General features: G+C 42.5%; 1 protein-coding gene across 3 annotated transcripts; it reads left to right on the top strand.

Annotated features, from left to right (window-relative positions):
• Positions 1-78,238: 78,238 nt before the first annotated feature.
• On the top strand, positions 78,239-140,691 carry LOC126478878 (uncharacterized). Of its 3 annotated transcripts, none has more exons than XM_050103738.1 (4): positions 78,239-78,277; positions 80,843-81,193; positions 82,993-83,075; positions 139,931-140,691. In XM_050103738.1, the coding sequence occupies exons 1-4, from the start codon at positions 78,272-78,274 to the stop codon at positions 140,118-140,120; spliced, it is 630 nt and encodes a 209-aa protein (XP_049959695.1). In that variant the 5' UTR covers positions 78,239-78,271; the 3' UTR covers positions 140,121-140,691. The 3 variants fall into 3 exon arrangements, with proteins under 3 accessions (XP_049959695.1, XP_049959694.1, XP_049959693.1); XM_050103737.1 differs by having other exon boundaries at positions 82,993-83,205; positions 140,058-140,691; XM_050103736.1 differs by lacking the exons at positions 78,239-78,277; positions 80,843-81,193; positions 82,993-83,075 and adding exons at positions 135,222-135,250; positions 138,085-138,438 and having other exon boundaries at positions 139,833-140,689.
• Positions 140,692-144,179: the final 3,488 nt, after the last annotated feature.

Below are 144,179 nucleotides of genomic sequence, written 5' to 3'. Positions count from 1 at the left end.
GACCGGAATAAAAAACATTTGACAGTATTCGATCACTGTTCATATACGCGACTATGCCGCAGCTGGTGAAACAGATGTATTACGTTACCAAACAAAACAGAAAAATTTGGTGGACATTTCTTTAAGACTTGTACAATTGCACCAAAATGTTGTTTTATTTGTGACAGGAAGGAAACATGGACGACAATAAAAAAATGATTATTTGCTGATAAATACAAAATAAATAAAGGTGAAAGGAGAAAGATTGATGAACCAGCACGTCGTCCAAGATATAACGAAAATAGTGCCTGTTCTTACCACTTGGTCACTGATGATGATATAATACAGGCTAGTATCCCACTCCATCAGGAAGGCGACGTGGAGATAAGGTGACCTGTTGAATGCACAGTTGTAGTACTTGAGTGCAACCTGTCCCATCAGTTGTGATATAGTTCCCAGACGTATTTCTAGGATAGTTTGCCGTTAGCAGAACAATATGGTGTATGGTTCTTCGACCAAAACGTCTGTTAAACGGTAACTTTTCCATGGTAATCCGAAATTTCAAAGAAAATATAGGAAAAGGAAGACGACTTCGAAATCAGTGAGCAAAATGAGGGTACGTTATAAATACCAACAGGTCGTTAAGGAATAGATAAAAGAAAAATATAGTAATAGTCGTCTATCTGGAAGGTAGATATACCATGAATTCATATGTGGCAGAGGTCTGCTGTTTGTTAAAGTTTTCTGAGAAACATGTTTTGGTGCGAATATCTACAACTGGGTGTTACACGAAATGTAGCTGTAATCAATCCGAATACCTGCAGAAAAGGTTTGTATTCGATGTCAAGAAATTTCTCTTTTTCAGAAACGGTTTGTTGCTATTGTCAACCCATATTTTATATCATCTCTGCTTCAGCTATAGCCATCGACCTTGCCGCAGTGATAACAGCGGTTACCGTCAGTTCACCGAAGTTAAGCGCTGTCGGTATTAGCTAGCATTTGTCTGGGTGACAATCCGAGTCTGCCGAGCGCTGCCGGCAAGCGGGATTCATTCAGCCCTTCTGAGGCCAGTTGAGGTATTTGATTGCAAAGTAGATAACGGGAAAGCGTGAGCTGACCGCACGGCCCTCCATACCTACATCCAGTCATGCGTATCGTCCGACGATGACACGACGGGTGGTCTGTACCATTGGGCCTTTCGAGTCCTGTTCGGACGGAATCTACCTTAGCTATCACTAGAGATTTTGCTTTCCAAATAGCAAAGCACACCTTCCATGTTTAGTGTCTCATGTCCTAATCTAACAGCATAATTTCAGAAATTCGACTACACTCTATATAGAACGTTACAACTTTAATCCGACAACGATGTTAGCTCCCTAATTGACTCAGAAAACTGAACTCAGGATATTTATCTCTTTTCAGACATTACTAGCAAATGTCACTGAAACTATTTATGTAAGCTTTCATACAGAGTGACTATTATTGAACTACATGAGAAAAAAAAAACGTAAATTAGTTACAAACTATGGCGTGCACACACTTTCTTCAGTATGTAAACATCACTACAGACCGGCGTGCACACACTTTCTTCAATATGTAAACATCACTACAGACCTTAGGATTTCAGTTATGACATGTTCGATACGCCTGCCATCATTGGCGATGATGTGGCGCAGACGAATAGCGAAATTCTGCATGACCCGCTGCAATGTCGAAACGTCTATGTTGTCGATGACCTCCTAAATGGCTGTTTCCAGCTCACCATTGGCTGTGGGATTATTACTGTACTCTCGTCTTTAATATAGATCCACTGAAAGGAGTCGCATGTTTTCAGATTCGGAGAATATGGCGGCCCATCTGGGCCCATGCCAGTGGCCTCTGGGTACCCCAGAGCCAGAATACGGTCCCCAAAGTGCTCAGCTAGGACATCAGTCTCCTGCCTCAATGCGGTCGAGTTCTGTCCTGCATGAATCACGTCGAAATCAGGGTCTCTTTGGATAATGGGGATGAAAACGTTTTCCAAAACCTTTACGTACCTTTCGGTACTCACCGTGCCATCAAGGAATTTCACACCAATCACCCGCTGGAGGTGAAGAGACTTTTCGATTGCGAAATTAGGGTTCTTTGTCCCCAAAATGAACCAATTTTGCTTATTGACGAACCCATCCAAATGAAAGTGGGTTTCGTCGCTAAACCAAACCACGCATGTGTGTTCTACTTCTCATCATGTCCTGCAGCCAGCAGTGCAATTTGAACGTTCTAACGCAAATCGTTCTGAAGTTATGACTATTTTATATCATATACATAAATGTCATCTTGTATCTCTAATTGTTCCTTCAGCTGGAAACTCGTTCATTAATTGTTTCGAAGTGTGGCTCTCTGATAAGCAATGAGAGGTCAGTCTTACCACTGAGGTTTTGGTATTACAAACTATCAATCCATTAGACTTCAAATTTGATCAACAATTGTCATCTTGCAACTCTAATTGTTACTGCACATCTACTGCTTCGGTACATCATCTGCAAATGTTTCATTATCTGAATAAATGCATAATACACGCTAAGACAAAAAGAAACTACAGACCACGAGGGAATTTTCAGAATGGGATGGGAATATGTACATGTCACGTATATCTACAGACAAAAAATGAGTATAGTTTCAGAAAAACTGGATCATTTATTCAAGAGAAAGAGCTTCACAAACAGAGTAAATGAATAACGTGTTGATCCATCTCTGGTCCTTATGCTTGCAGGTACTCGGCTTGCACTGACTGATACAGCTGCTCAACGCCCTAAGGAATATCGTGCCAAATTCTGTGCAACTATCACGTTAGATCGTTAAAATCTCGAACTAGTTGGAGGGCCCAGCACAAGGTAGGGTTTGGAAAATTGGAAAACAAAGAATAAAAACTGTCACCATGTGCGGACGACCATTACCTTGCAGAATTGTAAGTCCTCGATGGCTTACAATGAAGGGCAACTAACCATGGCGTAAAATATCATCGACGTATCTCTCTGCTGTGTGTGGGCCACGGATAACAACCGAAGGAATGCTCTTATGAAAAGAGACCTCCAGAACTTCATTCCCAGCTGTCGGAAAGCAAGGCAGGTTGGATTCGCACCGCTATCTGGGGCGTCCCAAGACACGTCTTCGCTTGTCATCAGGTTTGAGTTCGAAGCGAGACTAATCACTGAAGGCAATTATACTCCAGTCAATGACATTCCAGATCAAAGACGTGTCGAGAGACGCCCCAGACAGTGGTGGAATGCCAACCTGACTTACGTTTGCCATACTACTCGACAACCAGTAGTGTAGGTGTAGAGTGCCATTTCTTTTCATAATAGAAACCAATTGCTTATCATCCGCGCCACCCTTACATCACAGAGAGACGTCGATGATACTCTCCGTCACATTTTGTTGCCCTTCATGGCAAGCGATCGTCGACAAATCTCACCAAGATAATGCCCCCCCTCGCACAGCGAGGCTGTCTACTGCTTGTCTTCATGCTTGCCAAAACCAGCCTTGGCCAAAAAGATTGCCGGATCTCTCTCCAGTTGAAAAAGTTTGAAGCATAAGGAGCACGGCAAGCCGACTATCCTGGGATTCTGATTTTGTAATGCGAAAATTGGACAAAATTCACCACCATATCCCTCAGGACGATATCCATCAACTATATCAGTCAGTGCCAAGCCGAATAACTGCTTGAGCTAGGACCATAGTGTTACTGAGTGGATGAATTTGTGAAGCTCTTTCTCTTGAACAAATCATCCGATTTGTGGAATCCAGCCCACTCGTGTAACATAGGGTGCCTAGGAAGCTGCGTTCTCTTACAGCTAGACAACATACAAGCAAATCATATTATTGCAGTAACTGAATTGACAGTACTAAAAGGGAGTTTTACTAACTTTTGGTTCGAAAAACCGATTTTTTATTGCATTTTTGGATCCATAAAAGTGTTTAGAATCCACCACTGAAACGGTTTTTCCAAATACGGAACAGAGATGTTTCTAATTCAAGGTTGAACAAAGAAATGCACCTGCAGCAATCGGCCATTTTACGCACCAGTTTTTTTCGGGAATTTCGACTTTGTAGCCGCGAAAAATTATTCTATGTGCTTATCCAAGGATCAAGTGATCAAGGAGCTTACGACGTACTACGGCTTGGAAATCCGACGGCATTCCAGTTCAGTGGAACAGATGAAGAAGGCAATTTGGGCAACGTATTTTCACAAGTGTTCGACGGATGACGACCCACAACACCAAAATTGTCCGGCTGGAGAAACTAGTTGGTGCAAGTGGCGCATTTCAGAGGTTACCGGGCATCTGGACGAATATCAACACGACCAGCCGCTCCCCAAAGAAGTTAAAAAATTGATTCATCCGATCTACGAGGCCCTTTCGGAGGACGAGTTATTGTACCGGGTCTTGGGAGGAAACACACAAAATTCAAATGAAAGTTTGAAAGCATGTGTTTGGAAGTTAGCCCGCCAAGCATTTGCATTCTGGTGCGAAGACTGTGGAGATTGCGACATGCCTGGCAGTGAGCAGCTTCAACGAAGGGTATTCAGCAATTCTGAAGACCATGACAACGATGGACCTCATCCTGGGACTCTATTCGACGCAGTTCGCCAAGCATTCCGACGACCACCGGATTCAACCGGCTGAAAACCGCTTGTCACCGGCCGTACGAGCCGCTCTGCAGCAGCGCAGGATAGCCCAGATCGAGGAGAACGCCCTCTATGTCGAAGTGAAAGGACTAGTTTATGGACCCGGAATAAGAGATTGAACGCAAGTTGCATAAAATTGCACTTATATGTGGTCAAAACTTCAAACGTGTTTTTCTCGAAATGACTTTTTTTTTTATCGCGTGGTATGGTAACTTTTAATCAGCTGAAACGATTGCCGTGATTCTTTGTTCCCGACGAAGCTAAGTAAATTGTCTAGGAGTTGTACCACATTTATTCCGATCCATCAACAATAAATATTTTTACTTGACCGACGAGGTACAAAAATCGTTAAAGAAACTTATTTGGCTTCAAATGGCCGCCATCTTATTTCCTATGGTCCAGATAACTTAAGCGATGTACAACTCCCGAAGAATCTTATATACTTCACTAACGTGAACTCAACTTTGATTTCAGACGAGCCGGCTGACCTGTGACATACCGCGCATGGAGGTCTACATCGAAATTTTTTTTCGTTCCGACGGTATTTCCGCCTTTTCTCTTCGACATTTCCAGTCGAAAAAATTCAGGTTTGTAGAGGAAATATCAATAAACATTTGCACATAATTTAACTTTGATATCTATAACACATCCCGAGAAAAAAAATCTCAAAAAACTTGCTTTTTTCTGGCCAAAGATAGCAAACCTCCCCTTAACTCTGATTTACAATGACGTGTCGCAAGCAACTGGCGACATGCAAAGAAGAAATGTCCTTCAATGTATACAACTTCCATGTAAGCATTTACTAACATCCCGTAATTTCATAAGTCACTGCTCGTCTTCTAGTTCATTTCCTCTAGTGCGACCGCTGCTAGGCGGAGCGTCGCTTTCATTTTTATCGTGTGCATGCCGCTCCTATTCTGGTGGCGTCTTAGTCAGCGCGTCTCACAACCCTCTCTATCGTTCTTGATCGTAGTGCCGGACGTCAAGCTTTCGGTGGTACCCCGCCATCCGGCCTTCGTTCTGGTGGAAACGTCGCCCGGAAAACGACCAAAAGGGTACGCGTCCACTTCCTGATGCCATGAACCAGTTGAAGAAGGCGGCGTCTGCTGCGGTGTTGGCGGGTCCAGCTCCATCGGTAGGACGAGAGGAGGCGGTGCAGTCGAAGTTCCCGTATCCATAGGGTCGTTCCGCGGTGTCATGAGGACACCCCCTGGCGGATGCTGCGGCATCGCTGTCCTCGGGATCCGTGAATCTGGGGGAAAGGGCACTGAAAGATCATCGTGCACATGACAGAAGCGATGTTGATTTCCATGTCGCCGCTGCAAGCCATCTGAACCTGAAATAAGGTACATGCAAGTGCCAAGTCGACGGACGATCTCGCCTCGTGCCCACCGTCGGATGCCGCTAAATACCCTGTATAAGACAATATCATGCGGCGCGAAGCGATACTTGCGGCCTTCCTTCGGTGCCGGATGCTGAAGAGGGTGGAGAAGGTGGAGCAGTGTCCGATGACGGCGGCCGTGAAGCAATTCCGCCGGCGATGGTCCATCTCGTGGGTACGAACGATAGGAGGCGAGTAACAGTGGCCATGCTTGATCCCTGATGTGTGTGGATCGAAGTTTGGCCATCTGCTGTTTGAAGCTTCTGACAAAACGTTTCGCTTCGCCGCTTGATTGTGGATGGAACGGTGCACTAGTTAAATGCTGTAAGCCATTGCGTTCACAGAATGTTTCAAATTCATTTGACGTGAACTGAGGTCCGTTGTCTGACAGGTAAACCTTGGAGGCAAAAAATAGACAACACCTGAATTGAGCTACGTGACGTTGTCGAGTTCATTGGCACAGCCAAAGGAAACGTGCTATACGAGTCAACCACAATCAATCAGCTGGTGTTCCAAAAAGCTTCCTCACAGTCTATGTGCACACATTCCCTTGGTGATTTCGGCTTAGGCCAAGCAGAAAAGTTTTGTGGCGGAGAGGACTGATTTTCCGCATATGTTTGACACTGTGACGTCATCTGTTCTATTTGGGTGACCATACCCTGCCAATTACAGTGTCGACGCGCTAACTGTTTCGTACGAACAACCCCCAATGTCCATTGTGAACTAACTGCAGCACTTCTTGTTGCAAAGCTTTAGGGATCAACACACGTGAGTGTCAACAGTCATTTTGAACAAGATTCATACATTTCAGTACAGTTAGGCTATGTCGAAGCACCAACTATCAGCGCACTACAGTGTTCTTTATACTCTTCGTATCAGCAGCCTCATCCATGTTTCATTAACATGTACAGGACCTTTAGAATGCTTAGAAGCATAATCGCCTGTAATTCAGGGCGTAATCTAGGGATTTGCCTTGGTACATAATCGGACGATTTTGTGTTACATCAAATTTTATTGTCAGTCTTAGTACCCAGAATGTTATGGGAAACACTGCTAAAGAGCACCCCTCTTTCCATTGGCTTGTGTAACCTGCAATAACCGTTCGTAAGAGTACAGTGATGTAAGGTATATAAAACCTTCAGAAAAAGAGGTACGCTCTGTAGGGGAAATGGTTAGTATAAATGAAAGCAACAGAAAACGAGAGGAATTGAGGACCTAGAGAAGCGCATCAGAAAGGCCTAAGAAATGGAACAATCTTTCAAAGTTGCCAATTATAAGATTCGATGATGACATTGTTATGTCTTGTGAGGGTGAAGAAGATTTCCGGGATCCGAGGAATGCGTTGAGTGACTGATGTTAGCTAGTCTCTGTCGATCCATCATGGACAGAAGACATCAGCTGGTTAAGTCATTATCGGTGAACAGTGACATATATTCCTGGACGTCGTGAATTCAAAACCGTATCGCAAGTGCTTCATTCGAAGACCTGATTGCAATCAAGTCTACGAATGAAGCAATTGGGATATGGGTTACATGGGGTCCGAAGTTAGCATCAAGGAATGCTGAAACTGGTAGTCAAAATAAAATGAAACAACATCTCAGTTTCATTGATAATTATTGATAGTAAGATGTTAGTTAATGTTACGTGCACTAAATTTACGGACAGCAGGAAATGTAGGCACAGAGAGTCATGGATTGACGAAAGCCTTGAGGAGAAGCAGAAATTACACTGATAAATGTACCTCTACTTTTGTAGTGAAGACATTCCCCTACGTTGGAGACAGAGAAACGCACGATAGACGAGGTACGGAGTGCATCAGACGCGAACTAGCGTAAGTGAAACGAAATCCGCTAATGTCATAGTCATTACTTTCTGAGAATGTTTGTCTGTAACATAGTGCTGAACGGAAGAGAGGAATGGACTTTGAGACGTCAGGATAACAGGAGAAATATTTAGTGACACTCAGAACGTATGTCGAAAAGACAGACTGAATGACACAGGAGAGGCATTGCTGTCGAAGAAATTATTGTGTCTATGGCATTCGAATTTGAGTCTGACTGTGAAGTTATCTGGACACGAGTAGCCTGGTGCAGATGTACTCAGTTTCATTGCGGTATATCTCTACAGGGCACCTGATTCCGCCGTAAGAGTTGTACAACCATTAAAAAGAAGTCCACGCTCAGTAGCGCGGAAACACCCAGATCATGCAGTAAGTAGAGACAGGGATTAGTGATCATCATGCCATTATAACGACGATGGTTGTTAAAGTTAATGAATCCTCCAAGAAGGGTAGGACAGTGTTTATGCTGGATAAGGCGGATACGCAGATGGTAGCATAGTTAGCATTCTACTTAGACAATGAAGGGACTTCGTTTAACTTCAGTATGACGGACCCAGAGGAATTATGGGGAAAGTTTAAACTGATCGAAAATCGTGCTTCTGAGACGTATAAGCCAAGTAAGTGAGTTTAGGATAGAATTCAATAATCAGATTAAGAAATTGCTGAGGAAACAGAGATTGTTGCATTTGTGGTTCAGAAAAAGACCGCCCAAACGTTGGAATTCAACCGATAGAAGAAGTTTTCACGTCCATAAGAAGGTCAATGCGCGAAGCATGCAACAACTTCCACCGTCATACCTTAGAGTCTTGCCCAGAGCCCGAGAAAGTTGTCGTGATACATAAAATCACTAAGCGGGTAGAAGGACTCTATCTAGACACTCGTCGACCAGTCTGAAGTGGCCCAGAAGACAGCAGAAGGAAAGCTGAAGTTTTAAATTTCACTTGTAAGAGATCATTCAGGTAGGAAGATAGTACAGACTGCCTCACTGAACGCACAGAAATAAGAATTCGCGGCGTAGAGAAGCAACTGGAAGGCATGAAAAAAATAACTCGGCAGGTCTAGATGGAATCAAAGTTCGGTTTTAGAAGAGAGGACTCTGCGATGAATCACTTGCCCAGCGGAAAGTGCCAATCGTTTGGAAGAAAGCACTGTGTGTGATAATGGCAATAGGACGAATCAGTATTATTGTCATCGCTTTGATACATAATTCTTCAATAAATTCTTGACATCGAATATAGCAAATTTTCTTTAGAAAGAAAAGATTCTGCCCACAAAACAGCACGGATTTAGGAATCATTGCTGGTTTGAACTCAGCTTGCCCTTTTCCCAAATGATACCCTGCAGCCATGGATGAAGGGCAACACTGGAAACTATTACGAAAGTCTTAGCATACAGTTTAGGTTGCCAGGGGCTCGAAGCTTTTTTAAGTAATAGAATCCGTTACGTAGCCTTTAATGAGAGGTATTCGTCAGAGACAAGGGCATTGCCAGGCGACACCAAGGAAAGTGTTACAGTACCGCTGTTGTTCTCTGTATACACACGTGACGGACAGGGTGAGCAGTATTACGATGCGATGTACGGGTATATGTAGTCGTTCAGTGACTGTAGGAGTATACAAGGTTACTTAAAATTTGTAGTTTGTGTGACGGATGGCAGCTTGCTATAAATATAGAAAAAAGTAAGTTAATCTGGATGAATAGTAAAAACAATTCTCTAACGTTCCAATACAGCGTTAATGGGGTGCTACTTGACACAGTCAGATCTATTAAATACCTAGAAGTAAGGATGCAAAGGGGCATGATACGGAATAAGCACGTCAGGTTGGTAGTAGAGAAGGTGAATGCTCGACTTAACTTTATTACAAGAATCAAGGTCAGATCAAAGAAAGACATCGAATCAATTCAGAGGCGTACTGTTAGACTCGTTACTGGTACATTCGATCAGTACACAAGTATTACTGAGGTGCTTTGTGAACTCAGATGAGCATCTCTGGAAGGAAAGCTATGTTCTTTATCGAGGCACCACTGCGGAAATTTGGAAAACCGGCATTTGAGGACTACTGTTGAACGATTCTACTGCCTCCAACGAACATTTTGAGCAACGAAGATAAGTCTCGAGGAATTAGGGTTCGTGTGGGCTCTTTTAGATAGTCAATTTTCCTCCTTGTATTTGTGAGTGGAACAGAAAAGGAAACGACTAATAGCGGTGGATGGTATCCTCTGCCATGCAGCGTACGATGGCTTCCATAATATGTATATAGATGTAAAATAGAAGCTTATAGGAGGTATTTTTACGGACAGGTAGTGAATATTAAGTGCAATGGTAATACCAAAAATTAGTTTATCAACATAATCGGTGAGAAAAGCTATGGAAAGCAAAAGTAGAAGATGGGACATGGTAATAGGAGGAGGTTGTGTATAAATGTTACTCTGAGGTGAGGAAACTGGCACAGGAGAAAACGTCGTGGTGGTGACTTGCATGTACAGCGGCAAAGAATGTATAACGGCCAGGCCTGACAGCAGCTTGCACTGGAACCAGAAAAGAGTCATGCTTCCACCATTTGGTCAGAAAACTCATTCTGCCAGCTACTTAACCAACTAGTGGCTACCCATACACCTCGTCAGATCGGTAATGTTTTGGTGCTCCACAACATGCTGTCTTACGGTCAAAGCGGGCTTTCCTCGTTGCTTCCGGATGGCGCTGGCCCCGCGCCGCACCGGATAGCAGAGCCCACCAGTACAGGGCAAGAGAATTGCCACAAATTTGGCAGCACCAGCCGAAAGAGGCAGAAACTGGTAACCATCCCAAATTTTTGGGCCACAGCCATGTAACAATTTTTGAAGGATACTTCATCCATTTGACTGTACAAATTTCTTTATCTTATTTTACTACCATGATTTCGCCCTTAAGCCAATATCAAGTACAACACAGAAAATTTTTTTGAACAGAAGCATAGAAAGTGAGAAGGACCAAAATTTGAGATTATTATGCACAATACCTATTGAATTTGGAGTTCCAGCATATAGACAACAACAAAATCAGAGAAATGTGTAGCTGACAGGTAGCAAATATATTTTCCAAAAAAAGAACAGCTGAGCCACAGAATGGACGGCAGTGGCAGTCGTTACATATCAGTGAACATAGTCTGGAAGTATACTGCGGAAGTTGTGGGTTGACTGGTGATCGAAGATTTACATCGTAGGTTGTAAGTCTATGTTGCATATTTCCGGCCCCTCTCTCCCTGACCGCCATTCCACTACCACCCGCTGCCCACCATATTTATAAATATCCGAACATTATATGAATGTGCATTTAATACCTTACATTTTATGCATTATATTTCTTCTACTGAGTAATGGTTAGATCAGAATGATTAACTTTCATAATTTTCTCTACCGTGTTTAGGTATGACACACAGACCTACTTCGTAATAAGTTTCGGCAGATGGTTGCATTCTGTCAGTGTAACTGTTTTGCATTTCACTGATGAATGAGTGCTTCTCATTTAAACTAGTATATGACGTACAGTTCTCTTCCCGGAATGATGACATATTTTTGCACTATCAGCATATAGTTTTCTCCTTGGATTAACAGATGACACTGATACTTGACAGATGTATTTACATATGTATTCTCATAGGACACTGTTCTTCCGAAAATATATGAAAGTGTTCCAATTTTATGTACCTACAACCTTTGGGTAATCACGGAATATGTAACGTGGGTTTAGAACCTACGCTGTTCATGTTTGACTACCAAGCAAACCAATACTTTCCACAGTACATTTTCGCATCATTTACCCAGCATATGTAACGACTCTATTAACATTCGTTCTGAGGCTCAGTTGTATTGTTGGAAATCATATCTGATTACAGTCTGCCATACAATTCTGTTCAAATGGTTTTGAGCACCATGGGACTTAACATCTGTGGTCATCAGTCCCCTAGAACTTAGAACTACTTAAACCTAACTAACCTCCACATCCATGCCCAAGGCAGGATTCGAACCTGCGACCGTAGCGGTCACGCGGTTCCAAACTGAAGCGCCTAGAACCGCAAGGCCACACCGGCCGGCTACAATTCTGTGATTTTGTATTTGTCTATTCGCTGGGATACCCAGTTCTCTAGATCTTAGCGATGACTTCACTCATCAAAGTGTAATTATACACAACATGTTAGTAGCATTTCTTTGATAACTTTTAATATGACAGTGGAATGACACAAACGATGCTAAAGTTTCGTCCTCACGTTCTAACTATTTGCAAGATCGAAATCACGATAGTAGCATAAAATAATTTTGTATGCTCAAATGGCGGAAATATTATTCTAATGTGGCAGAATTGTTTTGATGTATTTTCGAGTCATTTTAAATCCTAGCATAAAATCATTTTGAACATTAATCACAAAAGAAAGACAAATGACTTATTACAGTTTTAACAGTGATTGTTTCCTAAGAAAACACCTAGAGCTAGGAAGGCTAAATGAATCATGTATCCAGGGTCTTTCGTTACTGGTTGGGGCCGGCGGTCCGAGCACGTGACCTACCGTCGAAGAAAAATAGCTTGCATCTTTAATTATGGCTAAGGGTTTATCTTTTTCCATCACTCATGCACATTAATTCTGATGAGAGCAATTTGAACGTCACGTACATCATAAGTCGAATGTTTGGTTATGGCTTCAAATGGTTCAAATGGCTCCAAGCACTATGGGACTTAACATCTGAGGTCATTAGTCCCCTAGACTTAGAACTACTTAAACCTAGGAGATCACACACATCCATGCCCGAGGCAGGATTCGAACCTGCGACCGTAGCAGCCGTGTGGTTCCGAATTGAAGCGCCTAGAACCGCTCGGCCATATCGGCCGGCGGTAGTTATTCAGGCTTCCGGTAGAGGATTACATTACTGTGACTTGACCTTGGATATGTATGTGTATCTCCATGTCCGTGAGCGAGACGGGTTTTAAAATTAATTCAGTCCGGCTGAACATTATGTCAGAACTCCTGTGCGAGTTAGGATGCGCTGCCAGCAGGGGGAGAATGAATAGGGACGCTACCTGCGTACAGCAGGATGGGAATTTAGGTCGGAGGGGAAGCGTGCCAGGACAGCGCCGACGCGGAAAAGGGGACCGCTCACTTTAACCGAGAAATCCGGGTTCATATCCCGGTCCGCCGCAAATTTCCACCTATCCTCTTTGGATTTATTTGAAAGCGCGAATGCGGCTGATGTCATTAGTATCTCTTAATTCAGATATCATAATGGATTCGACATGAGACTTCGAATCACTGGCGCACCAGCAAGCTGTGGTATAAACGGAATGGTGCTATACTAGACGCGGTTCTATTAAAGGTGGTATTCCTTTTCTGTCCAGCGTCCTTTTAACTGATTGGTAGGGGGGCTGTCAAGGGGACCTGCAGTTTAAACAGATTCCAAACCATTATGTGAGTCGGCATTTTTCATAATAACATACATTGCCAGAGGTGCAAGTAGTGGAAAGTGACACCATGGATCGATCCCAAGACCTTTGGATCTGTAACCTGTTATATAATCAATGTTTTTATTTCATAAATTATTTAGTCCTTTATGCTTTATAATTTTGAAATAAAAACGAATTATTTCTCTAAAATAAAATGGAAAAGATAGGAAATTATTCGTCAGAGAGAAAGACCGTTGGTTCAAATAGCTCTGGACGTTATGGTACTTAACTTCTGAGATCATCAGTCCCCTAGAACTTAGAACTACTTAAACCTAACTAACCTAAGGACATCACTCACATCCACGCCCGGGGGAATATTCGAACCTGCGACCGTAGCGGTCGCAAGGTTCCAGACTGTAGCGTCTAGAACCGCTCGGACACCGGCCGGCAGAGAAAGACAACCAAAGCAACTCTTTTAGAAGAAAACAATTAACACCCTTTGAAAAAATCACCAAGCAAATAAACTTCGCGAGTGTGAGAAAATCTTTCTTCATAAGAAAGGGAAACAGGAATTCTTCTGGAACAATACTGAATGTGTCAGGGAATCTCAGTTTACTTGCTGAGATTTCAAGAAAACTGCAGAAAAATTTTCGAACTTTTAGCAGCTGGTGTAGCTTAATTAAATAGCCTTTAATGCCCGTTGTTTCTGGCGTCGAAGTAAGGGCGTAATAAAGAAAGTGAACCGCGTGCCAAACATAGCTGTTCAGCTTTGTCCGTTACGGAAATGTCAATCTGGTTGTAACATACCTTCCAAAGACGTTGATGAAAGTGCGGTGCGGGTGACAGGGACCAGCATTTTACGAAAACTTAACCGAGATTTGTCTTGATCGATACATATGAAACCATCTTCTAGGCTATCCTGTAGAACGCACGTTACGCAAAATGGCCCCTATGCCCCTCCGATTTGAAGTAGTTTATCTTGCGCCATAACTTTTTCAGTGATAACATCATACCATTGTGCCGTGATGGGCAGAGACGTTTGATGTTTCTTAAGCCACACACGTGCCCATTCGTTATAGGATGGACGATTTTTCTTCGCTCTATAGGAGGAAATTAGAAAAATCTAGCCGGCTGGTGTGGCCGTGCGTTTCTAGGCGTTTCAGTCTGGATCCGCGGGACCGCTACGGTCGCCGGTTCGAATCCTGCCTCGGGCATGGATGTGTGTGATGTCCTTGGGTTAGTGAGGTTTAAGTAGTCCTAAGTTCTAGGGGACTGATGACCACAGATGTTGGGTCCCATAGTGCTCAGACCCATTTGAACCATCTTTTAGAAAAATCTCCTGTGTGAGGTGTCCGTAGGTTGGTGTAAACTGCCCTCATCAATACGTATAGCATTTGTACAGTATTTTCTGGCGTAAGGAAAGGTGGTCTCCGAGCTTAAAATACGTATTCTCGGGGTGATATGTCTGTACGTTTCTGGTGGATCCTCAAAGCTCGTGAGCGATTTGTTATCGCTTTAAGGATGCAATAAGTAGCCTGTACGAATACGATTAAAAAACATTCATCCATCAACTTCTGTGAAAGGCTACGTTTTAAATAAGGGGGAATATTTTGCTGTGAAGCGCATCATATGAAAAGAGGTTTTATTATTTTTTTATTCCTGTTACGAAAATGTCATAAACTTGTGGAACTGCTTATATCACAAAACGTATGTGCAGTATCGAAGATGGAAAAACAGCTAACAATTGTACTCGTAGACAGTATGTATAAGGCATAATAAGTAATCTCCTTATTACATTAATTTTTTTGAGGAACAAACAAAGCATTACAAAGCTGAGACTTCCTCTTCTGTCTACTCACTAATGTTTCAGCCCGCGTGTGTTGTTAGCTTTGCGTCTATTTGATTTACCGAAGATAAGATTTTATCCATAATTGCTGGTTTCTCCAACCATTTTAGAAAACTTAGTGATTACCACGCTAATTTTATTAAATAGTCTGAAATGCTTGAGTTAGATGTATTAGGAAATTGTTCGCACACTGTTGAAGGCAGAACTACCGATGGCTTATCGCATTGCATCGTTAAAACACTGTATTCTCGACAAGTCCACCCTGTAGATCTATTCTTACGAAGTCCGAATTAATATGCATTACCACTTTGTACGTGGCTGTCATTTAGTATTTTCACTGTGAACGAGCCTTCGAAAAATAATGACGTTTAATAGCCACCAGAGCTTCAAACATCCAACGATCATGCTGGACGATGGCACAGGTATTTGATTGACGATGATTCAGTACAATAGAAATTTAGAAATTTGACTGTATCCAGATGTGTGTCATTTTATAGTGTACCACATCGTGCCACCGAATTTTTGGTGTGACTTTTCCGATGCAAACTTTTATTCATGCATTACACATTTTTATCAAAACTCAAGCTGTGACCCAAAAACCGGTTAACACTTGAAAATTCAATACTTTGCGGACTAATGTAGGCAGAGAGATACAAAATGAGGCACACACGGGAATGACATGGGGTTTTACTGAAAAAAGGAAAGTTCACAAAATGACCAACAGATGGCGCTTCACGTGATACAAAAGCAATAAACAGCATAATAATTGTTTCTTAGCAAAGACCGTGTTCTATATAACAAACGCTCAGCATTTCGGCCGTTATTCATCAACAATACATGTACTTGTGAACAGCACTGTATAGAATATCAGTAGGTATGGTGAGAAATTGCCATTGTATGTTATATTTTAGCATCACTAATCAGGTCGGACGATCGCGATAGATCTGCAATCAATAAGGACACGGATTGATGCCTGGGGACCTGATAGGCCAAGTACGACGAAAGTGGCGGCTAAGCAGGCGATCCTTACCAAACTACGTGTGCAAGAAATGTTTCACGCGTGTAGCAATATGGGTTGGAGCGCCATCCTTAAAGTCGTACCTTCCAGCAGGCGTTTATCAGCCAGGCCAGAGGTGATAAGATTCTGTGACACATCGGGGTATCTCGCACTCGCGCGCTGATAGTTTGTAAAGCAGTTCTACGATTTTTGGTAGTCTATATTCTGCAGTTGTGGGTGTTCTAATGTTGCCGTTCAGCGTTATCTGCTGGCTCGTTTTGGTTTCAATAAAACCTCACCTCATTTCAGGCATGTGTGTCAAGCTTTGCGACTCTGCCTATATCATTCCGTGAATTAAGAGATTTTCAAATGTTAACTAAGTTCAGGGTCACCCTATATACGCTTCACTTTTACCTGCAAGAAAGCAATTCGTCGAACATTTTTCAGCCTTTTGCCTCTATATAACCCTGAAACAGAGGTTTTATAACTTCTTTTGTTCCATTTTTAAACGATGGTATTCAATATTTGTGTGCTGCAGTATGTTTCAAAAGTGTTTATCAAAAGGTGGAAAAATATTCCGTGGTAGTACCTGGTCATGTGCCCAGGAACAAACATTTTATGGAAACTTCTAAGTGCTTCAATCGACAGTTCCTTGTCGGTGACTCCCTCTTGAGTTATTACACACTGTACATTAATAATCAGTAAGTAGAATCAAATTAAATAGAACTTCAATACATTTTGGAAAATAATTACTGAAAACTAACAGAAATGTTCAGTTAAATACAGGTAATACGATTACGACACTAATGTCACTCCGTTAATTTTCAAATCCCGTATCTTCAATGGTGGATTGACCTTCTTTCGTGCTCAATTGACGAACCATGGCTTCAAGATCCTCATTTTTATAGAGGGTGATCAGAAAAAGTGTGAATGACTTCTAAGGGTGTTGAAATGTAGGTTGTGAATAGGAATAAGGGCAAGAAAAAAAACGATACGTTGTGTCGATTCCGAGATAATTAGCATTGAATCTAGTCAATCATGACGTTGTGGATGCAAATTCAAGCGGCCTGTCAGAGACGGTACCACCAAACGTTTTTTCGTTTGGTTTCCTAAAACGTAACCAGGCAGTGTTACAAAAACTGAACGTGGGACGGTATTAAGGATCGAACCTGAGCCAGAGACTGAGAAGTCTCGTGCCCTGTCATCTATGCTACGAGAACAACTAACTGTAGTCATATCTGGCGTGTCGCTTGAATCTGCGGGCACAACGGCATGATTTCCTACCTTCAGCGCTAATTAACTTGGAAACGGCGCAACGTACAGATTCTTTTCCTTAATGGTTATTTCTCAGCATAACCTACCCTGGAACATCCTTACAAGCTTTTAAGACTGTTTCTGCCCATTCTGCGAAACCAGTTTTAAAAATATATATAGAGTTTTTCTCATAGTATTCTTCTGAAACTGAAGTATTAACAATAACTGCCAAGTACCTTAAATATAATGTACAGCCGTTAAACGTATAGATCTTAAAATATTTGCGAATGTACCACAAAACACAGCCTCATGTCTCACAAGTACAAAAACAGTAGAAAACGCCGGAAACAGTTTATGGCGGTCTCTATTCCACATACTTCGTGTGATTTTAAGATTGCAACAGATACCAGGGAGCATCACGGGTTCCTTAAGGCACTATCCTCAAGGAACAGCACTCTTACCTAAAACTGCCTAATTGCCTAATACAAACATTACCATCCAGAAGCAACAAGGAACACATCGAGCAGAAATTAGGAAACACTTGTTGGTCCTTCTGCACGACATGTAGTTTAGAGCAGGCTGGAATACGACTCAAAAACGATCATGCAGTGGCTGGAATCGTCGCAGGGCAAGGGCTCGCCGCGTGACGTAACGCGAGGCTGCAGACACCTTGACCTGCCGTTGTCTCGCAACTCGCGTGGCACCTGCTGGGCGTGCGATGGGGAGATCGCCCGTGGCGTAACGCCGCCTGTGCCGGAGCTCCGATCGGTATAAAAGGCGCCCGATATGGCCATACGGCATCACACTCGTCAAGCTTTCCGTGGAGCATCAAGTACAACTACAGATATGAAGGTGAGTGCTGAGCTGGTCTTTTGTTAATCTGAACTGCGAGAGAAGCCTTCGTCGCACTTGGTTGGCAAACAACTAGTGTCGTTACATTGCAGTTTAGTCCTTTTCGTGTAGTTCTCGTCAAGGACTAGATCTCTCGCTCCTATCTTGAAGTTCTAGACTTACGAGAAGCATTTTTCAGTGTTTCTTCTTGCCCAACATTCGAGTTTAAAGGATCAATAACACTCACAAAAATTATATGATAAAAAGAAACAAAGTTGACAGGAATCCATGACTAGTGATGAAAATCCTTGCTGTGCAGCATTAACTATTGCCTTTGACGTAGTACTGTAAGGAGTGTATCGTTGAAAAATTTCTGGTGTAAGTGGAGGTTAGCCTGAAAGGAAACCTGGGAACGTCAGTCATCGATTGATAAACGCATGTACCGATAAGACGAGCTACAGTGAATCTTCAAAAAACCCCATGTACTGGTAGGAAGGGCTACACTGAAACTTCAAAGGGGTGAATGTAGTTGTCAAACAAATAGATTATCTTCTTGACATAGTAAATTTCTCTCAATGCTCTGGACTGATGTTAATTGTTCCTAAAGAATATTAATTTCTGTGATACCTGAAGAAGGCTGAATTTATTTAGGTTCACATATAAAATTAACCAATCCTCTAAACAATTACTTTAATAACGAATATGAAACATTTTGCAGATGAGAAGTGACTTTAAAAACAGTTCCGTGAGTTTCGTGAGAGTCTGTAAGATTAAATGTTAAGTGCTTTAATGCGAAACACAGTGTCATTAGTTCCATTAGAGTATTCTGATCACCTCTTTTCTATCTGAGTAATTATACGTAATTATTCATGACGACAAAGTGATGAATTAATCTAGAAAACTGAGACCTTATTGACAAAACCTCTTACTTGGTTCGAATCATAAATAAATTATTGAGGATCAGCTAATGGAGAGTCTCAGAGTGGAAAAGAAAGCTACGAAATTAAATTATGTATGGAAAAGTTGACTTTACCGATTGTTTGTATTTCAAATACAAAATGCAAAACATTTCAAGGAGCCATGTTGACTTCAGTTAAGTCAGACGTACACTCTGATCCAGTACGACCCACTATCGAATTCGAGAGAGCACCTACACATTTACACTACGGTGTAATATGACTTAAAAATACTTTCGGAGCTGCTATATTGTGAAGGAGTTAAAGGACAGATAAAAAAGATTACTAAATCTTATGGACACACTTTACATAATTCCTTAGCTAAATAAAACAAGCAGTGGAAGGATTACACCGTCAGTTTGATGCCTTTATAGGAAAAAAGGAACGGTGAGATGAAATGTCACACCATGAATTTGAAATAGTTTTTCCTTCTGGGGTACGTCCTCTTTATTCTGAATTGTTTCGAGATGTATAATTAGCTTCTCACATCATCATCGGTCTTTCTACAAGGCAACAGCTGCACGTAGCTCTCTTCATCCTTTCATGCATAAAAATTATTTTTCTTATATTAGAAAAGTAAAAGATCAAAAGCTGTCTTCCTTTGTGATAAATAACACGCTTGCACTACGAAAAATTTGTGAACTGTCCAACTTCGAAAGTCAGTGATGTGGGACACACATGACCCAGGAACCTAATTGTATCCATGTTTTCGTATGAACCTGGGATTTCCAGAGCTAAATTGCTAATCTTAGAATGATTTCATCAGGATGGGCATTTTCAGAAAAAAGTATAACGTATAAGTACCAATACACATTTATTCTCCTGACAAAGAAAAACATGAAGTATCAGAGAACAATTTTCAATGTAACGTTTTGAAGATAGCATTGACATACTACACACCAGTGTTTTCTAAATTCTATGAAGTTTTATGGGGCATATTCGTCCCACTACACTTAAATTACGTACAAACCAGCAAAATTACTGTGGTATGTAATAATGTGTCAAGGCAGTGTCTATGATGTACAAGAAACCATAATTAGTTACTTCAGACATCGTTGGAATGGTGAAGTTGGTGATTATATGTGGTTTTCGTGGAATAGAGTCGCTGTGCCACCTACGAACACGCGCCGTCGCATTTGATCCCCACAGTCTTCTACATATCAACACCATAGCCCGTAGTATGTTTTCTTCCAAGTCTTGAAAGCATCTCGCTGCATGCTGACTTATTACATTAGTGGGACATATATACCCCGTCAACCACGAAACTGACTGTTGAGCGTCACAAAATAGTAGTAGCCAGATCTAAAACCCTCGAATTATCGGTCATCTGTATATTGACCTAGATTTGGATTTTAATCTATTCTACAGAACCTGCCTTCACGTTTATTTTACTTGTTGTACAGCCCTTTGCGGATGATGTACAGAAGAGACCACTTTTGACAACACTCGGCATGCTCCCAAATTTTTCAGACTTTCTCTTCATGACTGTTTTGTAATATATGTAGAGGAGCAATTAATATGAATTTTTTCCCTATACTTTAAGAGAATTAGTCTGTGATGCACAACACTTCTCTTGTAGCGAAAATAAGACATCGAAGCAATTCAGAGACGCAGTGATAGTTTTGTTACTGGTAGGTTCCACCAAGACTGGCTCCACCAAAACTCAAGTATTATGGAGACGCTTGTGAATCCAAATGAGAATCCGTGGAGACCGACGTTCTTTCCACGAAATAATGTTGGGAAAGTTTGTAGGACAGGCATTTGGAAGAGACTGCATAACGTTCTTACTTCCACCAATATAAATCGCACGTAAGGTTTGTTAAGAGAAAATAAGAGACATGAGGCCCTGTAGAGAAGCATATATATTGTCTTTTTCCAGTCAATCTGTTTCCTAGTGGAACAAGAGACACAATGAAGAGCAGTGATAACGGTTCCCTCCGCCATGCATCTGTGACGGCTTGTGGAATATGAATGTAACACGTAGATGTGAGGAGGAAGTGGTCTAAATTTGAGCTATCATTTTGTTTTCAATACATAGCACACGTTTTGTTGGAAATACATAAAGAATATTGAGATGAACAACAATTTGAAGTGTCATCCTTTAAACCATTACGGTGACATGTAACATACGCCCACTATTTTCTTGTCACTTTGGGACTCAAAGAAATATTGGCAACGTTGATAAAACTTAGAGGTGTGGCCTCAATTACGGGTAGTCCTAAAAATATGGAGATATCATTGAAAAAAGCTCAATGAAATAAATGAGGAACATATTATTTATAGAATAAAATTTTATAAAAATTTGGTATTGTGGTCGCAAAGCAAATCATGTTTTTGAACAGGAAATGTGGCCACATAATGTAAAACGTTCTATTTAATTGATAAAAGTCACAAATATAAATGTTTCTATGAGCTCCTGCATATTTGTTGTGTGCCCACATTTTACACGTGATGCACGCAACACATTTCATCATAAAAGTTTCATTCACAAAAAATGCATTTTGCGTCATCGGTGTTTGTCTTCTTTCGTCAATGAGGGAATGACGTAGTTGGTCATCCGTCTGTGACTCATTTGAATTATTTTCTTTCTTTTTCCGCCCATATCCATTTGTAATTTTTCTTTTATTTTTCTCAACCTTTAGTTTTTTGGACGAGGTTTCGCACTCTTTTTCAAACCTCAGTTTATTTTTCACAGAGTTTAATTTGGCGGGATTTATTGATCAGCATCCTTTTACAACTTTGTGTTCTAAGGCATTCCAGTGATCAGAACAGATCCTACTGCTTGACGTCTGTTGTTGCATTGTTCTTTGCCGTACCAGCAGGAGCAATGTCGTACCTCGTAAGGAATATCAGTCGATGGAAATCAGTTCGGGTGAGGTCAATAATTAAAGGGGCTCACATGTCAAATGTTCCCAGCACAGGACTATCCTAAGTGGATGGGTACCCTTAAGAAAGTAATCACCGTAGTTTTATTTCTGACCACACGAATTTGTTTCGCTCTATTGTTCTTTTCCTGCTGGGATGTATATTGACTTTGTCGTCGGTATTTTAAAAGAAAACAGTGTAGCTGTACTGAAAAATTGGTCAAAAATTTACATATGGTGCGAATTTAGGTCACATACAGGAGCCCGAATATACAGCTTTACCACTTTGTAAATTGTAGTTTAATTACATACAACGAAATATATTATCTATTAAAAGTAAAGACACTTTAAAAGCTAAGATTTCCCTTTACACGAGATATTAGAGAGAAAACAATTTGTAAGCACAGAAAATATGAAAAAATAATCAGTTCATGCCTGAGAAAGTTTTAAAATGTTCGAAATGGAGTACAAATTGACTACAATCGCATACTACAATGAAATCTCGCAGTGGTTCTACAGAACAGTTGACGTAGCCTGAAGCACTCTATTACGCAGTTTGCACTAGGGTGCGCATCTCCCAGTACCAAAGCCACTAGAACCTAGCTGAAATTTGGACAACTCCCTCTACATTAATACTACCTGGTAAGGCCACTAAGTCGAGAAATATCAACCTCCGTTTAACGGGAATGAGTCATACAAGCAATTGCTACAGTACTGCAGACTATTTCGTTATGTGATCAGTGGAGAGATATATGTACGAGACATACGTGGAAGACGTCTGTAATAGTGAAATACACACAGACTATACGAGCTGACATAAGAATTTATATACAAAGACTAAGCAGAGGTAGAGCTTTAGGATGGAACGCAGTGGTAAATATCAAACCTGTCAACAACTGAAAATAAAGTCATGCTAAAAGCAGGAGAAAACCGCTAAACCTGTTTTTGTTTTCAGCTCCACACGTTTCGGCAACTTACTGTCATCGTAACGCTCATTTACAGTTACTTTTAATTGTAATTAATTAGATGTTAGATTAGCTTCCCTTGCGTTGTGTGCCAGCGAGGTAATGTTCCAGATAAATAAGTTATAGTGTGTGCATTATGTGATAAGATTGATCAGTCACTTTGTTAGGGCATTTAATTTCATTTTTGGTTGTAATTTTGTTGTCTGGCACACAGGGCACAGTAACAGGTACAGCACAACTTAATACTTTCACAGTCATTTGCTTCCATTAATGCAAAGAGACCTAAAAGCTGAGATAAGCTAGTTTCTGTGACTAAGATAGTAGTAGACAGTGAAGATGAAGCATTTATATCTAGTTGTATTTATATAATGGCAAATATCAGATGATTATTTGATAAAGACAATTTTTTCGGTGAAATAGACGTTCAATTCTGGAGAAGTTTTTAAAGATGTTAATATTATTACTTAATCACTTACTAATATGTCACCACATATTGTGTCATGTATGAATATTCCAGATTCTTCATACAATTCCATTTGGTGACCCTTGGCTGGCTGCTGGCCACTAAAATTGCTACACCAAGAAGAAATACATTGGACAAATATATTATACTAGAACCGACATGTGATTACATTTTCACGCAATTTGGGTGCATAGATCCTGAAAAATTAGTACCCAGAACGACCACCTCTGGCTGTAATAACGGCCTTGATTCGCCTGGGCATTGAGTCGAACAGAGCTTGGATGGCGTGTACAGGTACAGCTGCCCATGCAGTTTCAACACGATACCACAGTTCATCAAGAGTAGTGCCTGGCGTATTGTGACGAGCCAGTTGCTCGCCCACCATTGACCAGACGTTTTCATCTGGTGAGAGATCTGGAGAATGTGCTGGCCAGGGCAGCAGTCGAACATTTTCTGTATCCAGAAAGGCCCGTACAGGACCTACAACATGCGTTCGTGCATTATCCTGCTGAAATGTAGGGTTTCGCAGGGATCGAATGAAGGGTAGAGCCACGGGTCGTAACACATCTGAAATGTAACGTACACTGTTCAAAGTGCCGTCAATGCAAACAAGGGGTGACCGAGACGTGTAACCAATGGCATCCCATACCATCACGCTGGGTGATACGCCAGTAAGGGGATGACGAATACACGCTTCCAATGTGCGTTCACCGCGATATCGCCAAACACGGATACAAATATCATGATGCTGCAGACAGAACCAGGATTCATCTGAAAAAAATGACGTTTTGCCATTCCTTCACCCAGGTTCATCGTTGAGTACACCATCGCAGGCAGTCCCGTCAGTGATGCAGCGTCAAGAGGAACCGCAGCCATGGTCTCCGAGCTGATAGTCCATGCTGCTGCAAACGTCGTTGAACTGTTCGTGCAGATGGTTGCTGTTTTTCAAACGTCGCTATCTGTTGGCTCAGGGGTCGAGGCGTGGCTGCCCGATCCGTTACAGCCATGCGGATAAGATGCCTGTCACCTCGACTGCTGGTGATACGAGGCCGTTGGGATCCAGCACGGCGTTCCGTACTACCCTCCTGAACCTACCGATTCCATAACAGTCATTGGATCTCGACCAACGCGAGCAGCAGTGTCGCGATACGATAAACCGCAATCGCGATAGGCTACAAGACGACCTTTATCAAAGTCGGAAACGTGATGGTACGCATTTCTCCTCCTTACACGAGGCATCACAACAATTTTTCACCAGGCAACGCCGGCCATCTGTGTATGAGAAATCCGTTGGAAACTTTCCTCATGTCAGCATGTTGTAGGTGTCGACGCCGGCGCCAACCTTGTGTGAATACTCTGAAAAGCTAATCATTTGCATATCACAGCATCTTCTTCCTGTCGGATATATTTCGCGTCTGTAGCACGTCATATTCGTAGGGTATCAATTTTAATGGCCAGTAGTGTATATGAAGCTCCATGACAATACTCTGGAATGGGTAGCATGTTCTTCTTGTATGGGTGTCTGCTGGTGTTAAAGAGCATAAACACCTGCTGCAGGTCCTCGCGTTTGTGGTGGCGGTGTCGCTGGCGGCGATGGCAGCAGCGGAGGCGCCCTCTTCCAGCTATGGGGCGCCCTTCCGCCAGGCGCAGCGCCAGCAGGCGCCTCCAAAGCCCAGGGATCAGCCCAGGCAACAGCCGCAGCCTCAGACGCAGCAGCAGCCGCAAGCGTTCGCCCAGACGCAGTCCCTCCCGGCCTTCGCAGCACCTGCGTCCTTCTCGCCGTTCTCGAGCGCTAGCCCGCGCCTGTTCGGCAGGCAATTCTTCATCCCGGCACCAGAACCGTCACGCCTGTCGGACTTGTACCGCCTGCCCAACGAGTACGGCCCGCCACCGGCCACTTTCACCACTACCACTGAGGCTGCCACCACCACGACCGAGGTTCCAACCACTGTCGCTCCTGCTGATGTAAGTACCGTGTGAAGTGTTTGGCCGTGTGAAGTGTTTGGGAGATGCAAGAAGACAATTTGCTGTCGATGATGCTCATTAGATATGGAACATGAATCCGAACTGGGGAAAGACAATGATGGAAACTGTCTATGCTTCCGAAGGGACCTTCGACATGGTTGCAGTAACTTAAATTTGGGTGGCTGAAACAGATTTAAAACATCACCTTCCAAAATGTGAAACCAATGTCATATCATTTCTTTGCTTCGTTGAGCTTTCACGTTGGGCGTTCAGAAAGTAATGCAACGATTTTTTTTCCCCTGAAAGTCGGCTGGTCTTATTCAGGATCCCAATAACATCACGTTATTCCCTACTCGTTTGGCTATGAAACCTGTTTTTTAACATAATCTCCATTGCCACCTTACTGGGAGAGGCGGTATGCCTGCACAGTACCACTCTACTGGTCGGCGTCGGAGCCAACGTCTTGTTGCCTCAATAACCTCCCAATCAACCACTTATTGCTTCTCGCACCGTCCATTCTTCATTAAGCCAGACAGATGGAAATCAGAAGGTGCGAGATCCTGGCGGTAGGGTGGATGAGAAAGAACAGTTCAATGAAGTTTCGTGAGCTGGTCTTGGGTGTGCAGACTTCTACGAAGTTTTGCGTTGTCACGGAGAAGAAGAAGTTTGTTTGCATGTTTGTCGCGACGAACACGCTGAAGCCGTTTACTGAGGGTAGCACAATACAATTCCCAATTGATCGTAGCACCCTGAGGGAGAACATCAAAGAGAGTAACATCTTTAAAATCCCATAAGACATTAACATTACTTTACCGGCTAAGAGCGCAGCTTTGAATATTTTCTTCGGAGGAGAGGTACCGCGCCAGCACTTCGTGCATTGCCGTTTTGTTTCCGGTTGGAAGGGATGAAACCATGTTTCATCGCCTATGACGATCTTCCACAAAAGAAACTGCCACTGTCTGCCTCACAGATTGTACTTCGTTGCTCTTTATGCTCCCCTTTTAGGTGAAGCCAGCTGACACACACCTTTTAGTACTCCAATTGGTGGACTAATGTGTTAGCCCTACCAACAAGATGTCCAGTTGTGCAGTGGGGAGCCGGCTACGGTGGCCGAGCTATTCTAGGCGCTTCAGTCCGGAACAGCGCGACTGCTACGGTCGCAGGTTCGAATCCTGCCTCAGGCATGGATGTGTGTGATGTCCTCAAATTAGTTAGGTTTAAGTAGTTCTAATCCCTATGGGACTGATGACCTCACATGCTAAGTCCCATAGTGCTCAGAGCCATTTGAACCATTTTGTGCAGCGAGGTGTTTGATTGTGATCCGTCGATCACAGTGAATGAGAGTGCACTTTCCAACATTGTAACCGCGTACGGCCGCTGACACGCGTGAGATCGCACAGCTTTACGCTAACTGACTGCAAAGTCTCGTGCAACGACTCACCGTGCTTTTGTTCACTGCCAGGTAAACACCTCTCTGCGTACGAGATACCTCCGTTACAGACGCCAATCTGAAAGCTACGTGTAGCGCCACCGCCCATGGGAACTTCACGAAGCTGTAGAGTAATACGCGGGAATATTTCTCGATATCCCACAACAAATTCCGCATTTTTGCAACCGAAATCGGCAGAGAAAGAACTGTATTGCATTATTTATCGAACCCCCCTCATATACTCTAGTTACCACGCAAATCACCTACAGACCTGTGGGATTCTTGCTCTTAGCCACTTCCTAAAATTAAACGGACTATGAGAAAATAAGTGTTCAAATGGCCCTTTTTAGAATTCTCTTCCATTAAATGTAATGATGGAGAGGAAGACCTAATGACAGAGAGGAAGTAATTTCGACAGGAATGGGAAGCAAGTGTTAAGGATATGTCAGTAGGTGAAAGGGTCATCTCTGTGAAGAGGAATTTATGTGTGTGTGTGTGTGTGTGTGTGTGTGTGTGTGTGTGTGTGTGTGTGTATGTGTTTGTGCTTACGGGCGCTAAACGTCAAGATTATCAGCTGCCTCACACACTTTAAAAGAAACGAATGTGGACAAAATGAGTAAAACTGGGTCACACACACACAAAGACAGCGGGAAAAGATTAAAGATGCTATACAGGAGACTAAAATATAAGAAAAACGAGAGAGGAGATGAAAGGACACTACAGGAAATTCTCACTGGCTGGTCACTTACGTAAAATATGGGTGAGCCAGTCAGCCTGTGAGCGAATTAAAACCCTCTCCCAAAAATATCAGTAAAAAATACTGGACAATTCACAAAACTGTAAAACTCTAACGACATTCGTTTGCTTATTACCTAAAAGAGATTGAAGATGCACCGGCAAAACGAAGTCCACTAAAACATGGCGCACAGTGATCTGTACGCCACAAGCACCACACGTTGGAGGGTCCTCTCGCCGGAGCAAGAGACTATGTGTCATGGGGCTGTGGTCTATATGAAGACGAGTGAGGAAAACCTCGTCCCGTCTACGTGGCTAGAAGTTGTAGACTTTGCTAAACGGAGCTTATTGGAAATCACTTCGAGCCACTCATTCTCCCACCGACGGAAGACTCTTGAGCTCAATAGCAAGATGATAGGATGAAGGGGGGATGGTACACTGAAATAGCTGCGGATCGAAACACGCCTCCTTGGCTGCTAGGTATGCCCTTTAGTTCCCAGCAATGCCGATGTGGTCTGGTACCCAGCAGAAAGCCACCTCCTTCCACAGTCGTTGTAGTTAGAGAAGGGTATCCTGGATGGTCCGTACTACTTTATCTGTTGGATACAAATTGTTCAACGAGTGAAGGGCACTTACAGAATCGGAACAGACAAGAAATTTAGCACTGCAGTGACGTCTCATCTGCTTCAATTACCGCAATATCGCAGACAATTCTGCACCAAAGACAATAAACGCTTGGCTGGCCGGAGTGGCCGTGCGGTTCTAGGCGCTACAGTCTGGAGCCGCGTGATCGCTACGGTCGCAGGTGCGAATCCTGCCTCGGGCATGGATGTATGTGATGTCCTTAGGTTAGTTAGGTTTAAGTAGTTCTAAGTTATAAGGGACTGATGACCACAGCAGTTAAGTCCCATAGTGATAGAGCCATTTGACCCATTTGAACAATAAACGCTTGAGGCAGTCGAACCTTAAGGACAGGATCCAGGAAAGCCACAGAGCAACCAACAGAATCCCCCTGTTTCGACACATCCGTAAAAATAGCTACATAGTCGTGATAGTTGTGGTGCTCAGAAAAAATAGGTGAACATGTCGCATTACAAATGGCATCAGAAGTGCAATCTCTCTTGTAACACACAAAAACTAAAATCAATCTGGGCCTCTCCAATTACTGGGGCGGAAGGCGGGTAAAACCCTGAATTTTAGCCGTACTGGCTCCACAACGAGGGACTCCACCATACGTGCCACGGTGATCCCAAAAGTCATCGTGGCTCAAGGACGATTGGAAAAAAGACGTTGAGAGGCGGATGAGCATAGAGGAAATTATGTGCTAGATTTCATGCCATAAGGAAACGCCACGACGATATAATGGAAGGCGGTTGGAAGACGTTAGAAAACATGCAGATTGTGTACTACTGGGGACTACCGGAAGGCATGGAAAAGTATAGTAGAGTTCTTCATATTGAAATGGATTTCAAGTCCCTAAGGATGATTATTTGATAATAATCGAAATGTCTTTAAACGGGAAAAATCTAGTACGTAATTTATTCACTCATAATTGGTTGGAAAATATGTCTACATTAAAAACTCTATCTTCAATTAATATATATGTGTTAAAGTAGGATCTGCACGTTACTTGTTACCACATTTCTAAACTCCAATCAGTGACACGGCAACAGGTACATCTGTAGTTCTTTGACATATAAAAATATTTATGGAGCTACTACGCCACTTGCACTCTTTAGTTTTGCTAACTAAGAATTGAGATATATTTTCGTCTTGAATAGTATTGCTTCTACCGCCAGTCATTCCTCTATTAAATTAGCAAGTAGCGTTTATTTATTATCTGAAAGTGTCCTGTATGAAGTCTACCACAGTCTATTTGTTTAGTTCCCTATAGCCAATGCCAAGTAATGTATGTGTACATATAAACTGTAAATATACACGTAAAATTCAAATTATATCAGTAACCCTACAGAAGTGTGAGAAAGAACGTTGTTACGAAATGTCAGAAGAATGGAAGTCCGACAGGTTTCTTGCTGGAAAAATTTTCAGTATCCCCTTTATGTTTCGGCAGATGTAAGTCTCCTCCCATATTTGCTTAAGTAATGAATGGGGAAAGACATCACTGCTAATTTTACTGTGCAGACATCTGGTGTGCAGTCTCCATATCTGAACTATCAGTGTTTCTGCCTTCATATGAGGTTAACTAAGGCGCTACTTCAATGAGTTGTAGTGACGCCAAGTTCTGGAAAGCTATCAATAGCAGCAGAGAGATTTGATGATCTCAATTCCTCCCCTCCTCTTATAACATCCGAATTATGTCAAATGACAGCTGACGACACGGTAGCCGCTCAGAACCACGTGTCTTTCCGGAAAATGAACGAATTGTCCAAAAGTTATTCTCCAGTCTTTACATATACAGTGTGTTAGGGGTATAAGTGCAGATACTTTTATTGATCACTGAGGACAGTGAACTAAACAACGTTACATCAGTATTTACCTCATTCATACGCTAATAATTATAGCTATTTGGAGTGGTTGATTTTTAGGTTGGTTAGTTCCTCCAAGAAGATGTGGCATGAGCAAGTTATTAATGCTTGTTTTCCCTAGAAAGCAGATTAGGTTTTGAAGTGTGGATGCACGGGCGCGAAAAGGGTGAGTCTATATTGACAGGTGTAGTCCACTCAGTGATGGAGTTATGACTGTCCAGTAAAGATCAGGTAGTAAATTGTGTTACATGTTTGTGGGAGGGGGGGGGGGAGGAGGGAGGGGGAGGAGAAGCTGTTAGATGAAGAGAAGAAACAGCTAATGCACTGAAGAGGGTGCCTATTAAGGTACCAACAATCACAATATCTGTACTTAAACCCTGTATGTCGGTAAGGAAAGTATTGGAGTGACAATCTTGATTGTATCACCAAGGCTATGGCCGAAAACGTTTTGATAGTGACCTACTGACAGAAAATCCTGACGAGAGAAAGTAAGTGATTGAGCTCCATGTCAAACTATTCTATTTTTTGAAAGAAGATATCAACGAAAATGGTCATGATTCTGGGTGAAATTGTTTCTTTCAATACTGACTCCTACTCATTTTAGAGGTTACCTGATTTTTTTATACACAGATACTTCAGAATAGTCATTCACATGGTGATTATAGCTAAGCTAAATTATGTACTCGTTCAACACTAAAATAAATGTAAGTAGTTAACAATCGTCTTCATACACCTGGGATAAATGGAAAAAATGACGTTCCATTTATGGAAATGGTGACTGACTTATTGTGAGCTATTAGTTTTTATTTTTGGCACAGTCACTTCTTTGTGATACAATCAGAACCGGTTTCGACCACCAAAGACCATCTTCAGATGATGGTGGCGGCTATTGATGAACAAGTGACAAAGCATGAACACTTGTTTATCAAATGCCGCTCGTTGCATCTGATGATCTTTGATTGCCAGCACCGGTAATGTTTGTATGATAGCTGAAATTTGCACGAAAATGCTGTGAGCCGAAAATAGCTATTCTTGTGTTGACCACACCCGTATTTCTCCAACAACACCTTAGGCGTTTCAACTGTCCTTCATGTTCAAAAGCAACTTTATGTTAGTCGTACAGAACTGTTCACTAGATACATTGTATCACGTCAAGATTCTCAGTCGCAAGGACAAACTGCACTTGATACTATTGTATCTAATGAACAATTTTATGACTGACTTAGCACTACCTTCGAAAATGATGGAAAGTCGAAATACGTAAGGTGTTGTTGGGAAAATACAAGTGTGGTCAAGAGATAAGAAAAGTTATTAAAAGACTGTATTATAATAAGTGATTGTGTGAAGAATAAAAAAATATACCTTACCGGGTACTACAGTTAGAAATAAATCTGAGCAGCGTGTTATTTCTGAATCCCAGCACACAACAAACACTAACTTGCCCTCAGTTTGGGTTCGCCGGTGGCCGCAACGGGGCACTGCGTGAGGCGGAGGAGAGCGGCGTGTACTACGTACTGCAGCCAGACGGCCGCCTGCAGCGCATCGCCTACGCCCACGGACCCGCCCCCACAGCTGCCGCCCCACAGCAGCAGCGCGCCGCCTCCAGTGAACTGTCTGCCGTGCAGCAGCCAGCGCTCACCCCTGGATACCTGGCGCGCTTTCATTACCAGGACCTGTATCCTGCCGGTGCACCGATCTACACGTATGCTAAACCCGAACTCGTGCGTGTCAATTAGGTTGACTGTACCTACCTCTCTATTTCTACTGCCAAAAATAATGTGGAAAACTGCAAGTCATTAATCCTTCAACGATCTGAATGCAACCCAATCTTACACAATTACTCAAAGTGCATAACATGTGTGAAATTAGCAAATTTTTTGGTGCTACCATGCACAGTAGTAAACCATCAAACGTAATTTCATATGGCCAGACAAAGTATCTTCACAATGTTGAATAACTTCTTTTTGATATCACGTTGCATCTAGGAATCTACAATTACCTCATAATTAAAATATATCTGCAGAACCCCATATTCAATCTCAGTAGCTCATGAAGGCACAGAAAAATGCCAATATAACAACACAGTCCAATTCCTCTGATCTCACAAATGACTTGACGGACGAAATTACACCTCAAATATTTGTAACTGTTAGCCAATGAATGGCAAATAAGTCACCTTTTGCAATACAGACTATCTTAGTTTTAGAGTTACTGACTTCCAGTTATTCTTAAGCTCATATTATTTACAACGTTTTTAACTGAAAAAATTATTGTTAATAGAATGCAGTGATGTATGGAAACGTCTGAGAGATTAATGTTTCATTTTGTTGTTAACTACTGATGTAAGACTGGACACACATCAATAAAATTTTTATAGAAACAATCAAATGCAATTTAATTTACTGACCTGCCATGTTATTCTGTAGCACTTTCTCATTTTGACTACACTTGTACTATTCCTTTCAGCGCCATTACCATTGGGCTGAAATTAAACTGTTGATTACAATAGAAACCACGTGAATTAATTTTATATACAAAAACTTTTGTGGCAGAACATTAGCACAGTTGTTCTCTCTGACATACAGGGTGAGTCAGAAGGATAGGTGTATGCTTTGAGGAGTGATAGTGTTGGTAATTCTCAACAGACTATTCATATGGACGTGTGTCCCATTCCAAATGGTTCCGAAGACAGAAAGTAAGTTTTGTACGATTTCTTGGTAACTCGAAAACCGTGGTCTCTAGCGAAAACCTCTCACAGCACAAAATTAAATTACATTAAATTTCCTGCAGTAAAAGTCCCATTCATTTTTTCTGTTGGGCTGGCAGTTTGTGCGAGGAGACGGGGAGAATATTGAAAATCTCGCGGAATGTGCATGCGCTGTAGCTTAGGTAATTCTTGTAGGCCAATTCGAGGTAATTTCCTGACTTGCTAGACCACAAGTGTCCCATATGAAACAGTTCGTCTTGAGTACACAGCTGCAGTACATTGTTAACAATGGCACTGTACTGAATAATTCAGACTACTGACAATGTACATTAAATGTGTTTTATCTTGGGAACCATTCGGAAAGAGGCGCATGTTCATAGTTAGTTTTTCGTTCAAAATCGCCAATAGTACCATCGCTTAGACAATGAACCTTTATTCCTGACTCACTCTCTGTACAGGAAGAGTTCCAATTTCTTATACAAGCCGGTATGAACAGCATTGGTTATATTTGACGTGCTACAACAATGTGGCGTCTCGAGGTTGGTTCCTCGTATGATTATCTTGTCATGGGAAGAAAAATATTTGATTCAACGATTAATGTGAAGTAGTATTTTGGGACTTAATAGGGGTTATTTGAATTTTGAGAGTTGGTTGAATATTGACTTTCAAACTAGCTGCTTTATTACATACATACATTCATACACACATAGATACTACACATACATATCCATCGACCACTGGTTCTGCAGACCACGCGCTAATTCTAAAAACTGCCTGTATTCCTTTCTGTTTTGTGCTCGGCTATTCCAAGTGTCTTCAGTCCTAAAGGTTGCCAGGTCCTTCCCCAGGTCGTGCATCCAGAGTTGTCGTGGTCGTCCTTTGGGACGTCAGATATTTGATTTCTTCTCAAGTGCTTTCTTCACCTTTCTTCTGGCATACAGGCTACATCGCCCACCCACTGCGTTGTTTTGCTCTTGAGCCTCTGTAAGGTTGTTGGTTGTTGCATCAAGAGGTGGATATCCTGTTTCTTCCTCCTCGTCCGTTCTCCTTTATCTAAGATCGGTCTGCATATTTTCCTCATTACTCTTCTTTCTAATATTAATAGTTTATCCTTTTTTCTTTTAGTCACGCTACAGGGTTCTGGGTCACTCATACTGCTGGGCGTATCACTGTATTATATATTCACTTCTTAGTATTCAATGATATTCATTTTAGACTGAACATCTCCCTGAGAGGACACATGCATGTCATTCCCGGTGCTATTCCTTTTTTGAGGTCGATTTCTATGCTGTTGTTGCTGGTTAAGCAACATCCCAAGTATATGAAGTGGTGAAACCTCTTGGACCTCATGCTGCTTGACTAAAATGTTCTTGCTGCTCGTGTCTTCTTCGTAACTACATGAACTCCGTTTTGTCTTGACTCATCTTTAGTCCAACTTCCTGTGTAGGATTGTCTATCTCCTTTCAATGCATGATTTGATTCACGTAGCAGTATTATATCATCAGAGAGATAATCGAAATTACCATCCGTCTGTATTCCAGCCCACTCCTGTTGCTCTCCCATATTATTTTCTTTTAAATGGTGTGAAACAGCACAGATGAGAGAGCATTGCCTTCATTGAGACCCGTCTCAAAGTTGAACGTTTCTGATGTGACACCGCGGAACGCATTGAGGCCGTTGATCCATCGGTACAAGTTGTTACCATTCTCAGTAGCTCCTCTATGAAGTCATGCAGTGTGTTGTTTAGGGTATCCCTCTGGATGCTGTTGTATGCACGTTGGAAATCAATGAACAGATTATAGACATCTTTATCAGATTCCCAGAATTTTTGAAACAATCGCCTTAGGATGGAAATACGATTTATTGTCGATTGGTTTGGTCGAAGCCAGCTCGGTATTTCTATATGTTGGTTCTCAATGAATGTTGCCCTTGATCAGTCCGCCTGTTATTCTGTCGTCCATAGGGCCTTGTTATTTCTGAGTGATTGCAATCTGCAGTCACTTCTATTCTTCTTCATCTTTCCTTGTATATGTGGTATATGCAAGTAGCATTTTACCTGCTTCTGGACGACTCGAGAGTTCAGAGACGAATTCTGACCATTTTTGACAATCTTTCCTTGTCATTTATTAAGTTGCCATACGTATCTCTAATGAGAAACGTTGGACTCTAAAATCCACTGAGACGACCTGCTAAACCTGCAGGACAGGACAGGTACTTCAAATTGTGGAAAGGGGCCAAAATAAGCGGCTGTCATTTACACCAGTACATACGACTTTATTTATTTGACCAAATATTACAAGCGCCAAGAAAATATATATAAAAAAACACAGCATTAATTTTTGAAACTTAATTACCGACTGAATGCGCCATACAATCTTATGCCTTAAGGGCAAGACCACTATAATTTAAAATCGGCTGAAAGCCAATAACTTAAGACTCAAACCAAAATCAGAAATTTAAAAGACAGAAGGCCTTATCTTGAATCATTTCCTTCAAATAGGCCGAGGGCTCAAACAATCTTACACCTTAAGGACAAAACAACCTTAATTTCAAAAATCGGCTAGAAGCCATACAAATACAAACAACACGAACAAGTAAGAAATCTGGTCTCTTTAATCCCCCAAACCAACCAACCAACAAATAAGAAAAGGCAGTACACCGAACGGCGCTCATAAGTTTCCGAGGGTCGGCCTGGAATTACAACACTAACGCTCGCTTACGCGAGACAGGCAGTCGGCCCCACCATTCTTGATTCGACGAAAACCCAACCGACAGACAGTCAACGGACTCAGCGACGAGATAACTTCCGCTCCTCCCGATCAGCACACAACGTGGAGTTCAATGGAACAACGTAGAAGGTATTGGCGCTCGCAACCAATTATACATTGAGCTGTAAAACTACACATCATGCTGGACAGAGACAACGTGATGAGGAAAATACACTGCCTGAATTTACGTCAACGGCCAGGGCAGGTAATCGGAACGTTAACGGCCGCAAGGCAGAAGATTCCGCTCTTGCACTTCAATTCAAAATAACCAAGTACAGTTAAACTCCACCGGAGGGTGGCAAAAATTTGCCAACTTGAACACACACGTTGTTGCTCACAGGAACAACCGATAACGAAATCCAAACGACGAAATGTGAACAGTCGTGACTTGCTCTTAAGTCAAAACGCAACAACATCACACACTCCGCCTGCGCATGGACGCCGCCATTCTGAGAGTAACGGTAATTTTAAGCAATATATGCTTGTAAACTCTTATATCGTATTTTATACGTTTTAGGTCAAATGTTTGTGTGGAAAAAAAAACAAGACAGCCTGGAAATTAAGCAACGGATTTTTGTACCGTCTTTCATAGACAAACGAAGAGTGGGAAATGGACAAACGGGGCATGAAACTAACCAGGAAGACAGGTGCAGGTTTAACTTTTAACTTTGCAAAAAAAAGGTAGCTGATTTAAAGTATTCTACATCTACATCTACATCTATACTCCGCGAGCCACCTTACGGTGTGTGGCGGAGGGTACTTATTGTACCACTATCTGATCCCCCCTTCCCTGTTCCATTCACGAATTGTGCGTGGGAAGAACGACTGATTGTAAGTCTCCGTATTTGCTCTAATTTCTCGGATCTTTTCGTTGTGATCATTACGCGAGATATATGTGGGCGGTAGTAATATGTTGCCCATCTCTTCCCGGAATGTGCTCTCTCGTAATTTCGATAATAAACCTCTCCGTATTGCGTAACGCCTTTCTTGAAGTGTCCGCCACTGGAGCTTGTTCAGCATCTCCGTAACGCTCTCACGCTGACTAAATGTCCCCATGACGAATCGCGCTGCTTTTCGCTGGATCATGTCTATCTCTTCTATTAATCCAACCTGGTAAGGGTCCCATACTGATGTGCAATACTCAAGAATCGGACGAACAAGCGTTTTGTAAGCTACTTCTTTCGTCGATGAGTCACATTTTCTTAGAATTCTTCCTATGAATCTCAACCTGGCGCCTGCTTTTCCCACTATTTGTTTTATATGATCATTCCACTTCAGATCGCTCCGGATAGTAACTCCTAAGTATTTTACGGTCGTTACCGCTTCCAATGATTTACCATCTATGGCATAATCGTACTGGAATGGATTTCTGCCCCTATGTATGCGCATTATATTACATTTATCTACGTTTAGGGAAAGCTGCCAGCTGTCGCACCATGCATTAATCCTCTGCAGATCCTCCTGGAGTACGTACGAGTCTTCTGATGTTGCTACTTTCTTGTAGACAACCGTGTCATCTGCAAATAGCCTCACGGAGCTACCAATGTTGTCAACTAAGTCATTTATGTATATTGTAAACAATAAAGGTCCTATCACGCTTCCCTGCGGTACTCCCGAAATTACCTCTACATCTGCAGATTTTGAACCGTTAAGAATGACATGTTGTGTTCTTTCTTCTAGGAAATCCTGAATCCAATCACAAACCTGGTCCGATATTCCGTAAGCTCGTATTTTTTTCACTAAACGTAAGTGCGGAACCGTATCAAATGCCTTCCTGAAGTCCAGGAATACGGCATCAATCTGCTCGCCAGTGTCTACGGCACTGCGAATTTCTTGGGCAAATAGGGCGAGCTGAGTTTCACATGATCTCTGTTTGCGGAATCCATGTTGGTTATGATGAAGGAGATTTGTATTATCTAAGAACGTCGTAATACGAGAACACAAAACATGTTCCATTATTCTACAACAGATTGACGTAAGCGAAATAGGCCTATAATTATTCGCATCTGATTTATGACCCTTCTTGAAAATGGGAACGACCTGCGCTTTTTTCCAGTCGCTAGATACTTTATGTTCTTCCAGCGATCTACGATAAATTGCTGATAGAAAGGGGGCAAGTTCTTTAGCATAAGCACTGTAGAATCTTAAGGGTATCTCGTCTGGTCCGGATGCTTTTCCGCTACTAAGTGATAGCAGTTGTTTTTCAATTCCGATATCGTTTATTTCAATATTTTCCATTTTGGCGTCCGTGCGACGGCTGAAGTCAGGGACCGTGTTACGATTTTCTGCAGTGAAACAGTTTCGGAACACTGAATTCAGTATTTCTGCCTTTCTTCGGTCGTCCTCTGTTTCGGTGCCATCGTGGTCAACGAGTGACTGAATAGGGGATTTAGATCCGCTTACCGATTTTACATATGACCAAAACTTTTTAGTGTTCTTGTTTAGATTGTTTGCCAATGTTTTATGTTCGAATTCGTTGAATGCTTCTCTCATTGCTCTCTTTACGCTCTTTTTCGCTTCGTTCAGCTTTTCCTTATCAGCTATGATTCGACTACTCTTAAACCTATGATGAAGCTTTCTTTGTTTCCGTAGTACCTTCAGCGAAATTAAGAAAAATAATTAGTGATTTGAGAGAGAACTGAAATATTTCATGAACAGCTGGCGCTAGCTATGTAAATGAAGTGTGGAAAAACATCAAATTGCAACATAAATTAAAAATACTCTGCTTTCTACTGATCTATATACTCTTAACAATAATGGAATACGACAGAAATTTAAAAATATTATACCAAAAGTTTTATGAACAAAATTGGATAATAAAACACAAAATCTGAAAAAAAGCAGTCGAATATTTTGCGAAATTAATTGGAAAGAATAAGATGTAAAACAAATTAGGAAATAGTTGACGAACCGTTGAATGATCCTCCAGATCATCTATAACAAATGTGGCGCCAATTGGGAACTAAGTTCAAAGGTAAATTTAGAAATTTAGGCAGTGTTAGAGGATATTTGTCTGGTGGAATTTCTCTCAGTGATCTCCTTACATCAGTAATGTATGAGAATCTTATCTGTTTCACATAATTTCCAGCATCATCCAATGGCGCTTCAAACGCTTCTCTATCAATTTTATTTCTTATTACTAAACAAAACAGTTCACAAAATATTTGACCGTTTTTTTCACATAAATCCAGTTGCGCAGAATTCGCTACACATATATTGTAGTCTTTGTTTCGCTGTTATGCTCTTTATACGGGTGTTTGTGTGACCTGGTTCATTTGCGACCATAACGTCTATCGCTTCAGGGCTCACTGAAGCAAATAGCTTTTGGAGAGTTCATCAGCACATTCAGACACACCGAACTTAAGATCTCCGTGTTCTGCTCTTGAACGGTGGACATAGTGTACTATGTACTCCTGTTTCATCTCAACGAAGAGTTCAACAAAATTAATGTCAATAGCACCATATTGCAAATATAGTTCATCGTACTTCAGAATTCACTATTCGTCAATACGTTGAGCATGTAGATGTTCCAGGAAAACATTAAAACATTAATCAAGAAGATTTCTAAGAAATTCTTTTTTCTTTTTCTACTTTACCTACTGTTTGTGCTACGATTTTACGTTACAGACAGTAATACACGACTTAATTTTCCTCACTTAATAAGCATTATTGGCTAAGTGTTCCGCTGCTAATGGTTACTGATGTAGCTAGGCTATGTGGTCCTATACCTATGTGGTACAGAGTCAAGATCTTACATAATAAACATCAGTATTCAAAAGGTCACATAGATGCTAGAGCTGTAGTTTTTTTCTCTATCAGCGTATTCTGTGGCATCGTTAGTCATATGTCCTTATGACCCGTTATTATGTAGAACACAATTTCCTGCGTTTATTAATGTATTTCTTCTCAATAACTAATTGATGTTCATTTGATCGCACGAAATGCATAGCACTTTCAGCATGCTTAGATATTCACTACACGTGAGGCAACATTTCAGCTGCATGTCACTTAAGTAGTAGACTGAAACTGGAAGCGCCATTTTCTGACTGCCAAGATCTAAAACACGAAAGCATTGTTTTTCATGTAGGACGAAATTAAATGTCTTGCAGGGAACAGATATTCTACATTCGTAAATTTACAGGATAATTTTATTACGCTACCAATTTCGATAAATCAGTGGCACCTTCTTGAAGTCCCTGTGCACGAAACAAGCCGTACTGTCGTTTGTGCCTACTAAAGGAACCTCTATATCAAACTCGTCTCCGTATACAGGGTGAGTCACCTAACGATACCGCTGGATATATTTCGTAAACCACATCAAATACTGACGAACCGATTCCACAGACCGAACGTGAGGAGAGGGGCTAGTGTAATTGTTTAAAACAAACCATACAAAAATGCACGGAAGTATGTTTTTTAACACAAACTTACGTTTTTTTAAATGGAACCACAATAGTTTTGTTAACACATCCGAACATATAAACAAATACGTAATCAGTGCCATTTGTTGCATTGTAAAATGTTAATTACATCCGGAAATATTGTAACCTAAAGTTGACGCTTGAAACCTCCGACGTTCAGTTGTGTGTTGTAACAAACACGGGCCACGGTCGGCGAGCAGCATCTGCAGGGACATGTTTACGATGACGACAGTGTTTACGAGTGTGGCTGTAGTGCACTGTTGTGGTTTGGTCTAGCTCTCGCAGTGTCCGCATGTAGCACTTGCTGCTATTGTTTTTCTGCATTCGTCTCCGCACGCAGACCAACTGTAGTACACCGTGTTACCAGACGTCTGTAATAGTGTAGTGTTGTAGGAAATGTGACCATGGTGTATTCGAACTCTGAAAAGGCGGAGATGAAACTCATCTATGGCGAGTGTCGACGAAATGCAGCTGAAGCCTGCAGGGTGTAAGCAGAACGGTACCCGGACAGAGAGCATCCAACGTGCCGCACATTGCAAAGCATCTACCGCCAACTGTATACAACAGGTATGGTCGTAGCACGCAAACGGGTCCGTAACAGGCTCGTCAAAGGAGAAGCGGGTGCAGTTGGTGTGTTAGCTGCTGTTGCCATGAACCCGCACATGAGTACACGGGACATTGCGAGAGCCGGTGGACTGAGTCAAAGTAGTGTCATGCGCATACTGCATCGTCACCGCTTTCACCCGTTTCATGTGTTGCTACATCAGCAATTACATGGTGATGACGTTAATCATCGAGTGCAATTCTGTCAATGGGCATTAACAGAGAATTCGTTGTAGTTCTACCTGTTTACCGATGAAGCGGGTTTCACAAACCACGGGGCAGTGAATCTACGGAACATGCATTACTGGTCCGTGGACAATCCTCGCTGCCTCAGACAGGTAGAGCGGCAGCGACCGTGGACTGTAAATGTATGGTGCGGAATCGTTGGCGACCACCTCATTGGTCCTCACTTCATTGCTGGGGCCCAAACAGCTGCAACATACATCGCGTTTCTACAGAATGATCTGCCAACGTTGCTCGAAAATGTCCCACTGCAAACGCGTCGACGCATGTGGTATCAGCATGATGGTGCACCTGCACATTCCGTAATTAACACTAGGCTGACCCTGGACAGGATGTTCGACGGGCGTTTCATAGGACGTGGAGGACGCATAAATTGGCCAGCCCGTTCTCCTGATCTCACACCTCTGGACTTCTTTCTGTGGGGTACGTTAAAGAAGAATGTGTACCGTGATTTGCCTACAACCCCAGAGGATATGAAACAACGTATTGTGGCAGCCTGCGGCGACATTATACCAGATGCACTGCGGCGTGTACGACATTCATTACGCCAGAGATTGCAATTGTGTGCAGCAAATGATGGCCACCACATTGAACATCTCTTGGCCTGACATGTCGGGACACACTCTATTCCACTCCGTAATTGAAAACGGAAACCACGTGTGTACGTGTACCTCACCCCTCATGGTAATGTACATGTGCGTCAGTGAAAAAGACCAATAAAAAGGTGTTAACATGTGGACGTAATGTGCTGTTCCAGTCTCTTCTGTACCTAAGGTCCATCACCGTTCCCTTTGGATCCCTACGTAATTCGGTGCTCTCCGATACACACGATCGAACAGCGGAGGAGTGGTACTCAAGCGTCAACTTTAGGTTATAATATCTCCGGATGTAATTAACATTTTAAAATGCAACAAACGGCACTGATTACGTATTTGTTTATATGTTCAGATGTGCTAACAAAACTAAGGGGATTCCATATCAAAAACGTAGGTTTGTGTTAAAAAACATACTTCCATGCATTTTTTTATGGTTTGTATTAACCAATTACACTAGACCCTCTCCTCACGTTCGGTCTGTGGAATCGATTTGTCAGTATTTGATGTGGTTTACGAAATACATCCAGCGGTAACGTTAGGTGACTCACCCTGTATATGTTAGCAACAGAACTTCTATGTCTGTTGTGAAGGTATATGGTAATTGTTTGATATAGTGGTGCCTTTACCAAGCACAAAAGACTGGGTGGCTTACCTCTCTTCATGTATAGGGGCTTACGAAATGTCGTCAACGGGATGCCGAAACTGGTAGCGTAATAAATTCATAAATGAAGTGAATAGGGTAACTGATTTCTGCAAGTCATTGACTACTCGCAGTCCCGTTATTCCATTTATATAAGAAAGAATTACAGAGATTAGAAGTGTACAGAAGAATGGTGACTGCTTCACACCAACTGCAAGATTACTTACAGGGTGCGGCGCGTAGATCCGGACAAATAAAACCTTTTTTTTAAAAAAAGAGAATTTATTAAAACAAAATACAAATGAAAGTGAAAATCCTTTTACATATAGGTAGTGATATCTTTCAAGAGTAAGATTATCTTTCAAGAGTAAGATTACTTTCAAGAGTAAGATGTAACATCCTTCAACCGCAGTGAACGCCTCCAGTCTTGCCCTGAAGCGATCGCACGCACTCTTTAAAACAGCGCTGTTGATATTCGCGAATGCTGCTTCGATAACGGTGCGTAGTGATGCGACAATTGGGTGTCTCGTCTTATTGGTAAGTCTTTCGACTGCGCTCCAAAGACAGTAGTCGAGGGCTTTCAAATCCGGGCTATTCGGGGGCCAGAACTCGGTTGAGCAGAAGACGTCAACGTTATCCGAGGGCCAGTGTAGGACTAAATGGCTCATATGAGCCGGTGCACCCTACTGTTGAAAGACATAGTGTTCTCGAGGCAACAGTTGCCATCGACGGTTTCACGACATTCGTCAACACTTGCAAATAGACTTCTTTTATGACATTTCGTCGCTTTTCAAAAAAATGTTGCGTTACGATATTACCCTCACTGGACACAACACCTAGGACGTGAACCCCAGACTTGGATGTAGCGTTATACTGGGCCACAATATCGTAATAAGTTGATCTCGGGTACCTGATGAATCGAACTATTTCAGTGGGCGAACGTCCAGCGCGAAGACTATCCATAACAGCTGCTCTTCTACTTTACTCCCCTCTTAACTGTAGCATCTCGGCCATTTGAAATCCTGACTGTCTACTTGATGCCTATGACTTTCAAAATCGCCAATCATGACTCTCAGCAGAACTACGACAAGGCGGGTAATTCAAACTGAAACTTGTCTGGACTTGAGCGCAGCACCCTCCAGTTAATATTGCTGTCCAGCTGAAGGAAAGTGGAGGTGCACTTATAAAGACAATGATACAGGTTTTCATAGTAACCTAAACGTACCCTGACGTGGGAAGTGAGCTTTCAACAGCTATTGATGAGATGTTTATAATCTGTTGAGCAATGTCGTAAGTTAATGTAAGCTCCTGGCAACAATAAGACTTATCAGTGTAAAAGGACTGTTCGAAAAATAAATGCTAACTTAACGTAAAAATCAACGTAAAAATCAAAAACTAAAATTTTAAAGAAGCTGTTTGTTGCAGGATGATAAAATTAAATGCTCTTTAAATAATAAGCATACAGAATTTATCTCGGAAACATTTCTTAATAGAGAGTTTGTCGGCTTGAACGCCTTTCTGGTTAAAACAGACATCGCTAACATCGCCTTAATTACTGAGGCATCTCCGAGAGATTCCCTGTTCATGTTATGCTATCAAATTGCAGTGTCATGGCGTAGAAAGCGGAAGTTTTGCAGCTCTGCAGTAGCAACTTGTCGAAAATTAGTTTCAGTGTTTTTAATCTTCGGAAGCTTTCCTTTAGATTTTCCTAATTGAGGGAGGTCAGTATGGAATAGTGTCTACAAAAGTAAACGAGCTGCGATGGAAGTGCTTTAATCAACCTTGTCTGACCTCTGCGTGTAGATCTCACAGGGGCAGTCACAAAAAACGCGCCTCCTCCCTTTTGTCTGTAGGAACATAAATAAAACTTTAATTATCTGATTTCACTGAACCAACAAATCCGCAGTGCTTTGCGTTACTCGTAGTTTCTCAGATATTTCTGTCTCCGCAATAGCCGAATATATTCCAGTAAGTATAGCCAGCATGTCCTGCTACTAATCGGTTGTGAATCAATGGGTTTATACGCTTTGAACCTCCATCCGACACATTCCACAAAAAGGATTTTTCGCACCTGCTACGCGTTCCTCAATATGAACCGACTGCTGATTATTATTCCATTTTCTTTCCTGTCTTTTAAGCTTTGCGTATTTCAGTTAGTAGGAATTCTCAGACATCCCATTTTCAATTATTCCAGATAAAGGCTTTATCCACTGTGTATATCCAAATGCATCGAAATAAATATGAGCAACAAAAATAGTAGAGCTTAAACTTAATCTATATTACGCAGGTCACCTTTCTGTGTTTTGTTGAGGATTTGACAGTGTCAATTACGACGACCTAAGTCTAAGACATCGTAGTTACATTCTCAATGGACAAAAGATTATTCACTTCCATAAAGGAACACACCGGTCACTTTTGACTTCTATGGGTGGTGTGGAACAGGCAACAGGCGGTTATTTCACCCTTTGCCACGGAGGTAAAGTCTGGAAGCCAGAGGTGTTTACACGAAAACGCTGTGTGGTGGGTCGGCGTGATGACGTGATAGAACGTTGTTTTTGGTTGTGAGCACGACCACGCCATGACTAAGGAATTCCCGTTTGTTAGTGAATCAGTGCTAACTCAAAAATGGCTCTGAGCACTATGCAACTTAACTTCTGAGGTCATCAGTCGCCTAGAACTTGGAACTAATTAAACCTAACTAACCTAAGAACATCACACACATCGATGCCCGAGGCAGGATTCGACCTGCGACCGTAGCGGTCGTTCGGCTCCAGACTGTAGCGCCTAGAACCGCACTGCCACTCTGGCCGGCCAGTGCTAACTATCTGACACGTCTACTATGAGTGCTACATTATACTGCCTGTGTGGTTAAGAAGTACGTAAGCGCGTCCAAATGAATGGGCACTGTGGCGACTACAACCGTCAAGCAATACACGAAACTTACGAGCAGTTGCGAATATGAGCCCCCATCGATTGTATATTGGAATGGCGACAGTGAAAATTTGTGCCTGACCGGGACTCGAAACCGAATTCCCGCTTTGGCTACCCGTGAACCACTCACGCTCAGACCAAGTCATTGTTCATGCGGCACAAAATGAACTCGTACACATTATTTAATTCCTGTACGGAGAGGGATGCACTTTAATTGAGAGTCGCTGCCAGGTATCGATGAATAGATACCATATTGCAATGCATGTGTTGTTAAGAAGTACAGTGCCACACTGCTTCGGGCATGTACTCATGTCCAGGTTCGAGTCCCTGTCCCGCAGATATTTTCAGTGTCGTCATTCCTATATATACAGCCAATGATGCTCCATATTCACAATTACGAACGCTAGGAGTGCTATACCACTCGTTGCGTTGTAAATTCGAGTGAGGAAAGTGGTGGTATAAAGTTCCGGAATGTCAGAAACCCGAGCAATGTGTCACGCTGCATAAATGACATTTGGCTTTAAACCTGACAGTAACTGCTGTTATCACTAAATTCTGGTCCTTCTTGGTCTCTTTAGGAGCGAAAATAGAGAAATAAACTGCACGAAATTGGCATTTACAGTCGGTTATTTTGCAAAAGGCTATTGCACACAGCGGTAAATAAAACTACACATATTCGATAGGCCAGCAAGCACCGACAGTACTGTCAGTAGTTTTACCTGCTGTCTGCTGGTTGAGGACGAAGGTTTTTTGATGTCTTGTAGGTGTTTTCCATAACGTAACTTGAGTTTATTCATAACGGTTACCTTGAACATAACCCATGGTATATCATTCACTATCCTCGGTAAGCCAGTGCTGTCCTTTTTTCTACATCTTAAAAATGAATATGTTGTGGACAAATTTCAAATAACTCCATTAAATTTCACCGAGCGGAGGGGAGCAGTGGTTTGCACACTGGACTCGCATTCGGGAGGACGACGGTTCAATCCCGTCGCCACCCATCCTGGCTTAGGTTTTCCGTGATTTCGATAAATTCTTTTAGCCAAATGCCAGGATGGTTCCTTTGAAAGTGCACGGTCGATTTCCTTCCCCATCCTTCGGTAATCCGAGCTTGTTCTCCGTCTCTAATGACCTCGTTGTCGAAACGGTGTTAAACACTAATTTCCTCCTCCTCCTCCTCTATTAAATTTCGGACGTGCGGGCGCATAAATTCCACTTCTTCTTTTAAAATTTTAGCTGTGTCTCCTTTAGTTATATACGAAGTGAGTGAGACCGTTCTCTCTGAAGATGTCTTAACGATACACGGGAGATATAAAAAGGATATGTGGAATTTACGTGGCTGCACATACGAAATTTAGTGGAGCAGTCATTGAGCCGCGAAAATAAAAAGATACACAACGTTCTACATCTACATCTACATTTACATGAATACTCTGCAAATGACACTTAAGCGCCAGGCAGAAGGTTCATCGAACCACCTTCACAATAGTTCTTTATTATTCCAATCTTGAACAGCGCACGGAAAAAACGAACACCTATTGCTTTCCGTGCGAGCTCTGATTTCCCCAATTTTTTTTTGATGGTCGGTTCTCCCTATGTAGGTCGGCGCCAACAAAACATTTTCTTATTCGGAGGAGAACGTTGCTGACTGAAATTTCGTGAGAATATTCCATCGCAATGAAAAACGCCTTTGTGTTTATAACGACCACTATTAAGCATGTATAATGTCAGTGACACTCTCTTCCCTATTTCGTGATAATACGAAACGTGTTGCTTCTTTGAACTTTCTCGATGTACTCAGTTAATCTTATGTGGTAAGGATCTCAGACCGTGCAGTAATCCAAAAGAGGACGGACAAGCGTAGTGTAGGCAGTCTCTTTAGTAGACCTGTTACATTTTCTTTTCTGCCAATAAAACGCAGCCTTTGGTTTGCCTTCCCCACACCATTTTCTATCTGTTCTTTATAATTTAAGTCGCTCTTCGTTGTAATTCATAGTTATTTTGTTCAGATTATGGCTTTTAGATTTGACTCATTTATCGAATAACCAAAGTTTAACTGATTCCCTTTAGTACGCATGTGGATGACCTCAAACTTCTCATTATTTATCGTCAATTGGAAATTTTCGCACCTATACATATCTTTTATAAATAGTTTGGCTATTTTTTTCTTCCGATGACTTTACTAGACGATAAAGGAAGGAATCATCTGCAAACAACCTAAGACGGCAGCTAAGATTCTCTCCTAAATCGTTTACGTAGATAAGGTAGGCAGAGAGCCTATAACAGTACCTTGGGGAACGCCAGAAATCACTTCCGTTTTACTCGATGACTTTCCGTCACTCACTACAAGCTGTGACCTCTCTGACAGGAAATCACGTATCCAGTCACATAAGTGAGACGATATTCCACAAGAACGCAATTTCAGTACAAACTGCTTGTGCTGTACCGTGTTCAAAAGCCCTCTGGAAATCTAGAGACACGGAATCAATTTGAAAATCTTTGTCAGTAGCACACAACACTTGTGTCTCTAAAGAGCTAGTTCCCCAAGAACAATGTTTTCTAAATCCGTGTTGTCTGTGTGTCAATAGGCCAATCTTTTCGAGTGTATACATTACGAAATCCTGCTGCATGTCGACGTTAATGATATAAACCTGGAATTTAGTATATTGCTCCTAGTACCTTTCTTGAATATTGGTGTAACTTGTGCAACCTTCCGTGCTTTGGGTACGGATCTTCCGTCGAGCTTCCTGTTTTATATGATTGTTAAGCATGGCGCTATTGCATCAACACACTTTGAAAGGAACCTAATTAGTATACAGTCTGGACCGGAAGACTTGCTTTTATTAAGTGATTTATGTTGCTTCACTACTCCGACAATATCTACTTCTAAGTTACTCATGTTGCCAGCTGTTCTTGATTCTAATTTTGAAGTATATACTTTGTCTTTGGTGAAAAAATTTCGGAAGGCTGTGTTTAATAACTCTTCTTTCGTAGCACTGTCGTCGATAGTATTTCCATTGCTATCGCGCAGAGGGGGCATTGGCAGTGTCTTGCTGTAGCATTCTTTACGTACGATGAGTATCCCTTTGAGTTTCATCCAGGTTTCGAGACGAAGTTTCATTGTGGAAACTATTATGAGCGTCTCCCGCTGATGTCTGCGCTAAATTTCAAGCTTCTGTAAAAGATCGCTAGTCTTGGGGATTTTCCGTTCGTTTAAATTTGGCATGCGTTTCTCGTTGTTTCTGTAACAATGTTCTGCCTCGTTTTATCATGCGGAATTGGCTCGGTCGTTTTTTAATTTATTTGATGAAAATCTCTCAACTGCTGTCGATATTATTTTTTGAATTCAAGGGACATAGGAACTACACTTCCAATGTTAATTTGGGAGGATAGGAGATTGTCTCTCAGGAACACGTCATGTGAATTTTTATCTGTTTTTTTGTGAAGGTATTTTTAGTTTGTTTTTGGAGAATTTGGGGTTACAATATACAGTCTCGCTACGAGACCCCTGGATTCATTAATCTCTGTATCCGTTTTGATGCTCGGTGTGAGTTCAGGATTATTTGTTGCCAAGATGTCTTTTCACACCAATTTACTATTTGCGTGGGCTGATTAACTAACTGCTGGAAACAATTTTCAGAGAACGCGTTTAGCACAATTTCGGATGATGTTTTATGCGTACTTCCAGATTTAAACTTGTATTTCCGCCAGCATATCGGCGATAAACTACAGTTACCACCAACTAGAACTGTTTGAAATCAAACTCAAGTTTTGCTTGAACATTTCAGGAATTTATCATTTGAGTTGGAAGGTAGGTGAAAGGATCCAATTACTATTCTATTTCGATAGCGAAGAATGACCTTTGTCCGTACTAACTCACAGGACTCTCTACTTCAATTTCGTGACGAGATAGACTTCTTGTAACAGTAACAAACACGCCACTGCCAACTGTGTTTAGACTATCCTTTCGCAACACCGTCAGATCCTTCGCAAAAATTTCAGCTGAACTTATCTCCGCCTTTTGCCAGCTTTCAGTGCCTATAACGATTTGAACATCAGTGCTTTCTATTACTGCTTGGAGCTCCGGTACTTTTCCAACAAAACTACGACAATTTACAACTGTTATACCGATGATTCCTGGACCTAATTTGTTCCTGTGTTAGGCATGCACCCTTTAAGACTGAACCCCCTTTAGTATTAGCCCTTGACTCTCTAACCAAAAAACCGCCCAGACCACGCCACACAGCCCCAGCACACGTGTAGCCGCCTTCTGCGTGTAGTTGACTCCTGATCTATTCAACGGAACCCAAAACCCAACCAAACTGTTGCGCAGGTCGAGAAATCTGCAGACTACACGGTCGCTTATCGTCTGAGCCTCTGACTCGGACCCTCCTTTCGGCTCTGTACCAAAAGCCCGCATTCGGTCCTGTCGACTACGCTGCAATTGGGGAGCTCTGCTTTTATCTCGCAAGTAGGACTGGTCGCCTTTACCACTTCCGTCAGCCGCTTGAAACCTGATAGAATCTCTTCCCATCCAATGCGACATACATCATTGGTACCGACGTGAGCCACCACCTGCGGTTGTCTGCCCACTAAGCTCTACGCGTTCCAAGTCTGGGACTTCACCGGTATTCACACGAAGTGCACATCGGATTTATTCCTCTCCTTGGCAGCAATCTCTCTAAGGGGTTCCATAACGGGCCGTACATTGGAGCCCCCAACTAACATCGTCGACAGGCGGCGATATGTCGACGGGAACACACCCTGCCATTTTTAAGGAACAACGGCAACAAATAAGAGGTTGTCTGCAAGGGAATTTAAAACATTGGTTTTCAGATAAACTCACTCACACACGCTGTAAACACTAACGCCATTAGAAACCAAAGCTTATCGACGTCAGAAATTATCGATGTTGTAATTTATAACCAACAGGTTAGGTAGTATTGATTCTGTCCCTCTGTTTTTGAGAGTGGGAGAGAGCAGGATTCCATGCAGAATTTAAACAGAAACCCCATTTCTATTTATAAGGGTACAAGTAATTTAGTTTCAACAGTTTGCTTAAAAACAGTATTCCAATAACTGAAACTGCATGCAAGAATCTCCGTGTTGCTCTATTCCACAGGATGACTGGTGCCAAGACAATGTTCTGCAAAGGCGGATTTTCTCGGTTGTTGTAAGCCTGTGTGGCCCTTATGCTCAGTGCACCTCTCCACATCATATTTCTGCGAAATGCGACCAATCCTTTTCGAAACGCCCCCTGCGTAGGGCAAAATAGGCGTTGACATTGGTGCCCCGTCAGTATTATCATCACTCACTTGGTGCACAATTGGTCGATAGCGCAACGCACGTCTGATCTGTCTTTCACTGTAACCATCCCGACGAAAATTAACTTCTATACGACGTAAATCAAGTTTACAGTCTCTCAGGTCCGAGATGGTTGGTTGGTTGGTTGGTTTGGAGGAGTAAAGGGATCATACTAGGGGATCGTCACTACCTTTTTTCACATTCAAATAGGTCTTCGGTCAAAAAAGTTCCAAAAGAAGCCTGGGAAAATATAAGTCGTAAAACTAACTTTGAATGACACTGAAATACAAAACAAAAGAAGCTAACAAAAACGAGGAACCATACAAAAGTAGTGGATGATATTAAAATAATAAAGCAAATGGCGTGGTATGGCTGATTGCAAAAATAAAAAAGGATGAGCCAGTCACCCTAAAACACATTAAAATCTCCAGCCTAAAAGACAAGGCTAGAGGAGCACAGATAAGGAAAAGACGAACACCAAGGCGAACAAACAGCAAAGGAAGAATGAGGAAGAGTTAAAATAGGTAGGGCGAGGACCTCGAATAGATGACCAACCGTCCACTCTTAGATTGTGTGATGAACCCCCTGCCCTCACAAATAAAACGTACAACTAAACCAGCCTGTGAGGCATTGTCGCACAAGACCATAGGCAGGGTGCTGGGAAGAATAAAAGTCCGCCACAGAGCGGCTAAAATTTGGCAGCCCAACAAGATGTGGACGGCAATCAAGGGGGAACTTCAGAAATGCTGAGGTGAGTCCCTACGACGGAGGAGGTGTCCATGAGTTAGCCAAGTATGGACGATGCAGAGCAGGCATATCTCGCGTGGATTACTGCCATGTATTCGTAGTTTTGACAACATGTAGTTTATTTGGTGCACTGAGGGTACGCCATTTAGCATCCCAGATCACAAAAACTTTGCCGCCGAAGACCGATCGGAGATGAGCCAATGGCAGTCCCATCTCCAGAATTGGTTTATCGGTAGCTTGTTTGGCCAGCCTGTCAGCTAGTTCGTCGCCTGGGATCCCGTAATGTCCTGGGGTTCTAATGGAGGACAGAACGTCCTCTGTTTCTGGGGGCATAAAGAGACTCCCGGATAGTCAGTCAGCACCAAAGGATGGCGAGGAAAGCACTGGTCGAGAGCTTGTAGGCTGCTTAAGGACTCACAAAACAAATGATAAAGCCTCACCAGCGGACGAGCAGATATGCTCAACAACGCGAGAGATGGTTACCGACTCTGCAGTGACCCAACTGCTTAAGTCATCGGCCCCTAGACTTACACACTACTCAAACTAACTTACACTAACTTATGCTAAGAACAACATACACACCCATGTCCGAGGGAGGACTCAAAACTCCGGCGGGAGGGGCCGCGCAGTCGGTGGCATGACGCGGCAACTCCGTGCGGCTGCATTGAAAACATTGCAGTCATCCGGCAAGGAGCTCTGTTCGGTATGGTCAACGTCAGCGTAAGTGAATCCAACGTGACCATCAACCACCGAGCCACTGAGAACTCACTGAGAATAGAGAAAATCCGTTATTGGAGGACCTGTGTTAGACTAAGCCTTATGGGCCTTGCAACAGGTCGAGACAAAGCTGTGGCTGAGACACGGACCATGGAGGTGTTCAAGAGTGGACCTGCAAGTAGAGGAAAAGTGTGAAATGCAGTAACAAGCGACCAGAGACGGCAACTGGAATCCCTGATCTGGGCCGTTTTAGGAAAGTGAGATAGGAATTTGGATGGCGACGCGAACTTTAATTTACAAGCAGTTGCTGTCGCCCAGTGCTCAATGGAGGAACGCCAGCTTAAATAAGGAGGCTGTTCACTGGGCTGGTTCCGAAAGCTCCCTTCGCAAGCCGGACTGTGGTGTATAGTGTCTAGCAGTGGCAACGCCGAAGGCGATGCTAAACCGTACACCAGGTTCCCATATTGACTATGGGACTGCACAAGTGCTTTGTACACATGCAGCAGTAAAGGACGATCAGAATCACAATCGGCGGGCACGGGCATAAAATAATTTCAGATGCAGCCAACACTTTTCCTTAAGCTGACTAAGATGGGGAAGTCAAGATAAGCAGGCGTTGAATACCAGCCCCAAATAGTGGTAAGACTCCACTACATTAAGTAGTCGATCACCAAGGTAAAGTACCTGATGGTGGTGGACAGTACAACAATGACAGAAGTACATGACGCAACTCTTGGTGGCTGAAAACTGAAAGCCGTGTGTGAGGGTCCACGACAGAGCCTTTTGTATGGCACCCTGCCCTAGATGTTCAGCCACAGCAACAGAAGAGGAGCAGAAGGATATACAGAAATTGTGTGCATATGGGAGGAAAGAGGCTGAGGAACCCACTGCTAATGTGGGACCATTAACAGCAGTTGAAAGGAGTGGGACGCTCAGGACAGAGCCCAGCTGGACCCCATTCTCTTTGGTATGGGGTGAACTGTGGTAAGAACCAACTCGAACTTTGAAAGTGCTGAGCGACAAAACTATAAAAATCGTAAGCTGACCACAGACACCCCACTTGTGCAGAGCAGTGAGGATGTTCGGTCACCAAGTCTTATCATAGGCTTTCGAAAGGGAATAAGGTGTTGTTGTTGGGAAAAGGCCATTGAGATGGCACACTCCAGGTAGATCAGGTTGTCCATGGTGGAGCGTCCTGGCGTAAGCCGCCCTGGGATGGAGCCAGAAAGCCCTGAGACTCAAGGAGCCAACAGAACTTCCAACTCACCGTACGTTCGAGCACTTTGCACAAAACGTTGATGAGGCTGATAGGACGATAGAAATCCACATCTAGCGAGTTCTTACCGGGTTTTAGCACTAGAATGATGATACTTTCTCGCCACTGGGACGGGAATTCACCATCGCTCCAAATGCGGTTGAAGACAGCAAGGAGGTGGCGCTGGTAATCCGCTGACAGGTATTTAATCATTTAGTAATGGATGTGGACTGGTACAGGAGATGTTTCAGGACAGTCGGCAACGCACTGAGAAATTACCACTGCTTGAAGGTAGCATTATGTGACTGAGGCTGGCCGAGAGCAAAGACACGTTTTGTCGTTGGACACGCTGCTTTAGCAGACTACACGTGGGGTGGTACTTCTCAGATGCAAATGTTCTCGGAAAGACTCTGTTCGATCACGTCTGCATCGGCAGATACAGCTCCATGTGTCAAAATTTCAGGTGTACCTGCAGAAGTCTGATGTCTCTAAGGGGGTCTGAGTTTTGTCCAAATCTGGGAAGAGGAGGTTCGTTATATGATGGTAGAGACGTATCGTTCCCAACACTCTTTCTTCCATCGTTTGATGAACTGACGGACCCGGGCACAGAGCTGTTTGACAGCAATGAGGTGCTCCAGGGACGGTGGCACTTGGAGAACTCGCCTATGATTTTCAGCGATCAGCAGGGCGCTGAATTCAGCTGGGACCAATCTGAGGAACAAGCGATTGCCGATTTAGCCGCCGCAACAATGGTAGTTGTGATGGCGTGGATTACCTCATCGATGGGTCCATGAAATGGAGATTCAACACAGGTAGTGGAGGTAAAAGCACTACTTTCAGCCTTGATAAGAGCCCTTCTGGGAAATTCTCCAGGTGAGTGACGCTGGGGTAGGTCAGAAAGAGTGGAAAGTGGTCACTACACACAAGTCGTCATGAGCTCTCCAATGGATAGACAAGAGAAGGTTAGGACTGCAACCGAGAGATCAACAGTGGAGTATGTACCATGTGACACACTGAAATGAGCGTCTGTACTGAAGAGTTAGCAGATCCTCATCTTCTTTACCACAGCCAGTAATTTTGGTTCCACCCCACAAAGGATTATAGACGCTAAAATGACCCAGAGGTAGAAAAGTGGGGAAGTTGGTAAATAAGTGCTGCCAATGTATGGTGTGGCACATCATTATCTGGAGGAAGGTAGATGTTAAATATGGTAATATCCTGTAGTCCTCAACTTTATAGCCACAGATACCAAAGGTGTGTGAAGGGACACAGGTTCACTACAGACAGAGGCCAGGACACATATACAGACTCCACTTGATATTTTGTTACAGTCAGTATAGTTGTTGTAGTACACCCAATAGCCACAAAGAACTGGGTTACAAACTGCGGGAAATCAGGTTTCCTGAAGGGTAACGCAAAAGCCAGATGTAACACTTAAAGTTATCGCAGCTCGAGCATGCGGGAGAAAAAACTGCTACAATTCCCCCTGGAGGATGACGCTGTCAGTCATCTGGGAAGGCACAAAGGGACCAAGGCAGCAGGTCATGCCTCAGGTTCACCTGCCACCAATGATAGAGTGCTGATATCCTGAACCATGGCGTCCAAAGTATTGGCAAGCTCTACCTCCTTCAGGATGCTAGAATATCCACCTCATCCATACATCACTGGAGGCCCATATCTCTTAACTGGTTCCTTCTTCATACGCTTGCCCTTTCGCTGGTCTTTAGGGGTTCCTGGGAGGGATTCCCTGAAATAGCGTCAGGGACAGAGGTTGAGCATGAAGCCCTTTGACTAGTAGCACATGGCTCCTCCAGTCACTAGCTGGTGTCCACTTTTACACTTGCAGAGACCTTGGAAGGAAGACTTCCGAGGGACTCATTCCATGTGAGAGGAACTGGAGGGAGTATTCACTTCTCTGACAGGGGTGCGTGTACCGATGTTTCCGGCGTTTGAATACTGCTTTGGGAGCAATGAATGCATTTAGGTGACCCTGACAGCTTATTAGATGATGCAGCAACGTGGGGACTATCTTCGCCAGTGAGATGATGGCGATTTATACAAAGATGTCAAGTGAATGTGGTGCAGCCATTCATACTTCCGTGTAGCCTCGTGGTAAGTCAGCTGGTCCAGGGTCTTGTACTCCACAATTTTCCACTCCTTTTGGAGTACAATGCAGTCCAGCGGAAAGTGGGAATGTCGCCCTACAGTTGACACAGATGGGAGGAGGGCACATGGAGTATTTGTATACACTGACGTCTGCAATCTCTACATTTGGCGTTGGAAGTGCACCAGGAAGACATGTGCCTAAACTTCCAGCACTTAAAGCTCCACATAGGGGGAGGACTTGACGTCATAGTGGTATACCATCACCGTGAATTTTTCAGGTAATGAATCAACCTTAAAGTCCAAGATGAAGGCACTGGTGACAACCTTCTTTAGGTACAACTTAGATGAAACGGTCGATGTGAACACCCCATAATTCTAAATTGGGGCGTAGTTCGTCATCGTAAAGCAGCAGAAGGTAGCAATGAAAAAAAAATTCCCTGGATTATGTTGAGGCTATTATGGGGACTGACCCTAAACAAGAATATCACCCAGCTTGTTACAGACGAGTGACGACTGGGACTGGGCTGGGGATACCGTCTGAATCAGGACTGAAGCGTTACCCATTTTCGACAGTGCTGTCGTTTCCCCAGACTTATCTTCTAGATGTTTAACAAAAAAATAGTGGCTTTGTATCCAGAAAGTAGTCCCCATCAGGTCTGCTGCGCACTAAATAATGAGGCGTTTATACTGTATCCCCACGTTCCTCCCATGGGATGGCTATGGGGAGGAATGACGTAGGGTCATACGTCGCAGCATTGTAATCTACGTTCCCTGTTTTAGAGACCACTGGGGGAATTCAGTCCCCAGCAAAAGATGGTTTTGTCCACTTCATTGTGAGTCATCCGCCATGATGGCGCCCACTCCGATCAGGGGCTCTGCCCATGGACGCCACCCAATCACAGCGAAAGCCACCTGGGGCGATGGCCTTTTTGCTCCAAGATGATGGGCAACTACTCCTTGTCATATATGGGGTGGCAGTAGCTCAGGCATCAGTAGTGCGATCCCTGTGTAGTGAGGGGGCTACTGTCTGTACATATTGACCCCTCCACTATGCTACCTTTCTGGATATTGGGTGCAGAGAAGTCCAGTATTGTCATGAGGGCAAAATAGGACAGTGGACGAGAGAAGAAGACGTATCCCGGTAGATGCCGTCGAACATACAGCTGAATTTCTGGTGGAGCGGCAGAACCCATGACAATAAGGGTGCAGAAGATCTAATCGCACTATCTAATCGCACATGTAAGGAGTCCTTCCTCAAATCGCCTGCGCTTCGAAAAAATTTGGAAAGATGAACGTTAGTCCTGGAAAGAGGACCATAACTAAGTACGTCAAAGGGTTGGAGACTGCTTTTAGTCGCCTCTTATAACAGACAGAAATACCTCGGGCCTATTCTAACCCACAGACCCGCAGGGTTGCAGTGTATGCTCCTATTGAAATATCAGTGGTTATCGACGACGTCACACGACTGAATTCCCAACAGTTATTTGAATATTGTATAAGTCGGGATAGATTCAAGTCTCACGTTATGGGCACTTCCACCCTCCAAGATGATATCAACCACCGTTCTTGTTCAAGTGTCCCTCTAAATCGCCTGATCTATAACCCATATGGTCGAACTGGAATATTTCCACAATAGTGTTGCTGCATAGGATCTAATAATTACTGAGTCCCTTCATCTGGATGTTATATACCTGAAGAAACTCGTAAACTCTCCTCACCGAACGGAGGACATTATCAAGGCTGGATGAGAAAGGTAAAGGCACCAGACACACAGATATCACGAAGCACTTGACAATGGAAGCTAGACTTAAGGAAATCAAGACCTAGAAAAATTGTTCCACAACGATCGCAGAAAAATAGGAGAAAGCTATGGGGAAAGATATCAAATATTAATATGCACAAGAACAAAGATGAAATAATTGGATTTGAAGATTAAGAACGAAGTGCTTCCATGAAAAAAGGTGTAAGACAGGGATACCGTCTTCTACTGTTCAGTCTGTGTATCTTGGAGCAATGAGGGAAATAAAAGAGGGTTCAAGAGTAGAATTACAATTCAGGGCGAGAGAATATCAATGATAAGATTAGCTGAGGCCGTTGCAGTCCTCAGCGAAGGCGAAGAACCATTACGAGATTTGTTGAATTGAATGAACAGTGTACTGAGTTCAGCATATAGATTGAAAAGAAATATAAAAAAAGATGATAGGCAGGAGAGATGAGAATACAAGCAATTTTTCAGACGAAGCTAAGGAGTTCTGTCACGTTCTAAGCAAAGATACATGACGAATGAAGCAAAGGAGAACATAAAAGGCGGACTGTCCAAAAGAAATCTTCTGTTGTCAAACATAAGCTTCAGTTCGAGATAGAAAAAGAAGTTTGGAGAACAGCATTTTATGATAGCGAATCATGGATACTGAAGAAACCAGAATCTGATTCTTGAGAAGACTGTTGAAAATCAGTTGTACAGATGAGTTAAGGAACGACAAGGTTCTCCTCAGAATCGGCGAACGAAGTAACATATGGAAGACACTGACATGAAGAAGGGACAGGATGACAGACATGTGTTCAGATGGAATAACGTCTATGCCAACAGAGGGAGCTGTAGAGGCTACATAATGTAGAGGAAGACAGAAATGGAACTGCATGCAACACGTAAGTGATGACGTAGGGTTCAAGTGCTATTCTGAGATGAAGAGGTTGGCACAGGCATCAAAGCTGTTGCTATTCTGAGATCAAGAGATTGGCACAGGCATCAAAGCTGTCAGAAGACTGCCGACATAAAATATTGTAGGTCGAAAAGGATGTAAAACTGTAAAAGGTAAAAGAGACGTCGTATAACCTGTAAATATCTCACCTCGCCAAAAATGTAAGTTAATTCCGGACAACAAAACTACTGTTCAGCAGTGTTATAGCCTACAGCAGCAGCAGTTTCTTCGGCTATAGCATCCAGTGTGCAGTAGTTCCATCAGATATTTGTTGACTACAAGACTTTACTTGTGCCATCTTCCAAAACGTAACGAAAAACCTACTGAGAGCTATTTTTTTTTTTTTTTTTTTTTGACATAGACCTAGATGTGCGAAATTCTAATACTTTTCCTGCGACTTATGTTTATGTTCCTTTCTACTCTCTGTGGATACATAGTGTTGTTTTTCTCAATGGTCTGGTATTCACTCACTGAGAAGCTCATTACTTTCAAGGAAACCGTTCAGGGTTTATGAGTGTTCGCACAGTATGTGAAAGTGAATGAAGTCTTTGTTAGGTCTGTTTCGTGTAGTACTGTAGCTTGAAATGAAAGTAAGGAAAAATGATTCGTTGCGTCTTAATTTATTTATTTTCTAGTGTGATTCAGCATTTTAACAAGGTTTTTGAAATGTCCTGGATTTCACATATGCTGATAAAGATGATAAATACGCACATAGACTCTTACTTCGTTGTTTGCGTCAGAAACACAGTAATGAGCTTGCAAAACTTCACACAGGACGAGGGAATACGTCTTGAAAGTGCACAATGCACGCCTCTGGCTACTCGAGATTGCGACACGCACCTCATTCGGTATTCAGCTCGGGAAACCCAGGTGTAACGGCTTGTGCTATGGCAGCAAATGAAGTGGATGTGATGACTACTATGCAAGAGCTCAAGTTCTTCTGAAGCGAGAAACGGAGATATGGAGGAGCCCGATGGTTGCTTCAAGGAATGGAAAATTAACTAAATTCGGACAACAATGGAGTAACGAATTAACCTGATGTTATAACTGTAAGATTCAATATGTGTATTATGTTCCTTGGTCCTCTTAATTTTCTCGCGTGTCTGGTGCAACATTGCGCTATAAAACGTTGCAAAAAGGTGTAAGTATCATAGGTCTTTCAGTATGGTCGTCGGACTAAAATTTTTGCATAACATGTTATTTATAATGGTTATTTGTGCTTGATATTGTACTCCGATTTTGACGTCGGAGATGAAAATATGTCAACTTTGAGTAAACTATTACTGCCGTTTGTAGTCGTTAGATGTAATATCTTTTTCAGTAAAGTTTTAAAATTGGTCGATGATTTGTCGTTGAACGTATATTATAATATACTTTTCATTATTTTGAGAGTCATCTAAACAGTTATGTTGAATTACGTACCATCACTGAAAGAACAAAACATGAGTTTCCAGACTGAAATTTTCACTCCTCTGTTGAGTTTGGACTATATGAAACTTCCTGGCATATTAAAACTGTGTGCCGCACAAAGACTCCAAATCGGCACCTTTGCCTTTCGCGGGCAAGTGTTCTACCACTTGTCCGCGGATGGCAAATATGCCGATTTCGAATCTCGTTCCGGCACACAGTTTTAATATGCCAGGAGGTTTCGTATCAGCACAAACAGCGCTAAGGAGTGAAAATTTCATTCTGGAAACATCCCCCAGGCTGTGGCTAAGTGATATCTCCGTACTATACTTCCCCCCCCCCCCCCCCCCCCGCCCCCCACCCCCCAGGAGTACCAGCTCTGCAAGTTTCGCAGGAGAGCTTGTGAAGTTTTAAAGGTAGGAGACGAGGTACTGACAGGAGTAAAGCTATGAGGACGGGTGGTAAGTCTAGCTCAACCGGTAGAGCACTTTCCTGCGAAAAACTGAGATCCCAATTTCCAGACTAGGTCCAGCACACAGTTGTAATCTACCAGCAAGTTTCAAAGTATGAGTTTACTGAACATTGGACCGGCACTGTAACAGAATTCAGGACTTGTTGGAAGATAGAAAACGACTTTCTCACTGTGCGAAATCGTTAGATACCAATAAAACCTCAGATTAACCAAAAAGACCGCTTTTGTTCATGATAGATACATATTTTCTGATGGACAACGCGGAGCACTCCGTGTGGCTGTTGGTGGCAATGCCAGATAACTGCCAGAGTACCCACAAAGGATCGACGCTTGCTGTAGGGTTTGGCAGTTGACCCTCGACATTAAAAGCGTTAATTAGTGCGAATACATATGCAGGAAGGAACATAATTTTTTGATTAAATTACTGACGACACATCAGTAGAACCAATAGTTGCGACGGTCACAGGTATAGGAAAAATGCGCGAAATCGAGATTACTCAAAGAAACTGAAGAAAGCAACCAAAGAAATCTACGAGTCGATCAGGGCATCACTACCAAGTACAATTATTGGAGGAAATATAGATGCTCAACAGAACATAGTTGTCGAGGCAGCTTCCTTTAGTAACAGCATTTGGTAAACACCCACGACAGACACTACGTGAGAGGCTCTAATCGCAACGTTTAGTTTACATTCCAAGAAAAGTCGGAAAATATATGCTAATGACATAAATTCCATGGCTTGAAAATGGCATAAAAGGACGAAACCTGGGTCATATTTAAATAAACAACAATATAGGCAAATAGCAGTGTGCTCATTTAAAAACACGTAACTTCTTGCCACATGCATCTCGTGGAAAACCAGAGGAAATCTGAGCCGTATGGCCCTTTGATTTCCATATCAAATGCGTGATTTTCCCTCTTTGCGTCTGTAGGCCTACCACGAGGCATAATCCGTCTCTATTGAGCCAGCTGAACGGTGGTGCATGTGAGGTCACTCTCAATCGTTAACCACTGGTACAGGTAGGATAGCAACCAAAGGACAAGCGTTGGCAGTTATCTGGGACATGGACGCCTTGATTATTTGCCAAGATTGGAATCATTTGGAGCAGTTATTGCCTATGGGACCAACACGTTTGCTAGAGAGAAACTTTGCTCGGATTTGGTGAAAAACAGATATTTCTTGCTACAGAAGTCACGAACAAATTGTGACTTGTTGGGTGAGCACATAATGTGTAGCTGCTCGCTATTCCGTAGTGATCTTTATATTATCTGTTTTTTATTTGAGCTAAACACGGATGTATTTCTCCATTTCACCGGTGTCATGACTTTGGTAAGGGTTTCTTTCTGTTTATGCCACAGTAATTAATATCCATCGCTTATGTGTTCGGTTTCTAATTAGAGCTCGCCTTTAGTAAATTTTCCACTCGGTATAAAATTTATTCCTTGTTGATTTCATTGTAGCGTTGAGGGATCAAATTTTTACATTTTATTAATATATTCTTTAAGGGAACTAGTCTGATTAATGTCAATTAGTGAATCAGTTTAAGCTGTTAACTGTCTCTGTCCCCCTGCTGTTAAATTTTAACTACACATTCCTTTACAGAACTAGGCTGAAAATCGAAGTAATTCTTTCGACCTAGGTAGCACTGATTTTTTTCACTTTTTAATAATTGCACATTGCTTGTTCTGAATTGACGAGCTTATTCAGGTTCCAATTAATTGCTTAATAATGTTGTTTCTTTGGAACAAACTTAACAGAAAATTTTTGATTCTGCCCGTTCCTAATAACGCCTGAATTTCATATTGGCTTTTAATTACAATAATTAAAAATAGTTTTTGTTTGTTCTTGTGAAGCATGAGTTTCATAGTGTGGTTAATCCAGACTATTTGGATAGAAGCTGTACAAAACCTCACATTTTCGAACATCAGCTGAAAGTTTCTCAATTGCAACTACTAAATATTTATGATTTTCTGCCTACTTTTGGGATTGTAAATTTTAAAGGTTGAAAAGAACAAGAAAAAATATGTCTTTAATTATTTGTTTAATAAAGTTAATCTTTAGTTCTGGATGGTACGCAGTTTTTTTTTTCTGGCCTGGCACCTTACCACTTTCTCTGATTACAACCGTATTTGAAATTTTAGAACGGTTTGCTAGCATTAATTCATTTTGAGCATCGCTTGTAACCTTTCTATGAAATTTATTGATATACAAAACTCTAAGCATTCTTTTTCAGAAATTCCTCACGTAACGTGTACTTAGACATCACATTCAATTGTTGAGCAATAGTGACTGTTAGCTGGCCCTGTATTCTGCTTGTGAGCCGGCCGCTGTGTCCGATCGGTTCTAGGCTCTTCAGTCCGGAAAAGCTCTAGTGCTACGGTCGCAGGTCCGAATCCTGCCTCGGGCATGGATGTGTGTGATGTCCCTGGGTTAGTTAGGTGTAAGTAGTTCTAAGTCTAGGCGACTGAGGACCTTAGATGTTAAGTTCCACAATGCTTAGAGAAATTTGGACCATTTATTGTGTTTGATAACTGTGTCGTGAAAAAATAAACTTTGATCTTAGTGAAATGCTGAATTTGAAATAATGAAAATGAGTCAAATAAAATTCCAAAACAAACTAATTGTGTACTCAGTGAAAACTGTTTAATTCAAACTCAATACTGAAATGCGTTATGAAAGTTCCGTAAGTGAAGTGCACTTACTGATTTGGAATATCTACAAAATAAAACACTGTTCAACACGGAACAAAATAACTATTGAAGATTACCAATCCTGTCACTGAAAATTAATTTGCTTACTTAGTACAAAACTTGGAATTGTGACTAAATGCTGTTTCCTTGCAAGAATACAAAATGAGATCTACCCCGAAAGATACATAACTTACTTCATGCTCAGCATGATATTTTGTGTCTAGTGCACTGACGTTCTCGAAGGCAAATTGAAATCAGCAAATGCAGCAACTAAAGAAAAATAATCTATTTACTACAAAAACTCTTTTTGCTTCTCAGAAACAATTTAGGGCAGCGTGTGGCGTAAGGTGCAATGTAAGCACGACAAAATTTTTGAAACTACACTAAGAATGATGTACGGGGGCTATACTTTAGAGAATAGCGGTCTTCAAAAATTAAACTCTGATTGCAGGCAAAAAAGGCTGTACAACATAAGATGACTCTAACAATTAGGAAATTCTCTCATTACAAAGAATTACAGACACTTAAGCCAACTACATTATTTGTGACATAATGAAAACCAAGCGATCAGATTAAATAACAAAATTTCCGTCAATTAATAATTCTTACAAAGAAATATTTCATTCATGCACGTGCTTTGGTTACTTTGAAATATTCCTCCACAAATCTTCTTCATCCACGTAGTGAAAAAATGAATTTAGAAACAAGTTTTCAGTTCACAGTAAAGCATTCTAGATAATTTCTTCTAGAGTCACAAATATCAAATCTAATCTCCTTAGCCAAAAATCAAATTCTTACTACTATGCCTGCAATAAGAACGCCCTGGCACTGCACAAATGACTAGCGACCTAGGGTACCGAAGATAAGATTAACGACACAGTCAAGGATATTAGTCACTGCCGTGCAGTGCGCTCATGGGTCTATGTCCTAGGGCAGTGAAGCTGAAAAACTTACAGTGGCAAAAAAGTATGAAACCATATACACACGCGAACAAGTGGCCTGTAAAGTGTAGGTGGAGGTAGTACCTCTTATTCAAGAGACGCTTCTGCTAAACTCCCAGTAAGAACCAGAACGAATCTTGATTCTGTATCAGTGTGTAAGGACTGAGAGCACTCTCAGCTGCAAACCAAAAATTCCAAACAGCTCTGTTGGGCTATGGCTAAACAATTTCTTCATAATATCTTTTCTGCAAAATACCTTATCTTACAAGAGAATTAGTATCGTAAGGTATGCACGAGAACTTGCGTGCGTACTTTGGAAGACTGGAGACAGTCACCCGTGGAAATAAAGCTGTGACGGTAGATCGTGAGTCGTTCTTGGGTAGCTCATCCGGTGAGCACGTGCCTGCGAAAGGCAAAGCAAGGCAAGACCTGGTCCGGCACACGGTTATATTCTGCCAGCAAGATTCATTCCCACTGCGACCAGCTGATGACGACATGACCGACGTAGCTCGCCTCCCTGTGCTCTGTTAGTCATTTCAATCTTACTAGTATAAGTGATTGTCAGATGAATAATTGCTGCAACAAGTTTTCTGAAATTACGATTATAAGCAACACTCCCTAGTAGTCAATTACGATGTACTTGATAAATTTGTCGATTCCCTCATAAGTGCACTGACTTGTTGCATTTTTTCTTTTGCAGCTAGCTATACCATAAGGAGTTTCGTCCAACTGGTCATATAAAGCTACATTTACTTTCCTTAAGAAGAAGGCACTCTCGCCGCCCAGCGTAATGGTTTTGATATAACTCCTGGTATTCACAATGAAAACTAGAGCACTACCAGAGCTCTTAGAAACCTATAAATACTAGTATTACCGTTATTGACGTTTCGGCAATAAAATGTATCATAACACAGAAGAGCTAAAGAAACTGGTACATCTGCCTAATATCCTGTAGGGCCCCGCGAGCACGCAGAACTGCCGCAACATGACTTGGCATGAACTCGAATAATGTCTGAAGCTGTGCCGGAGAGAATGGACACCATGAATCTTGCAAGGCTGTCCATAAATCCGTAAGGGTACGAAGGGGTGGAGATCCCTTCTAAGCAATACGTTCCAAGGCATAACAGATATATGCTCAATAATTTTCATTTCTGGGGTGTTTGGTAGCCAGCGGAAGTGCTTAAACTCAGAAGAGTGTTCTTGGAGCAACTCTATAGCAATACTGGACCTGTGCGCATTCATGTTGTCCTTCTGTAATTGCCCTTGTCCGCCGGAATGCACAATGGACAAAAAGGATGTAGCTGATCAGACTGGATGCTTGCTACGTGTCACATGTCAGAGTAGAATCTAGACGTATCAGGGGTCACACCAGACACAACCCACACTGTTGCAGAGCCTCCATAAGCTTGATGATTCCTCTGCAGACATACAGAATCCATGGATTCATGGGGTTACCCTCACATCCGTACACGTCCATCCTCTCGATACAATTTCAAACTAGTCTCGTCCGACCAGGCAACAAGTTTCCTGTCATCAACAGTCCAATGTCGATGTCGACGGACCCAGGTGAGCCGCAAGGCTTTGTGTCGTGCAGTCATCAAGGGTACACGAGTGGTCCTTCGGCTTCAAAAGCCCATGTCGATGATGATTCGTTGAATGATAGCCCAGTCCAGCATTGAAATCTGCAGCAACTTGCGGAAGGGTTGCACTTCTGTTACGTTCAACGATTGTCTTCAGTCAACGTTGGTCCATTTCTTGCAGTATCTTTTTCCGGCCCCAGCGATGTTGGTAATTTGATATTTTACTGGCTTCCTGATATTCAGAGTACATTCGGAACTCCGGGAGGGGACTGCCAAAGGGGAGGTTACCATGAGAAAAAGACTGAATAATCAACGATAGGGTAACTTTCGGGCTGTGGAATGTCAGAAGCTTGAACGTGGTAGGGAAACAAGAAAATCTGAAAAGCAAAATGCAAAAGATATAGTAGGGCTCAGTGAGAGTGTGTTACTGTGAACAGTTTAGTGACAGGGTTGTTATTACCAGAATCGACAGCATACCAACACCGACAATGATAGTTCAGGGATACATACCGACGTCACAAGCTGAAGGTGAAGAGATAGAGAACGTGTATGAGGATACTGAAATTGTGATACAATATGGTGTATGAGGATATTAAAAGGGTAATACAGTATGTAAAGGGGATGAAAATCATGTCATGGGGGACTGGAATGCAGTTGTAGAGGAAGAAGTAGAAGAAAATGTTACAGAAGAATATGGGATTGGGACAAGGTACGAGAGTGGAGAAAGACTAATTGAGTCACATAACAAGTATCAGCTAATAATAGCGAATACTGTGTTCATTAATCACAAGAGGAGATGGTTTACTTGGAAAAGGGAAGATTTCAGTTAGATTACATCATGGTCAGACAATGATTCCGAAAATAGATACTGGATTGTAAGGTGTACCTAGATATAGAGTTACATCACAATACAGTAGCGATGAAGAATAGGCTGAAGTTTAAGACATTAGTGAAGAAGAATCAATACACAAAGAAGTTGTGATACAGAAGTACTAAGGACGATGAGATACGGTTGAAGTTGTCTGAGGCTATAGATACAGCAGTGAGGGAAAGCTCAGTAGGCAGTACTGTTGAAGAGGAATGGACATCTCTAAAAAGAGCTATCACAGAAGTTGGGAAGGAATACATAGAAACAAAGAAGGTAACTGCAAAGAGACCATGGGTAACGGTAGAAATACTTCAATTGATCGATGAAAGGGGGAAGTACAGATTGTTACCGGAAACGCAGGAATACAGATATACAAATCGCTGAGGAATGAAATAAATAGGAAATTCAGGGAAGCTAAGACGAAATGGCTGCAGGAAAAGTGAAGACATCGAAAAAGAAACGATAGTCGGAAGGACAGACGCAGCATACATTAAAGTCAAAACAACCTTCGCTGACATTAAAAGGAAGGGCGATAACATTAAAAGTGTAACTGGAATTCCATTGTTAAATGCAGAGGAGAGAGCGGATAGGTGGAAACAATACACTGAAACCCTTAATTAGTGGGAAGATTTGTCTGATGTGATAGAAGAAGAAACAGGATTCAATTTAGAAGAGATAGAGGATACAGTATTAGAATTATAATTTAAAAGAGATTTGGAGGACATAAGATCAAATAAGGCAGAAGGGACAGATGACATTCCATCAGAATTTCGAAAATAATTAGGAGAAGTGGCAACAAAACGATTATTCACGTTGGTGTGTAGAATGTATGAGTCTGGCGACCTACCATCTGACTTTCGGAAAAGCATCATCCACTCAATTCCAAAGACGGCAAGAGCTGACAAGTGCAAGAATTATCGCACAATTAGCTTAACAGCTCATGCATCCAAATTGCTTACTAGAATAATATACAGAAGAATGGAAAAGAAAATTGAGGAAGCGCTAGATGACGATCAGTGTTGCTTTAGGAACGATAAAGGCACGAGACAGGCAATTCCAATGTTGTGGTTAATAATGGAAGCAAGACTAAAGAAAACTGAAGACATGTTCATAGGATTTGTCGACCTGGAAAAAGCGTTCGACAATGTAAATTGGTGCAAGTTGTTCGGAATTCTGAAAAAAGTAGGGGTAATCTATAGGGAGAGACGGGTCATATACAATATATACAGAATCAAAGCGGGAATAATAAGAGTGAACGAGCCAGATCGAAGTGCTCGTATTGAAAAAGGTGTAAAACAAGGATGTAGCCTTTCGCACCTACTGTTCAATCTGTAAATCGAGGAAACAATGATGGAAATAAAAGAAAGGGGCAGGACTGAAATTAAAATTGAAGTTGAAAGGCTGTCAATGATATGATTCGCTGATGACATTACTATCTTGAGTGAAATTGAAGGAGAATTAGATGATCTGCTGAACGGAATGAACAGTCTAATGAGTACAAAGTATGGATTGAGAGTAAATCGAGGGAATACGAAGGTAAATAAAAGTAGCAGAAATGAGAACATCGAGAAATTTAACATCACGATTGGTGGTTACAAAGTAGATGGAGATAAGGTATTCTACTACCTAGGCAGTAAAATGACCAATGCAAACTTAGCTGCATTGAAAGCACGCACTGCGCGACACGTTCTGTACGTGATCCCGGAAACGCTTCGCTTTATCGATTTCAACTTGTTTTCAGAAAACGTTGGAAAGCATATTGAACATGTTTTGCGCGAGTCACACGGAAATTAATAATCCTATTTGATTTTGATTAAAGTTTCTTACGCGGTTTTTGGTCTCAGGACTAATAAAACGGATGTGATTGATGATTTTTAATCTATTTCTGGCCTCAGAACAATTAAAAACAAATGTGATTGATGCTTTTTATGAGGTTCTTGGCCTCAGGATATTTGAAAAGCAATTTTTTCCATCCGATGTGATGTTACCTTGCCGTGGTGGATGGGCGTGCGTAGCTAACAGTATCACACCTGTAGACCCATGCATACTCAGAAGAACAGTTTCTTTAACGTCAAACGTAGACCTTACGCATTGTCCTATGATTCATTTGTCATTTGTAGTCAACGACTATTACATTATGATGTTAACAGTATCATCTACTGCTACATTTCGTAACAATTTATTTTTCTTCTGCAGTACGTTTTATCCTTCTCCAATAATATTCCGTCACAATTTGACGTCACTCTGAGCAGTGGTGTTATTTCTACAGCGGTTTGGAAATCAAACTTCAATTATAATCGCCCTATATATGTATATATTCAAATGTCATCCAGGGTGATTGTATGATGACGTTACAAATGTATCAATAAGATGTTAGGGACCCTGGTGCGGAAAAGACCGAGTCGAATGTTGTTATATGTATATATTCAAATGCCATCCAGGGTGATTCTATGATGATGTTACAAACGTATCAATTTGATGTTAGGTACCCTGGTGCGGAAAAGACCGAGTCGAACGTTGTTATATGTATATATTCAAATGTCATCCAGGGTGATTCTATGATGATGTTACAAACGTATCAATTTCATGTTAGGGACCCTCCTGTGGAAACGACCGAGTCGAACGTTATAAGCGAAAATCGTTCTCATAACTTTGACAGTGGAGTACACATATCGGTACTGTTGTTGCTAAGACTGCAGAGTAGACAGTCCCGACGAGTACTTACAAGTAGAAGCAGGGATAGTAGGTGAACGAATCCAATGCAAATGACTTACTGTTTAATGACATGAGCAACCCTGAGTGAGGAGTCTCACCGTAGGAGACTGTAGTCAGCATTTACAAGCTGACGTACTAACATCGATCTGCCTTAACCCAATGGAGTTGCACCCTCTGCGGAACTTGTGGACATGATTTTCGTGTGTGGGTAAGAAAATGGATGCAGCCAAAACAGGGAGATGTAGTACAGGACCAAATATCGACTTAGTAGATATCGGGCCCACATTAAGTTTCCAAGATTTTTCCAGCGATTTCGCGAAACAGCGCAATTGATAACACAGTACAACGACCGAGGAGGACACGGAATCCTGACGGCAGATGCAGTGCCTGCTCGAGTGGATGAGACGCCTGCAATTAGCGCACAATCATTGGCGTGAGAAATGAATGGTTCACACAGAGCTATATTCCTACCACCCAAACAACGAGCACGTTTTGACTCCTGCTGACTTCGGACCTCGTGTAGTTTTCACCCAATGGTTCTCCAAGGGCCATACAGTCGATCCCTATTCTCCTGTGTATGTAGTTTTGACGGCTGAAGACTGTTTCACCAAAGGCGGAATGCTATATAGTTTGGGCCGATGAGAATCCGATGGGAGTCCCCTCGCTAGTTACGAATAGCCATCAACACAGCTTTTAAGTCAACCCTTGGGTAGGCATAGTCAGTGATCACGTACTAGGCCCGTTTCTCCTCCATCTCCATTTTTGATCCACCAGATTACAGAGTGTTTATCAGAGACACACCACCCACTTGATATTTGTCAACGGATGTGGTTCCAACATGATGGAGCCCTATTTGACCTTGAACTGCTGTTTCGTGAACACCTGGATCAGACATTCCCTGAAAAGTGGTTAGGCAGACGAGGCCCAGTTTCGTGGCCAGCGTTTTCACCTGATCTCATCGCACTCGCTTTCTTGCATACAAGACGCCTGCAGAGACCGTAGAGGATGTCCTAGATAGAATTCTCGCTACCTGAGACACTGTTCAAACGCCTCCGGGATATTAAAATGGGTACGACAGAACTCTGTGCGACGATACAACGCCTGAATTGACACTTGTGTACGTCATTTCGAGCAGTTGTTGTAAATGTAGCAGGTTGTGCAAATTATACACGTAAATAGTATTCTATATTCCTGTACCGTAGATTCAGGATGTCGGTCTATACCAGCAAGTTACGTGCGGCAGTACCTCTCCATGAGCAGGGGCAATTATACTAGGATATTGGGGAGTTGGGGAGTATTCAGCGCGAATTCTGTTCCTCATTATCAAAGTTCTTAGACTAAGCGCTATGCGAATCTGAGTCAGAATTTGATTAGATTTTCGCTTATACTTTCGATTCCGTCGTTTCAGGAATATGGTCTCTTACCTCAGACTCATACATTTACCCTTCTCCATCATCCTCGAAAGTTTGTAACATCATCGGGGAATCACCTTGTATAGAACATTAAATAAAGTTGACCCGCTGCCGTATATCTAGTCAGTCTGGTAACGTCAATTTACAGCTACTCAATTTTTAATAACCGTTGAGTAGCAACAGGAAAGGCAGTTGTAACATATATTCAAATATTTGTTTCCCATTAGAATATCTGATCGGTACTGGTCTCTGATTAGTACAACTTGGCAGTGAGAACATAATGACAAAGGTACATTATAGGTCGAAAAAAATTTATGAGTGAGTTGGCGTTCCATTGGTGGCTTACAAGACGTCAACACTGGGTATTCCACCATCGAATGGCTATGAAAGGTGAACATGCAAGTCGACTTGTTACTGAAAAAGGCAAAAAGGCAGTGTACAAAGCCAGAGGAAGGAGGGGAAAATAATTGAACATCTTTTGTTATAAAAAGTAAACGTCGTGTGACTGGGGCCTCCCGTCAGGTAGAACGTTCTTTCGATTTGACTCCACTTCGGTGACTTGCGCGTCGATGGGGATGAAATGATGATGATTAGGACAACACAACACCCAGTCGCTGGGCGGAGAAAATTTCCGACCCAGCCGGGAATCGAATCCAGGCCATTAGGATTGACATGCTGTCGCCCTGACTACTCAGCTACCATGGGCGGTCAACTTTTGTTATTAAGGGTGGCCTCCCAAACTTTACTAACCAACAAGAAATTAATTAATATTTGTGTTTGAAACTGGTAAATCTCAGTTTGGATTTAGGAACACGTGAAGCAATACTGACCCTACGACTTATCTTAGAAGATAGAATAAGAAAAGACAAACCCGCTTTTCTAGCATTTGTAAACTCAGAGAAAGCTTTTAACAATGCTGACTGGAATGCTCTCTTTCAAACTCTGTGGCAGGGTCAAATACAGGGAGCGAAAGGCTATCTACAATTTGCACAGAAACCGGATGGCAGTTATAAGAGTCGAGGGGCATGAAAGGGAAGCAGTGTTTGGGAAGGGAGTAGGACAGGGTTGTATCATATCCCCGATGTTATTGAATCTATACAATGAGCAATTATTAAAGCAAACAAAAGAAAAATGTGGAGTAGGAATTAAAATCCATGGAGAAGAAATAAAAACTTTGAGGTTAGCCGATGACATTGTAATTCTGTCAGAGACGGCAAGGGACCTGGAAGTGCAGTTGAACGGAATGGACAGAGTCTTGAAAGGAGGCAATAAGATGAATATAAACAAAAGCAGAACGAATATAATTGAATGTAGTCTAATTACATCAGGTGATGCCGAGGGAATTAGATTAGGAAATGAGACACTTAAAGTAGTAGATGAATTTTGCTATTTGGGAAACTAAATAGCTGATGATTGTCGAACTAGGGAAGATGTAAAATGTAGACTGTCAATGGCAAGAAAAGCGTTTGTGAAGAAGAGAAATTTGTTAACATCGGGTATAGATTTAAGCGTCAGGAAATCTTTTTTCAAAGTATTTGTATGGAATGTAGCCTTGTACGTATTTGAAACGTGGACGATAAATAGTTTAGAATGCAATAGAAGCTTTCGAAATGTGGTGCTACAGAAGAATGCGGAAGATTGGATGGGTAGATCACGTAAGTAATGAGGAGGTACTGAATAGAATTGGGGAGAAGAGGAATCTGTTGCACTATAACGTATCTCTGCCTCTTCTACTACTGGCTATTGGTGGCGGAGACTCGCCACGAGAACGTGCAAGTGATAATTTGCGCAACGGATATTTTAACGCGACTGGAGTCGCCCTGAAACTTACATGTTCTCCAGTAGGAGTACGTTATTCTCATTAATTAAGTCAATTGTCATGTGACAGCCTACCTGTTTCCTAATTTTAACTTGTGGATGCGATTGAGTGTCATGATCAGGCGACAAAACCCAGTTGTCTTTAGACGAATAAGTTAAAACATTTATAAAATATACACAAGTGGCAAGATTAATTAGCATAAAAATGGTTCAAATCGCTCTGAGCACTATGGGACTTGACTGCTAAGGTCATCAGTCCCCTATAACCTAACTAACCTAAGGACATCACACACATCCATGCCCGAGGCAGGATTCGAACCTGCGACCGTAGCGGTCACGCGGTTCCAGAATGAAGTGCCTAGAACCGCAGGGCCACCCCAGCCGGTTAGTTAGCATAGGAAAAAACTATCTACTAAAGGATAAATTGCATGATTTTAATATATTTAATCATCATCATCACAATTCAAAGACACTAAACAATAATTACAACTCTCAAGTTCTCCCTGAATTAATATTGGCCTGTAAACTGCCTAGCCCTGCCCTATAATGCACTCGCGATCTGTGATTAGGCGTGGAGTAATTGACATCCCCCGTTGTACTAAACAGCAAGAAGGAACTAATATCTCATTGCAGGACTACTATCTCAGTGCAGAACGGAGTAGAACAATGGGAATCAGCAATGTAAATTTACTTTCCTACACGCCGGTGCATAAGCAAGATAACCGTGGTAATCAGACACTACAGCCGCAGAACTTCTCTCCTCAGCGAGTTAATAGTAAAATTGTACTTCACCAAAATTACAGCCGAAGACATCCGTCGACTGGCGTGGTCCCAAGACGGCCCTCTAGCTCCACGTCCCGGCAACGACCCTGTAGCTCCACGACCAAGGAACGACCTCTCAGCTCCACGCCCCAGGAACGACAGCCCTCTCACTTTCCTCTACTTTTTCCCACCCCAAAGTCTTTTCTCCCCCCTTAAATTTGGATGGCGAATCATCTCTCCAGAAGGCGCTCGTTTCCGAACGCCGACCAATCTCAGCTTAGAATCAAGACCGAAGGTTCTGGAAGTTCTTTCTACGTTCGTAGGGAAGTCCGCAAATACTTGCTGCCATGTGTTTTTGGCGGACCCGCTGCCTTCTCACGCCTGCCCGCCGGACACGGGTTCTCGCTTTGCAGGTGCTCCGTCCCCTGGGCATCCCGAGATCAGCACCAGAAGCGGCTGCGCCGTCCTATAGTCCGAAGGAATGTGTGAGCTCCTTGAGTCCTTCCGTTCTACCACGAGTTTCACAGCTCTGCTCGTTCACCAGTCACCCAACATGTAGACATGCTACAATAAATAAAGTATACTAGGCGATGTCAGTCACATACATGTTGTTACTCAATGAAAACAAACCTGTCTTCTCTATCACTGAAAGGGCTTACTCGTCGGTTTGGATGTAACACGGTTTCTGAAATGACGCCACCTTACAGCACACCCTTTTCTAGAAGAAGGGATCGGTAGGTAGGACATGATCTGAGGCATCAAGGGATCACCACTTTAGTATTGGAGGGTAACACGGAGGGTAAAAATGGTAGAGTGAGACCAAGAGATGAATACACTAAGCAGATTCAGAAGGATGTAAGGTGCAGTAGTTTCTTGGAAATGGAGAAGCTTGCACTGGATAGAGTAGCATGGAGAGCTGCATCAAACCAGTCTCTGGACTGAAGACCACAACAACAATAACTGGTAAATCATCATTACCTTCAGAGAACCTAATTCTTTTCTTTTTAAAAAGAAAAGATTAAAGATCAGTTTTAAGAATAATTATTAGACACCAAATACAGATGATAAACTATTTACACACGCTTCACAATTTTAAAGGGTCACACACATTAAATGCTGTTGTTGTTGTGGTCTTCAGATTAAATGCTAATGAGTTACAACTGACCAGCCCGACGTTAGACCGGGGCATAACCCCCCTGACGGCTCAAGAGGCCCCAGCCGTAGACCACGCGCCCCATTCTCTGGCGTCAACCACGCAAGCGAGAGCAAGATGACGGCCATTAACAGAGGGAGGCAGGACATGGCTCTGTGCTTACCGAGAAAACTAAAAACCCGCGATGAAGCCGTTCAGATCGATAAGGGCAGTCCGGAGCAAAATCCGTAGGCTTCGCCGAACCGCGCTAGTTTCTACAAGAGGGACCCCGTAACCAGACAATAGAACGCTGCCAAAACAGTGGTAGTCGCGCCGAGCAAGACATATCAACAACACCACTGTGCTGTGCGGTAAATGCTGGCTCACGAGGCTCGACCAGAAAATCCATGGGCCGACAATAATAGCCAATTGCCACCCAAGATGCACCACCCAAGATGCACGTTCGCTGCCTCGGACACCACTACATATTGTGTCAGCGTGGACCACCTCTCTCTCGCTTGCTCCGCTCTTAGATTCCTTCCATCGAGAGGGTCCATAATTCCTCGAACCGGCAAAGAAAATAAACTATCCGGAGGTGAGCTATCGACTTCAGTTATCTAAAGGTGGACTGTGATCTTCGGGGCCGATATTACAGCTCGAGTTGTTCCACCTAGAGCGCCCCATTAAAACTGTATTTAATTCCGGGTAGCGAGATGCACATGGCATACTTTTTCTGAGCAGTTGTTCATTGTGTCAGCGCTACATGGTCGGTTGTGCAAATCCATTAGCACAATGCAGATAAGTTTGAAATACCAATCAGGCAAACGTATCATTGTAGGATATCAGCCGTATATCCCCTAAAGGTCACAATATCTCTAATAAACGCATGTAGTGGGGACCTATTCCCAGCAAGACGCTCCCAAAGAGGACAGAGCTGTCACCACCTTATCCACCCGCCTGCAGTGGTTGCGATTTAGCAGGCGATCCGAAGCGGTAATCACCCAACAGGCCGGACCACAGCAGATTTACTCCTGCGTTAAGCACATTGTCTAGCTTAAAAACGCGTTTGTGTAGGATGAATGCGCCTGGTAGGCTGTTGAGTGTAACACAGTGGAACGTCTTTAACGTCTATAGTCTGACGGAAATATTTGACTAATTGTGACACAGAGGCTGCCGAGCGGTCCCCAGCATAAGGTTCCGTGTCGGTATCGTTTCTTTGAGTCTGTTATTTTAACACGATCTCTCGTGACTTCAGTGTCAGAAGAGATGCGGCATTGTATCCTCGTGCTCGCAAAACTAGCTCTGGACGATGAGAACTGTGTGAACGGGAGCCCTATCGTCTTGGAACAGATCATCACTATTAGGGAACAAACACTGTATCCTAGGATGGGAATGATTACCCAAAATGGTTACATAACCCTCGGCTGTAATGTGATCTTGCACTGTAGCCAAGGTGCCCATGGAATACCACGATATGGGCACCCAAATCATCACCGAAACCCTGCTGTCTTTCACTATTAGGAAGTAAACGCTCCCACAAGTAGCTCAACAGTCCTTGTTTTATTGCTTTGGCACCAACTATTCTTGTTAAGGGCGTTTGCATCATTGATCAATGATTTTGGAATTCAAGCTCGTCCTAAAAATCCCATTTTGTGCAGCCCATTTCGTGTTGTTTTCATGCGGACAGGGTTTGCGAATGCAAATAAGTTTCGCTGTGACTTTTTCAGCAGTCTTTCTCTTATTTTGCGTCACAATGCTCTACAATACCGTGTGTCACGATCACTCATCACACAGCTCCGTGCGCGTTGTGACTTAGAGGAAGATGGTTTTTCGTTTTCCCTCTAGTTGCGGTATAAATTTCCATTACGTTGCCTCATGAAACACAAAACATTTCGGCTGTCTTGGTTACGTAAGCACCAACAATTTTGTCATGTTCGACTTGACCTAGCGCCGACGTCATTCACCAACTACAAAGAACACTATTCTGATGACGATTAACACTTACAACGTACTGCCGACATTGCTCAGGAGCTGTTCGTGGTCAAATACAATAACAAAACTTACAGGCTTGACTAGTGTCTCCATTCAAACTCAAGCTTGCGATTCTCGAGTTGTTTCCCAATTTCTTTGTAACCGCTCTACGTTATACTTAAAACTGCTCATATGTCAATCTGTTACGTTCCGGGCAGTACATCTCCGAATTTCTCCGATGACTGTTACTGTGCCCAATTTACTGCGCCCGCTTGATTAGAACTTTAAACGCTGGAATCACTTCATTTGGCCACACTAGCGGATTGAGTAATGTTTCTGTGAAAGATGCTAACAACTTTCCCTGACCCGTTTCAACACATCTACGTATCATATTCGCTTTTCCTCATACTGACTTCGTGTGTTCGTCCCGTTTTATGCCACTTTTTACTATTAACCATATATACATATAATATTCTACATAATCATCATGTTCCCCACTAATCCTAACACAACTGCGTTCTTTCCCTTTAACTCACGATTATCTTCTTCTTCTTTGTCTTCCCTGCCTTTTTCCCGTTTCTCGACGGGGCCGGCGGTGTTATATGGATTGTGACAATGTTAATGGAGCCTTCCTAGCGTTCTCAATCCCCTCTCCCACCCCCCTCCTCAGTATGGAATTTGTGTTCCCAATCTGTCTCCGTCTACTCCATGTTCAAGTCTCTAAATGTTCTCTTTGCATGTATTTGATGCGGCTCGTGGGTACGAGCTTGAAATTTACCTAGTTCGATGTGGGAAACTCCTACAAACAAAATCCAGGCTTGCTGACACAATTGCCCTCGTCAACAATCAGCTAGGTAGGTTCCATCCGCAGACAACATGCCTATCTGTGTTCAGGAAGCGGACGCTTTAGCGGGCTCTTCTATCCAGATGGGTCTCTTTCACTCATATTCACCATGATTTATTCGTATGGTCCAATGCGGCCCACTACCGGGTTGTTTGCCTCTCTTTCAGGATGATGACGTGTGAAATCGTATGGGACTTAACTGCTAAGGTCATCAGTCCCTAAGCTTACACACTACTTAACCTAAACTATCCTAAGGACAAACACATACACCCATGCCCGAGGGAGGACTCGAACCCCCGCCGGGACCAGCCGCACAGTCCATGACTGCAGCGCCCTAGATGGCTTGGCTAATCCCGCGCGGCTCTCTTTCAGGTATTGTGTTTACACACATTTCAAGAGAGCTGCCGTTCATTACCCCAGGTGCTAGACTTCCTTCACTTCATCACGATCGTCTTCTGTATATAGAAGACAGCACCGTCAGCGATAATGCTGCTGATTCTGATAAACTGTTAGCGTATGTTGAGAGTATATGATGTCATGTCACGCTTGCCCGGGGGAATACCCGTTGTTACTTTAGTTCGTCGTCCATTATAGGATTTTGAGTCTATCACGCACCGTCGAAGATGCTAAATTTCATTGTATCCTGGATTAGTGGTCGTGGTACAATGTAGAGCACCTTCCGAAAATCCAAGACGGCTAAGTCTACCTTCACCTGATGTTCGGAATCTACCCTCATCTGCTGTCAGGAAGATATAACGCATGGATGAAGCCAACTATTTCACAGTGGGATTTTTTTGCCACAATACGATTTTCCGTGGTTCATATCCGAAATATGTCAACAGAACAAAAGGAAATGTCGTTGACGTCAGTGTCGTATACGCACTGAAGATTTAAGAATCAATACTGTAAGAATGTTAATGACATAGACATTGTTGATGCATCAAATCTCATAGGAGAGAGGCGATCATGATTATATTATAATGCAATACTGCACTAGAGCTGAATAGCTTGCTTCAAAAATGTCATAGAGCCGATGAAAACTGACTTTATTGCTAAGATTGCTCACTAGACGCGTTTCGGATTTATTTCCATCATCAGGTGTACAAGTGCAGGTGGAATCACATGATACGAGCGTTACTAGATATGTATATGTCAGATTATGTTACATATACATGTGGTAAAGCTCGTATCATGTGCCCTCTGTGTACTTCAAGTTTTTATGTCCATACTTGTGATCGGAGCTCTGGGGGGTCGTTAACTTACATAAGACATTGGAACACCTACAGCCTTCCTTATGATATCATTTATTGTCTGGCTACCTGTTCCTGTGCTTCAGTGCAGCACCTTAAGGCCTTAGCTGATGCTGAAGAGGTGACGCCATCCGTGTACGTGATGTGTTAGTGAGCAACATAAACAGCTGGTGGTTGATTTTTGGAGAGAAATCATCACAGTTTTACATGTAGTCTGTGTAAACCACAGGCTGTATGGCTTTCTATTCAGCTCCAATACAATACAAGATCACAATACTAATAACATAAGATAGGAAGACGTTCTCGATACCTACCAACCTGAAGAGGCGTACGCTGGCTGTCCTCAGACACGTCCGCCAGTGCTGGAGCTGTCCCAGAGCGCGTTGCCGCTGCGTCGTGTAACGCACACGCATCGCGCTGCGGCCTTGACACGCAACCGCGCAATACGCGCTTCTGGGTTCCGTACGCGAATGGGGCTGCTCGCCCGTGACGCGGTTGCGGCATCGGCGTCACGGAGATCCCTCCGATATAAAAGGCACCCGATACAGCTGTCCGGCACCACATCCACCCGTTCTCCCAAGCTCGCACACCCATCGACCATGCAGGTGAGTCATTTTATGGATGCGCTGCGGCTATTATTACAGCTAGCGTCTATTATACACAACGCAGATGAAGCATATTACACTCTGAATCACTAGCATGTGCGACCCGTATGAATTAAAATATCGATCTACAGCTCCTAACATCTCGCCTGTATACGTACATGTAACATTGCTGAAAACACATTAAGTGGAAGAAAGGAACTGGGTCATTTTCTTGCAATCCTTTCGGATATATCAGCCAAGAACTATAAACTTGACTAAAATTCAGTTAATGTATAGAGAAATATTGAGTTCTGTGTAGATATCCCCTGATCTGTATAATAACGTTTTGGTCCAAAATGAGAAAGTCTGTCGTCGGGTTAACAAATTACATTCAGGCATGTAGGTCAGTTTCAGTGGCCAGTCGATAAAACAACAATGAATACGATGCTGAACAGTAAAGAATATTTTCCATGTTTTTAACTGGGCCTATTATGCTATATGGCTGACTTTTGTGAAATTAATTCACAATAATGTTTGCAGATTACCGAATAAACATACACTCTACAAGAAACTTCTGTGAATGTTTTCTAAAACCTCTTAGTGGTTTCAACAGAGTTCATGTTAAGACAGTATACCATAATAAGCTGAAAACGAGCCATTTGAATGGCAAAGTGCTAAGGCAGCAACACTTGAACATTTCCTGTTACATAAATAGCTATATAACAGCAAAGAGTGCGTTGATCCGAGATACGGGATATCTTTTATGTCCGGTGAGAAGAAGTTAGAGATGCTGGACGATAACTTGAATGAGCTACGCCGATAGGAATACACACTGAAATAGAACAGAGCCGAAGATTCGTGACAGTCGCCTCTGACTATAGAGAACTTTCACTAATCTGCGTTCCGAATTAATTTCAGTTTTAGCAGGAAGCGGCCACAAAATCTAGGAATACCATCATCTAATAAACTGTAATTCTAATTTATGTTACGCAACCCGAAGGTGAAATGTCTGTAAGTAATTACTTATTTATTGCCTTTACATATAGGTGCGCGGAGATAAATTCGTTCTTATGTAGGTAGCTCACAACCAGTTATGGGGCCACTACACTAAATAAAACTAAAAGAAAACTACAGCTAGACTCGCTTACATATGGATTTGCAATTATGTTAAAGAAAAACGTTGACATTGACACGCTTAAAATAAGTACCTGTCTACGTCCTCATTAAAAATGCACCCTAAATCAAAATCAAATATGAGAGTCTACTGTAGTATTTCTTTATATTTAGCATTTTCCCCTTCTTTCCAGCTTCCCACATATCTTGGTGTGTAAAACCAAAACATTTATGCCGGCCGGTGTGGCCGAACGGTTCTAGGCGCTTCAGTCTGGAACCGCGCGACCGCTACGCTCGGAAGTTCGAATCCTGCCTCGGGCATGGATGTGTGTGATGTCCTTAGGTTAGTTAGGTTTAAGTAGTTCTAAGTTCTAGGGAACTGATGACCTCAGATGTTAAGTCCCACAGTGCTCAGAGCCATTTGAACCATTTTTGAACAACATTTATTTTCCTTAAATCTGTATCATGATGAGCAGTCCTGCTTTTTATAGCTGTGTATTGACCTCGCCTGTTTCATGAAAGCCGTTACACAATATTGTAGGAAACTGACAACCTGATCCATAATCTCTTGCACGAAATGTGTATTTTCGCAATTTGTTTTCAAAATTTCGTTGTGGGAATTACTGTGCCACAAATAAACTTTAATACATCCCAGATGTACATATCCTCTTGATAAAATGGAAAATATCTCACAATTACATATTTCAACGAGACTTACCTATAGATACTCGTATACAGCAGTGACACAGAGCATCCGAAGCATACAAATAATCAGCAGTGAGACCCAAGTGACCTGCATGTGATCTAGCAGTGCACTTTCAGTTATGCGACAATATTAATACAAGGGGAACTACAGCTCACAATAAATTTGTGCAACCATTAAAGAAATCTGCGCTTGCACCTGGGAATGCAGTATTGCATGAACTGTAGCTGTAGATTTATTTTCGTAACTGGTATTTCGTACTTCACGAAAGCCACTTACTTCATTTTTTGTCCATAGATTGTATTTCTCATGAGTGATACTTCTGTGATGTTTTGACTTCCTGTGCCGTCACTAGCTGAATGTTGTGGTCACAGATATAATTACTTTTTAACGTGAAGATGACCTAATAAGCCCAATGATAACCTGCAAATAAGTAAAAAATACATGTAGAAATTCGAAGACGTACGACTTCGTTCTACCAAATCACTAATGGATTGTAAGTTAATATTGCGCAGCAGTTGCGTAAAAGGATTGTGAACATGAGTTCCAACGTAATTAAAGTATTACTTGAGTAAGATTCACATGTTATAGAAATCAAGAAGAAAGTGCACCTGCAACCTAAGACATTACAGCGTGTCATTTAGTTCTAGTGAAACATCTTCTGTAGGAAAAAAGGATCTATGACATAACCTGTTATTAGCCTGCCCTGGTTGAAGTGATGAATAACGCGACCATTTTGCTAACTGTTTTCTCATCACTGTCTGATGCAGGCCCTACTGCTCTTCACTGTGGCGTCGCTAGCGGCGATGGCAGCGAGTGAAGCACCCTCCACCAGCTACGGAGCGCCCTTCCGCCAGCCTCAGCGTATCCAGACTCAGCCGCAGCAGCAGCCACAGGCATTCGCCCAGTCACAGGCGCAGCCATCATTCGCGGCTCCGCAGTCGTTCTCCGGATTCTCTGCGGCCCTCTTCCGTCCACAGTTCTTCATTCCCGCACAGGACTCCTCTCGCCTGACGGACATCTACCGCCTGCCCACGTTCACAACCTCTGCCCCCACCACCACAGAAGCTGCCACTACCACCACTGAGGCCCCTACCACGACTGTGGCTGCCCCATACAACGTAAGTGAAACTCTTGCTTCCAGTTGGCTTGTCGGCGGTAATCTAGTTTTATTTGATGTAAGCAGCCCTCGCCCTAATCACGTAATTTTTCTTATTAAGTTGCTCATTAACTGGATTACTTATTAAGGGTGTTTCCTGGTCTCGGAGTCTTGTATCATTATAATCTTCAACGCTTATACTGTAGAAAGTTACATTCTCATACAAATCCTTATTAACAAATAGAGACACATATGTTGAACACAACGTAAATAATTTTTGGCCAGTACACTGATGAACATGTGCAGCACAAACTGGCGGTCAAGATATCTCAAAGCGAACTGCGCAGCTAAACGGTTCGCACGACTAAAGATGAAGTATAGGTCTGCAATCAAAATTAAACATTACAGTATCAGAATTAAAGTGTGTATGGCGTGAACCTTGAAAATAAAATTTCGTGAAGTTTATTTCAAAATGGTGGCCGCTTGACCGCGTAGCTATTAAATTGACTTACGTGTTTGCTTCTGAATGCAAATAAACAACAAACATTATGAAAAATGTAATGTTGTTGAGGTTCACGCAAAAATTAAAAGTATCTGTTCCATTCAATCCAAAGCGGCAATCAGTTTCACGGTGTACCACTTTTTCTTTACTCATGCGAACCAGTCTAGAAAATGGTCTCTGGAAATGCACATTAAGGTTTAGAGTTCTATTTCTTTGTGTATAACATTATAAATTTTGAAATTACAATTAAACTACTGGCCCTGAGCCATTATTAAATCCTTCTCCTCGTCCAAGCTCTAATTTTCTCAAGTGCGAGTCTCTGTATCCACTGTTCTCGCCTTGACGCTGGTCTAGAGCAAGCCTTGGTGCCAATAACGAATCCTATGACTTTCATGGTGTGCAGGACACCCGTAAATGCGTCATTAAAAATGATCCACACCCAAATGTTATCAAGTGGACGTCTTTTATACTCGAAAACACGTGTTTGGACATAAACCACTACAAATGAACGCAGGCTTCATGATTGTTCTGCGTATAGACTCCACGGCATCTCTCCATCAATTTGTCGTGAGTTATATGTTTGTAAACGTATGAAATGGCGTTAATATTTTCAGTCATGGATTTTGATCAAAAGTATCCAGTATATCGTTACTGTCAACTTGCTTCCATTCCCATTAACGAGCAGAACTGTAATCGTGCTGCAGATTATCATTTACTGACCTATGACAAAGTGTAGCAATAACCGGTTTTTTCTCATCCCACTTTTGTCAATAGCATTTACTTGAGATACCCGGTGGGCAAGTACAACACCTATACCGATATTTTCTTCAGCGTAGAATGTTATGATAACTGTACTGAAAAAGAGGTAACGACTGCAACCACAAACGGCCCAAACACTGACGGCGGCTGCCTGAGCGTATGAGCCCCTGTCAAAACGTATTTTTAGGTATGCTGAATACTTTCAGTACAAAATCCTTTTGATAACACGTTGGTAATACTATAAGAAGGCAATATCTGCAAGCAGTAACAAAATGAAAATAAAAATATAAAGATGAAAGAAACTATTTCGAGGCTGAAATAATTTCCTTACTGCAGACTCCATTCCACAAGCTCTCTCACAGTGTACACTTGACTTTTTTTAGTATAGCACGTAATTACTTCATGTTGTTCTTAATTGACCCCCTCTTCTGCACGAACTCAGTCATCTCAAAATCAACGTACAAAATTCGGTCCATAAACGTCTTACTGTTAGAAGAAACAGCATACCGAATTCATTGAAACATCCATCAAGTGCTTTACGTTGCTTCCTTTGCTGACAGTACGGCAAGCCGGAGCTGCGAGAGGCGGAAGAGAGCGGCGTGTACTACGTGCTGCAGCCAGACGGCCGCCTGCAGCGCATCGCCTACGCCCACGGTCCCGCCCCCGTCTCCGCCGCCCCCAAGCAGCAGCAGCGCGCCGCCTCCAGTGAACTGTCTGCCCTGCAGCAGCCAGCGCTCACACCCAGCTACCTGGCGCGCTTCCAGTACCAGGACCTGCATCCTGCCGGCGCTCCCATCTACTCTTACAAGCAACCTGAGCTTGTGCGCATCAACTAGGCTACGAACCTGGTCTTTCCAGTTTCAGCATTAGAGCCTCTTTTGCTAAATGAATACTGTTTCATCATTTAAAGTTCTTCTTAGTGGCTGTCTATAATAGATTACAGTATGGAAACAGATGTTTCGCCAGCGTAGTCGGTCGTAATTACACTTACTGCCCTATGTGAATTTTATTGAACTTAATTGTCACTCAATTTTCTCCCAACTATGATGCGTATTTTGCACACTCAACAAATATAAGTATGCAGATTAATGAGGCGTTTGAGAAAAACTGAACTTTCATGTATCATATGCCAAAGTATTTGCTTTGTATCTGATCCCAGTAGAGACAAAGCGTTTTACAACATAAAGATGTATTTTCTACTTTTAGGCTGCAATTAACTTATCTTCAGTTTCTTTATTGTAACTCCATTCATTTCAAAGCTAATAATCGAAATAGACCATGTTACAATAAAGGGAACTGTTAATCATTTAACTACAGTTTGCAGTAAATTCTTTCTCCCAAATTATACTATTGCTTTTCCATGATTTCATCAACAATGCGAGTTTATTTTTCCAGTATACTTTGGAAGCTAGCAGAATTTCGAAATTTACTGTACCTCAAGCTGATATGAGGCATCAGGCCTCTGAAGATTCTGCTGTTCAGTTACTATTGTATGTTGCCAGTCATCAGTGTGCTAGAGCATTATGTACAGTATTATCTTCTACTATGTTTGTATGTAAGTTTTGTTTCTTGTTGAGTACTGATGTAGAATTTTATAACGTCAATAAAATATGTGCACATATAACCTACATTTTCATTCAACAAGTTTTTGTTTCTTCTCGCCTGTCCATTTCACCCAGCCAAACTTTATTTCCTCAGACTGAAAAGTAAACCAGATAACATATATGCACCTATATCTGGTGAGATTCTGCATAGTGAGTCTAGACGTTCAAAAGGATAAAGACATAGATAAGATTAGATTAGATTTACTTTAATTCCAATTGATCCGTTGTGAGTACGTCCTCCAGGATGTAGAACATGTCAGAAAAACAATAATACATGACAAATATTTACAACAGAAACAAATAAGCTAATGTACCTTCCACAGCTCCCAAGTGGAATAACTGTCATTATTTTTAATGAACATGTTTGATATCACAAATAATGTAGAAACTATCAGTATTACATTAAAATTTACTTTCGATGAACGGTTTTTCGTAATGGTTACCATTTAACTCCTTCATATTCTATATTTCACTTGTCAATTAACATATTATTTGTCTAAAATCAATCTGTATACTATTAGCCAGGTGTATAAGGTAAGTTTTGTTAGGTTGGTTTTACTGTAAGTCGAACGCTAGATGGTTTTTCGCTTCACTCGTCTATTCTCTGTTGCATATCCTTATTGCTGCTGAGTTATGGAATTAAAGTTGCATTTTATCAGCAAACAGGCATGCATATTTGACTTTCCTCCGACAGAGGCGCTTTATGATTGTACAATGTTTCATTTTCCATAATTCCGCTTACAATTTAATAAGCATTGTTTCAGTTAATTCAAGTCAATGTGCTGGCATCGTCAGAATTTAGTTGTAGTATTTCCAGGGTAATATCTTAATTAAGAGAGTAAATATCACTTCTTACACCTTAAGCTTCTTTCATGTTTCAGAAAATTCTTATTTGAAATGTTTCCTAGTTTTTTTCCTGAACACTTGTGTGCGAGACATTTCAATAAATATTTTTGATACAAATCATAGCGAATTCACATTATCGAAGTTACATTTTATCTCGACATACATAACATCAGGAATATTTTCGATATTTGCAAGTTACCGAAGATCACACATACAAGAGAATCTTTTCACCAGTTTGAAAGGAAGTATCGTTTCTTCTTTATGGTATTTACACTAGTCTCAATCTTTGTACAAGCAGTACATGAGATCGTTTCAAATTAATACAACTGTGGACTGGATGATGAAACGACAGTGAATATTACATATTTTTCAATTAAAAATTTAAATGAGAGGAGAGAGTGTATTTATCTTCAATTTTTTCTTCCTCGATGAAAGACCTTTAGTTATTAAAGAGGTTGTGATATGGAGTCTCCATGATTAACCTAGTCTCTGAGTGTTGAAAATCAAAGCCAGTTGTACAATATGATATCTGTGGACTTTAAAGTGAATTTTGTGGTGATTTAAGTGAGAATACAATATAAATTTCACATAGGTCTGATTGCTTTGGTGGACGTTGTACAAACAAAAGCAAAGATCGAAGTTCACAAACACAAAAAATGTTTACCAGTGGATATTGCGTGGAACGTTTGACAGACGCTCTTTAAGAACATCATCAGGCAGCAACTTAGGACATAGCGGAGATCAGAGGGATACCGTTTATGTCGCTTCCCCAATTTAAAGTAAATGATTTCTGTGGGAGAAAACATTCCTACTCGATGGATTGCTCCGTACTTGACAACTAAAAACAAGTAGGAGATATTCCTACCTTTCTGTTGTTGTGGTCTTCAGTCCAGAGAGTTGTTTGATGAAACTCTCCATGCCACTCTATCCTGGGCAAGCCTCTCAATCTCCAAATAACTACTGCATCATACATGCTTCTGAATCTGCTCAGCGTTTCCATCTGTTTGTGTCCCTCTACGATTTCTACCCTCCACCCTTCTCTCCAATACTAAATTGGTGATCGCTTGATGCTTCAGAAGATGTCCTACCAACCGATGCCATTTTCTAGTCAGGTTCTGCCATAAGTTCCTCTTCTCCACAATTCTATTCAGTATCTCCTCATTAGCTACATGATCTACCAATCTAAACTTCATTGCTACCTTACTGAATCAAAACTAAATGTTGGTGCTGAAGCGAGATTGTGTCATATAATTAGCTAGAGGGTTTGGTCTGAACTTAAAAAGACAGTCCACTGAGTGGAAAAGTTCTCACAGCATTTTATTAATTAATACCAAAAATATTGGCGAGTTAAATCAAATTTCCAATAAGGGATTGTTCACTGCCACTAGGTTGAATTCCATGTAAGTTCAAAGTCTTATCTCTGTGATTTATTACAACATCTTCACTCAAAACTTATGTAGAAGAAATTAAGAAATGTTACTCCAGTTCCTCGAGAGATCACCATGACTCATCAGCATATACAAATTGATACGTGTGTGCCATGGATGAGGAATGATACTCAAGGATCCTGTACGCTGAAGATGACTCCCTCAGCCTTATTCATTCCAAAAGGTGAAACAGTTTGATTACTGTTGTCTGTTTCCTGTGTCCAAAGAATTTCATACTACCAGTACCCAACGAAGTTAGTATGAAGAAATTAATTCAACACTACTGTAATAAGGCCTGAAGAAATACAGTCACGTAAACAAATACATAGCTAAGTTTTTAAAAACATTTAAGTTCTTCAGTATACAATTCATGCAAATTTATTTACTTATTTGCTTACTGCTTATTTGATGTGACTAGATTAGGGCCTTAAGGCCCCTACTACATCGACCAGGATCGACAGATACTAAAGATATAACAAAAAGATTAATAGGAATAAAAACAACAATTATAATAATACTAGCAATAGTAGTAGTAATAGCAGTGGCAATAAATTGACAATAAAAATAGTAATAATGATTATAATAATGGGTATTAAGAGTGATATTAGATAGCTCATTCGAATACGTATTTAGAGTAATAGAAGTGGAAGGGATAAAGAAAGGGGTGACATTTGAATTGACAGTGGCAATGGCTTCTAGGAAACAACAAAATTTAAATATAGCGCTCTGCCAAGATGGGGAAGTGGAAAGTGGTGAGGGAGGGGGAAACGGAAAGAGTGAGCTACAGACAAGTATATGGGAGCGATCACTACTGTAACTGAACGTGGGCCATTAATTGTCTTTTCAAGTTAAGAAGGAACTCAATTTCTCTGTTGTTTTTTTAAGGACTATTGTTACAATTTCGGGTTCCTGATACATCAAATGATTCTGCGCATAATCTCCTCATTCCTTACCTTATCAGTCCATCTTATTTTCTACATTCGTCTTCAGCACCGCATCTGAATTGCTTCGATTGTCTTCTGTTCCAGTTTTCCAATAGTCCATGTTTCACTACCAAACAACGCTGTAATCCAAACATACATACTCAAAAATTTCTGCCTCAGGTTAAGGCCTATGTTTGAAATTAGTACACATCTCTTGGCCAGGAATGCCCTTTTTGCCATGTCTAGTCTGCTGTTAATGTTCTCCTTGCTCCGTCCGTCATTGGTTATTTTGCTGCCTATGTCGGAGAATTCCTTAGCTTCATCTACTTCGTGGCCATCAATCCTGATGTTAAGTTTCTCGCTGTTCTCGTTTCTGCAACTTCTCATTACCTTCGTCTTTCATCGATTTACTTTCAATCCATATTATTTACTCATTAGACTGTTCATTCCATTTACCAGATGATGTAGTTCTTCATTACTTTCACACAGGACAGGAACGTCATCAGCGAATCTTATCATTGATGTCCCTTCACCTTGAATTTTAATTTCGCTCCTGAATCTTTTATTTATTTCCATCGTTGCTTCTTCGATGTAGAGATATAACAGTGGGGGCGAAAGACTACATCTTTCTCTTAGAGCCTTTTTAATCTGAGCACTTCGTTCATGGTCGTCCACTCTTGTTATTTCTCTTGGCCTTTGTACGTATTCTATATTACCTCCATTTTTCTCAGTATTTCGAACATCTTTTACCATTTTTCATTGTCCAGCGCTTTTTCCAGGTCGACAAAGCCTTTGAACGAGTGTTGATTTTTCTTTCATCTTGTTTCTATTACCAATCGCAACCTCAGACATGACTCTCTGGTACCTTTACCTTTTCTGAAGCCAAACCGATCGTCACCTAAGACATCCTTCATTTTCTTTTCCATTATTCGGTACCTTATTCATGTCAGAAAGTGAGATGCATAGCTGTTCGGCTAATTGTGCGATAATTCTCGCACTTGTCACCTCTTGCAGTCTTAGGAATTGTGTGGATGATATTTTGCCGAAGGTCAGATCGCATGTTGCCAGGCTCATACATTTTACACACCAACGTGAGCAGTCATTTTGTTGCCACTTCCCCCCCAAAATTTTAGAAACTCTGAGGGAATGTTCTCTATGCCTTCTGCCTTATTTGATGATAAGTGCTCCAGAGCTCTCATAAATTCTGATTCTAAAACTGGATCCCCTATCTCTTCTAAATCGACTCCTGTTTCTTCTTCCATCACGTCAGACAAATCTTTCGCCTCATAGAGGCATTCAATGTACTCTTCCCACCTATCTGCTCTCTCCTCTGCATTGAACACTGGAATTCCCGTTGCACTCTTGATGTTACCACCCTTCCTTTTAATTTCACCGAAGTTCGTTTTGATTTTCCTGTCTTCTGAGTCAGTCTACATCTACATCTACATCTACATGGTTACTCTGCAATTAACACTTAAGTGCCTGGAAGAGGTTTAATCGAACCATTTTCATATTACTTCTCTACCAGTCCACTCTCGAATGCCGCATGGGAACAAGGAACACCTACATCTTTCCGTTGAAGCTCTGATTTCTCTTATTTTATTATGATGATCATTTCTCCCTACTTAGGTATGTGTCAACAAAATATTTTCGCATTCGGAAGAGAAAGTTGGTGATTGAAATTTCGTAAAGAGATCTCGCCGCAAAGAAGACCGCTTTTGTTTCAGTGGCTGCCACCACAACTCGCTATCTTATCAGTGACACTCTCACCCCTATTGCGCTATAACACGAAACGAGCTGCCCTTCTTTGAACTTTTTCAATGTCCTGCGTCAATCCTACCTGGTAAGGATCCCACATCGCGCAGCAACATTCCATCAGAGGGCGGACAAGTATAATGTAGGCTGTCTCTTTAGTGGATTTGTGGCATCTTCTAAATGTTCTGCCAACAAAGCGCAGTCTTTGTTTCGCCTTCCCCACAGCATTATCTATGTGGTCTTTCCATTTTAAGTTGCTCGTAATTGTAATTCCTAGGTTGGGCGATTTATCGTATACCCAAAATTTATCGGATTCTTGTAGTACCCATGTGGATGACCTCTCATTTTTCTTTGTTTAGTGTCAATTGCCACTTTTCGCACCATACAGAAATTCTCTCTAGATCATTTTGTAATTGGAATTGATCGTCTGATGATTTTACTAGACGGTAAATTTCAGCGTCATTTGCAAACAATCTAAGGGGGCTGCTCAGATTGTCACCTAGATCATTTATTTAAATCAGGAACAGCAGTGGGGGTATGACACTACCTTGCGAAACGCCATATATCACTTCTGTTCTACTTGGTGATTTACCGTCTATCTCTACGAACTGTGACGTCTCTGAGGGGAAATCACGAATCCAGTCACACAACTGAGACGATACTCCATATGCATGCAAGTTGATTAATAGTCGCTTGTTAGAAACGGAATGAAAAGCCTGGAAATCTAGGAATGTGGAATCGATCTGAGATGCCTTGTGGACAACACTCATTACTTCACGGGAATAAAGAACTAGCTGCGTTGTACAAGAACGATATTTTGTGAATCCGTGTTGCTTAGGTACCAATAAGTCATTTTCTTCAAGCTGATTCGTAATGTTCGAGTACAGTATATGCTCCACAATCCTACTGCAAATTGAGGTCAGTGATATGGGTCTGTAATTAAATGGGTTATTCCTATTTCCTTTCCTGAGTATTGGTGTGACCCGTGCTACTTTCCAGGTTTTAGGAACAGACCTTTCGTCAAGTGAGCGGTTTTATATGACTGCTAAGAAAGGCGGTATTGTTTCTGTATACTCTGAAAGGAAACTGATTGGTATACCATCTGACCGGAAGATTTGCCTTTCTTAAGTGATCTGAGTTGTTTCGAAACACCCAAAATATCTACTTTTATGTCGCTCATGCTAACAGCTATTCTGGTTTCGAATTATGGAATATTTACTTTGTCTTGTTTCGTGAAGGAATTACGGAAATCTGTATTTAGTAACTCCGCTTCAGTGGCACCATCATCGGTAACATTTCCATCGCTATCCCGCAGTGACAGTATTGACTGTTTTTGCCACTGGTGTACCTTACATACTACCAGAAGCTCTTTGGGTATTCTACCATATTATGAGACGACGGTTCATCGTTGAAACTATTAAAATCATCTCCCATTGACGTCCCTCTCACAATTATTTCTTCTGCGATTTCTTCGCATTTATTTTGTAGCCATTTTGTGTGAGCTTCCCTTCACCTCCTATTTGTTTCATTCCTCAGCGACTTGTATTTATGTATTACTGAATGTCCCTGAACAGTTTTGTACTTCTTTCTCTCCCTGGATTAACTGCAGCCTTTTTTCTGTTACCCATGGTTTCTTCGCAGTTACCTGCTTTGTACATAGGTTTTTCTTTCCAACTTCAGTGATTGCCCTTTTCAGAGTGGTCCATTCCTCTTTAACTGTGCTACCTATCGAACCATTTCGTGTTGCTGTATCTATAGCCTTCTGTTACGGTTTTATTACATTTCATGTTCTACGGATATACGGGTGACACTTGCTTTGCTACGTGCGAGTGAAATGGCAACTGGAAACGTACTCTATGTAGAAATACGTAGGACAGTACAGTACAGTACAGTAAACTTCTGAACTGCACAAAGGTTAACCATGAAATTCTGGCTGCATGTCGGCGAAAGGCAGTGTCGCATCCACCGATACGCAAATGGTGCGAACGATTTGGCCAAAGCCGCACGTACGTGGATGATGCTGATCGGGAAAGAAGGCCATCGACATCGACCACAGATGTCTTTTCCTCATCTTGGTGAATGAACTGATATCTGTAGTCGCAAAACCACGACTTGCGACATAGGGCGGTGGGGTTTCGGGGTCTGCTGGATAGGTCATGAGTCCACTACACTCAACAGGTGGCTACGCGGGTAGCGGGGGTGTGTGGCGTGGACTGGGTGGTTTTTTAGGTTAGATGGCCTCGGCCAAGTACATTATTATTATTCTCGAATCAGAAACATACAAATTTACAGTAGCTATACACATCAATAAATATGTACATATATTTATATATATATACACAGATTTTATTTATATTACATATACCCAGTATTTTGCAACCTCCAAGGCGCTTGGAGTGGCTTGCAGGAGATCAATCTTCGTGCAGGATGTAGGGCACAAAAGGCACTGGAGCATGTGGCTTGTGGTTTGTTCTTGTCCACAATCACAGGACGTATTTTCTATTATGAAGCCCCAACTCTTCAGGTTGTCTCTGGATCGTCCAACTCCTGATCGTAATCTGTTTAAAGATTTCCACACCAGTCAGCTCTCGTTGTGTCCAGGTGGTAGTTCTTCAGCTTCTGGCGTCCAAACTTTATAGAAGCTCTCCTACGAACCGTGCAGAACTAGCACTCCTGAAAGAAAGGATATTGCGGAGACATGGCCTAGCCACAGCCTGGGGGATGTTTCCAGAATGAGATTTTCACTCTGCAGCGGAGTGTGCGCTGATATGAAACTTCCTGGCAGATTAAAACTGTGTACCCGACCGAGACTCGAACTCAGGACCTTTTCCACATTCTGGAAACATCCTCCAGGCTGTGGCTAAGCCATGTCTCCGCAATATCCTTTCTTTAAGGAGCGCTAGTTCTGCAAGGTTCGCAGGAGAGCTTCTGTAAAGTTTGGAAGGTAGGAGACGAGATACTGGCAGAAGTAAAGCTGTGAGTACCGGGCGTGAGTCGTGCTTCGGTAGCTCAGATGGTAGAGCACTTGCCCGCGAAAGGCAAAGGTCTCGAGTTCGTGTCTCGGTCGGGCACACAGTTTTAATCTGCCGGGAAGTTTCAGTCGGTATTTTAATTGTAAACTGTCGAAGCTGCGTTGGTAAAGTACCGGAAGTTCAAGCGCTGATAGAAAGCACCGAGGCTGAAATCGCTATAGGTACGAAAAGATGGCTGAAGCCAGAGATAAATTCTGCCGAAATACTTACAAAGGCACAGACGGTGTTTAGAAAGGATAGATTGCATGAAACCGGTGGTGGCGTGTTTGTCGCTGTTAGTAGTAGCTTATCATGTAGTGAAATAGAAGTTGATAGTTCCTGTGAAATATTATGGGTGGAGGTTACACTCAACAACCGAGCTAGGTTAATAATTGGCTCCTATTACCGACCTCCCGACTCAGCAGCATTAGTGGCAGAACAACTGAGAGAAAATCTGGAATACATTTCACATAAATTTCCTCAGCATGTTATAGTCTTAGGTGGAGATTTCAATTTACCAGATATAGACTGGGACACTCAGTTGTTTAGGACGAGTGGTACGGACAGAGCATCGAGTGACATTATATTGAGTGCACTATCCGAAAATTACCTCGAGCAATTAAAGAGAGAACCGACTCGTGGAGATAACATCTTGGACTTACTGCTAACAAACAGACCCGAACTATTCGACTCTGTAAGTGCAAAACAGGGAATCAGCGATAATAAGGCCGTTGCAGCATCCCTGAATTTGGAAGTAAATTGGATTATAAAAAAAGGGAGGAAGTTTTATCTGTTTAGCAAGAGTAATAGGAGGCAGATATCAGACTACCAAACAGATCAAAACGAAAATTTCTGTTCCGACACTGACAATGTTGAGAGTTTATGAAAAAAGTTCTAGGCAATCGTAAAATGCGTTTTAGAGAGGTACGTGCCGAGTAAAACTGTGAGGGACGGGAAAAACCCACCGTCGTTCAACAACAAAGTTAGGCAACTACTGTTAAAGCAAAGAGAGCTTCACTGCAAGTTTAAACGCAGCCAAAACCTCTCAGACAAACAGAAGCTAAACGATGTCAAAGTTAGCGTAAGGAGGGCTATGCGTGAAGCGTTCAGTGAATTCGAAAGTAAAATTCTATGTACCCACTTGACGGAAAATCCTAGGAAGTTCTGGTCTTACGTTAAATCAGTAAGTGGATCGAAACAGCATATCCAGACACTTTGGGATGATGATGGCATTGAAACAGAGGATGACACGCCTAAACCTGAAATACTAAACACCTTTTTCCAAAGCTGTTTCACAAAGGAAGACCGCACTGCAGTTCCTTCTCTAAATCACTGCACGAACGAAAAAATGGCTGACATCGAAATAAGTGTCCAAGGAGTAGAAAAGTAACTGAAATCACTCAACAGAGGAAAGTCCACGGGACCTCACGGGATACCAATTCGATTCTACACAGAGTACGCGAAAGAGCTTGCCACCCCTCCCCCCCTTCTAACAGCAGTGTACCGCAAGTCTCTAGAGGAACGGAAGGTTCCAAATGATCGGAAAAGAGCACAGGTAACCCCAGTTTTCAAGAAGGATTGTCAAGCATATGCGCAAAACTATAGGCCTATATCCCTGACATCGGTCTGTTGTAGAATTTTGGAACATGTTTTTTGCTCACGTAGGATGTCATTTCTGCAAAACCCAGAATCTACTCTGTAGGAATCAACATGGATTCTGGAAACAGCGATCGTGTGAGACCCAACTCGCCTTATTTGTTCATGAGACGCAGAAAATATTAGATACAGGCTCCCAGGTAGACGCCGTTTTCCTCCACTTCCGAAAGGCGTTAGATACAGTTACGCACTGTCGCCTTATAAACAAAGTAAGAGCCTACGGAATATCAGACCAGCTGTGTGGCTGGATTGAAAAGTTTTTAGCAAACAGAACACAGCATGTTGTTCTCAATGGAGAGACGTCTACAGACGTTAAAGTAACCTCTGGCGTGCCACAGGGGAGTGTTATGGGACCATTGCTTTTCACAATATATATAAGTGTCCTAGTAGATAGTGTCGAAAGTTCCATGCGGCTTTTCGCGGATGATGCTGTAGTATACAGAGAAGCTGCAGCATAAGAAAATTGCTCTGAAATGCAGGAAGATCTGCAGCGGATAGGCACTTGTTGCAGGGAGTGGCAACTGACTCTTAACATAGGCAAATGTAATGTACTGCGAATACATAGGAAGAAGGATCCTCTATAGTATGATTATATGATAGCGGAACAAACACTGGTAGCAGTTACTTCTGTAAAATATTTGGGAAGATGCGTACGGAACGATTTGAAGTGGAATGATCATATAAAATTAATTGTTGGTAAGGCGGGTGCCAGGTTGAGATTCATTGGGAGAGTCCTTATAAAATGTAGTTCTTCAACAAAGGAGGTGGCTTACAAACACTCGTTCGACCTATACTTGAGTGTTGCTCATTAGTGTGGGATCCATACCAGGTCGGGTTCACAGAGGAGATAAAGAAGATACAAAGAAGAGCAACGTGTTTCGTCACAGGGTTATTTGGTAAGCGTGATAGCGTTACGGAGATGCTTAGCAAACTCAAGTGGCAGACTCTGCAAGAGAGGCGCTCTGCATCGCGGTATAGCTTGCTGTCCAGGTTCCAAGAGGATGCGTTTCTGGATGAGGTATCGAATATATTGTTTCCCCCTACTTATACCTCCCGAGGAGATCAAGGATGAAACATTAGAGAGATTCGAGCGTGCACGGAGGCTTTCCGGCAGTCGTTCTTCCCGCGAACCACACGCGACTGGAACAGGAAAGGGAGATAATGACAGTGCACGTAGGGTGGCTTGCGGAGTATAAATGTAGATGTAGAAAGTGACTATTGCGAACACTGCTCAGCAGACGCGCATCTAATTAGGCATTAGCCATTGTCGCACAATTAACAACGAAATATGCACAAACTGCTACAGGAAAAGCTAGTGACGAACCTGCCGGGATACCGGTTCGATCCTGCACAGAGTAGATATTCAAAACAGTTTGCCCCGTCTTCTGTCAGTAGTGTGCCGTAGGTCTCTGGAGAAGCGAGGTGTTTCTTGTGATAGCAGAAAAAGCAGAGGTCATTCCTGTCTTCAGAAAGGGTCGTCGAACACATGAGAAAACCTTTGGCCTATATCACCGACGTCGCTCTGTTGTAGCATTTTGGGACGTGGTTTATGCTCGCATATTATGGTGTTTGAGGAGACCGTAAAACTCCTCAGTAGCAGTCAGCGTGGGTTCCGATAGCGATGATCGAGTGAAACACAGTCGCAGTCTGTTCGTCCACGAAGCACAGAAAGCAGTAAATACCGGCGTCCAGGTAGATGCCGCGTTCCTTGACTTCCGTGAGGCGTTCGATATGTTTCCGCGCTACCGAGGAGATATTTTTATTTTTAGATATTTATAAATATAGATTATATTATTTCTACAGTGAAAATGTAACGTTTTATGTAAACTACATAAATGTTAGAAATGTTAACGGAATTTAACAGCGGATATAAAAAGTTAGCAGCTTTCATATTGACTTTACATTTCCTTAGTTGGAACTTTATAGTTCAATTATGTTATTTATAGTTCAAAATACGTGAGTACGGAATACCAGATCAACTGTGTGATTCGACTGAGGAGTTTCTAGCACATAGAATACAACACGTCATTCTCAAACGAGGGAAATCTTCAGACTTGCCGGAACCTTCTAGTGCACTCAAACATAGTGTTACAGCGCACTACTATTCGCAGTATTTATACACAACATAGTACGAGGGCTATCCACATAGTACATTACGTTTTAGAATTAAAAATAAATAAAGTATTGGAAATTTTTATTATATACAGATGAAAGCCACACTTAAATACTACTTTTCTACATAGTTGCCATTTAAATTAAGGTATTTATCATAGCGATGGACGAGCTTGGAAATTCCTTCGTCGTAAAATTCGGCCGCCTGCGCCTTCAACCACGTGGTTACCTCTTCTTGGAGCTGTGCGTCGTCATCAAAACGCTGCATAGCCAACCACTTCTTCATTGCTGGGAATAAGTGGAATTCGCTCGGTGCCAGGTCGGGACTGTACGGCGGATGAGGAAACAACTCCCACTTTAAAGATTCGAGAACTTCACGAGTGGCATTTGCCGTGTGGGCCCGGGCGTTGTCGTGAATCAGCAAGACCTTTGAGCCCAACTTTCCCCTGCGCTTGTTTTGTATTGCTCTTCTGAGGTTGTGCAGAGTTTGGCAATACCTTTGAAAGTGCCTCTTTCCAGGATATCCACAAAAATGACACCTTTTCTGTCCCAAAAGGCAGTCGCATCACCTTCCTTGCCGACATTGTCTGCATGCATTTCTTGGGTTTTTGGGGGGGAATTTGTGTGCCCCCACTGCATTGACTGCAATTTTGACTCGCAGTTCACATTCTTAAACCATGTTTCGTCACCAGTAATGATGCGATCGAGTAATGAGTCGCCATCTTTCTCGTAAGCGTCCAAAAACGTGAACGCTGCAGCCATTCGCTGATTTTTGTGAATCTCTCTCAAGATTTTTGGTATCCATCTTGCACAAAACTTGTGGTAACCAAGCTTTTCGGTAGTGATTTCGTGCAAGAAACTTCGTGAAATTTGTGGAAAACTCATAGAGAGTTCCGTTATTGTGAAATTACGGTTTTCACGGACCGCGGCATGGACTTTTTCGACAAGTTCGGCAGTCACTATGCTGGGTCTTCCACTTCGCTCTTCGTCGTGAACGTTAGTTCGGCCATTTTTAAATTTTATGACCCGTTGACGCACTCCACCTTCAGTGATTATGTTGTCCCCATACACTTCACAAAGCTGCCGATAGATTTCTATCGGTGTACAGTTTTTTGCAGTCAGAAACCTTATTACAGCACGCACTTCACACTTCGCGGCATTTTCAATTAAAGCTGACATTTCAAACTGTCACAGTAACTCAACGGAGTACAGCACGAACCTCTCACAAGCACGGCAGGATGCCGACTGAGCGGCGGAACGCCATGACACCAAGATGGCCGCGCTAGCCCCGCCCCTAACGAACACAAACGAAAACGTAATGTACTTTGTGGATAGCCCTCGTAGATAACGTCGCAAGTTGCAAATTTCGCGGATGATGCTGTTGGGTACAGAGAAGTTGCTACGCTGGGAAACTGCAGGGAAATGAAGGGAAAGTTGCAGAGGAAATGCGCTTGTTGCAGGGAGAGGCAGCTGGCCTTTAACATAAACAAGTGTAGCGTACTGGGTATACATAGACAGAAAAGCCCAATAATGTTTTATTACAGGATTGCAGAACACCCACTGGAGACTGTCACGTCTTAACGTATTAGGAGTACGCGCATAGAGCAATGCAAAGTGGAACGATAAAGTGAAACTAATCGCAGGTGAGGCAGTCGCCAGGCTTATATTCAGTAGAAGAGCGCACAGGAAATTTAGTCAGGAAATGCGATACTTCACAGAAACCTCGCCCGACCGAGCCTTGAATATTGCTCTTCGGTATGGGATTCGTTTCAGTCAGGATTATCATAGAAGATTAAAGGAAGACCAGTGGGTGTCATTTAATAAAGATGTAGACGTCATTTGGATGATTCACCAATTCCAGTGGCAAGAGAGGCGTTCTGCATCGAAGCGTAATATACAGTTTAAGTTCCGATAGCGTATGTACCTACGTATAAACACCCCCCCCCCCCCAAAAAAAAATAAAAAAAACCATGCAGATATAATTAAGGAGATCCAGAATCGAGTCGGAGGCTTACCGGCAATCGTTCTTCGCTTCAGCCATTCGCGAGTGGAACAGGAAAGGAGACAGTGACAGTGTCTCACAATGTAACCCCCACCACACATTGCGACGTAGCTTACTCAGTATAGTTGTAGATGTAGATTAACACCACATAAGAGGCTGGAAGGATCATTACAGCGGAAATATTACAGTAGCAATATACCTCTAAGGAATATGCAAAACAGACTACTTGAACGTTAAGTATATTACGTTCGTAAAGATGAAAATATTAGCGGAAGATGAGATTAAATGACGGATTCCATCAAATAAGACTAAAGACTGACAAAAATTATAATACATGAATAATAATGATAACAATAATATAAGGTTCACTCAAAGGAAACCTGGTCAGTACGTCTTCTTGCTTTCGCTTGAGGCGGCACCATGTACCTGCGGGTATGGTGGCGCCATCTATTGGTACGAAGACTGACGCGCGTGCACCGTTTAAAGTTTCATAGCGCCAGTGTGGTTTCACGCTGAAGAGATGGTGGTCACACATGTTATCGTCCACTACCGAACATGCATGTGTGTAAGCAGAAAAAACGAGGAGTGATTCGATTTTTGGCGAAGGAGGTAGTTGGAGGTCGTGAAATGTATCGGCGGGTGAAGGCTGCAAACGGTGAATACAGTCTGAGTCGTTCAAGTGTTGTGGAATGGCGCAAACGATTCTTTGAGGGGCGCGAGTCACTGGAAGACGATGCTCGTCCTGGACAGGCTCATCGTCTCTTCACACCGGAAATGGTTCCGGAAGTCAATGCTTTAGTCTTGGACAATGGCAGAATCACGGTGGACGAGAGCCATCGGTTACTGGGTATTAGCGTGGGCACCGTCCACACCATAATGCATCAACACTTGAACTTCCGAAAAATCTGTGCGCAGTGGGTTCCCCACTAAATGACCGCCGAACAGCGCAATACTTGAACGGCGGAGTCTTTGAGTCATCTGCAGCGTTCTGTCCCGTATTATCATAGATGACGAAACATGGTGTCATCATCTTGAACCGGAAAACAAGCGTCAGAGTAAGCAGTGGAAACATGCGTCCTCACCATCTCCAAAGACATCAATGGCCGTGCACACCAGCTCTGCTAAGATCACGATGTCCTCCTTTTTTTTTTTTACCACAAGGGCCCATTGCTTGTCGAGTTCCTGGAACAGGAACCACCATCAATTGCCCAGCGTTATCAAGCCGCTTTACAGAACCTTAGACGAATCATCAGGTCGAAACGCCGAGGCAAGTTGTCCAATGGCGTTGTCCTTCTGCATGATAATGCCCGCCCATGCACGGACAATGCGGTGAAGATGACATTGCAGCAGTTTTGGTGGGAAACGCTGGAACACCCACCGTACAGTCCCCGACCTTTCACCGTGTGACTTTTGTGTGTTTGGACCTCTAAGGCAAGCAATTCGTGGACATCGATTCGCAACGGACGACGAAGTGTGTCACAGGGACCAGGCGTGGATCCGACAGCAGCCTATTAGCCTCTTCAAGGACGGAATCGACCGGTTAGTGTCGCAATGGGATAAATGTGCCAACAGTTTTGGCGACTATTTTTGAGTATGTATACTGTTTATAGTACATTTCTGAGTTAATAAAATCGTAACTGTTACCTTACACTAGTTCAAAAAATGGTTCAAATGGCTCTGAGCACTATGGGACTTTACATCCATGGTCATCAGTCCCATAGAACTTAGAACTAATTAAACCTAACTAACCTAAGGACATCACACACATCCATGCACGAGACAGGATTCGAAACTGCGACCGTAGTGGTCACGCGGTTCCATACTGAAGAGTCTAGAACCGCACGGTCGCACCGGCCGGCCCTTACTCTAGTGACTGGGTTTCATTTAAATGCCCCTTATAATAATAAATGAGCATGAAGGTAATAAGAATAATTTTTTTCACAACCAGAATAAAAGGTATATGTCAGGACCAGTTGACCTGTAACAGCCTGAGGCCGTGGCGCGAGGCCGCGCGTTACTTGCGTCAGCCGCTGTACGCGAATGAGGAGCTCGCCCATGGCGTCACTCCAGCAGAGCCACTGGGCGCTCCGTCCCCATAAATAGCACGTTGCCCACAGCAGTAGCCCATCAGTATGTGCTGTAAGCACAGTGAGATATAATGCAGGAGAGATCCTCATCATCTGCAGCTCATCCCTCCATGAACTCATCTCTCCATGAACCATTCGCTATCGTGGAGACGTTTTATTAACACGAAAATTTCTGACAAGGCTGAGGTACAAATCTCTGTGAAAACTATCACATTAGAGTTTAGATAGGGGAAGGAGTATCATCGGTTTGCTCGCGGGCAACGCTGTTGCCTAGAACAAAAATATATCAGTTAGACGATGGGAAGAAAATGCATAATACGTGAAAAATTTCTACTTGCTGTACTGATTTAGATTTTTCGTGATATTTACAGAACGCGTAAGAAGAACGTCGGGATCGTTGTTAGAAATATCACGGCTCAAATCGTTATCGATGTTCTAACGCGCTCTTGGCCTTATCTTCGACGTGGATTTAAACCCTACCTTTCTTTCCCTTTTTGTATGGAGCTAAATGCCAAATCCTATAAGAATGGGAAGGGATTTGTAGTATTCGGTTAAAAGATTAATGGCGAATATCTGGAGCTCGTGACAAAGTTTCATGAAGAGAGAAAAATATGTAAACTTCTTAGCAGGTAGAACGAACGGCCGAATTACGCTTGTTGGAAGGGTTCTTCAGAAGTCTGCTCACTGTGTAAAGAGAATCGTGTACAAGATATTCTGTGCGACGAGGGCTAAAGTAACCGTCGCAGCATGGGGTAGCCGCGCGGTGTAAGGCGCCATGTCACGAATTGCTCGGCCTCTTCCACTGGAGGTTCGAGTCCACCCTCGGGCATGGGTGTGTGTGTTGTCCTCAGCGTGAGTTAGTTTTAGTAGTGTGTAAGTCTAGGGACCGTTGACCTCAGCAGTCAGGTCCCTTAGGAATTCACATAGCTACAGTCTGGTATATGACATACCAAAGTCTCAGAAGCAAGCACACAGAACTTAGGACTAGAATATTTAGAAGAAAGGATATGTTGTTTTCGTTTATCTCCACTGGATAAATCAAGACACCTGCTATTCGAGGGTGATTTTGTGACCATTCTGTTGCCATGATATCTAGCGTATGGGTAGAATGAGATGAAGGAGATTACGGCGCAAGAAGAGCAATATAATTAATCATTTGTTCCTAACTCAAAACGCCCATAGTAAATATATAAAGTGACTAATATTGTTACGAAGACGAAATACCCTCTGCTGTCCTACTCATCATGAATTGCACAGTACATACAGGTATGTTACTGTAATGTAGTCATAAAGTTAGCCGTTTGTATTGCAATTCCTGCAATGCCTATTTGACGTAAGACAATAAACAGAACAAGTGGCTCTTTTGTACACTTTGTACAGCTGCTGCAGGCGGAGCATATCACTGGATTTGGAAGCGGAAGTGCTCTGACGATCCAAAACATTATGACCACCTGCTTAATAGCTTGTTCGGTCATCTTTAGAACGAAATATATCACTGATACGGCGTGCAGGGATTCGACAGTTTATTGGTAAATTTGAGGATGTATGTGCCATTAGATGTATATCCACAGGTCATGTAATTCGCGTAAATAAACGACCGCTGGCATGAGAACGCAGTGATGGCGCCCCAAAGCGACCCGGATACGTTCCATAGAATTTTCATGAGGTGAATTTGGATACCGAGATATCAAACTGAGTTCACTATAATGCACCAAAAACCACTGTAGCACAGTTACCCGTCCGGGACACCGACAAGTATACTGCTGGATGGCGGCATCGCCGCCGGGGATGACATCAGGCATCGAAGGGAAGCAGGTGGTTCGCAGCTGTCAGCATGCCTTCGATTGCTACCAGAGGTCCCACGCCGCCGCAGGAGAATGTTGCCACAGCATAATACTGCTCCCACCAGACTGCGTCCGTGGCGCGCGGCACCCGCTTTTCACCTCGCCCACATGGTTGGTGGAGATGGCCACCGATTTAGTGTGGCAAAAATGTGATTCACCCGTAGAGCCGACACTTTTCCGTTGACCGACAATCGAATTCCGATGGCTCCGTGCCCACTGCGGTCGTAGCTGATGATGTCGTTGCGTCAACTTATGAGGACCTAGGGGTGGTCTGCTACGGAAACACGAGCATTGTGGTCTTTCACCGTGCCACAGACCACCATCAGTGCTACTTTACAGAGCAGTCAAGCCTCCGAACCCCACGTGCTATCAAGAGTCGTGGACATCCAACCATACAGCACCTAGTGGTTGTTTTACTGTCCTACCTCTTCCCGTAGGTGCTCACGACAGTAGCACGCGGACATTCGAGCAGATCCACCGTTTTCGTGATACCCGTTCACAGGCTCTGCGAAGTAATAATCTGCCCGAGTATCATATCTTAATGAATTTCCCCATTTGCAGATCACATATTCCCTAGGGTGATCCCCCTTGCGTGACTGCTCCTCTTACATACTCTTCTTACCGTGTCACGTGTCCGAAACGTCAATAGGAGGCATTCAACGTCGCGGTGGGCAGTGGTCGTAATGTTTGGCTGACTAGGGTATATCTCATCAAGAAACAGCATTAGAAGTCAAATACATTACGTCTCATATCAAAATTGTCTCCTTTCTCTGCTCTACTCTGTGGTATAACTTCTACTGCATTATTTCTCTCGTAGATTGTGATCACTATAAGAGAGCAACTGCTAGTACTGGTGTCGGGATATCTGCAGATCAAATGAATAGTGGGGCGCACTCCAGAGGGTAGGAGACCTAAATATATTTGTGTAGTAAAATACCAACTACTATTAATCTTTCGCTTTCAGTAACTTTCAGAATGCTGTTTCGAAGTGTGCTAACAATAAAAAGGAGAAATTAGCCTATGTGATAGCGATAAATACTCTGCCTGTGACTGTACTTCCAACAAATCAAATCCATCATATTACTTTCCCATTTTTAAATTAATTTATAATACTGCAAAAGCAAAATTTATGATTGACTCAACTGGAGAACGAATCAAGATTTAGAAAAGAACACCCCTATATCTGACTACACCAAGGGAAAAGTGTGGAACAGATTGAGGTGAAAATGCCCAGTAATAGTATCATTCAGCTTATTCAAATTAGGGTTACTCCTCTACGATACCAGTTACCATAACAGAATGACCGAGAACATAGGCCTACACGCAGCGGGCAGTGATGACAATAAGATATTTTATGCATTCATTACGGATGATCTCGTTGGCGGATTGATCAGCATGAACACATGCTCCCTGCTCGGAAAGACAAGAATTTGGTATATTCCTTAACACAGTTGTAGAAACAAATGTCTCTGAAGCACAAATGGGAATATTGACAATATACGTCTTCTCTCTGGGATATATACAAGTACTTTCATTTTTCTACAAACGTTACTTCCCCGTATTACAGCGTGAAAGCAGTATGTTAATATTTCAAGAAATTTTTTGTGGCAATCATAATTTTCAATAGCACAAAATGAAAAACCCAGAAGCTGATATTAGACTTTGTAGAAATGTGTTATTCAGTTATTAAGTACTTGTAAAACATGCTTAGATAATGATTAATATCTGTTAAACAGCAACCTAACTTCTGCAGTGTTTCCAGTTGCAGTTTTCTTCATTCCATGAAAGAAAACTGCTTTATCTACCGCCATAGGCGACTTCTGTCCGAAAGAGTTTTGATCGTTGGTCCCAGTTAAACACTCTCGCGAGTCATCTAAAAGGTTGTCTTATATAAAGGCTGAAACTAACTTAATCTTCGTATATCCATATTTAAACTGGATGATGGAGGGACATTAGCTGGCATAAATTTTATTAATAATGAAACTCCTCCAACTGTACTTAAGATTTCATATTTATTTGGCTATAGTGTCGACGCTGCGTCAACGCCATCTTCAGGCTGTATATAACACACCATAAATAAAACAAACAATGTGAGCCATCGGTAGTCTGTCAGCTATTGTACAAAATAAATTTATTATAAACATATTATATAAAGGATGGCTTCATTAAAAGTAGTTACATCTCTTTCATTTTCATTAAGATGCAATTTACCTTGAAATTAACCATTTGTATGGAACAAACAAGTACAAATGAGGTTATATATACACCGTTATTTCCATTGCAGATAAATACCAGACATTTGAATAAAGTGGGGCTATATATAAGTCTAGGTGACAAGCCGTTTCTCTTAGATATAATAATATAGGCATGAAACAGTACTAAAATTGTGTTAAAAGCGAATAATAACACCCTAAATCCTTCTTCGTGTGCACAATTTAACTAACAGGAAGGAAAATATGCATTGCCAATCAGACATGTGTAAGGTATGATTCCATTGTTTACAAAGAGTGAAAGGTGGGAAAGATGGAAAGAAGTTACGTTTGCATAACACTCTATCGTCATCACTATAAAGTAACAAAGTGAAATAGGTTACTTAAACGACATCATTCATAAAGATACGAAGCAAAAGTGAGTAGGAACTGGAAGAATGGTATGGAACCCAGTTAATATATTAAAAGGTAGTCAGTGGTGTAAAATAAATACTCATGAGTCAATTCCTGAATCTACTCATTCCAACAAGAGAAATGTAAGCTACCATGCCACCAAAATGTACCATTTCAATGTCGGTGCCTCATTTATGGCCGTAAAGCAGGTCTAAAATAATCTTATAGGCCTGCATTAGCAAAAGAACGATCAGGTACGTAACAGTACTCCAAATAGAAGTAAACAGGGTGTTGTTAGTCAAAACAGCTCGTCACATATGTAAAATACTTGTAGGTCCTCTAATAAGTAATTACTAAAGAAGAGTACACAGTAAGATATACAAAGTATAACTGTCGTATTGTTAAACGTAATCTAGTCATGTGTTGACATAAGTCAACAACAACCATTGAAACGCCGTATCACCCACTTACTTGGACAACTAAAGCCTAACATTTATATCATCACTATACCATAAGTACTTACTCATTTCTCCTATCCTTATAAACGCGTTCTTGTATAAAATTACTAGTTTAAACATATTGACTATCCACTCATTTACGAGAACGATCATGAGAGTGGGGGCTAAAACTATTCTGAGTAAAAAGCCCATCAAATGATTAGGATAAAACTGGAATATAGCACTGACTCGTATAAATGAAAGATGATGATGTGTCAAGTATACATTGTGTCTAAGGGAGGCTTGTTCTTTTATCAAAGTGACAACATGGTGACCTCTGTAGTACATATAAACGAGTACATGATATGAACTACTTGTCTTGTAATCAATACTACACGGTAAAATCTTCACACTGGGAGAACAAATCCATATATATGAGATCTAGAGCCAAAATTCCGTATATAAGACAGATAACCGTAAAACTCCTTCTTAATGAATGGTATAATGGTTACCAGACTTCCGGTAACCGTTAACAGGACATATCTCGCGATAAGGCATGATGTGATCGAAGGAATAATGTCAGTCATATTACAACAATAAATTTGTAAAGATCAATGATATTATTTATCCATATTAACGAAGAAACAAATTCAAAGCGATGGGTTATTTACTCCTCATACTATGGACGTTAATGTTCTATACTCTATGTCAAAGGCTACAAGAAGTAGTAGTTCAAATTGCAAAGACGCCTACTGGTCAAAGAATTTTGAGTCCAATAACACAATCGTTATTATTGTGCAATAATAATGTAACAGAACACATCAGCATCATTGTATCATCACCACACTACAACTAGAATCTCTTACATTGTTTACCCATAGGAGAAATATAGTCTTCTTTTCTCTGGTGAGGATGTCGTTAGTGTCAAAAATGGTTCAAAGCACTAAGGGACTTAACACCTGAGGTCAGCAGTCCCCTAGACTTAGAAGTACTTAAACCTAAGTACACCACACACATCCATGCCCGAGGCAGGAGTCTAACCTGCGACCGCAGCAGCAGCGCGGTTCCGGACTGAAGCGCCTAGAACCGCTCGGTCACTGGAGTAGTTTCATTATTAATAGAAACTAATTTTACTCCTGTATTTAAAATGCCCTTTTTTCAGAAATAAATTCCTCTTTAATTAAATTTTTAAATGTCTACACAGCGAAGAAAGACTCCCTGAGACAAATTGCGCAGCTTACTATGTTCTTCTTGAAGATAATTAAGGTGAAGGATTTCTCTGAAGTATTTCTAGCCGTTTAGTCCCGGCGGAATGCAGGTAGTAATGCTGGCTCTCACCATGGCGGCGCTGGCGGCAGGGGAGGAGCCCTCCAGCAGCTGTGGGACGTCCCTACGCCAGTCTCAGGGCCTCCAGACTCAGCCGCAGGTCTTCGCCCAGTCACGCGCTCAGTCGGCGATCACAACTCCTCTCTCTTTCTCACCACTCTCTGTGGCCACCATCTAACCAGAGTCCTTCATTTCCGCACCGAATCCTTCAAGCCTGTCGCATCGCTGCCGCCTGCCTTCTTTCCCAAGCTCTGTCTCCACCTCAGAGACTGCAGCCTTCACTGCCGACACTCGCATCACTACTGCAGCTGCTCCTTACAACGCAGGTACGCCTCTTATTTTCATTCTGCTCGCCGCCAGAAAAAGAAACACAGTGTATGAAGTAAATGTGTCTGTCCATCTCTATATCATTATCTAGTAGCAGACCGACACTTAATAGCATTGAATATTGACCGAAGAGCCAAAGAAACTGGTACACTTGGCTAATACCGTGTAGGGCACCCGTGAGCGCGCGCAAGTGCCGCAACACGATATGACATGGATTCCACTAATGCCTGCAATAGTACTGCAGCGAACTGACTCCATGAACCTTGCAGGGCTGTCCATAAATCCTTAAGGCTAGGAGTATGTGGAGATCTCTTGTGAATTGCACTTGCAAGGCATCACAGATATGCTCAACAATTTTCACGTCTGGTGAGTTTGGAGGCCATCGGAATAGTTTAAACTCAGAAAAGTGTTCCCGGAGCCACTCTGAATCCATTCTGGACGTGTGGCGCGTCGCTTTGTTCTGCTGCAATTGCCCAAGTCCGTCGGAATGCCCAATGGACATGAGTGGATGCAATGATCAGACAGGATACTTACGTACTTTTCACCTGTCACAGCCGTATCTAGACGTATGATGGGTCTCATATATCTCCAGCTTCACACGCCTCACAACATTACAGAGCCGGCCGCGGTGGTCTCGCGGTTCTAGGCGCGCAGTCCGGAACCGTGTGACTGCTACGGTCGCAGGTTCGAATCCTGCCTCGGGCATGGATGTGTGTGATGTCCTTAGGTTAGTTAGGTTTAAGTAGTTCTAAGTTCTAGGGGACTGATGACCACAGGTGTTAAGTCCCATAGTGCTCAGAGCCATTTGAACCATTTTTTTTTAACATTACAGAACCTCCAGCAGCGTGAACAGTCCCCTGCCGATATGCAAGGAGGTTGTCTGCATACCCATACACGTCCGTCGGCTCGATACAATTTGAAACGAGGCAACATGTTTCTAGTCATCAACAGTCCAACTCAGGCGAGCCGAAAGGCTTGTGATGTGCATTCATCAAGGGTATACGATTGGGCCTTCGGCTCTGAAAGCCCGTATCGACGATATTTCATTAAATGATTCGCACGCTGACACTTCTTGATGGCCCAGCATTGAAATCTGTAGCAATCTTCTGAAGAGTTACACTTCTGTCACGTTGAACGGTTCTCTTCAGTCGTCGTTGGTCCCGTTCTTGCAGGATCTTTCTCCGGACGCAGCGATGTCCGGGATTTGATGTTTTACCGGATTCCTAATATTCACGATACACTCGTGAAATGGTCGTACGGGAAAATCCCCACTTCATCGTTACGTCGGAGATGCAGTGGTCCACCGCTCGTGCGCCGACTATAACACCACGTTCAAACTCACTTAAATATTGATGACCTGCTATTGTAGGAGCAGTAACCGATCTATCAACTGCTATAGACACTTGTTGTCGTATACAGGCGTTGCCGACCTCAGCGCCGTCTTCTACCTGTTTGCATATCTCTGTATTTGCATACGCTTGCCTATACTACTTTTTGCGCTTGATTGTACATTTTTATTCTATCCTCAAGGTATGTGATATCTAACAAATCCGTTAACTTATTGGATAAACTGCATTTCCTCTATTACAATGTTTAGGGAACTCATCGTCTTCACCTTTAGGGAGGGAGGCACTTGGAAGCAAGTCGAAGTTATTGAAGGATTAAAAAAAGGAAAAGTAATTAAAATCGAAAAGGGAGAGAACTGAACCATCTGGAACGTGGTGCTACAAAAGGACATTGAAAGATACTTCAGAGATAATATAGTGAGAAGATAAGGAATGCAGAGTGCAGAGGAAGGGAAAAAATTTAGAATTTCTATTAAGAAATTGGGAACTATAATTTAAATTGTGAGGAATGTTGCGTTTTTAAATTATACGTAAAGACACAGTTAGGACGATATGCAACAAATAACTGAGAATGGTGGGTGAAAGTAGCACTAGATGGAGAGGCTGTCACAGGACGACCAAACATTGTAATATACATCACACGACCCAGAGGAAAGTCTTACTCCGTATCGGCATATATTCGACATGTTAATCTGCATTTTGTAATGTTAGTGTTAGAGGGTGGCCACTTTTCACCCATATTCCAATCTGCGTACCCTCTCTGTTTGATTCTGGTGTTATCCCACGTGAAAGTGTAAGAAATGTGTCAAAATGTTCGTGAGTCGTGTAACCGAGGTGGGTACCAGCCAGCTATTCACCTAATCGGAAAACCACAACCAGACTGGCTGGCACACTGGCAATCGTGGTTAGTACACTGGGCTGAGTCGATTTGAGGCCAGATCGCATTGCCAAATACCTGAAGCGGCATGCTAAAGCACGTAATTATCTGGGCAGGTAACCAGAACAATGAAGACCCGGAATATCAGTTTAAATGCCATTCATCGCAGGTACACGTAGCTTGTTAACGTGAAGTCTATGGTCAGAATCGTCTTGCTGATGTCACGTTTCTTTTTACCACAGAAAGTGAACTCAGCAAGTAATGCATATAATTTTTTTATCTTTAAAGACCACACTTAGTGAAGAGTTCTCATATAACTGAAGCATTTGTAGGTCTCCCCACTACATTCGAACAGAGTAATTATCTGTTCTCACACTATGGCAAGGAAGCGCTGCGTGATGCTGAGGGGAGCGGCATGTACTACATGCTGCAGCTGGACGGCCGCCTGCAGCGCATCGCCTACGCCTAAGGAATCGTCCCTTTTTTTTAAATAGAGGTGGAGCGCCCCTCCACGCCCACACCGGATTCATGGCAAACTAAAAAGGTCTACCGCCATGTCTGCATAAAGGTTAGTTTTCACTAATGTATGGTTCGCAGGATGTGGGTACTGCGATGTTTGCGTACGTCTGGTTAAGGTTAATCATTAATACGCGCTCATCTGGAGATAGATTGGGTCAAAAATTGAACGAAGGGTAGCACTTTGGGGGGCAGAGAGAAAAAAGTGCTAAGGCAGGAGCAAAGGGAAAGAAACCTCTGCGATAGTTAGGTCGGGTAGTAAGAGCAGCAGCGGATGTCTTGCTGCCTGCGACAGTTCATGCAAAGGTAGGCTTTGTTAGTAGTGGGTATAATGCATTTCGATACCTCTGACGTTGTGCAGTGCTGTTGGTCGGCGATTGCCACTGGGTGCCGGTGTTGATCTCTCGGTCAACGTAAGCCTATGTGAAACAGTTAGGTTCATTATCGTTTTGTGTCGGATAGGTCATATATCAGATGCACAGTGCAGGGTGATGTTGGCTATTTGTTTGTGCGTCACTGTGCGAGCTCGTCGATTTGCTTGCTGTAGCCTGTTGGTCGCCTTTAATAGCAGCTGGCATATCCAGTCGACGTTGCTGATATGGTGCTTGCCGACGTTTGTTGCTTGTTGGTATACGTAGCTTGTCATAAATGGTTGTGCCCTAGCTAGTAGTGTCTTTGCCCGCTTATGCTTCCACCTATGGTTGCAATCAATTGTATATATTGTATTGTATGTTAACCGGAGACCTAGAAACGACGGAGAGGCTCCGTCCCAGCCGCAGCCGCAGTGGTCCACAACTCCACGACGACTACCGCAGTCCACTTCACCTCTCCGCCGCCTCACACCGAACCCAGGGTTATTGTGTGGTTCGGCATCCAGTGGACCGCCCAGGGAACGTCTCACACAAGACGAGTGTAACCCCTATGTTTGCGTGGTAGAGTAGTGGTGGTGTACGTGTACGTGGAGAACTTGTTTGCGCAGCAATCTCCGACATAGAGTAGCTGAGGCGGAATAAGGGCAACCAGCCCGCATTCGCCGAGGCAGATGGAAAACCGCCTAAAAACCTTCCACAGACTGGCCGGTTCACCGGACTTCGACATAAATCCGCCGGACGGATTCGTGCCGAGGACTAGAAGCTCCTTCCTGCCCGGGCCTTAGTTTCCCATAGTAAGCATGAAAGGATTGTTCGAGTGTCTCGAGTTCCTGTATATTCGTGTAGTGTGTTTTTCGAATACTTCCTTGAAGGTTTGAAAGCGGTAGTCAGTGTGAAGACTCACGGTGCGTGTGTTGCGTGGAGCGTTGCTAACGAGTCGTAGCGCTTTGTTCTGTATGGTCTGCAGGCGGCACAGGCGTGTAGGAGCTGCCTATCCGCAGACGTGAGCTACGTATGTCATCAGAGGTCTAATCAGTGTCATGCATATGGACCTCGACACCACCCTATTCAGTGTACTTTCCCTGTTGAGCATTGGGTAGAGTTGTTTGAGTCTCGCGAGCGCTCTGTTGGCAACGCATTCGATGTGGTCCACCCATGCGAGTTTCTGGTCCAGCCAAAATATCTGACTTTCTCTCAGAAACGTATTAGGCGTGCATGTACGGGTGTACAATGCTGACGCTTGCGCAGTAGTTTCGATATTCCTGAGAACGGAGCTGCTTCGCTATTGTCGACGTTTACTTTAATACGCCATCGTTCCAACCAAGGCTCGGTAGTTCTGAGTGCCGTCTATATGCGTGAATTTATGTTCGACGGTTTCCAATCTTGCGCAAGGATGGCTGTGTCATCCGCGTAGATGGCGAAGGTTGTGTTTTGTGTTGCTCGGAAGTCGTTAACGTACAGGTTAAACAAGATGGGCCCTAGGGTGCTTTCTTGGGGTACTCCAGCTTGGATACCGTGTTGTGTCGATTGTTTACGATGCGCGTCAGTGTTAAAACATCTTTTCGTGAGATATGAGTATGTGAGACGTACGAGTCCGTCCGGGAAACCGTATTCACTTAGTATCCGTATAAGCCCGTTGTGCCAAAGACGATCGAAAGCTTTTTCGATGTCCAGGAACATGGCCCCTGTGGCTTTGTTCATGTTGTAGCCGTGTGTTATATGTTTGACTACGGGCTGGAGTTGTTGTGTTGTTGAGTGTTGATTCCAAAAGCCTAATTGCTCCGGTCTTACGGTGTCATTGGCGATGCAGTAATTAGTGATGCGTTTTAGTATTACCTTCTCAACAGTCTTGCTGAGCTAGCACAGCAGACTGATAGGTCGGTAATTTTGTGGGAGGGTCTATCTCTGGCTTCCTGAACATCAGGACCTAGGCCGCCTTCCTAAAGTCGGGGAAGTATTGATGTATTAGGTTTGCATTCGTTATGCGTGCAAGGTATTCTACGGTTCTATTCGTGAACTCCTGGAGGACACGGTTTTGAATGCCATCAGGCCAGGGGCTTTCCTAGAGTTGGTCCGCCTAATAGCCCATGTAATTTCGTTTGTACCAGTGCGGCTAATTTCGTCGCGCGAGGACTAGACTACAAGTCGTGTAACCTCCTGGTCCGTTTTGTGAATACTGGATCTGAAGGGGCCAGATTCGGAATGAAAGACGCTGCAAGTGTTGTGGCCGTATGCTCTGCATTCTTCGTCGCGGAGTAAGCTAAACCGTCTGGTTCTTGTAAAGTGGGGATGTAATGTTCTCCCTGGTGAAGTGTCTGGGTAGCTTCCACAAACCAGGACGTGTGGTATCTAGGCCTGTGTGTTTCTGTCCACATTGTTCGTTTCGAAATGTTTCTATTTTGTCGCGTATTATACCCCAGTTTATAGAACGGGCGCCTGGTACGCTGCCAGTATCTCCTGGGGCTGTTCCTCATTGAGATAAGGCCCAGAATTTCATGGGACCGGGCCGTCAAGTGTTGTTTTGGGGTTGTACGTGGAATGGCGTCAGTAATTGTGTCATAGACGGCAGTAGGAAGAGCCTGTTCCTCCTTTCCTCCTCATCAATTTGTTGCGTTTTGTTAATTTCGTGGGTGTCCGGAATACGACTATCAAGCGTTTCCTTGTACAGGGTCCAGTTCGCGCTCTTATAGTTCAGTATGCTACTTGATTCTGTGTCCCGCAGTGTTTCTTCCGTGTTTAGTATTACAGGCATGTTGTCTGAGTCCAGATCATTTTCAACCACAAGGTTGAGTGAGCATGTGATGTCCTTGATGAGAGCTATGTCTGACACGTCTGGTCTGTGTAGGCAGGTACGTGGTAACGTCCGGCCCAAGTGTAATGTAGTTTAGACCTAGTGCATGTTCGTATAGTTTCTTGCCGTTGGAGGTACGTATTCGTTAGTTCCAGTCAGGGTATTTTGCGATTAGATCTCCAGCGGTGACTACCCGCTGTGCTATGTTGAGAAATTTGCTGATATAGCGTGTTGTTGTGTTTCTGGGAGGACTGTACAGCGACACCAGTGCGGTGTTGGCTCCGTTGAGCTTGACCCTGACGGCCGTGGGCTCTAGTCTCTAAAGCGCAGGGAGCTCGATGTTCGTGTGATCTACGTCTTTGTGTATGATGATTGCTGTGCTGCCTCACCTCCTGCCATCCGCTCGGTCGGTACGATAAATGCAATAGCCTGGGATGTTTAGCTGTTTGCGAGGCGTAAGAAGCGTTTCGTTCACTAGGGCGATTCAGATACCTTTCGCTCCATGAACGCAACCATTTCGGTTCTTCTGTTTGCGGTCCCGTTGGCATTCTACAACAGGATCTGTGAGTTTGTGTTGGCGTCTGTGTTTCGCAGCTCGTGAGGTGTGTTATCCACGTATTGGCGTAAACAGTGGCGTGATGATGGCTTGTATGTTAGTCCAGTTGTTTGAGCCGGACAGGAAATGCGTGAAGAGTTGTGAGACACACCCCAGGATCTTCGTGACTACTTCAGGGGTCGTGAGTCCGGGGAAAAACGTCTCCATTATTCTTCGGAATGTTGATGTAATGGTGAACGTGTCGGCCTGTGAGTTGGTTGTGTTGGCGGCCGCTGGTGCCTTTGTTGGCGTCTGGTGTGGTCTGGCTTGTGTGTCAGCTGTTTGAGTGACGGCTGTGAGCGCCTGAGTAGTCTCTGTTGCGAGTGGGTATGTTGTGTGGGTCGTTGTGTTGGTGTCCAAATTGTGTTCGTGCGTTTTGGTGTCCAGTTGTTTGCGTGCTTGTTACGGTGTGATCGTGTCTCTCCTGTTCCGGTTGTTTCTCCTTCTCTTTCTATGACGTTGTGGCTCTCCCTGTGTTGGTGCGTCTTCTGTAGTCTATGGTGGGCTGCAGTCCTCGATCTCAGGGGTAGGGTGTTGATGTTATTTCTGTTGTGTGGTGCATCCGATGCGGATATGGTGTTGGATGTTGTATGTATTGGTTGTGTGTCTGTTTCTGTGGATGTTAGTTGAGCGTGTTCGGAGCTCCGACGTTCCTCTTACCGCCCCACGTTGCTGGGGCTGCCAGCGACCACTCCTGCAAAGGAGATCCAACTCCTTAATGATCGTGGGGGCCGTTTCGGAGCAGTGATGGCGGTAGTTTGTGTGCGTTTTGCTGTTTTGCGCCTCAGAGATTCTTTGTACTCGATCCACCCCCTGTAGCTGGTGGATGGGCAGCACCACAGTTGGCGCATTTGCGTGGTGCTGTGGTGGGGAGATTACACTGTTGTGTCGTGTGACCACCAACGCGTTTGCAGCAGCGGGGAGCGAGACCGCACCGGATACCCGCGTGCGCTAAACGCTGACTGTTGTGCCCTTGTTTGGGAGTGCGCGGCGTGTTGTAGACTTCTACATTGACGACCATGTGAAGAAATAATTTTAACTTCAGCAGGTCGCGGCACTTGGCCGTGTCGGCCGGCTGTACTATGTATCTGTGTGATAGTCTCGCTGTGCCGAACTCTGTCATTCGATTTACACGAATGCACTCCCATCCAAGAGCGGTGAGTTCCTCATGTACTGTCTCGATCGTGGTTCGAGAGTCTATACTCTTGATCATGTACTGCTGGGCCTTTTCGAAAACTGTCCTGTTCGTGAAGTGTTCTACGTTTCTTTCTTTTAAAAAGTCCAGTAGATTTGTGTAGTGTAATTTTCCCACCACGAACTGTGCGGCGTGGCTCCCGGTGACTTTGAAGTAAATTATTGTGGGGTTGTGTTTCTTATTAATTTTTTTTTGTTTACGCGACTAATGTCTCCTTAGTTATGTATAATGACTGGTGAGAAGCCGCCGGCCGCGGTGGTCTCGCGGTTAAGGCGCTCAGTCCGGAACCGCGCGACTGCTACGGTCGCAGGTTCGAATCCTGCCTCGGGCATGATGTGTGTGATGTCCTTAGGTTAGTTAGGTTTAAGTAGTTCTAAGTTCTAGGGGACTGATGACCACAGATGTTAAGTCCCATAGTGCTCAGAGCCATTTGGTGGGAAGCCAGCCGAGGACTTGTTCGGATACTGCGTAGCTGTTTGTGTGTTTGTGTGTGCTGCAGGGTTGTTCGTATTGTTCCCTGTGCTGCTGGTGTTGCTATTTTGAGATGTGGTTGGAGTTGGCAGCAGCACTCGGCGGTTGGTTCGTGCGTTTGAGGACTGACTTGTTTGTGTGTTTTGAAGCGGTTTGCGTCGTGGACGGACCTGCTACCACGGTCCGTCTTCGGAGTGGTTTGTGTCTTCTGTCGACTTTGACTCCAGTTCTGTCGGTCTCTGAGCTGCCGGAGGTGAGAACGAGGGAAGGGACATGCGGGAAGGATCTGACATCTTTCCAGAATAGAGATGTTTTTATTTGGATGGGTTCAAGGTGGATGTACGACAATTTTGCTCTTTTCGAATACGACAACTTTAGATTTTCGGTGAGAGTGCAATATATTGTGTACCCACAGAAGAGGGGAGTCCCTACGACCTATCTGCGCAAAGTGCAATGAGCGGCGGAAGAGAGCGCGGAATAATAGAGCAGCCTACAGTGTGCGGGGGTTATCTGACGTGAACGGGACCCAGACACTGAAAAAGAATACCAAAGAACGGGAGAGTCCAGCTAGGGGGGTTTGCTACCGAGGGGCTGAGAGGCAGCTCTTGCCTCTTAACGCTCGGAAGCGTTAAGCAGCTTGTGCTGGTTCGCGGCGCTCTGAAGAGCGTCACCGGCAGCTACGCCTGTTGCAGCTTATTAGAGACCACTCCAGTTGAGGTATCCGCGGGCAGATACGCCAGGTGCGGAGAGCAGCGGTCCGCTCGGGTCGGCTGCTCGACTGCGAATGGATCCGTCCCCCAGTGAACTGTCTGCACTGCAGCAGCCAGCGATCACACCCAGCTTTCTGTTGCGCTTCCAGTACCAGGACCTGCGTCCTGTCGGTGCACCAATCTATTCTTACAAGCAGCCTGATATTGTGGACGTCAACTAAGCTATCTTCTTTGCAGTGAACATATAGTGCGTAGTGGGCGATCACTCTGTTGTAGAAATAATTCAGGAGCCAAGATCGCTTAAATGCGGTTTACAGGATAACTGGTTTCAACACGCTAAAGGTGCCGTCATCAGATCTGAATCTAGATTAATGGTTTATAAATGTTAAGCTACATTCAGATCCGATGATGGCACCTTTAGTGTGTTGATACCGGTTGTCCAATAAACGGTATTTAAGCGGACTTTTGAATCGTTTCTAAGCTATCTTCCTCAGACTTTCGTGTTCCACAACTACCTATCTCAAGGAATGATGCGTTCCCATATTAAAATAAACCCCTTTAGATGCTGTAATTGGCGGTCCGAAAACTGGTGCAGGCAGCGTCACCAACAATACTCACGACTTTACCGAATGGTGTACTGAAATATTGCCAAAATAAAAACACAGGAACATTTGGAAAAATATTTGGAACAGACTGTTGTAGCCTGCGTATGTCAGATTTGGTCTAGTATAATGCCGAACTAAAATTTATATAAAAAGAAAAAATAACATTATGCAATAGACTACCACAGGCAACGTTACGAAACCGTACAATGTCCTTGATTTCCATTTTGTAAAATGGTCTATTTGGTTTATATGAAATGAACATTTTAAGAAAAGGCTGTATTTTGATACAGAACTCGGTATAGGTTTTGAAAACTTCTGAGAAATATAGCTTCCTTACACTTATCACTAGACACTTATCACTAGATTCAATTACCTTATGTCCATTTACAGTGGTCTGTATGTGGAGACAAATCTCTTGTTACAATTGTCTTTTTGGGAATGTTTTATTTCTTGCTGGTTACTGATGTAAAATTTCATAAAGACAGTACAATTTAGTACAATTATTTACACTACTTTCTTCATAATAAGACTTAGTTTTGGTATCTTGGAGCATTTAATGTATCTTGAATTCGAATATTAAATAGTTCATGTCATTACATACAGGCTACAGAAATTTGCATGCAAGCTCTTCACTTTTTAATGCAGCGTTTCTATTCAAAATAAACAAAACCGCTCATTGATTACCGTTATAACTTTTCAGTTAATTGTGACAAAGCGAATGACAAACTACATATTCTTTCGAACGCTACGGAAAGGAGAAAGAAGTTAAACCTTATCTCACAACTTGCAAATCGCGCGTAATTCGACTAGATACCTTCCTGACTCATCAACATAAATATTTCATAAATTTTTTTCACACAAGTTAAAAGTGATACCACGTATGGAAAAATTCTCTAATTGAACTTTAGCTTGACGTCAATCACTCTTTATTTAATGTATTAAAATAGTATAACGCAAATTTCATTACTGTTATAATAAAAACCAGAACTCCTTGTAGTGAACAATACTAAAAATATTTGCATCACTTTACAATTTATGTTGAAAACGGTTTCTATGAGTAGCAGTCCATGTTCCAAATGCTGAGTGAGAACGTTATGTGTGTGCCAGCAGTAATGTTTGGTGGAGTGACTTCAACTCAGAAAACAGATCTTCGATGGTTCCTGTTGTAGTTTCAAAATCACTCACAGTGTTAAACTTGGAGGAAGTACACTGCGTATTATAGACATTCCTCACTCAAGTCCTGCAGCATAGTTTACGATAATAGCTTTCTCGTAACGATAAACTGTACATCATTTTGGTATGAACTACTACACTACTGGCCATTAAAATTGCTACACCACGAAGATGACGTGCTACAGATGCGAAATGTAACCGACAGGAAGAAGATGCTGTGATATGCAAATGATTAGCTTTTCAGAGCATTCACACAAGGTTGGCACCAGTGGCGACACCTACAACGTGCTGACATGAGGAAAGTTGCCAACCCATTTCGCATAGACAAACAGCAGTTGACCGGCGTTGCATGGTGAAACGTTGTTGTTATGCCTCATGCGTACCATCACGTTTCCGACTTTGATAAAGGTCGGACTGTAGTCTATCGCGATCGCGGTTTATCATATCGCGACATTGTTGGTCGAGATCCAATGACTGTTAGCAGCATATGGAAACGGTGGGTTCAGGAGGGTAATACGGAACGCCGTGCTGGATCCCAACGGCCTCGTATCACTAGCAGTCGAGATGACAGGTATCCGCATGGCTGTAACGCATCGTGCAGCCAAGTCTCGATCCCTGAGTCAACAGTTGGGGACGTTTGCAAGACCACAACCATCTGCACGAACAGTTCGACGACGTTTGCAGCAGCATGGACTATCAGTTCGAAGACCATGGCTACGGTTAACCTTGACGCTGCATCACAGACAGGAGCGCCTGCGATGGTGTACTCAACGACGAACATGGGTGCACGAATGGCAAAACGTCACTTTTTCGGATGAATGAAGGTTCTGTTTACAGCATCATGAAAGTCGCATCCGTGCTTGGCGATATCGCGGTGAACGCACATTGGAAGCGTGTACTCGTAATCGCCATACTGGCGTATCACTCGGTGTGATGGAGTGGGGAGCCATTGGTTACACGTCTCGGTCACCTCTTGTTCGCATTTACGGCACTCTGAAGAGTTGACGTTACATTTCAGATGTGTTACGACCCGTGGCTCTACCCTTCATTTGATCCCTGCGAAACCCTACATTTCAGCAGGATAGTGCACGACTGCATGTTGCAGGTCCTGTACGGCCTTTCTGGATACAGAAAATGTTCGACTGCTGCCCTGACAAGCACATTCTCCAGATCTCTCACCAACTGAAAACGTCTGGTCAATGGTGGCCGAGTAACTGGCTCGTCACAATACGCCAGTCACTACTCTTGATGAACTGTGGTATCGTGTTGAAGCTGCACGGGCAGCTGTACCTTTACACGCCATCCAAGCTGTGTTTGACTCAATGCCCAGGCGGATCAAGGCGTTGTTACGGCCGGAGGTCGGTGTTCTGGGTACTGATTTCTCGGGATCTATGCACAGAAATTGCTTGAAAATGTATTGACAGGTCAGTTCTAGTGTAATATATTTGTCCAACGAATACCCGTTTATCATCTGCATTTCTTCTTGGTGTAGCAATTTTAATGGCCATATTTTATATCTTATATTATATTTTATAATATATATTATATTTTCATATATTTACGGTTTTCACATTTTATTCCGAAAGAGGTATTGTGTTATAGTATTAATGTATGAACCACTTTAGCGCCAGGTGTTCCGTTTCACAAACGAGGTGAGGAGTACTCTACATTTACAAAGTCAAAGTTTATCCTCTTTGCACCATGAACATAGCGCTAATAAGGAGCTCTATAGCATAACATTTGCAATAAAACATTTGGATCGGTGGAATTTAGTAGCTGCAGAAGCTGTGGACTAGAAGTGGCTCGAAGTTGTGAAAGCATCATTGTACTATGACAATGGTACTGGGTATTAAGAACACTGTTAACAAATACAACCACTGAAATATTAATCGCTTACCGAGAGAGACAGTTATTATAAGGGGAAAATATTGGTTCGCATACATTAATAGTATCCAAAGCATTAACATCAAAAACGTCAGGGAAGACAGTAGCATCGTCAATATTGCACCAATATGGGAACTAACCTTCAACGTATCTTACAAATTTGGTAAAATTCTGGCTTATTCATACTAGATACCATCAATGAATGGGTAATGTAACAAACTGACACTAAAACCCTAACTTAATAGGCACAAGATATTAACACGCTTAAGAACTTCTTTTACACAGAATAATGCAAGATGCAATAACCAACAAGGCGCCTCGCAAAATTTTTTCGAGCCTCATTAGTGCACCAATTAAAAACCTCCGTCCTTACACCCACACATAAATTCCAACATTACGAATTGCACTATACAATATGCGTATAACAGGCTCTTAGCACGGATAATAGACCAGAAAGCAGACACAAACCCAAAATTGGCTTTTAAAGGAACAATATTTTAACAGTATCGACACGAATCTGCCCCAACGCATTCCTATAAAAAAGTTTCAGTGAGACAGAAGAAGATAGTAAATATCACTGTTTGCTAATGATGCTGCGTGCACAATAGCTTGTCAGTAAATACTGAGCAACACGATCGTTTCAAACTACAACTAGCACACAAACAAAGCCACGGTAAAACGCCATGTAATCCTTAACAAGTGTCTAAGATTGTTACTTCACATGGCACAAGCACCTCTGTACACACCATGCACAGTTTTCCTGGGAATTAGTAAACGACTTTCCAGGCCAGTCTTCATGTGTTTGGCGCCACTTTCTCGGTATTGGAAGCCACTAGGTATCATTCCACTCTGCAGGCGTACGTTTCGAGTCTAAGTTGTGCCGCTACTTACCATCACCGCGGCTTGAATATGTTGGTTTTCGGGTGGCGCTCGCTCGGGAACCCTCGCCGTAGCTGCGCAATTTTCTCTGTTTCGCAGAATTACTAAGCATATTGAGATGTAGCAGAATCTGTTGACATGTTGCTTATTTTGAAAAGTATCATAAAGCAAAAGCTGATAATATATCGCTGAACTCTGGCTTGGATAACTGAATAACAAAGGGTTATTGACTTAATGTCCTATAGTCATCAGAATTCCTGCTTCATATGAGCATGAAACAACGGTACTGCGTGGTGTTTTTCATAATTAAAAGGAAGTTCGTACCACAGCATTTTGTACTAGTCCGATTCGCACGATTTTTTCGTTGTTGTGTTGGTACAGATGTACGCAAAGTATCTCTATAGCATTACTTGTATAATTTTTTTAGTCTTGTCAGCTGGCAAAAAGATTTATTTTGTGAATACTTAAGACTGTTTAGCTTTCTATTTGCTATACATACATAATATCCACTCTCATGCCACAGTTCTACCTGTATTTTTCGACTGTTCTCAGAAACTACTGTAGACAATTTCATACAGTTTCCACTAGTGAATAAAATAATTTGTGATGTCTGTGTACATTATTAAAAGAGAGTAATGCAAACTGGCTTTCCGGATCTTTCTTCACTGTGAAAACTATGCCACTGCCATTTAGCGTTGAATGGCAGAACTCCTTGGAATCGTAGAAGACAGCACGTCCTAGTACTACTGCGTGGCAGACAGGGTTCCATACTGGTGTGTGGCAGAGTGTTCCGTATAACTGTTGCATATGGTGCTTCTTACCAACACTGGGTGGCACGAAGTACTGCGTAGTGATGTGGCACAGAAAGTGGAGCTCCATAATAACATGGTACTTTAAAGAGAACTTGATACAACGTTGCTTGGCAATGTGTGCTTTGCATCTTGTAGCGAGGTACAGAGTGCTCATTACCAACAATGCAGGGCACATGATACTTCCCACCGGTGTTGTGTACTCGCAATGGGAAATGTAGTTAAGGCCACACAGAATATGTAGCTTGCACTGGGCTGGCACTGGAGTCGTGTGCATTAGCACTCGACTAGTACCGGAGTTGGGTCAGCAGTAAGTGGGCGTAGCCTGCAGCAAACAACTTTGCAGTCGGGCAGACTGCACCGGACTGGCACTGGAGCAAGTGGCCACTCCTCGCTCCAAACTTCGCTGCAGTAGGACAAATGACGCCAGACCTGCACTGGAGTAGATTGGCCAGCAGGTGGCTATAGCTCGCTCAAACTTTACTGCGGTCAGGTCGCTTGGTTTTTCTGTAGAACTCCTGGAGGAGGGGGGGGGGGGGGGGGGCTATTAAGAATTTCGCAAATTGGCAAATAATTTTTTTACAAGATTAAAATTTTCCTTAGTAAAGTTATTTTCTTGTCGAAATTCTGCAGAACTCCTCAAATTTTGTACAGAGAATTCTGGCACTAAAATGTACCTACCAAGAACTTTCGCGTCTATTTCTCCCGTCAGGCACCAGCTTCATTTGGCTACAGCAATGTCCCGTAATAGCAGCGTCCAGAGGCTCTATCAGTATTACACAGTAGGGGCAGCTGGACCTCCAGTACCTTCCCGCAAACGCCATTTTATTAGTATTAACTTTTTGCAGTCAACCATACACATGTTCTCTTCGGCCTATGCCGCTCTAGTCTACGGCATATATTGATGATTGCTCAACCCAACACCATCAGAGGTCCTCAAATTTGATAAAGTTCAATGACTTCAAATGGGAAACTACGCTCGCGTAAGGAACAAGCTGTGCCTTCCATCCACCGTTCGTCCCATCCGCAGCATACTGTGGAGTGGGGTCTAAGACAAATCAACTTCTAGTAGTGCCTCACCTAGTCGAAGTAAACCTCGTTTCCACACCAAACCGTGGAGTCGGGATTCGAATCAGTCCTCACTTAACAGAGACTAGGCCAGTCAAGACAGCCATTCTATGTCTCATAATGCACATCTGGATAAATAGTCCTCCACATCAAATTCAGATTCACACCACCCCCACGTTTGTCCACTGAAGTACTGTCACGCACACCTTCGACAGCAGTGTCCTCATAAACACACGTACTGTTCAGAAAGTCTCAGTTTCGTTCACGTCTCTACTGTCGGGGGCAGCTGCGCGCATCCTCTTTTTCCGCAGCGTGTGCGTTAAGACTTTAAGGTCATATTCCTTAATTAGTTTCTTTTAAGATGCAACTGAAGAAAATATTTCAATAACCGTTTTGTACTACATTTATAAATTAAAAACTACAATATTACAGATAAAAATGATTACAACTAGGCTCAGATAAAGTCTTTCGCTCAGAGGGGTCTCTCCGGTTGCTTAGAGTCCATGAGCCCACATGGGTCACAGCCGACTGCACATTGTACTTCATGGTCGCTGTGAAATGATGGTCTGCTACAAGAATGTAAACAGAAAACGAAAATTTTACTTTGTCATTTCAGGTTGTGCTAAAAGTATTTTTTGGTATCGACACATTTCGTGCATGTAAAAGCCCACCCGATTACAACGGAACATGGTGTGAGCTTACACCACAATTTGGCCTCAATACTCTACCGCCAATATGCCGCAGTCCGCCGGACCATAACGGGTTTTGGAACAAGAAATGGCCACTTGATGGCGACCTGACTCCATCGGCAGTCTGGCGTGGTCTGTCTGACTGCAACAGGTTCTGGAGTGAGTAATGGCCGCCTGCTGGTCACACGATACCAATGTGAGTCAAGTGTAGTCCGGCTGACCACAACAGTATTTGATGTGAGCTGCAGCCACTTGGTAGCCACCCTACTCCAGTGCCCTCTGACGTTGTCCATCTGGCTTCAACATGATTTATGAGGTAACTGCAATGATAAGGTGGCCGTTTTCATCATTGGAGTAGACAGCACAAGATTTTAGAAAATTATATTTTTGTCAGAGTTCTTGATACATATTCTACAGCTTTAGAATTCTCTGTTTAAAATTTGAATAGTTCTTCTCAATTTCACGAAAAACTATTACGTCATAAAACACAGAAAAGGTTACGTCCTTCTTAGTTTACGCGTTCTGTGTTTTCTGATTGTGACCCACTTCTTTATTAATAAGCTTTAAATGGATATCATCAAAATCTTACCAATTTCTTTTAACAAAATTCTTTGACATGGTTCTGTTTAATTAATTTGCTAATGCTGGTAAGTCGACAACGAATCGCTATGTAATCTTGAGCTGACAGCTAACCAGTTTGGAGACCGACAAATTTTTCCGAGCTAGGGGAATGGTTGAACCCAAATCTCTTTACTCCTTCTAGCAGTTACAAATAATAAAAGTATTAAGCGCGCCATGGTGGTCAGAGCCCGCTGCGTGATGGGCAGACGGAGGGCGCCCTCTCGGTCCTCCTGGACTAAATCTGAATCTCGGTTGAAAATTAGGGGCGCGTCCCGCAGGACCGGCTGGTGAAACTTGCCCCTGGCCGAAACCGAAACACGCTGCGGCAGGACCTCAGTTACTGCCTTCGTCCCGCAAGTGATTTAGGACAGCCTAAATACATGGCACCGAAAGCGGCGACAGCAACAAACTTTAACATTCCGTTAAAATATACATAAGTGCTTAAAATTCAATAAACAGATAAACATTATTTCAAATGGTTCAAATGGCTCTGAGCACTATGGGACTCAACTGCTGTGGTCATAAGTCTCCTAGAACTTAGAACTACTTAAACCTAACTAACCTAAGGACAGCACACACATCCATGCCCGAGGCAGGATTCGAACCTGCGACCGTAGTGGTCGTGCGGTTCCAGACTGTAGCGCCTTTAACCGCTCGGCCACTCCGGCCGGCTAAACATTATTTAAAAATGGCTCTGAGCACCATGGGACTTAACTTCTAAGTTCATTAGTCCGCTAGAATTAGAACTACTTAAACCTAATTAACCTAAGGACATCACAACCATCCATGCCCGAGGCAGGATTCGAACTTGCGACCTTACCGGTCGTGCCGTTCCAGACTGTAGCACCTAGAAATATTATTCAACCTGCCTTCCTTTAAATACACACATCAATAACAGTTTTGCCTCACCACGATTCACAGAAGTCCTGAATATAGACGTTGACTGTGGATATTGTATCACAGACACAGTCCCTTTGACTGTTCAGTGATATCACTAAACCCGCCCAAAGGATGTAAACAACCATGCATGAGTGGCGCCTATTAGACTGAGGGGGTCCGACAGCCGAGCAGCTCTGGTCGTTTCACCAGGAAGGAGGTACAAGGCTGGTATTGTCTGTAGTTCAACCATACCCAGACTGTCAATACCGTGGTTCGATCATGTCCACATTGTTACTTTGTACCAGGAAAGGCTCTCAACAAGGTAAGTGCTCAGGCGTCTCGGAGTGAACCAAAGCGACGTGGAGGAAATACACAGAGACAGGAACTGTCGATGACACGCCTCGCTCAGGCCGCCCAAAAGTTGCAACTGCTGTGGATGACCGCTACCTACGGATTATAGCTCGGAGGAACCTTGACAGCAATGCCATCATGTTGAATAATGTTTTTCGTGCGGCCACAGGACGTCGTGTTACGAGTGAAACTGTCCGCAAAAGACTGCATGATGCGCAATTTTGACTCTCGACGTCCATGGCGAGGTCCATCTTTGCAACCACGACACCATGCAGCGCAGAACAGATGGGCCCAACAACATGCCGAATGGACTGCTCCGGATTGGCATCACGTTCTCTTCACCGATGAGTGTCGCATATGCCTTCAACCAGAAAATCGTCGGGGACGAGTTTGGAGGCAACCAGGTCGGTTGAGCGCCTTAGACACACTGTCCAGCGAGTGCAGCAAGTTGGAGGTTCCCTAGTGTTTTGGGGTGGCATTATGTGGGCGGACGTACGCCGCTAGTGGTCATGGAAGGTGCCGTAACGGCTGTATGATACGTGAATGCCATCCTCCGACCGATAGTGCAACCATATCGGCAGCATATTGGCGAGCCATTCGTCTTCATGGACGACGATTCACGGTTCCATTGTGGACATCTTTTGAATGGCTTCCTTCAGGATAACGACATCGCTCGACTAGAGTGGCATGTTCTCCAGACATGAACCCTACCGAACATGCCTGGGATCGAAAGGGGTTGTTTAAGGAGAAGTGACCCACCAACCACTCTGAGAGACCTACGCCGAATCTCGTTAAGGAGTGGGATAATCTGTACCAACAGTTCCTTGATGAACTTGTGGATAGTATGCCACGAGGAAGACAGTCATTCATCAATGCAAGAGGACGTGCTACTGGGTATTAGAGGTACCGGTGTGCACAGCAATCTGGACCACCACCTCTGAAGTTCTCGGTGTATGGTGGTACAATACGCAATGTGTGATTTTCAAGAGCAGTATAAAGAGCGGAAATGATTCCAATTTTCTGCACAGGTTCCGGAACTCTCGGAACCGACGGATGCAAAACTTTTTTTGATGTGTGTAGTACGAGTATGCTTCTTCAGGCCTCTGGTGTACGATGCCAAAGACAGGAACCCAACAACTTCACGTTACTATATGCATCGCAGATCTCAAGGCCTGCAAGGAACTTAAATACTAGGGCTTAGTTTTACCAATGAAACTACCTAAATAGCTGATGAAGCTGAGATAAAACTTTAAAAAAGGCTTTTGTAACTTACTATACTTATGAAAAAGCTTAGGGCTGGCCAAGCTGATAATTACTCTGTTGAAATACAAATAAGTTACTGCAACGCACACGGATTCACAAAATCAGCTACAGGTGCCGATAAACAAAATCATAACTGTACGTGGGCCCGCAAGCAAGTGCAAACCCCGGACGGGCTTTAGCACAACAGATCCTAGTGTCTTCGCAGAACAAGTCAAGTAAGACAGTGCACAGATCAGTACTTACGGTCAAGCTCCCTAATTAAAATAACTAACTACTGGGGTGCACCACTTCACTATTCTACACAAGCGAAGAGCCCTACCTCACACAAACGTGCCAAGAAAGGCGAAAAACAACACTATAAAGAACATTTAAAACCAGCTCAGCAAAATCAGCATTAATTACGAACAACACAACTGGTCTCACAATTCCCTGCACTGTCAGGAACAGTCTAGCCATGTGAAAACCCACCACAGGGACACAACAATGTTCCACACTTAAAGTAGCACCCTTTTGGAAACCATACCAAAGCGGTAGCCCATCAGTTCCTCACTTTCCGATAAAAACAAGAAGAGAGAGACAACTAACGCGTATCACACTCTTGACAGGTGACAACTAATTCAACAACAATCGTTTCCGTAACTTTAAGACGGCAGACACGCGTTACAGCATTACTTTTCAAATCATAGGCTTAAACGACCCATGTTGCTGCCGTAGCCAGTCCTTACAGTAATCCACACAACTCCTTGACGGCGCCGTGCTAATTTGCCTATTCTTTTTATAATTTGACGTAAATGTATTCGAATTGTATTTCACCGCCTTAAGACATAGTTAAGCACCCTGCTGACAACGGTGTAAGTACATACGACAAAGAGCGAAAGACCACTGAATTACCACCACTCTTGGCTACAAATTACGTAAGGCTGTATCTTGACTGTCGACAATACATAACCAGAAGCAGCGAGCAACAACGTTAGGACTCCACATGCAACGACGTGCTTAGTAACACCAGACCGCTGAGCATATCACCAGACCACAGCCGATCTAGTGACACCCTCAACCTTGGCCGACACCAGCTCAGTCTCGTTGCCGTAGTTTTCCTGTCAAAAGCTGCGCTCGTCAACATGCGGCTAGTAGCTAAGAGTCAATTCAAGCGTGTACCACACCTCGCGGCCACCGCAGACGCCACCAGCGCCATCGCACCGCAACGAGCGCATAGGGTATTAAGGACTCCATGGAACACAGAGGAACCACACAAGGTGGCGCGGTGGCGCAAATTACAAATTGCTGCGGAAGAAGACCAACCGGAACGAGGGTAACTGACTCGTCGGATGCTACCCAGAATTTTCATCAGAACTATTGTCTGCATTTGATTTTCTTTTAGTACATGGGAGTCCCTGACTATAGCAATTATCTCATACAACACGACTATCCAGAGTTATAATCAAAATTTTTTTCACAAACTGGCGAACAAATTTTAACAAGATTAAAAATTTCCCCAGTACTATCGTTGCCTTCGCAAAACCCTGCAGATCTGTTTAAATTTTCTACGAGAATCCTACAACTCTAGTACACTGAAGCGCCAAAGAAACTGGTGTAGGCATGCATATTCAAATAAAGAGGTATCTACACAGGCGGAATACGGTGGTGCGGTCGGCAACGCCTATATAAGACAACAAGCGTCCGGCCCGGTTGTTAGACCGGTTACTGCTGCTACAATGGTAGGTTATTAAATTTAAGTGAGTTTCAACGAGGTGTTACAGTCGGCGCACGAGCGATGTAACATAGCATTTCCGAGTTAGTGATGAAGTGGGAATTTTCCCGTACGACTATTTCGCGAGTTTACCGTAAATATCAAGAATCCGGTAAAGCATCAAATCTCCGACATCGCTGCTGCCGGAGAAAGATCCTGTAAGAACGGGACCGACGATTGAAAAGAATAGTCGAACGTGGCAGAAGTGCAACCCTGCCGAAAATTGCTGCAGATTTCAATGCTGAGCCATCAACAAGTGTCATCGTGCGAGCGATTCAACGAAACATCATCGATATGGGCTTTCGGAGACGAAGGCTCACTCGTCTATCCATGATAACTGCACAACACAAAGCTTTACGCCTCGCCTGGGCCCATCAAGACCCACATGGGACTGTCGATGACTGGAAACATGTGGCCTGGTCACACGAGTCTCGTCCTAAATTGTATCGAACGGATGGACGTGTACAGGTATGGAGATAACCTCATGAATCCATGGACCCTTCATGTCAGCAGGAGATTGTCCAAGCTGGTGGAGGCTCCGTAATGTTGTGGAGCATGTGCATTTGGAGTGATATCTGACCCCCTAATACGTCGGTGCGACTCGGACAGGTGACACGTACGTAAGCATCCTGTCTGATCACCTACATCCATTCATGTCCAATCCGACGGAACTGGGCAGTTCCAGCAGGACAATGCGACATGCCACGCGTCCAGAATTGCTACAGAATAGTTTCAGGGAAACTCTTCTGATTTTAAACACTTCCGATGGCCACAAAACTCCCCGGACATGAACATTATTGAGCACTTCTTGGATCCCTTGTAACGTGCTGTTCAGAAGAGATCTCCACCACCACGCACTGTTACAGATTTGTGGACAGCCATGCTGGATTCATGGTGTCAGTTCCGCCCAGCACTACTTCAGACAATAGCCTAGTCGATTCCATCTCGTGCTACGGCACTTTTGCGTGCTTGCGGAGGCCCTACACGATGTTATGCAGGTGTACCAGTTTCTTTGGGTCTTCAGAGTACATCTATAAAGAACTCAGAAAAATCTGTATATTTCCTGAAAGGTGGGTGCCTAAACAGAAGACATGCATTTTGCGCAGCCGTATATGAGACGTTACATGCATGCAAATACAAAGGGAGGCGAAGTTTATGGGTGTCCAAACGCTAAACATTTGGCTGCAAATAAGGAAACGAGGGCGGGTGGTGTGTCGGGTGCGCTGCTTGTAGGAGGAGTTGCTGCGTCAGTTGGGTTGACGACTTCATCCACTGTTTGAAGTGGGCCTGTTGTTCTTGAAGTTATAAGTTTTAATTGCTGCTGTCAAAATCTAAGAAACCCACGGTCCATATTTACCTTCACTGTCATGTGCCCTTGAAGTGTGGCCAGTATTCTTGTCGCTACATTCCTACATGACTGTTTGGTTCCTCTGTACCAAGTCGCACAGTGTGTATCAGTGCGCAAGTGAACAACCACAGAACAAATTACAGTCCAAAAAAATCCTGAACGAGCTGCGTCGGCATGAGCAAGCGTACATTATAGTGGAAGAATGACACCAGAAAGTCCGGAAGGTTTCGCATTCTTTATCAGCACAGCAATAAAGAGTCGGTATAACATTATCTAATCCAATCCAGTAACAGGCATTCTGGTGTCAACAGCGTGTAACAAGAATGAAGTGTACAGTCTGACATCGGCGAACGATATGTCACTGGAGCTAACGGCCGCTGTTTAGAAAGACACTCTGGTCTCTAGGCTGTATGACCAGGTGAGTTGCCTACAGCAGAGTGACGCGTATCCTGAGTTTCATCCGTATTGCAGAAGTTCAAGAAAACCGCCCACTGCTGTTCCACTGTATTGTACTGACGGCAAAGACTACTCAGTGCCTCAAAAGTTCTAATAGTTATCCATGAGGCATTATTATAAAGCTTCAAGAGTCCATAGATGTAAATGGGAATTTTTTAATCATGCCAGGTTGAGATCTTCACTTTTTGCGGAAAGCGTCAGTGAAATCGCTGAAAGTTTCTCAATTGTACGCAGGAGGTTGCACGGTTCCGTCGAGCATTAGTTCCACAGTAAACCCGAGAGATATCCGCCGCTAGAACCAGGTCCGTACATCGTGTACGTAGCTAACAGTGGAACAAACCAAAACATTCACTTTTAAGTGAACATTACCGCATGGCCTTCAGGAGACTAGTAATAATGGGCAGTATTGTGCACCAAAGCTCTTCTCTCAATTGATCCATGCCTACAGGACAGCCATATGGAATTTGTATTGCATCAAGATGAACCTAAATAATCTATGTCAATACAAAATGTCTTTATGAAGTACTCTCTGGAATGAATATGTAATATCGACAATAATGGGGATGAAGTACACGTAATCATACACTTTTCCTTAAATTGCGAGTGACTTTAGTACTTATTAGATGTACATAATTGTTGGCTGCATACCGTGGACTATACGTTTTCTGTGTTGGGAAAATGCTCCGAAATCTCTATCTGTTCCTGGATAAAACTATACAAAACTATGTGACACTTGTTGATCAACATTGCTGACAGTTTTATCATGCATTTCGTTTGCACACTGCAGTACATCGGAAGGGAATTGTTATCAAAGCCTTTGAAAAATTATTGTTGTTCTACTGATTTGATTGTTAGCCTCTCCCATCAATAAGGCCTGAAGAGAATATTGGTAATCATGATTTCTTCCAATGCTTAATGAAGCGGAAACTGAAGTTAACCATCAGTAATACCTATGTTTCAAAAATATTTTACCGCTTTAGAAAGCAGTTGTTATGGGACTGGAAGGGATTATAAACCTGCGACTAGTTTATTTTTATTACACGAAGCTATTTCAATCAATTAATAGGTTCAGCCGTCAGCTGAGATGATTGTACAGGCTGTGGAAACAACACGAATGGCCAGAATGACGTCAAATTGCAGCGAAATATTATCAGAGAAGGCAGAAAACATGTGGCAGAAGAAAAGAAATAGTGTGAAAATTGATCAACAGATGGTGCTGTATGTGTCAGAATACGTAAATCAAAACACTCATCATGCTCACGATCCATTGAAGTTAGTATAAACATGCCAGGTACACGGCTTTTCCTCCTTTCGCGTCTCAGACGTTCTCCATGACTGTCTCAATGCAGGATCGCACTCTGCTTGTAAAACTGTAGTAGAAGAATGATGACTGTGCACACGTCGCTCTGCAGAAGTTCTGGACAATGATGGGTCTGGTCCGATTACTGCCGTGGGTCTGGAGAAAATGATTCAGAAATTCGAAAAGACAGGTTCTTTTGGTGTGCAACCTGGTAGAAAGAGGAAACAAATTGAATCGACGTCAGTGGAAGCAGTGGTCACAGCAGTGCAGGAAGAGACGAGTGGTGCCCAAACATTCGACATATCCGTGAGCACGGTGCATAAAATCCTACGAAACCTTCTCCTTTGCTGTCCATTCAAAATTACGCAAGTGCACGAATTGCTTCCTATTAACTCGCCCGCAAGAGAGACATCCGCTTTAGAATTTCTGACTCGCATGGAAGTGGAAAGTGATTGAGCACTGTAGATTTTGTGGACACATGAAGCCCACCTCCAGTCTGACAGGTTTTTTCAATACACAGACCTGTGGAATATGGGCATCGGAAAAGCCACACCCAAACAGCTTAAGAACAGGCAATCGTAGGCTGAATTTGAACAGTAGCCAATAAATGAAGTAAAACTGACTGTTTCTGGTGGGATACAATCATTTAAAGAGTTTGTCAAGGCTGCAGACATTGTAGAAGAGTAATGAATTATAAATAAAAGAATTCTTGAAGGGCCTGCTACAGAAAATGTTTGCTGGACTTGTTTAGTCTTACTAGTCTCAAATATTGATACGGAAAGGACGCTGAATTTCCGGAATGTGTGCATCTATAAAAGGTCTGGAAAGTGTTTTCTGAAATGAAAATAAATGTTCTGAAAACGAAGCAGGAAGGTAAATTATGAAATGACGTTATATAAAGACTTCTGTATGATGCACTTAACAGAGGAGGGGAAGTGTGGATGCTAAATGTGGTTGCATATGTACTTAGGTACACAGTAACTCATAATAATAAGGACATCTTTCTGTGGATGGGATAATACACAGCTGTCAGAAATTTTTGCAAAATCGTGGTTTTCGTACAGCTGGCAAAGTGAGTGACGACAAAAACAACTGTAGAATACTAATCACCATTCATGGCCTGCTGTATAGCTAAAATCTGAAATCATTAATCCGATTCATGACAGACCATATACAATTGTAACAACACTGGCCAAAATAGTAATATCATTACGGAAGATATTATACAGGGTAAACCTATCATCTTGAAAATTATATCTCAGGTAACAAGTTCATATGTGGCAATCTCCCATTCAGGAAAAAAGTAGTAATGATAACTGAACTTTAACAATAATAATGTACCTCATGTTATGTACATAGTCTCGATATAGTAAGATTTTAGATGGGCATTTTATAGATTTGTATGAGGTAAATACACTTATATGAAACTCAAACTGGAAGCCCTATCTGTTTTTCTACTTTTGCAAAGTGTAGTGGATCTGAGGATACGAATATTCTAACAACATAAGAAAATGATATTTTAGATATTATTTGCTATTCTCACAGCGTTAGGCACCTTCTATTTTATGAAATAAAATAATGTGATACGTTTAAAAATTGTTTACGAAGGTTTGAGTGGTTTGACAAAAAATATTCAGGCCTTTTCAAGTTTTTCTTCTTTTAATGATTTAAATTAAAATGGCGATAAGTTTTAACACTTAATCGTATATAATGATTTAAAGAAATATGCCATAACTTGAATGCGAATTTAGTATGGTGTGTCATTTTGTTGATATGACAATGTCTTCTTTGTTTCACTTAGTCTTGTGACAGAGTCAGTGATAGGAACTCGCCCTGTGTAGCGCCTTTGGTTACGATTCTACCATCTTTCTCGATGTTGTAATGACTAGAGGTCAGATGCCACTTCAATCCCGCCATGTACTTCGCCACAATATCTACTGTGTGCTGCATGTACTCCAGTATCTCAGCTGGATTTCGAATTTTGGTTTATGTCACGAGCTTCTTAACAGACAGGATCTGTCATGCCCCACGCCCGGGTTCCCGGGTTCGATTCCCGGCGGGTTCAGGGGTTTTCCCTGCCTCGTGATGACTGGGTGTTGTGTGATGTCCTTAGGTTAGTTGGGTTTGAGTAGTTCTAAGTTCTAGGGGACTAATGACCATATATGTTAAGTCCCATAGTGCTCAGAGCCATTTGAACCATTTGATCTGTCATGCATTTGACAATGGTGGCGCATTGTAAGTATACATTAGGTCATTAATGATGATTAGTATTATTATTATATTATTATTATTATAACGATTGTTCCCCTTTAGGAGAGCGATTTAACTTGAATTCATAATTTTATCTTAGGATGTTTTTCTTCTTTGCTTCCCAAAACCTCCTCATCCTCTCAGAATGCTCCTTCTTCCGTTCCTCTGTCCATTTTTTACCAGGCTGACGCGATGTTCTTTCCCCAAACTTCACACTTGTGATTTTATGTCGGCACTCGGTGCGATCTTCGAAATTTTTTATGTTGATCTGCTGTAGATCCCTCTGGACTTCTTTCAGTCATTCTGTGCCACATTTACTCCTTGTTATAATATTGAATAATTTCTTTGCTGTTCTGGAGTCTTCCCTCCTGTAGATGTGTGTATAAAATTTGGCTCGGCGCTTTCTGATTTCATCTGTTGCTATGTTGATCTTTCCATAGAGTTCGTTTTGTGGTCTCTTCATCCAAATGCCATTTTTGTTGATTGGACAGTAAATCTTCCTGAGAATTTTTCTTTCCTGCTTTTCTATTTCCTTAATTTTTGAATGACCATCAATCAGCTGCATGGATTGCTTCTGGAAGTATCACTGTTGTATAGTGCCTTAATTTTGCGTCTGTCGAAATGCACTTCTTGTTGTAATGCGTCCATGTTAGCTTGTAGGCCTTCTGGAGCTTGGTGATTCTTTGTTCATTGGCAATTCGGTTTAATCCTGAGGACTGTATAGTTTCACCGAGGTGTTTAAAATGGCAGACTGTGCAATTTTAGCATATTTTGTTATTAAAGGGGATTTATTTTCTGGCTGCCTTTCCATATATTGGATTTTTTCATAAGATATCTGTAGTCCGGTTTCTTGTGAAATTTCATGTAGATTTTCCATTGCGTGAATCGCTTCTGTTCCGTTATTGGTGATAATTGCAATATCATCAGCGAAAGCAAGGCACTTGACTTTAATTCGGTTCTCTTTCTTGATACCAATTTGGATATCCTTTACGTGAGGTTCCCACTCCCTGATTATCTTTTCTAGAACAATATTGAAAAGGATTGGGGATAGTCCGTCCCCTTGTCGGACTTCAGATTTGATTTCGAAGGGTTCCGATACTTCGCCCATGAATTTCACTTTGGCCGTTGTTCCTGTAAGTGTCTGTTCTGTGATTTTTCGTGTCTTTCGGTCAATCCCAAATTCTTCCATGATTTTAAACAGGGTTCCACGGTCCACTGAATCTTATGCTTTCCTGAAGTCGATGAATGTAACTACTGTGTTTCAGCATTTCCTCATTTGTAATATTGTCTTTAAGCACCAGATATGTTCCGCACATGACCGTCCTTTTCTGAATCCGGCCTGGTATTCACCAATTAGTGTATCTGCTTGGGATTCTATCCTGTTTAGAAGCGCTTTGGAAAGGATTTTGTAAGCGACTGGGAGCAGGGAAGTTCCTCTGTAATTGTTCATGTCTGTCTTGTCGCCCGTTTTATGTAGCGGGTGAATTAGAGCGCATTTCCAGTCCTCTGGGATCTGCTCCGTTATCCATATGTCTGACATTATATGGTGTAATTTCTGCATAAGTATATGATCGTTTAGTTTCCAGAACTCAGCAATGATCCCATCTTCTCCTGGTGCTTTGTTATTTTTCAACTGTTTGACTATCTCCATAATTTCTTCAAGATCCGGGGCATGTGAGTCTGGGTGTGTGAATACTGGAGTAGAGAAGACAAGTTTTTCTTGGGGTAGTTCGCAGTTGAGGAGGGAACTGAAACATTGGGCTAAGATTTTGCAGTTATTTTTCGTGTTGGTTTCCATAGAGCCATCGGGTTTCTTGAAGCACAAGATAGGCGCTTGGTATCCCTGTAAGTTTTCTCTGAAAGTCTTATAATTAGTATTTTTAATTGTTTTTATTAATGAGTGTACTCAATTTTTGTCTTTATAGATCCCTGATTTTAGTAAAGTGACATTACAGCTTTGCGCAAATGGCGCGTTCCCGAAAGTAAATAGGGAGCTGGAGGAGGCGTTAGAGTGAATGTTTTAGAGGTGCCGTACAAGTGTGAAAAATAGTAAACAGACTACTCAGAAATGTGGAGATGGAAGTTTTAGCACGATGTAGGAAGAAAATATGGCTGGCGTGAAATAGGACAAAAGAGGGGTGACTTTAATAACAAATAAGAACATAAGTGAACAACATCTAGAAAAATTTTTGGAAAGTCGTGGTTTACATACAGCTGTTTTGTCACATTATTAAACAATAAGTTCCAGTCAGAAGTGAACTATCCTTGGGCACGTACATGCGAGGGAAAAAACAAAAATTGGAAAAGTGAGTAATCATAAATGCAATTGTAGTATACCAATCATAATTCATGACCTACTGTATAGTTAAAGTGGACATGACGAGGCCAGAAACCTTAGCTAGATGGGTGGAAGTTGTATGTGGAACGGTCCCACAGGAAGGTGGGACTGCGTGACTTACCGATGTACGCACGACTATGCGTCGCGGCCTTGACCCGTGGCCGCGCCGTGCGCGTGCCAGGCGTCGAACGCGACTGGGTTAGCTCCAGCAGCGCCACTCAGCGCCACTCCCCCAGTGGCTCTGCCCGCATAAAAGGCGCCCACCTCCGCTGTCCGGCACCACAGTCCCCCAGTCACCCGACGCACCAAGCACAGCAATGCAGGTGAGTGCCCCGCATCGTGGGTTTCATGTTTTCCGAACCACATGGTTGACATGACACCGCGGCCTCAGCGTAATAGTAAGAGACGCAGTTGTTAGCTAAGAGTCAGCAAGAAGGATGGTTGTATCCAAGAGACGTGATTGACCGAATGACAATACAACACATCTGGTATTGATAATAGCTGCGCCTAATTCTGTATCTATTTTTACATCTACATCTACATCTACATCCATACTCCGCAAGCCACCTGACGGTGTGTGGCGGAGGGTACCTTGAGTACTTCTATCGGTTCTCCCTTCTATTCCAGTCTCGTATTGTGGAAAGAAGGATTGTCGGTATGCCTCTGTGTGGGCTCTAAACTCTCTGATTTTATCCTCACGGTCTCTTCGTGAGATATACGTAGGAGGGAGCAGTATACTGCTTGACTCCTCGGTGAAGGTATGTTCTCGAAACTTTAACAAAAGCCCGTATCGAGCTACTGAGCGTCTCTCCTGCAGAGTCTTCCACTGGAGTTTATCTATCATCTCCGTAACGCTTTCGCGATTACTAAATGACCCTGTAACGAAGCGCGCTGCTCTCCGTTGAATCTTATCTCTTCTATCAACCCTATCTGTTACGGATCCCACAATGCTGAGCAGTATTCAAGCAGTGGACGAACAAGCTTACGGTAACCTACTTCCTTTATTTTCGGACTTCATTTCCTTCGGATTCTTCCAATGAATCTCAGTCTGGCAGCTGCTTTACCGACGATCAACTTTATATGATCATTCCATTTTAAATCACCCCTAATGCCTACTCCCAGATAATTTATGGAATTAACTGCTTCCAGTTGCTGACCTGCTATATTGTAGTTAAATGATAAGGGATCCTTCTTTCTATGTATTCGCAGCACATTACATTTGTCTACATTGAGATTCAATTGCCAATCCCTGCACCATGCGTCAATTCGCTGCAGATCCTCCTGCGTTTCAATACAATTTTCCATTGTTACAACCTCTCGATATACCACAGCATCATCCACAAAAGGCCTCAGTGAACTTCCGATGTCATCCACAAGGTCATTTCTGTATATTCTGAATAGCAACGGTCCTACGACACTCCCCTGCGGCACACCTGAAATCACTCTTACTTCGGAAGACTTCTCTCCATTGAGAATGACATGCTGCGTTCTAATTTAATTTAATAAAGGTTCAGTTAAAGTATCCACTTAAATTCAAATAGGACTGATCAAAGTAACGTAGAGTAGGAAGCAATCATGAGAAAACTGAATCAAAATATCGAAATAAAAGGTGTGAACATAAAAATTTATCCGTTTTTTTGCTGTTTCAGATGCTCTTTTGTTTCCATAATATGAATAATTTGATGGTGGATATATTTTATATATCAGATGGAATCTCTTGCCTCCAATATTTGGCAGTGGTTAGAGTACATCTGGACGAACCTAAGAGATCCAGTTGATTAAGGTCTTATGGGAAAAGTATTTGATACATTTTCGTAGTATGTGGTAAAGTTGCGTTACATACAATATTCAGAGCTAAAGGATATTTTGCGCCAAGCGGAACCCTAGTAAGGCCAATGAATGCACATAAGAAAGAATTAGTGTAGATCTTCTTAAAGAGAACCGTACTAATACACATGGAATCAGTTTTCTGTTCAAACAAACAACATTTTGTCATACGTTTTAATAGGTTTTTGTTTGTAAATGTGAAAATATTTGCGCCAACAACGACACGATATGGAAATTTCGAGGGTTCGAAATCCGAAGTTGACAATATATGTGCATGTAACTAGGAAATATTTAATTTCTTTCATGGCAGTCGTTAGGTCTACATATTCCTCTTAGACGATTTGTCCTGACGTAAAAGTAATTTTCATTTCGAGTGAGATATTACAGTAGTAACATATACAGTAGTATATACATAACATATACAGTAGTAACATATTCCTCTTAAAAGATGTGTCCTGACGTAAAAGTAATTTTCATTTCGAGTGAGATGTTTCAGTAGTAAAACACTGATACCCGGATTACGGCGTTTCAAATACCCGTCTGGCGACAGACATTTAAGTCTTCCATGACTTCCCTAAATTGCTTAACGCAACTGTCGCAATGGTTACTTTGAAAGACAAAGCCGATTTTTTTTAACCTTCCTCAAAGCGCGCTATGTTCCGTCTTGCTCGACATCATCGTCGAGGAGCTTTAAACCTAATCGTTTAACTCATTGTGGATGTGGTCCACTGTTTGGATGGAATGAATAGCGATCATCAAGAAATTTTGCCGAAATGTTGTTTCACTCCACCTAGTTAACAAGCCCAGTATTACATATTTTGTGTTTCACAGGCTAACTAATGATTTATATTACTCAGTCAATTTCAAGTTGTGCAAATTCTAAAGTCCGAGATTAAAATTATATTTTGAACGAATTTATACTGCAGTGATTATATAGGTCTCGAATTAACTTAAAGTATGATTACGATTTGTAAAATATTTGTAGAGCTGAGGTTTTGGTTGTAGTTTTAATGAAACCGAACTAAACTTGATTAGAAGATTGTTATTTATTTACTTTCAATATCAATATATTCAAGTGCCCTTACCACGAATTCAACCAGAGAAGTTCCACAATCAAGTTTACCGAAAATAAACTAATAATAACGAAATTACATTATTTTGCGAATAAAGCCTCGTTCATTATTTCCAGAAAAGGCCAGATATGATCAACGTGTAAACACCTTGAACAAGCATGATTAACTTCTCATTAAGTTTCTTTCATAGAGAATTAGAACGTGATAAGCCATGGAATGAGGTAACTTAAATGAGGTTCCATCGCTGTGTGCTGCAGGCCACGCTGGTTTTCGTCGCGGCGTCGCTTGTGGCGGTGGCCACAGGCGAAGCGCCCTCCACCAGCTACGGCGCGCCCTTCCGCCAGGCACAGCGTCTCCAGACTCAGCCGCAGCAGCAGCAGCCACAGGCATTCGCCCAGTCGCAGGCTCAGCCATCATTCGCTGCTCCTCAGTCTTTCTCCGGATTCTCTGCGGCCAGCTTCCGCCCACAGTTCTTCATTCCCTCACAGGACGCGTCTCGACTGTCGGGCCTCTACCGCCTGCCCAGCTTCGCAAACTCTGCCCCCACCACCACAGAAGCTGCCACCACCACTACAGAGACTCCTACGACTACCGTGGCCGGCCCTTACAACGTAAGCTCTTTTAATATATTCACTTACTGCGGCGCAACTACGTTACCTCTAGCTGAAGTTGATGTGTTTCCTGTACTTTCCAATATAAGTATGTGAAAGATGGCAGATTTATAAATTGTATTCATTACACTTGTCTGCTCTTATTCCAGAGGATTACGAAATCTGACAGATAGTACGGGTATTGGAGATGTTCCATTTGCTTTTCTATGTAATGTTCTGGGAAAGCAATTGTCTTTGATTTAGTGTAGGAGTCACTTGGCGAGCAACAGAACTTATAGAAAATTAAACTGAAGTTAATATTCTGCAAACAAATGGAAGTGAGGCGCTTGGTATTGGTTGTGAAGGAAGGACACTTGAAGTTACGTAGCTGAGTGGCAAAGATGTGAGAAATTTCTTTGCAGAACCAGTGCTCAATGGATCGTGTTGAAAATTCTTACTTCTATAGATAAGGCTGCTAGGATGCAAGTTAACTTGTTCGAATTCTGTTGCTGAAACAGTTTTTTCTTTACTAGTAACTGACTGGCTTGGTGAGGCGAGATGTTAGCTTAAAGTTAACGTCACCAGATTGCCTACGTTCTTTATGAATTCATGACATCTGTGTAGCGTGAGGGTAGCTAACAGTGTCAAAGGTGATCTGACGATCGGATGATTAAGTTCCTTTAGTTGTATTCCTGAGGTGACCGTGTGGCTAGGGCCTCCGTTGGGTAGACCGCCTGCTGCAAGTCTTTCGAGTTGACGCCACTGTGGCGACTTGCGTGTCGATGGGGATGAAATGATGATGATAAGGACAACACAACACCCAGTCCTTGAGTGGAGGAAATCTCCGACCCTACCAGGAATCGAACCCGGGCCATTAGGTATGACATTCCGTCATGTTGACCACTCAGCTACCAGGGGCGGAAAAGAGGTGTAGGTATTGAACGTTAAGTTCTGTGCTGTCCTTCATCTCATCATTGTACAATATAAACATGTCACATCACTGCACAAAGATCCACTGAAGTGATGTACACAAGACAGATATATTTAAGACCCAACTCTGATGAACAGTTAGGTGGTTGGACAACTCCTGGGGATAATCCAGATTACATTCTATATGACGCCCTCTTAGTTGGACACTAACGAGAAGAATGTCAGGATGATAGAAAAAGTATTTATACATGTGGGAATAAATTATGAGGAACTAGAGGAACACATGTTGGGCAAAAAGTTAAAAATTGCCTTTGCTATTTATGCGACGTGATAGGAGTACTATGAAATGTGTATTTAAATTTAATAAGTATTACAGATTGATGTATGTATACCATTTCCTTACTTCTGGTGTGTAGTGTTTTTATAATGAATCAATTTGCTTTTTTCCTATTGATTTAGAAAAGTGCTCCTATGTTTGCCCACAGTATGACTTCCCCAGCGGCCGCACTGCGGCGCTACGCGAGGCCGAGGAGAGCGGCGTGTACTACGTGCTGCAGCCAGACGGCCGCTTGCAGCGCATCACCTACGCCCACGGTCCCGCCCCCATCTCCGCCGCCCCCGAGCAGCAGCGTGCCTATCCTGGAGAGCCGTCTGCCTTGCAGCAGCCAGCAGTAGCAACCGGCTACCTGGCGCGCTTCGCGTACCAGGACCTGCATCCTGCCGGTGCTCCCATCTACTCTTACAAGCAACCTGAGCTTGTGCGCATCAACTAGGCTATCAGACATGCTCGTTTCGGTTCCACGATTAGCTACCCCAATGTTCAGTACAATCGCGTAGCTTACTAAACGCTAGCTGAGTGTGTTACCAAGTTGCAGTATACGAATATTGTGTGTATCCCGGCATTCTGGGAAATAAGGCATACTGCCTCCTCTCAGACTCAGCTCTCAGAAGGGCTTTATTAAATCTGTTTAAAGGACAGCACACCGTATTATCATCATCTTCTCAATGAAAATTTCTGATGTACACTATACAGCAGAAAGATGTTGTTACAACGATGAAGTTCTTAAAAAAAATCATCAGGCTTAAGACAACAACTAAAATCTTTCATTGTCTCTCTGACTACCAGTGTGTATTATGTTTATTTGTTACACAAAAAGGAAGATTTCAGAAAATCGCTGTAGCAGTCATTTATTCAGTACGCTGGATGACTGAGCATCGCTAAATGTAATTTGGCAAACTGCATTTATTATTGTAGGAAAAAATTATTGTTGCCTTCGAATTGGTCAATATCCCGACAAAAATTGCTTGATATAGATGTTTTGTACAAGGTCTTATTTACTTGTTGACTAGTGATGTAGAATTGTTTAACTGCAATAAAAGTTTTGTACAATTATTTGCAAATTTTTCATTATAAAATGTCTTAGATTGTCAACAGTATTGTACAGCCTTAAATGAATATTATCTTAAAATATTAATGTATTACATACATCGTTCTCAAGCTCTTGACCAGCCCTATATTTTTTTTTTTAAAATAAAGCAAATAACTTGTCCTAAAAATTTTGTACACTCCATGGATTGCACTAACACATCTGATAAAAAACACCATGTGGAATGGACAAAAGGGTATAACCTTAGATCATCACTAACAAACACTGTGGATAATTTACTGTTGTATCTGAATCCGGATGCTACTGTTTAGACTTCTATGGCTTTTAATCTCTAAATTAATTTAGCATTACATCTCACTTCATTGAGAAAGAATGAAAATTTTACATCGGTGTGCAGCTGTATTCAAAAAGATTTAAATGCAGCCTTCTGTACTCCGAATGTGAAGACTTCACCGTATGCAAACACCCGTGGTAGTCGATCGACGGGGGAGCGCAGGAGTGCTGTCAATTTGCAGGGACTGATTAGTTTCTTCTGTAGCTCCAAAACCATTATTAACGTTAAACACACACTTTTTCATTACAGAACACAGTACATTTTGTTACTTAGTCTTTTTTTATTATCAATTTACATGTATGCATATTTGAAAATGATCACATTTGCAGACGGGCAAATTGACAATAATGACACTAACATTAATGACGTTTTTCTCTTTAACCTTGTGGTGGGAATCCATGCAACGTAACTACCAACAGAAGCGTAGACTGTGCAACATATGGAGGTTTGGATCGTTGCAGATATCGTGCAAAGGTAGGGTTGATGTTTAAGGCAATCGCGTATGATAAGCAGATAACGGGTTCGTATCCCGGTGCGGCTGAAATTTTCATGTAACCAGTAAGTAATATTTTCATACTTAATGCATAATGTCATTAGAGCTGCAAATCATTACCACTGTTTGTTCCTTTAGACTACGTGCGTTTCTAAGAGAACACACGTTCTAAAAATAAATAATATGTCTGTAACGCCGAAATCAGTTCGCACTATGAACCATGTTTTATGCTCACGTATGCACACCACGCTGGGAGAAAGGAAAATCTCATTTATGAAAATTAACATAAATGTATCTGTGCATGTATTATAAGCGAACTGGTGCACTGACACGCAGGTACACACACACACACACACACACACACACACACACACAGACACACACACACACACAGAACGCAAACTCTTGACCAATTCTGTGAGAAATCTTATAACGTATTATTATATAAGTTTGGACTAAAATAATAAATATACGAGTAGATATCATTACATCAGTGTGCTAAAAACGTTTTCACATCAGTAGGTAATCGTTGGACATAATAGTAATTTCATTGTTTCTGTCGTAAGTGATAGCCATTTATGGCACTGTTGCTGCTCTCCTCCACCCCACAGGGATGCGCCAGTTTGTGTACTAATTAAATATTCCGTATTTCAACCTTGGGTACACGACAGGGGTCTTTCGGACCCGGCCGCCTTTCATTATTTCACAAAAGTGTCTTAAAATTAAATTATTTTTGTTGAAGGCCTTCTTAGTCTTTGGAAATGCAGTTGATTTTCTTAGGAAAGAATATTGGTATGGTTCTTTTAGAATCTTAAGCGAACAAGCCGTTTTAGCAAGAGTTTATTTTTCTCTGATCTGAATGGAGTGCTAAAATAGCGGGCTACAGGTAACATTTATCAGTTGTGCACAGTTATACTAATTGTTGAGAGGCTGGAAGTATTGTGAAAGCTACATCCCAGAACTCCTAAGAAGGTTAGTGTATTTCTCAGTGTCAACATGTTTCAGATGAGTATAAGTTTAATTTTATAAACCGAATAATTACAGAACATATCTTTATTTATTACTTAGAACATGAATACCAAACTACTTGCAAGCGACAAAAGAACATGATCTGAAGTCAGTGAGCGTAATTTTCAGTAAACAATTCCTGATGCCGTGAACAGGCGCTGATGATCATCAGGATAATAAAGTGATCAGTGAGTGACTAGGCCATATAGACTGTAGAGTTGCTGGTTTTCTTATGATATTGGTTTCCTAAGAAATTACCTTCATTTTTTTCCACCAGTATTTTGCGAGAAACGGTAAGAAAAAATCGTCAAAGGACTCTTATTGACCTGCCTCATGTATCTGCTACCCGATTCAAACTTCCTCCCTTGAAGCAAATACTTAGCCTCCTCATTTTGTCTTTCCCTAGCCGTTCTACTATAAACTGATCCATCAAGATATTTATGAAAGAACAGGATGCAATTCCCCATTAGGATCAAAAACTTTATAATTAAAGCTACTAGCATCCCTTACTGAACAAAATCAAGTGATGTAGAAAAATATTTATTTAGAACTGTCTTTCCTGTATTATCTACTCTATTCTCAATTGTAGAAGTATTCTCTTTAATATGCACCACTTATGCCTCATTCTTTGAGCTCCTAAAAAAGCTGGTCATAATCGTCTTTAATTCAGATTTTCCTCGTTTACACTGTTCAGTGTTTCTATCCTAACAATCTGTTTTTTCGTTTATGACAAATTAAATTTTGCTTGCTTTACAGATATCTCCAACTTAACTTTTTTGAATCTTCAATTCCTCACGATCTTTATTTACCTTTAACTTAACTCTGAAAATGTTCTTCATAACTCGGATTCAAAATTGTGGTTCAACTCTTCCAACTTTTGATGGAATTGTTGGTCTACATTTCTATCTTTTCGAACATGATTTCAAATTTTGTCTGTGATTATCGTTGTGATTCAATAACATCTCCCAATACTTTCCTCCGCCCTTTCTACATTTACATTAACAGCAATTAAAACGTTATTTGAAGCCATATTGACTATTAATCGACCATGACTGTTTCAAAATTATGAGAAAGTTTTCAATTACTGTTAGCAGCCACAAATCTTTTTGACAAATAAGTTATTTATTTAGCACCATGTTTCAAGGTGATACTTCAACATCAGGCTATACTGGCATTACAAGAACCTTTAATTTAAGTGTATACACCTACTAATGTTTCCTTACGTGACTGCTGAGATCATCCTGTGGAGAGAGAGAAGGATTGCCTAGTAAGAGGCGATGCCACTCATGATAATCTTATGAAGCAATCGCTAATTTTGTTCTTGTGGCGTGGCAGTTTCCTTGCAATGTGCTGGGGCATTGCTATTACCATGCCTCTCTTGGACTTCTGCACCAAACATCACAACGGTGTCTTTGAAGCACGATAGACAAAACGAATCACCAGTGAAGACAACAACACGGTCGTCAAGTATCGATATGCCGATCCTTGTGTATCAGTAGGAATGTCTTCTGCATGTCTTCCTGTCGTATCACTGATGTTGGTTAGCGTAATATATTACGAACAGAGCGACTTTGAGAATTTTACAACACAAATCACAGTATAAATAAAT

Source organism: Schistocerca serialis, chromosome 1 (genome assembly GCF_023864345.2).
Source record: "Schistocerca serialis cubense isolate TAMUIC-IGC-003099 chromosome 1, iqSchSeri2.2, whole genome shotgun sequence".
In the NCBI taxonomy this organism is placed as follows: domain Eukaryota; kingdom Metazoa; phylum Arthropoda; class Insecta; order Orthoptera; family Acrididae; genus Schistocerca; species Schistocerca serialis.
The sequence above is the reverse complement of the archived record's forward strand: the minus strand, read 5'-3'. Positions and strand labels throughout refer to the sequence as shown.

Excerpts from the sequence above, each read along its gene's own strand:
- LOC126478878 (XM_050103736.1), top strand. Across the intron at positions 138,439-139,832 it reads CCGTGGCCGGCCCTTACAAC|TATGACTTCCCCAGCGGCCG; the intron begins GTAAGCTCTTTT and ends GTTTGCCCACAG.